Raw genomic sequence first — 144,179 nt, forward strand, 5'->3', positions numbered from 1 at the left:
TATTTCTTTTATGGCCCCGCATGGCCATGGGCCTCAGGGCGCAAGCAAGAGTGTAAACAAAGAACAAAACAGACAAAACATAACAAAAACGCAAGGTGGAGCAGAAATGGTCAGTTGACAATCCAAGTCCGGTCCAAGAAAATGAATGGGAGTGCCAGAGAGTTCAAAGGGTTGAGCACTAGCCAATAGCAAGCCCGAAGAGGTACGTTTTCAGAGCTTTTTTGAATCCTGAGAGAGTATCAATGGTCCTTATGGTCCCGCATACAGTGCACGTCCTGGTAAGACACCAAGACTGCCAGAAAAGAAGAGTCAATCCAGAGCTTTGCAGCAGAGCCACCATTGGCTCTTGGTCAAGGTCTTTGAGGATGATCCGCTTGTACGGCTCTGGAGTCTCAGAGTTAGCAATCGTCAGTGCTGTAAAACAACATGAGCATGTGAACATTGCGATGCCTATCGTACAAGTGTAAACCAAGGATGTCTCGGGAGGATAGCTCTGCGGCAAAGGGCTTGCCTTAGAAGCAACACGACAGGTTCGATCCCTGGGTAGCGCGTTATAAATAACCAATCATATCATAAAAAGGGCAAGCCATAATGTAGCATGCACACTATTTACTACATTCACTGGGCCTCATTACGACCCTGGCGGAGTGGATTTACGCCAGCGGTATTCGCGGCGGACCCGTCCGCCCTACTACGAGTTCCCGTAGCGCCATGGAGCGTTTTCCGCCTGGTTTTTACGGGCGGAGAAATCCATGGCGCTACGGGACCTTGTTGTTAATTACACCACCGTATTTTACGGTGGCGTAATTTACGCCTTCCCCACTCCCATTATACCCTATGGGGCAAAAATGGGAATGGGGAAGGGTAAAATGGGGAATGGGGATTTACCGCCCCGCCAAGGTCGGAATGGGGCGGAAAATCCGCCAACCCCCATGGCGCTATCGGCAGCTTTCCGCCGTGCTCCATGGTGCATTTTGCACCGCGATTTCCGCCAGGGTCGTAATGAGGGCCACTGTGTGTGTAATGGCACCTGAGGTGCACGAAGGTCCGATGGGAGGCAGCTGAAGAGGCTTTTACAGGAGAAGGCTAACCCAGATGGATGCCACCACTACCGCTCCTATTTTACACCTTATTCTTAACCTGTAACTAAATAAAAGAAGTTTCCTTTTTATACTTCACGCTTCCTGGCTCATCCTTACCTCCAGCGTGGCTTTCCTGATGTATGAGGACACTTCACATAGGTTTTGCTCATGTTTTCGATGCCTTCTGCAATATTTTGTACTGCCAAAAAAAAGTCTAAATCCTCTACTGATCTCCAAGCAGAGGTGTGGACTCTTGAAGTCTGTGAGCTGGATGCTGTCCCTTAATGCTCAAGGACAACTTCTTGGCTACTACACCCTTCTCCGAAGATGAGCCAATGACAAACGATGCAGGCATCGAGTCTATAGACCTGATTTGCTGAAATGATGAAAGATACACATACGTATCATACCGGTGACTAAAGTTGACCCACCAGCCTCTTCTCTTAATGGGCCCTCTCCACCAAATTCAGGAACCCTGTCTCCCCTGTCTCATCACTGGCACATCACTTTCACTTCCAGTCATACTCGATTTTGATATTCAATATGCACATATCACCATAGTAGCTCTAATACAGCACAGCCGCAATGGTTTTCCTCTGGGGTCAAATGGCCGTAATGGCCATTGAATCAGCCGGTCTAGCAGCCCCTGACCGAGTGTGGAAATGCCACTTACCCATCGCACTAATGATCCAATAGCAGACCTTGTGCAGTTTCGTGGCAATCACGTTCTTTGTAGGGTTGTTCCAGATGCAAACATTCTCTGGGCAGGATGGTTGCTTTAAGGACCCCAGTGCCCTGTTTAGGCACCACAACAACCAGGTCTCTGGTCTGTGTCAAAGCTGCCAGGCCAGGAGACTGACGCCCCGCCTGATTCTGACTTCAGGCTGCCAATGGGACCCACAGGCCACCATCTGTCTGGCTGAAGGGCTTTCAATGGTGCCTATGGGAGGGATTTGCCAGCTCGTTGCTGGTGGGGCCATCTCCTCCAGCAAGCCTTGGAATTAAACATGGATTCCCTGTGCACAGCCTCATACATAAGGAATCGATTTGAGGTCTTTCGTGGACTGGGAGCATGGCTGGAGGGAGGCTGATGCCAGAGTCCTCAGCCAATTGGTAAACACCTGGTCAGTTGCGCATGGATAGGGCATAGGAGGGTATGAGGCAAGTCCGAGGTGGTGCTCCCACCAGCAGTGATGGAAGTAACTCTGCCTGCGAATCGAACAGACTTTGCGATCTTGCCAGAAGGGGGCAACTGTTCTACCAATACTTGGGCCTTAGTCCCTTGTGAATATTGGCGTTGATTTTGTGGGTGAAATGGTAGCTACCAACAGAGTGAGAGGTTATGAGGTTGGGCTTTTGTTCCCCATTGGCGACCTTCCGTGACATCTAAAATTTGGAACAAGGCGAGTCATGGAAGCTAATGCAAATTCTGCATGTTTTGTGTAGAAAGAGGACAATGCATGGCTATTTGATCATTTCATTGTATTTTTCAGGCCTTATTTGGATACAGTCTGTAACTCCGTCCATTTAGTCGCTTGTTGTACTTTTTCTAGGGGACATTGCTTGTGTCTCTGACCTACATAATTTCCCCCGAAATTGCAGAAACAGGTACAACAATGCATTTTGATGGAAAAAGTTACTAATAAGTAAACATGATTAAAAATTTGACATTTAGCACATAGGTGTAAGCGGTTTTTGTTGGTCAAAGCAGAAAAGTGGCTACTGAACAGTATACACAAATTTGGACGAATGAGGATTCGGAACCCGCTGGGCAGCTTTGGCCCTTCAACCTCAGGATTTAGGGAATAACAGAAATGTGTAGGTCTCAGTTACTAAAAAGTGTCAACCAAAAAAAAGATCAGGCTACCTACCATTTGATTGTATACTGTATTCCAAGCTTGTGTTCAGAATTCTATACTCCATTTAAAAAGAAATTGTGTCAGGGTGTTGACACTGTCTCCTCGTGCAAAAGGAAAGTCTTAGGTGGGTCTGTGTGTGGACTGTTTCTTTGATGTCTGGGTAGTCTTTCCATTACTGCCATTGCTCATGCCACTGCAGGGTTAACCTGCCATATTTGATGGTCGTTTCTAATGCACCCTTGCAAATCACTGTTCATTATATCTATATCCGGAGACGTTTTAGTTCCAGGTTACATGGGGCGACCGAGAGAGCAGGGTTCTGGGGGTTGTGCATTTTATCTGGGCATTAGCATATCATTCAGTGCCCGATAATTAACAATCATGCTTCATTTAGACTCGGATCTCGCAATTACGCTCAGTTATTTCTGAATTTAGGAAACGCTCAAATCAAAGGCATGTGCCTAAGCTTGTTACGGATATTTATTCCCTGTGAGAATCTGGAGATGAAAGGTTCTGGCATAATGAATGCGGATTAATTAGGCCGTGATATGTTTAAGAAAAAGCCATCAGCGCCCGGAATGAGGTGCTAACTAGAATGATCAAAGATGAGGCATTAGCTGTGATGTAGTCATAGTGTCCCAATATCATTGGTTCCGATTAGTCTCCTCTGATGATAAAAATTAAATGCAGCCTAATTTAGGCATAGCTAAAAACATGGGAAACCATTTCATTTTTTATTTTTTAGGTTTAAGGTAAAACTGCGCTTGAGTGCAATAAAGTGCAGCACTGCGCTCTGCAGCCCGATGAGCAATGAGTCATCAGACTAAAAGCGAAAACAGGAAAGTTAAATAAAAAAAGTGAAAAACAAAAAAACACGCTGATGCTGGTAAAGAAAAATGAGGATTATGACAAATTGGATTCTGCCTCGCAGGAGTACAAGGATGAGTATGGCTAAAATGGTCCACTAAACCCTCACACTTCTATGCACCAAAACCCAACGCAATCATAAAGGTAAAGCAGGGAAAGTGAAGAGATGTTCCTACTTAGCCTTTTGTGGTAACGTGGGATGACGGAAGGAGTGTGAAGAAAAACCACTAGTGACCCAAACAACACAGTATCACAGCTAAAAAAAAAAAGGAATGTCCAATCAAGGTTCTACAAAATATGAACACTTTCATTAAACACACCATCTACACATAGCACGAAAACAGATTACTACACAGAAACCCACCCCAAAGGAAGAACAGAGAAGAGGCAACACACTGGAGAGTGTTGCACTCTGAGCACAGTTCTAAAGGTGGTAGGTAAGGTACTACTATGGAAAGAATATCTTGTTGAAAACAGGAGCGACCATGACCTAACTAGTGTCTAGGGTCCAAGTGGACAGTGGGAGCAGTTCAAAGTCCACAGTGCCTGGATTCACTTCTTGGTGGGCTGATACAGTCAGACCCAGGTTTGAATGTCGATGCAACCTGAACAGACTCAGGTCGGACACATCAGATTGCGGAGGCCCGGGCAATAAGTGGGCGTTGAGTAGATGTGAAGGTGGGTGCTCTGTGCGGTCGAACAGTGGCTCTTCAAATACACAGGTCGGGGCGGTCCCAGGAACACTTTGCAGTTGGCCAGCCGAGTCTGGCTTTAGCTGCTGGGAGGGGTCGATGAGTGACCCTCTATCGTTTTGAGTCAGCGGGTCATGGTTGTTGAAGTGGTGATCTTGGGTGTGTCGATGTGTAATTGATGAGGTGGCAGGTCTAGGGGTAGCTTGGCCAAGCTGTGGTTGTAACATCTGATTAGAGTTGGCGAGTGGCTCTTCACTGATTTGGTCCAGCTCTTGGTATTGAGCAGCCTCTTTGGGCCTAACAGGTGACATGCTTTGCTAGAACACAATGCAGTGTCAAGCTGGTTGAGATGCAAGCAATAGTTCAGCTGCTTGAAGGAATGCAGAAAAATGCGCCTTCCCTCTGTTTAGAGATGCAATGAACACGGACGACCAGTTCGGTGCAGTAGAATACAAAGCTTTGGCTGGTCTGATCCTCTGGTTGCTGTGTGGGCCCAGTCCGGACAGGATGCTTGAATTCAGGGTCTGCTCCACTAGCTTTAGGAGATCCGTTGCAGAGTGGGTGGTCCTGGTCCACAGAACTGGTTATTCCCAATGTGCCCTGTGAGTGGTTAGGGGACTGATCTTGCTTCTGTCTTGGATGCCTCCTACTTCACCTCCAGCTGAAGGCTTCGGACAGTACTACTGTCCCAAAGGAAGTCCAGTGAGAATCTTCAGAATTACTCTTCAGCCTTAAAGGATTCTTGCGGACTGAGTGAATCTGATAAATGGGTGAGAGACCCCTTCCTTTAAAGGCACAAGTCTCTAGGTGATTGGTCTAAAGCTAGCCTGCTTTAGCGGACCAATCCCTGCTCTGGAGTGGACTTTCCCCTGTTGATGTCACACCCAAAGTGCTTTGCTCCAGGGTAAACGGAGGGGACAGGACAGGGAAAGAGAGACAATGAAAAACAAGATGATGGATAGGTTCTTCCAGTGTCCAGAGCCTTTCTGCCTTTCCTACTTCTACCCCTTCCCTCCTTAATGACAACAAAGGGCTTGAGATATGCAGCCACCTGGAGTGAGGGTACGCCTTCTGAATGGGTGTTCTCCTTTGTAACCTGGGCCCATGACAGCTTTCTGCTGTGTGGCTGTCCCTGGGGGAGGTTATTACCGGCCCTCACAAAGGGGATGAAAGAGAGGCTGGGGCCTTTGGATTTCTGTCCTGCCGTTTGGCAGTATTGTCCTATCTGACCTGAATACAGATTCCCTTCCACAGCAGAGCTGACTCATAGGAGCTGACACATGTGCAATATCAATTTTGATGTGACAGCCAAGATGATAAGTAGCACCATGCAATATGTCTAAACTCAGATATAGCTTATTTTTAGAGATTGTCCTGCCACCCGCATGGGGTACTCATGATCATCATAATTTTGGTACACGGACACATTTGAAATGCTGCCCCTGTACTGCAGTGACTTTGCAGTCAATACAGTGGGCAAGTGGGCATCTTGTGATCTTTAAACCTGCGCTGCACAGTGGGCACAAGTACACTATGCTTTTGGCGACAAAGGCGCATCTGGTTAGCAGATTACCCTTTTGAGAAGAAATCACCTGCATCATTGTATTTGCTAATAACAAGCCAGGGCTTGATGGCATTTCCTCATAGGGATTTAAAGAAGTGAAACTGTGGGCACGCATAGCTGTGCGTGAATGCACGCCTGCACGTGCGGACAAACACACATACATGCACATGGTACCCACAAGCACACACACAGATTCAAACACATATAGTAACACTATGCAGAACTGCCATTGACACAGGGCAGACTTTCAATTAGAGAGAATGAAATGGGGAAGAAGAAGGGCAATAAGCATGATATGGTAAGGCGTGGGGCAGAGTGGGTGACAGGGGTTACAACTGCAAATCAAGTGACAGATGGCAACATTTTGTGCAGAGAGAGTAATACTGGAACATACAGGGGGAATTATAGTGACATGAGCCAGAGTTGGAGGCAGAGGGAGAACTAACATGGGGCAGAATTGGCGAAAGTAACGTGATGTGAGACAGAACTGGGGCAATGGAGTGACATGGGTCAGTATTGGGGCAATGAAAGTGAGACCAGGGAAAGAAAAGGGTGATGAGAATGTCATGGGCAGAACTGGGGCAGAAAGGGTTATACTGGGGCAAATCAGAGAGATGTATATGTCAATTCCCTTTTAATTCAACCACACAACCACACCAAGTATGCAAAGGATTGCCACCTGGCAAGGGTGTAGAAGTGCTGGCTTTTTTATTTTTATTAAATATAACCTAATGTAGGTAGTTCTTACCAAGAAAGGGTGGTCTGCTGACCAGACCCGCCCTCTCCACAAACTGCATGCAAAGAGCATAGTGTACACATGCGCCCTTGCTGATTCAATAGCCTCATTTGCAGTGCCTACCCCCCAGAGGCACAAAGCAGGCTCAGTGAGAACAGGTGCAGTCTGCAGCTGCAGTGGCAGCCAAATAGTTGCAGAGCGGGGCTGCATTTAGGATATGCACTTGTGTTCCCCAAACCACATAACTGTGAGAGTCACTATTCTGGTGGCAGTTGTAAACATTAAATATAAGCCAGACTTGGGTTAAAGGTATAGTACTTAGTATCTCTCACACGTATTAAAGCCACATCAGATTGATAGCACACATGTGTGTGCCCTGTGAGCTCAGTTAGGCTTGGCTGTGGAAGGGTTCGATGTATTCTGGTCAGACAGCCTGCCCCTGTCAGCTGGCAAGGGCAGGATTCTGAATGACTTAATTTTTGTGAGTACCAGTAAGACCTCTCTCCAGCAAGACAGCCTCACAGCAGCTGTGTCCTGGGATACAGGCATCAATGGGCACACATATCCGAAAAGGGCTAGCCTCATACCAGGGTGCTATATACCAAAATGACCCCTATTGACCAGGGATGGAGGCAGCGTTTACATTACATTAGTGTAGACTATCCTCAGCATAGTTCGATGAAGATTCCACCATCTTGTTTTCTCTCTAACCCTATTGTTCCTTTCTGTCTTCCTGTCCCTTCCACTTCCTTCAGCACAATGCACTTTGGGTCTTATGCCAGAATGCAATGATTACTTGGCTCAAGAACAGAGATTGGCCCCCTTAAAGCAGACTTCCATTAGTCCAGTCGTGTGTGGAATGTTGCCTTTAAAAGAAGGAGCCGCCCACTCCTTCTTTGATTCACTCTGAACAAACACCAGAGAATGAACTTGTTAGACCTCTGTTGGGAGAGTTTACGTTACAAAGCCATTGTGTAGTGAAGTGGAGACTACCGTTCCAAGCAGTGGCAAGCTCTTTTCCTTACCCACATCCCTGGGACATTGGGGTGACCAGCTGCTGGAACATGACCTTCATTTCTGCCAGCCACACTGCTGCAGAGGACCTCATTATGAAGGATTCCACAGGACCTCATTGTGCTGAAGGACTCCTGAAGGTCCTTTGTGTTGGGAGCCTGGAAAAATTATCTACACTTGTACCTGAGACAAGAAAGTGGGGCTCACAGCCCTTGAGAGACAAGAGAGCGCGATCCCTGTGCTTCAGCTGTTGTACTGCTGCAAGCTGCGGTTCGAGGCCGTTTGACCGCGTCAAACAAACAGGACCCTCTATAGCTGCCTTTGGCACTTGACCAATCTTCAAGATGCTTCTCGTTCACTCGAACCAATAAGCCACTGCACTTAGCCAGATGAGCACTTTGTTGCCTTAGCTTGCACTTTAAGCTCCTTGTTGACTCCACCGAATTACCTTTCACACCACCAGCATCTGCGTTGCAGATTTACATATCCAGTTGAACTGACCCTGGTGGCTTCATCAAACATTTTGTGCTGCATCACTCTGCCTGACTCGAACTGCTCATTTAGTCACCACCATTTTTGCCATCAAACCAACCGTCGAAGTGACCCTGGTGGCCCTCAAAATATTCACTTTCTAGGGCATCTCATTAAATTGATCACCTAGAATAGTGCATCGAGTCACAAGCATATTCGCTATCTAACAGATCATCAAACTGACCCTGTTGGTCCTCATGATCCACCCTTCTTCAAGCATCACTTGGTACAGTAAAACATTTCAGTTCAACTCCTGCTTGACACTGCTCCCCCTCTGGAACAACACTAACACTGCATTCCAGTCTGCTTCAAACTGCAGAAATAGCCCCCAGAAGCTTGGTTCACTGTTTTGTACCTCCAAGACCAGTAAAAAGTGTTATTGACTGTAAACAGCCTGCAGGGTCCATGTTTGGGCCTTAGAGACTGGCTAGATCACTGTTAATCCTCCCCCTGTTTCATTACCCAGTGCTGCATTGTTCTAGCTTTGATCAATGCCAGATCACTGGTAGCCCATGCTACAGAAATCACAGACCTAATACTGGCAGAAGACCTTGACTTCCTCGCCATCACCGAAACCCGGTTACACCCAGCAGCAGGCCCTATGCTCATGCTGGCAATCCCAGATAACTATACTATTCTGAGACAAGACCGTCCCATCTCGAGAGGAGGCGGTGTCGCCATTATCTATAAGTGCAGTCTTACCATGAGACTAGCCACCCCTATAGATGCCCTCTCCTGCGAAATACGAGCAGTCAAAATACCTCTCACTAACAGCCAAACTCTTAACATTTACCTGATCTACCGCCCACCAGGCCCTATTGGTACCTTCGACGAAGACCTCAACTCTATTCTATCCCGCAACCTTAAAAGCTCCACTCAAGCACTCACCCTAGGTGACCTCAACTTGGGTTACAATGACCCGGAAGACCATCCTGCCAGCATTATAGCTAATACTCTCACTGAATTAGGATTTGTGCAAAGATGCACAGTACCAACACACTCGAAAGGCAGAACACTCGACTGGGTGGCCGATCACAACTGCCTAGCGAATATTACAAATATCTCACCTTTAGCCTGGACTGACCACCACTTGATATCATTCGTGCTCTCCACCGATAGGCCACCACCACCGCCTATTATTAAGGTCCCACCTACCCTTACCAGAAACAAGAAAAACATGACAGCAGAAAGACTTATCCCTAATCTACTCCCCACTCTCAACACATTGCCAGACGACCTGCACCCGAGTCCATGGTCGAAGAATATAATAAGATCATGGCCACCTCGCTGGACCGCATCGCCCCACTCAAACTCAGATCCAGTAAACCAAAAACGCACCTCAACAAATGGTACACACCATTCCTCAAAAACCTAAGGCAACAAAAAAGAAGTTGCGAGGCCATTTGGAAAAAATCCCCCACAGTCTCAAACAAACTCAAACTCTCCAAACAAGCTGCACTGTACAAAAAAGAAATCTACCTGGCCAACCGTACTTCATTCGACTCTCGTATATCCCAAGCCAAATCCAACATGAAAGAACTTTTTTCTATCTTCAAAGAAATAGAAACCCCCACAGCAACCCCCGATACTTGCACCAAAGACAAAAGCTGGTACACAAACATTCAAAATGCCCTAGCAAACAAGATTGTGACTCTTCAAAGTAAAATCGCCAGCAAAAGAGCTTCCCTGAATAACACTCTCAATTCAAAAATTCATGACAAACCCTTGCCCACCGACCTAGCCCGTTTCCAGTTTGCCAAAGTCAATATTTCGGAAGTGGAAAAAATCATTTTATCTCTGAAACCGTCCAATTGCCAGGGTGACCTGTGCCCTGCTCAGCTCATCAAAGATGCTGCCCGGGACTTCTCCCCTTTTATCACAAAACTGATCAATGCCTCCTTTGCCACCGGATTTATCCCTACGAATCTAAAACAATCCTGGGTACTCCCGTTATTGAAAAAACCTACCCTCGACCCTGCCACACCCACAAACTATCGACCCATAACAACCGTTCCCTTTCTCCTAAAAATTCTAGACAAGGTTGCTTATGTACAAATACGGAAGCACCTGGAAGAACACAACCTCCTAGGATCTAGACAGTCTGGGTTCCGGCCCCAACATGGGACTGAAACCGCTCTCATTGACTTAAAAGCCCAGATCGATTCGCTCAGAGACAATGGGCAAGCTGCCTTACTCCTTCTCCTTGACCTATCTGCAGCTTTCGATCTGGTCGATCACTCTGTCCTATGTTCACACCTCCACACTGCAGCTCACTTCTCAACGGAGGCCATCACGTGGATCACATCCTTCCTTAACGGCAGGACCATGAGGGTCTTCTCCCCCACCACTGCAGCAGACCCCATACCCATCACCTGCGGTGTTCCTCAGGGCTCCTGTGTCTCCCCCACACTATACAACATATTTACCAAGCCCCTTTTCGATGATTTGGATCATCTCGGTATCACCTACACTAATTATGCAGATGATACTCAGATCCTCCTTCCGCTTTCTGGAGATTATGGAAAGGATTTGGCCTTGTTAAGTAGGGTGTACATCATCATCCAGGCATGGATGGCCACTCATGGCCTATGCCTGAATGATGATAAAACAGAACTCATCATGCTAGGTACCTCACTTAATATAAAGAAGCTCGGCCCGGCCTACAATTCCTTCATGATTGATGGAAACAACATCAAAGTCGGACAGGAGGTTAAAACATTGGGATTCTATCTTGACTCCAATTTCTCCTTTAAAAGACAAGTGAGCTCCCTTGCATCCTCCACGGCTTACACCTGCAAATTAATCTGCACAGCTAAACCCTTCCTGTCAGATTCCAGCTGCCTGATACTCGCCAGAGCTCTTATTCTGTCCCGCCTTGACTACTGTAATGCCCTATACCTGGGATCTACTAAGGCTACCACCAGCAAACTGCAAACCCTTCAGAACAATGCGCTAAGAGCAGCTCTGAGCATTTACAGAAGGGAACACATTACAAACTATAGCCTAGAGAATAATTGGCTAACCACTAAAAATAAAATTCTATTAAAAACGGCATCACTCACTCACAAGTCTCTGAACAATGCCGCCCCAACTTATCTGATCAACAGATTCCACCGACAGTCCTCTTCAAGACCCACCAGAACCGCATACAAAAACTGTCTAACTGTTCCCCACTTCAAGCGGGCCACCATAGGGGGTACTAGCTTCCCGGTAAAAGCTGCCTTGTTGTGGAACTCCTTGCCTCCAAACCTTAGAATTGACATGCCCTACCAGAATTTCCGCTCACTGGTAATCTCATGGTTGAAAAGCGAGACCCACTAAGACCATGAAGTGCCCAGCACCACCTGTACAAATTGTAACTACATGTGCCTTCCTGCTTACCTGCTTGTGTGCCTTGCCTACCTGTATATAATGGCCTGTAGGCCTACCACTGACTTGTATATAACACTGGTGTAGTTATTCCTGTATTATGTATATTCTTTGTACTGTAACCAAGCTTCGAATATCCTTGTAAAGGCTGCGCCCTGATACCCCCGGGTACATTCGCGCATTATAAATAATAAAAACAAACAAACAAGCATATTCTCTGTTCTTTCCACAGGTGGTGTGTTTCATTAACATATATATAAAGGAGGGCCCAATTTATCGCTAACATTTTATTTATCTGTATTCTTATAACACGCTGCAGTCCGCAGGCATCAGGGCACACACTAAACCAGTAACAACATTAAACAGACAATTCCGCAGTGCTTTAAGTGTCTAGGGTCCTTATTACGGGTCATGATATGATTTCTTTTAGGAATACTTTTAATGATACGCCCTGCATCATTTTGCAGAGTTTGCAATTTCCTTATGCAGTTCTTATTTTCCCCACAAAGGAGGACATTGCAGTAATCCAACGAGGTAGGATGGTGGCCCGAACCAGGGTTTCCCAATTCTTACTTGTAACATGTGGCTTTACCAACCTAAGTGATTTGAGCTGATATTGGGATTTTTTCATAACTGCATCCACATGTGAATCCACCTCTATGGTGCAGTCCATGACCACACCAAGTGCCTTCATCTTGTCCTGTGTTTTGATACAATGTCCATCAATAAATACATTCTGAAAATAGGTATCCAGTTTCATTCTAGCCTGGGGGGGATCCGAAAACTAAAAACTCTGTCTTTGCACTTTTCAGGCAAAGACTATTTGCTGTCATCCATTCTTTGATCAGTTTGTATATATTTTAAATTTTCGGCATCAAGAATACTACATAAGGGATGCAGGTATATATTAAAAAGTGCCGGTGAGAGGCACGCACCCTGCAGGACACCACAGGTAGATGTTTGGTGAGTGGAGGAGGCCTGCCTCCAACATACTCAGGACATCCTATTGGCAAGAATTTATTCAATACATTTATTTGATCCATTCAATGGATACCGAGCATTTCTCCATCGAAGATAGGGTGGCTAGGAGTTTGATATGATCTAGGAGGTCAAAAGCTGCCGATAAATAAAGCAGCATTAGTACCCCTTTACTGCTCCTATCTACTATGTTCAGCATCTGTGTCTGGATGTCCAATAAGCAGTTTCTGTGCCATGGTTTGATCTAAAACCAGACTGTCTAATAAAAACAATACTCAATAACGAGTACTCAAAGTGCATTGGAAAACCCAGCTTTATTATAAGCATCAAACATGGCCAGGACAGCATAAAATCAGCTCTCAGCATTACGAGTGTGAACAGTTTTTAAGCAAAGGACATGTCATCCATGTCGTCGGAATACAATCTTAATTACAAAATGTAGAGTATAGAGGTGTTAGTTCTATGATTGGGTTAGATGTATCTGATGGCTCTTCTTGGGCTCAACCCATTACAGATTCTACTTTCATTACATCATTACAATTACACCTGATTCGGTGGCTCTGTTCATGATCGGCGGTGTGGCAAGATAGATTTCCATTAGTTAGCAAATTGTTCATCAAACTTTCCAGAGACATCAAGATATGAGGGAGACATATGGTGGAGGGAGAAAAGTCCATGGTCTGCAATTATTTCAATGGAAAGTACTCCCCTTCTTTCCCAGGCCATGTGCACTATCTGGGCATTTGTATTTGGCCTTTTGTACTATCTTGTGTCTGTGTGTGTGTTAGGGAGTTCAACATATTTCTTATCTGTGCATATGATCACCCACATGTACTATTACTGTAATTTTCAGTGCTCTCTTGCTGGCCTTTTTACTTTGGTTCAGTGCTATTTTCAGGACACAGAAAGCTGTCAGGACCAGTACCAGTATGGCCAGTAATCATTTGAATGTTTCGTCATGAAAATGAAAATGGGTAATTAAAACAGTCATCATCTTCAACGTCCTCCACCTCTAACACCTTTTTAGTGTGTAGCTCTTGCAAGGTCCTTATGGCCTCTCTAGGGGACCCATTCTGTTTGTCGTTTTCTGGATGTATCTACACCACGACAAGCCTATCTTGGTGCATCCACCCCCTCTTAATGGCTGTGATGAGATCAATTACATACCTATTTTGGAGAGTCATTAATCCTACTGCTATCAGACACCATCCTGTCGAGACTCGACTACGGCAACGCCCTCCTTCTTGGCGCCAGCACCAAAAATATAAAACAATGCCAGATAATCCAAAACAATGCCATATGGACAATAACGGAAAAAGCCAAAAAAGAACACATTTCAGGAGAGAGGAGAGACCTCCATTGGCTGGCCATAGAGGACCGAATATCATTCAAATCCCTAACATTAGTCCACCGCTGTCTGTACGGCAAAGCACCTGAATACCTAAAGAAGCAATTCTCTTGGTATGAGCCAAACCGCACTCTGAGATCCAGCAATAAAGGACATCTATGTATACATTCTAGAAAAAGAACAAATGGCCTAGGTAGATCCTTCACCACTAAGGCCATCACCAAATGGAATAAACTCCCCCTGAACCTAAAAACTGAAACAATTTACCTAGCCTTTCGAAAAAAACTTAAAACACAGCTCTTCAAATAAAACCCAAATTCCAAGTATAGGCCTAAAACTCTAACCTTCACTCCTGTTGTCCTGTCACTCAGTCGTACGTCTTTTTGTAAGCGCTCTGATGCCTGTGGGTTGCAGCTCTATATAAATACATAAATAAAGAAAAATAAAATAAATATCAACTCCTCTTTAATCGCACTGTACCCCATTCTCCATTGCATTTAATGTCTGTAGCATCTCCCATATGTTATTTACAGCCATTTGGCATTGCTTGCTGCTTGCAAACCAAGGGCAAGATAGGAGGTAAAGAACATTGCAGTTCTGCCGAACAGTGTATGTTCATTTGGTATGTCATCGTAGGGCTCGATTGATTTTGCCAAAAGAAATTCTTCCTTCACGTAAGTTTTAGGGCAATAACCCTTTTCTTTCTGGTGTTTGTGCTTATCAGGCACACATTGGCTATCTGCATCTCATTTTGTGGCACCACTAGAGCCAGTGCACTTATTACTACTATGGAGCATATGCATCCCCAAATTGGAGGGAGCTGCATATAGGCCTTTGAACCACAAGATCAATAGTGGTTCATTAAGACAGCTGTGCCTGGTGGTTCCATGATACTTTTGCAACCATCATTCCCTCCTACTTTCATTGAACCATTGTTTCTAAAATACAAGGTTGCATTTTGTATTGGCATTATGGGTACTGGTCCTGCTTTTTCTTCTACTCAGGTTAGCAATTTGTGATCTTCAGTCCACTCTTTGAGACGCACCCTATTTGCATTCACCACAACCTCCTTTGGCGCCGTTATGAGTGCTTGTGCTTTATAGCCTATCAGTCCATCAACCCATCCTTCTGCTGTCAATACTCTCAGTGCTATGTGTGACTGAGGTCTATTCCAGCAAATGGGCATTTCTTTCCCTTGTATGTCGGTACACTGCAACAATTTAGGGTCTTCTATTTTCATTTCTCTGCTCTGGGGCCGGAGAAAATGTATTTTATTACCTTGTGTTGTGTTTTATCATTAATCATCAAGGGCATTTGTTTTATGAAGCTATCTTCACAAAGAGAATCTGCCTTTGTTACCCATTGTATGGCAGCCTGTTTTCCCCGGAATTACCCTCAAGTGGTGCATAGTGCAAGATGTGTTAAGCAATGTCCTCTGTGCGTTTTTACTTCTGTTGCTATGAACACTCGTGAGACACTCATGATGTATGGAATGATGGAACAAAACCAAAAAGCTTTCATCAGACTTCTCCCTTCCTACCTTTCTCATATGCTGATACCAGACGTTATTTGTAAAATGGGGTTCATGTCATTTAGTACTTTAAATTGGTGTTCTCACTTCAAGGGCATTTCAGTTATCATCCCTTGTGTTGTTATTTCAGGACTTATTATATTATCACCAATGATTGCGGTTCTGGTTATAACATTAGTGTTATACAACTTTACTGCAATGCTATAAGCAAAATAAAAAAAGCAGAATGCAAAAAAAAGAATGCCAGATTCATAATGGCCAAAGAGTCTATCCTTTGGAAATATCTATGTCTATAAAACAGTTTGGGTAATAAGAGAAATTATTTGATATTATTTAAAAAATACATGTCTTCAGTGGATGAAGTGGGCGGGAGCGGTCAGGAGCGGTGCTCCTCTACTTCTTTTGATTATGTTTTACTGTTCCTATACTTTTATTCTTAAAAGAAACCGTTCCGGAACGGTTTCGTTTTAAAATAAAAGTGTAGAAATAAATTGAAACTTGCACTTTTAGTGCACTGCACAGGACGTTTCCTTAAAGAGCAGGCACTTCTGCTTTGGGGTTTTTATTGTGCATGGGAGATTGGGTGTCGAGGGGGTCTGTGGGGATCGGTGCAGGCCAGTAGGGAACATAGTTCCACTACTTCTTTTCGTACACTTCGACCACTGCATGTCTTCTTGGATAACTTTTAGTATTCTTCATGGAACAGTAAAAAATACACGCTGTCACTATTTGTCTTGCTCTTCTTGCTGCTGGTTCGCCCTGGGCATCTATCTCATCAGAGGTCTTCACACGTTCTCTTCTTCTGGTGGCTCCGTATCTTCTGACAGAGGGGCCACACCACAATACCTCTTAATATCGTTAAGATGCAAGCAAGCTCTCCTACCCCTAATTTTTACTGCTGATTGTGCTGCTACATTGACCATATACGGTCCTTCGAACCTCAGCTTGTATCCCTTTCTAGTAACCTTTCGATAAAAGACCGGGTCTCCTGGATATATTCAGAGAGGCTGTAATAAACTAACTTGGTCAGAATCTTTTTTTAAATCTTCCCTGATTCTTGCTGTCTCCACTGCACCTCTTTAGAGATACATTTTAGGGATTTAGTAATAGCCATCAAATAATTATGCATCTCTTTACCAAGCACTGATTCTAAATTCTCAGAATCTGTTCAGGCACATGTGGTAGGGGCAATTGGGACATTCACTATATGTCCTGCCACCAGCTCTTGATTTGTCAGGAGAGGGTCAGAGTCTGGCTGATTGTGTCATGCATAAAGAGCCAAGGGAAGGCAATACAGTCAATATTTATGCAGTGTCTTACATTTTGCCAATGCGTTCATTCAAAAGGCCACTTGCAAATTCCATTCGCTTGGGAATGATAGGCAGATGAGATTTTTACTCTTATTCCCAATGGGAATGTAATGTTTTCAAACACCTAATTTCCGAAATGGGTTCCATTGTCAGAATGGAGCACTTTGCACACTCCCCATCTAGGAAATACCTCTTGTACAAAGAATTTTGCAGCTGATATGCTATCTGAATGTGCACAGGGACCTGCTTCTATCCAGTGAGAAAAGGGGCATAGTACCACTATCATATATTGATAGCCATTACAAGTTTGAAGCATATCCACATAATCGATATGCAAATGCAGAAATGGTCCAGTAGGATGGGGTATTGCTCCTCTCACTGTTCTTAATGTATGATTAGCAGTGCATTTTTCTAAATATTACACAGTTACCAATGAAATTGACCACATGCTTGTTCAGATTTGGGACTAACCAGTCGTCCGAAATAGATGCTGCAAGACACTCCCTTGTGCTATGTGCTAGGTAGTGTAATTGTTCCAGCTCTCCTGTAAGTAACTCAACAGGCATGACAGGTTTCCCTGTGCTATCCTGTTGCCAAATTAACTTTGTGGGGGTTAATGAACACCCCCTTTTCTTCTACAATGCCTTATCTTTTTGTAGCACGTGTCCATGCAACTCTACAATCTGTGTTAATGACAGTGTATTAAAGCTTTCTTTCATCACCATGTTGTGTGCCTGTGTGCATTTGTTTGGGGCTGTTGTAATGTGTAATATCTCAGGGAAATATGCTGTCCTTTTGGCTTATTCATCTGCAGCTTCATTGTTGCAGGAAATCATATCTACACGTCTTGTATGTGCTGCACAGCTTGCAATGTCGATTGCAGAGGGACATTCAAGTGCTTCTAGCAATCTCTTCAATAATGGAGCATGCTGTACTGGTGTACTATTACCACCTCATCCTGATGCACGTCAAGTGCTAAAATCATAGACAACCAATTATTCTGCTTGTGCTGATAGATGTACTGTTAATCTTACACTTCACATCACTGCGAACCATTGATCCTCCCTTGCCCTTACTAGTGCCATTCAACTATGTCTTAATACAGAGCTTTGATCAATCACTGAGGAACCATCAACAAAGCAAATTATACCCCCTTCTAGGGCATGTTCCTTTACATGGGGCACTTTATCATAATGATCAGTGAAGGTAGTGCAATCGTGTTCCAGTGTTTTGATCGATGGGTTGGATATTATGACCTCATAGCCTGATGCTCTCTGGGTAGTCAGTGTGTTTTTGGGCTTTTGAAGAATGGCAGCATGTAGAACATATAATGTAACTGAACAGCCAATCATTATATTGGATGTTTTCTCAATGGTGCAAGCTTCTGCAGCCAATGCCTGCTCACATAGATAATGGCCTCTCATTACAGGATCCAGGATCCCATTGTAAAATGCCATTGCTTTGTGTGCTAGTTAAGTTTTCTGTGTGAAAACAGCCATGATCACAACTCCATTTAAATGGGAGAACAGGAAAAACTCTTTACTGTAATCTGGGATCCCTAACACGGGAGCTGTACTTATTGCTTTTTTCAATTCATCAAAAGCATCTGTCATCTCACATGTCCATCTAATTTCACTTTTGTCTTTCAGTGCTTCTTTCAGTCCCTCTAAGAGGGGCGGAACATTTGTGCTGTAGTCGAAGACCCATAACAGACAATTATTGTAGAGTCCTAAAAACTGCTCTAGCTCTTTTACTGTATTTGGCTAGGGCCTATTGGTAATTGATTCAGCTGTTTCAGGTGCCACCTTCCATCCTTTCTTTGATATTATTTGGCCTAAGTACAATATTTCTTTCTGTCAATATTGCAGTTTTACACTTTTTTAGCCAATTCCGTCAATAATTTAAGTTTTTCCTGCACTCTTTCTTGTTGGCACTGCAAACTAGTAGGTCATCAACATATTTTATGATAGTGCTGTCCATTTGTATTTTTCCCAAATTCGCCTGCAAGACCCTATTGAACACACTGGGGAATTCACAGTACGCTTGTGGAGGTGACTGCCTTGCAGTCTAATTCCACGATAAGTGAATGCGGTCAAATATTGTGAATCTTCATGCATGGGGATGGAGTAAAAAGCATTTTTCAAATCAATCACTGTTGGGCTGTAGGCAGTATATTTATTACACAATATCATGACTGGATTTGGCACCAATGGGAATTCTGCTTCAACAATATTATTCAAAGGGCGTAAATCCTGTATGAATCTCCAAGACCCTCCTTTTGCTTTTTTTTGGGTACACCATTGTATTGCATGGTGATACTGAAGGCACAACTATGCCTTGTCACACCAGTGCGTCAATAGTTTCATAGATACTCTTGTCAGCTTCATTGGAGATGGGATACTGTTTTACTCGCTTTAAAATAGCACCTTTTTTATTTTCACTGCTCCTACCCCTTTTAGTAAACCGACATCATATAGATCCCTGGTCCACAATGAAATTGTCACCTTTGCCAAGTCTTCCTTCAAAAATTATGGTATCTTTCTCTCCAATATTATCACCTGGGGAACCTCTCTATACTGTATCTACAATTGAAATCTAATAGAGATGTTAAACATAACCTCATCATCTGAATAATCATCTTCATACAGTTTTGTCATCAGTCAAGTCAGTAAATCTGTGTGCTGATTCAAGCACTGTTACTGTGCACCAAGTTACTCCCTCGTCATGAACTCCATTTAATACCACTTTGTCCTCTCTCACTATCGCTACTTCTAATTCAATTGTAATAATATGCCCTTATACCATGTCCGTGAGTACCTCTGGTCTAAAAAGAAATTCTGTGGGTAATCTCAACAATTTAGCCTGTATTCGTGCCAACACCACTTGTACCACATAATATCATGACCCTTATTAAGTTGAGGTCATTCTGGTATAGGTGGAGACAGGTCCATTGTGCTATTATTCCCTCTGTGCTGGCTTTGTCCAACATGGCTATGTGTTCTCAATGTAGCGTTTTAGTGTAAGCAGCGCTGCGTGCTGATGTCATGTGGCATTTGCTCTGAAACACGGAAGTCTTTAAAGAAGGTGAAATCCGACAGGTGATGCGCCACTACTTTCATAACATTGATACGTCTCTGAATTTTGCTTCTAGGTTTCTCATTCTTGTCCTCTCCTTGCCCTCTGCATCATGACACTCTTTTTTATTATCGGCAGTGCTATCCAGATCTTATTCTCCCAAACCTGTCTTCTCTCCTGCTCTGCCTGCCCGGTGCCTTTCTTCGCTGCGTACCTGAATCTGCTATTCTCTGCCACCTTGCTGACCCGACATCTCTTCAGCTCTACAACTGGATCTGGCTCCACCAACGCCCTGTGCCTTTGCAGGGTTCTTTCCCCCAGATGGTTTGCCTGAAGCTTCTGTTGTCCCTGCAGTTCATCTATCAGGGATGCAGAGTTCTTGTGGCATTCCTTGCTGCAATCTATTTCATTGCTGCATCTGTTAGTGCATTGTGCTTTTTATTCCGACAGATAGCGGCGCCCTGCTCCATAATGGATGCAGCAATTGGTGGCAGCTGTTCAAAATCTGACAATGGAAGTCCAGACATTGAAACATGAGAACATTACATTACGCCAACAAGTGGCATGCACTCCTGGGCCAGGTGATATTCCATCAGGGTCATTGCTAGGAGGGAAATACATTGGTAACCCTCATAAATTTAAAGAATGTTTGGATGCATGCACAGTTAAATTTTGGTTCAAGGCAGCCTATTTTCCTTCAGAACAGGATAAAGTGTGAGACACATGATTTCTCACCTTACTTGTGTAACCATGGCATGGTCCACCACTCTGGTCACTACTAATAATCCCATACTGGATTCTTATTAGGCCTTTATGAACAGTCTTGGTGCCAGGTTTCGAAGACATGAAATTACTGTATCAGCTCAGGAACAAATGTTCGACTATAAACAGGGGTATGTGGATGTGTTAGCCCATGTGACTCACTTTAAACACATGGCTGCAGATACAGCTTGGTCAGATGATGCGTTGAACACACTGTTCAGGAGAGGCATCTCTGAAGAACGGAAAGATGAAGTCTCCCGAATTCCTCGCTGTGCAAATCTAGCAGAAATGATTACCCTCATGAAGCAAATTTACTATCGCTTGCAAGAACATCATCTAGAATGCATAAGAGGTCCAGTCACACGCCAGACCAGTGACCAGCCCTGGGCCCCAGTCAAGAGTATGGAACAGGATGAATCCATGCAACTGGGGGTTGCTCGAGGCCCACTTTTCTGCAGAGTAAAGAACTAGGAGGGGCACTTTGGGTTTATGTATGTACTGTGCATCCAAAGGCCATCTTGTGCGTGACTGTCCTCTAGCTCCTCCCAGAGCGTCAGGAAATGCACACTATCGATTGTAGAGGGGACCACAATCAGGGAAGGCCAACTATGTACCCCAGAACAGGGTCAGTCCTTAATTAACCAGTCTATTGCTGTAATTAGGGTTACTTTGTGTCTTGCGGTATTGGATTTGATTAACATACCGCATTGTTTGCCTGCAAAGCAGCAGGTTTGTTCATAGAAGCCCAATGGGCCAAGGCCAAAGGGATTCCTTCAGTCCCAAAATAAATCATCATCACTGTGGAAGGCGTGGATGGGACTCCCGTGATCTAGGGTCCCACTAAAGAACAGACCTCACTTTTTACCATGCCTCTCACTCAGCCTCTATCTCTGCCTTACTTTAGCCTCTCACACACAACAGATCTCTTTTGATATAAATAAGGCAGCCCATTATCCGACCATTCTAGGATTGCCTTGGTTGCAGTGTCCCAATCCATTTGTGAATTGGACGGCCAATTCACTGTTCCTTGGGTCAGAATATTGTGTGTCACATTGTCTAGCAGATGGATCCATGGTTCTACATTATTGAACTTCCTCTATGCCATGGACCACTCTTGCCACCTTAGTTGATAATGTCCAAGCCATTCCAGAGTCGTATCAGTGTTACCAGTACATATTTTCCGATCTTCAGTAGAAGGAACTGCCACCTCATCGTCGGGACGATTGTGTCATCGAACTCCTGCCGGATAAACTAGTCCCCTTTGGTCACATGTATATTTTATCGAAAAAGAGAAAAGGAGGTCCTGAAGGAATATTTACAGACCAACTTGAAGAATGGCCTTGTTGCTGGGTCTAAGTCCCCTGCAGGAGCATCCTTGATCTTCATCCCAAAGAAGAACACCATTGAGCTTTTCCTATGGATAGATTTTCCCAGGCTCAATAAGATCACAGTACCAAATTGGTATCCCATGCCCCTTATACCAGATATTCTGGAAACAGTAAAAGGGGCCTCCATTTACACAAAGCTCAACCTCAGGGGTGATTATCACCTCATTCATATCCATTAGGGTGATGAATGGAAGACGGCATTTTGCACCCCTTTCGGACATTATGAGTCCTGCCATATGGCCTTTCTAATGCTCCTGCGGTATTTCAGCGTTTTATGGACGATGTGTTCACCGACCTTCTTCTCATTTGGTTATTGTATATTTGGATGATATATTCATCTTTTCTCGATTACTCAATGACAATGTATTGCATGTGCAGACCGTATTAAAATGGATTAAAGATAACATCTCTTCTGTGAACTGGACATGTGAGAGTTTCATCAGTCAAAAGTTACTTACCATGGTTTTGTGTTATCTGCTCATGGCACTGCAATGGATCCCAAAATGTTGGTTGCTGTGCTTGATTGGCTACCTCCCATATCAGTTAAGGAAATGCAATTACTTTTGGGGTTTACCAACTTCTACAGAAAATTCTTCTCACATTTTTCCCATACCATTTTTCCCCTTACCGCCTTACTCAAGAAAGTGGGTAAATATGAATGGACACCTAAGACACATAGGGCCTTTTGCTCCCTAAAGCTGTCTTTCACTTCAGCTCCAATTCTATGGATCCCTGATCAAGATAAGACGTTGAGAGGGGAATCAGATGCTCCACACAGTGCTTTGGGAGCCATACTTAAGCAAAAGGATCCTTGTGGTATGGAGTTCCCTGTAGCATAGCTTTTGAAAAACCCTATCGTCGTCTGAACTCAACTATACTGTGTTGGAGAAGGAGTTCTTGGTCGTCATTAAAAGAGCTTTCCATGAATGGAGATATATTCTCTTGGGCTCTAGGTTCTCTGTGGAAGTCTGGACGGACCATCAGAGTTTGAAGTACACAGTTGACAGGCCTGCTAAGCACATTTCTTTTCTCCATATGATATTACCTATATGGTAATCCCTGGAGTGACCAATCTTATGACAGACACATTGTCGAGAAAGACCAGAACTATATTTGCTAGATTTCTACCAGAAAAGCTATTTCCTAGAGCTGTATTTGTGGATCTGGTGTCTGACTTTCTCCCGGATTTACTGCAGGAAACCCAGTCCCAAGAACAGATTTGCAATTTTGGTGGGCAAATATGCCCTCATGCAAGAAAGGGATTTATTCTTCCATGGTAAATAGGTCCTCCAGCACTGCAGAAAGTGGTCCTCCCCATGTGTCATGATTCTCTAGTGGCGGGACCCAAGGTGCTGCTACCACACTGGATCTTATTCAATGCCACTTATGGTGGCTGGAAGTGGTCTAAGACGTTCGTGATTTCCTTTCCTCCTGTGTGAACTGTCTTCAATCCTAGATCCCTAGAAGACATCCTTTGGGACATCTGGTACACCCGAAGTTTCCATCCCGACCTTGGCAAATGATGTCCACAGATTTTATAATTGATTTACCTAGTGGAGAGTGGACTTGATAGTGGACCACAGTATACATTATTGTATTGGGGTTTGGTCTACAAAACATTGGATAACAGGAGAGCCCTTAGTTTTGGATTCTACCCCCAGACTAATGGACAGACAGAAAGGTTGAGGAAAGGTATTTGAGATGTTTTATCTCAGCAGCTCAAGAGAGCTGGTCTGACCTCCTGTCCCTTGCGCAACTCCCTCATAGCAGTTATTGTCACTTTGCCCTGGGGGTCAGTCCTTTTCATTGCAGCTATGGGTATGATCCCTCCTGTTTTCCTTCAGCAGTCCCTGTAGAAACTGAAGTTTCCAACGAACGATGCTTTGATTTCAGATATCCAGTCTCGACATAAGACAGCACTTGCTGCTTCTCGGAACCACACTAAGAAGTATGCAGATCTACGCTGCACACCAGCACCTGATCTCCGTCCCATTGGCAAACTATGGATGGCTTCTCATTTTCTTCCACATCATCTGGCTCCCTCTAAACTCTTGCCTAAATTCTTCGGACCCTCTGAGTTCTTGACTACCAGAGGTCCTGTTGCATATAAGCTACGATTTCCCTCATCCTGGTCTCGTATCCATCCTGTATTTCATGTTTCACAATTGAAGCTCCATGTCACTGATCCTTTTCAGTGATACTCTTTGCCTCAGCCTATTCCTGTCGTTACTGATACTGGCCCTGAATTCAAGATCTCTGGCGTATGTGATTCTCGGTACTTCAGAGGGAGGCTCCAATACCTAGTGGATTGGAAGCAGTACGGTTGACAGATCACAGTTTGGAACCTGCTGCCTCTGTTCACACTGCCAGATGACTTGCGCGTCTCTTTCACAGATTGTACCCTGGTAAACCAGGTTCTTCTCCTCCTGGGAGGGGGCATACTGTCATGAGCCGTATTAAGCAGAGGTCGTTCTGGAATAGGTGGATGTGAGTCTATTGTACTATTCTTACCTCTGTGCCAGTTTTGTCTGACACAACTATGTGTTCTCAATGCAACAGTCTAGTTTATGCTGCGCTGCATGCTGATGTTATATGGCGTTGGCTCCGAAACAAGGAAGTCTTTAAAGAAGGTGAAACCTGACAGACCGATGCATTGACGATTCTGTGAGTTTCACTTCTACGTTCCTCATTCGCATTCTCTCCTTTGTTATGTTCTTTCACTCTGCCTTTGCCCTGTCTCCTGTTGGGTCTTGCCCTCTCCAACCTGACACTTTTTGTATTAACGCGAGTGCCATCCAGATCTTCTTCTCCCATCAGTTTGTGGGCTGCCCTATTGGGGATACATGTTCCGTCCTGTTGCAGTAAAGGGATTCCCTCCCACTACTGTCACATCTCTGCCTCTAGGTGATCATGGTGCCTGTGGCAATGTGTTTGCATCCCATTGTGCTATTGCATTCTGGGGTACTTGTGGTTGTACGTGTGCTTGCTGCATCAGAGGCTCTGCTGTGTGCTGTGGTTGTTGCATTTGTGAATGTACTGCCTGCTATGTTTGTTATATTTGCTGCGCCTGTGCCTGGATTGGTTGATACTGTGTATAATCTTGGACATTGTAATATTGCTATTTATCGCTATATGGCGGTGAATATGTTGACCCCCCTCTTGGGCCAAAATGCTGCCAGTTTTGTTGCATTCCTTCACTACTTCTGCAAACCCTTGCATTGTGTCTGGGTTTTCCACAAGTCTAACACTGTGGTCCTACTCCCCCAAATCGTGGTTGTCCTCTGTTAATCCCTCCTGGCTGTGGTGCATGGAATCCAAACCCTCTTCCTCTTAGTACAAACCCCCTTCCCCAGGGCTAATAATTGTGCTCTCCTCTTCCCGCAAAATTTCCATGCAAGCCTGGCTTCATATGTTGTGCTTCCTGCATATTGTTGTTCTCTCCAACATTTCTTAATACTGCTCATTCTACTCTCAATGTTGACACTTTCTTTTGTACCAGATTCACTTCCTCTATATTTCTTTCCTTAAACTTCTTTCTGTCTTTCTCTTGTTTTAATCGACAATGATGAACAATGTTCCTGTCATGGTGCGAGCTCCGAAATCCTTGGAGCTGTTGGGCCCATCCCAGTCCCCACCATCCAGAAGAGCTTGTCATGCCCCAAGGAAGTGCCCCAGAGCCTCATGGACTGAGTCCTGGCGCCTTTGAGCCAGGCTCATGAAATGGGCTGAACTCAGGGAACTATTTAACCTGCCTAGTGAGGCTGGGCCTTGGTATAATCCAAGGAGGGGCAGAGGGACTATTTTTCTTGGGAAGACAGGGTGTGGCAAAGGGACTACTTTACCTGGAGCTACTTACAAGGCTACATAAACTACACCCTGCAGCGTAACGCTCACCGTGTATGCTCTGTCCTCAAGCTTCTACAGTCACGCCTGTCAGTGCTTCCATCCATCGGAGCCTGAAAATAGAAAAAGAGAAGGAACAGATGTTACTTTAGTGACCAAACACTTACCTGCAATCCGGTCCATCGGTCGCATCTCCAGCTGGTTTCCTGATCGCCTCCCCTGTTGAAAGGTCATCCACGCAGGTGCCGAAACTCACCCGGGATTCCGTGTTCCTCCTGGTTTCATTGGAGCAGTTCTTCCATTCTTCATCTAGGGCCCGCTGCACCTGCAAAAGGGAACAGGAAAAGAACAGCAGGTTAGTCGAGCTAAGTACTCACCTGGAGGCAACTATTCAGCATCCTGGGAGAGTCGAATCTTCTACTTGATTTCTGCACCAAAACTGCATCTGCAAGAGAAAACAAATACGTTTAAACATTGGGACAATAAGATTTTGAGCATCTATACCAAGCTGCTATTGAGGTAGATACTCACCCGATAATCCCAGCATTCCGAAACGTACAGTAACAGCACTCTGGAACAGTGAGGTAACTGCGCCCAGAAAAAGACTGTGCCTACCGCGCCCCTGCTGAAGGTTAAGCAGGACGGAGAGCTAGCCTCATCAAACTCAAAGGTGAGGAGGAGAGGAGTCGGGCCTCAGGTGGTGGCAAGTAGTGGGACCAATCCAACCCACTCATAGCTAACATCTTGTTTCGCCATTGCAGTCTAACGCCTCCTGGGGAGGTTAAAAGGGAGAGGACGCCAACATACCATCAAAACTGCACCAGTACAGATATCAGTCATACGACTACGAGCTACGCCCCTGTGGAGACCAGGTGAGCGTGACAGTACCATTGTATCTGAGGCCATGGTTTTTCCTCAACCCCCACAATTTTATTTAATTGCCTTTGAACTTCCTCGGTGGGTCCCTGACATAAAATGTGATTTAAAAAATTTACATTTTTGTCTGAAGCTTCCCTTGTTTCTAAATGCCATTTCTATTGTATGTCTTGTATATAAGCAGCTGGATTCTCCTTCAGCCCTGTTTTTTGTGTCATTATCGCACTCTTGTCTGATGTATTTGGAAATTGTATTCTGCGTGCCCTCCAAATGTCTGATTGGTAATTGTTAAAAGCTGCCCCATCATGTCTTGTATTTTGTACCCTGCCCGTCTCCAAATATCCTCTGATTGCTTGCCCAATATAGCAGCAAACAACCTTTTCATGTCTCCTACAGTCAAATTCATGCCTGCTGTTTCCCTTTCTAACTCATAAATGTACTTCCCTGCACCGGAGGAGCCTGAGAAACCTGGAAAGAAAAACCGCAGCGTTTTCCAACACAATAACGTTGTATTTATGTTTGTGGTCTCTTCAAAAGCGACCGCAAACATAAATACAATGTTTTTAAAGCTGCAGTTTTATTTCTAAGTTTTCCGGGCTCCTCCAGCCTGGAAAACTTAGAAAAAAAAATGCAGCTAGTACTTATTTTAAAAAAAAAATAAATAGCACTTACCGAGATTCAGCTGCAGCTTTCCTGCTCTGGTCTCCGGTCCCCGTCCCCCGCGTACAGCTCTAATGAAGGGAAAGCCACACAGCGGTAGCTTTGTTTACTACAGCTGGCTGGCTTTTCCTTCATTAGTGCCGCAAAAGCAAAAACCAGCACAGGAGGGCATCCATTTCACAAAATGGATGCGCCCATGTGCTTGCTTTTGTGAATTTTGAGCTTGAATAGCTCAAAATTTTACATAGGAAGTTTTAAAAAAGAGAATGCTAGTATTTTTTTTATGTTGCCTATCTATTTTTTAAATAAAATTTTTTACTAGACCATGCCTTTAATATCTGTGTTTTGCTTGAATTTATTAAACAGTCGTTATTTTTACTATAATAATTATATTTATTGTGATATAGTTTAGATTATAAACTTTAGACACATTTTAAAATAATGAAATAGTAATACATGATACAAATGCAAATACAAATGCAAATATAAAAGAAAACACATGTTATAAAAAACATAAAATCCATCAACATATAGTCATATATCCAACTTTCAATTATCAATACAATATACACTTTCTTTATCAGTATCTTAAAGTGTTATGCCCAAGCTAAGTTCAACTCTCAGCCAGATATTATAAAGAGCTGTCAAGAGGCGCATTCTATTAGAGTTAAAACAATGGTGCCAAAGAGGTCGTCTTTAATATACTTGTTATCATGGACGTATCTACCAAGGAGAAGATTAAATGTACTAGCCATTTCCGGGCATTCAGTCAAAAGGTGCTTTGCCGTCTCCAGCTTTACATAACCGGCATGTTCGAAGTTCAACAGCAATCTTATCCTTTCTCCCCGTGATCATAATAGTGGGTAATTTTTCCAATCTGAGCAATAGAATAAACCGTCTGAGTCTTGCTGATGGACAAATGTTCAGGTATCTCTGCGGTTTCTTAAACTCATACAATCTATACTGCACAAATTGATAACTTTTTAAACTCATTAGATGGTCGTAGTTCTCTAACAAATCCCAAAGATCTATTTGCTTACCCAATGCCGATTGTGCCTCTTCTGAATAACACCCATCCCTAGATTGCCAGCCAATTTCATAGAACAGTTTAGCCATCTGACCAATGGTTGTACATGAAGAGTTCTCCCTAGCCATTTCCTGGTGCATGCTGTTAATAATCCATTGCTTGTATCTCGAGGTATGTTTAGATATAATGAGGCCCGCTTCTTCAACACTGAGGCCGAGCTTGAACCTTATTATGGACATTGGAATACTAGGCGAAGGCCAAGGATACAATGCCAAAGTCTCCCTTTGATCACTTGCAGCCACTTTAGGTCGATCTCAAGAAGGGCTTCCAGCCTGTATGTCATGGCCGAAGAAAAGGCTTGCACATACTTGACGAGTACCCCATAGAGTAAAACCGCCCTGCTTAACAGTAAACCTATGGAACAGGGCAGTCAGCTGTGCTGCTCTAATGATACGAAGTGACTTCAAAGTCGATACCCAGGTATCGATATTGGGGAACGTAGGAGACGCTCACTGTGCCTACCATCAATTGTACACGAGATTCTTTCTTATTTGTATATGTCATGACCTTCGTTTTTCCCAAATTAATGCTCAGGCCATTTGCGTCTGCATACTCCCAGAAGGCTGCCAACAATCTATTTATCCCACTAATGGTGTAGTCAAATATCACCAAATCGTCTGCGTACGCTAATACAGGACAGACGGCTTTACCAATTTTAGGGGGGCAGTTATTTACAGCAGATATAGCTTCTGGGATAACGCAAACATATAAATTGTAAATTAGAGGTGCTGTGACACAGCCTTGTTTTACTCCCCTATTTTGGGGAACTTTTGCTGTAGTGTGGGCTTCTTGATCTAGCCTCAATTTTACTGAATTATCTTGATGTAGTAGTCTGAAATAATATAACAGACCTTCAGAGCAGCCCATTAATTTCAGTTTCCGCCACAAGTGACTTCTAGGGATAAAATCAAAAGCCGCTCTGAAATCTATATATAAGGCATAGAGGGGGGCAGCCCCCCTTTTCTTCGCTCTAGATAGTAGCAGCTCCATGACCATGATGTTATGGGAGGTAGAGTATCCCTGTCTAAACCCACTTTGGATAGTATACCAGAACTCTCCGCCCATAGTTGTAGCTCTTTTAACAAAAGTGAGGCAAATATCTTCCCTGTGGCATCTGACATTGAAAGCAACCTATAGTTGCTTGGGTCAAGTCTATTTCCCTTTTTAAACACAGGGATTAATATCGCAGTTTGCCATGAATGGGGTATTTTACCTGTTTTTAGAATCTTCTCAAATAGTATACCCAGTAGACTGGTCCAGAACTCAGGGTACGATTTAATCACAATGTTGGCCAATCTGTTAGGGCCCGGTGCTCTTGAGGATTTTATCTCTTTGATCTTATTCAATATGAGTTTGTGTGATATGACGATAGGTGCCACTATTGGGACACTACCCAATGCTGTTGGTTTTTCATCATCTGATTCGGCATTACACCTTTCCAGGAAATTTGTCCACAACTAGCTTCAAAGTTCCCCATTCTTGACACCTCGAGCCTCGTCCCAGAAGGGATCAGATGTTACGGGTCTTTCCTTCACATATGGTCTTCACCAATCTTTGCCAGGAAAGAACCTTATCAGCCCATCTTTTCTCCTTAATTGCTGATCTATATCTGTTTTTAATACCCCTAACATTTGCATAATATATTTCCCCGGGGGTCATTGTTTTCTTGGCCTTATGCAGCTCAGGTCTGAGGTTCCTTTTTGCCTCTTTGATCATCTTATCATAGAGCAGTTTTTTACCCTCAAGACCTATCATAGCCCCCATAGGTGCAGCTGCATGCTTTCCTGCAAAGGCATGGATCCAGTCCTCAATAGAGTCGATTGTCATCTCATTAAAATTAGGGAGCTGTTTAGATCCTACCACCCCCAGAGCTTCAATGGCGTGTGTTATATTTTTATCCAACCAGAAAATCCTGGTACCCGCTTTATTGATTTTCACAATACCCATATTTCTGCACACGGGCTCCTCTCTAGGCATATTGATCACACATTTCAGGGCAGCTTGATCACTCCATTCATTGGGTATAACTGTCATGTCCTCCACCTGTTGTTGGATCCTGGAACACACAAATATATAGTCCAATGTACTATGAGAACTACCATTTGACCATGTATGATACCCAGGATGATCACTAGTTGTTCTAGCATTAAGCATTTCCATATGCCAGGATTTAAACAGATATTCCCATGCTCCGCCCTAAAGGTCTTTTTTTATTGTGATCCATGGCTCCCTTCTCTTTTAATTTGGGATTCTGCGATTTACCCCCGTGCCCTGTCATATGGCAGTTAAAATCACCAACCACAATTATCCATGTGTCGCCAGATATAGACAACCAATTCGCCAATAGGTCATGGAGAGAATCTTGCAATTGCTCGCTTAGCACCGCACCAGGTGGATTATATAGGCTCACCAGTAGGAATGTACCCTAGGGGACCCTACTGTCAGGGATCACTTCGACTGCAATCATATTGCTTTCAAGCTTACAATTAATCTGTCTCGAGCCCAAAGTATTAGCCACCCCTATGATCAATCCACCATATGGCCTGCCTTTTTCTCCTCTTTCAGCTGCGGAATGCTATATCACATAGCCATCCAAAATTAGAGGGTCCATGGCCCATGTCTCTTGAAGGCAGAAACAACTATGCTTGTTGAGCAATTTCGTGGAGCCCTCCGATGATCGAAAGATGTGCGAAGCCCCGGCAGTTCCAAGATAGTATGGAGAGATCTCATTGTTTTGATAGAATCTCAGGCAGTGCATCCACCAACTATTTTAAAACTTGTTGGACATCAGACGCCTCAACCTTCTTTCCCTTTAGTGAGCTTGAGCAATCAACTACTAACAGAGGGATGTCTGCCTCTCCAGTAGGGCAGCTCAGGTCTATTTCATTCAAATTGGCATCAACTTCGACATCCACTGCCCTCAGTTCCTCTTTGTAGTTTCTTAATAATTCGGCTGTGGATAGGAACTTACAATGTAGCGCAGATACTTTATGGTTTGGGCCTTTCAATGGTTCCACAAATTGAAAGTTATCAGATTTATGGACCCGCAGTTGAGGCACTGAGTATAGTCTCGTCAGGAACTTGGAGCGCGATAACCATTTGTTGTCCCTGCTCTGATACAGATTCTTGATCAGACATGTACGACTTCCTTTCGCCTCCCCTTTGTTTTCGGTGATGGCAGTTAATGTTGTTGCTGATTTTCCCAGCACAATAGATTGACCTAACACCTGGTCCATAATAGTAACACCCCTGTCGCACACAACCTCCATCCCCGAAATATCTATCGCCTCTTCCAACTCATTTTCAATGGCTTGTTCAGGTAGCAGCCAGCTAGTGTGGTAACCCTTGCTAGTTGCCTTCCTTTTCTTGGCTCTTGCTGCTCTTTTCCTGGTCTTCTTGGTGGGCAACCCAACCAGGCCCTGCTCCAATGTCAGTTAAATCATAGTGCTGGTTCTTTTACTCTTTCCAGCCCTTCTTGCTAATCTTTGCTGTTTTCTTGAGAAGAATGGATCAGAACTGCCCAAATCTTGGTCAATCTCCAAGTTTTGCTGCTCTTCGATTTCCTTAGCAATGTGAATGGCTTCAGAGATATTAGTTTCTGCTTCTTCAGCCATTTTCGCCCTACCAATGCTTTCCATGGTTAGTGCATTTGTGTTGGCCAGTATTCGCCCCGACATCTTTAGCAGAATCTTGAGTGCAAATTGTAGAGATGCTACTGATGACTCGATCTCGGCTATCTCTGCAGCCCCTGGGTAGGGCTTATCCAAGTCTATTTCAACGTCTGGAACATCCTCCATTGAGACCATTGCTAGATCAGGTGAGATTGATAATTTACCTAGTCCCCCTCCACTGGTAGATGTCCCCGGGGGTGTGGTCATCAGTCTTTCTACCTGTGTTCCACTGTTATTGCTTGGTCTTACTTTGGGATGTGGTGTCATACTTCTTTGGATGTTTAGCCATAGTTCTAATAGCGAGTTATTATCAATGTCTTCAAAATTTGATAAACTCAATGGGCCGTTTTCGCAGTTATCTGGCGTAGTAGTTTCCTCGATAATAGTGGAGTTTATGTCAAGGGCAGATTTTGTGGGAAGAAACCAGTAATCACACCTTGGTTTGCTGGAATGCTATTCTTAGATTTCTTTTTAGGCTTTGTTTTTTCCATATCACTCTCCTTGTTGGCAGGACTCTGGGTTTTTGCCATCTCCTGGGTTCTTCTTTGATTTTATTTGGTCTGAATCCGCCCTTTTCCCGATTGCATTTGGACCGGCCAGTCAGTAATCCTCTTACGGAAGGCCAGTGGAATATCCTGGGCAGTTAGCCCTCAGTGAGCTGTAGATCTTAACTTACTAGATTCTGTCTACAGGGCTCACTTTACCAAGACCCGCTTCAGTCCCCCAACAGGATAAAAGGCACTAGGCCCACAGTCTCCTGATGTTGTCTTATCACCTACTATCTCCACAGGTGTTCTGGCTCAATCTTTTGGTAAGAATTATCCAGCGTATCAGAACACCCCAGATTTATTTAATTAAGGTTTCTGTTCTGTCTTGCTTAAAGAATTCACACAATCCCCTCGTATTTCACCTGGGTAACCAACAATCCACCAGTACTGGCCTAGGAGCCACCCTAGTAGCCACAGGGGGGCCAGGCAGAGAGAGGTACGCGGTCCTGGCAGTCTCGTTGACCCGCCTAAGGCACCCACTCACAACCCCCCCGAGTGATGACACCCACACCCACCTCTTGCCACTGGTTGCCAATAGTGGCTATATTGAGGGGGGAGAGAGAGTGGAGAGGGGGAAAAGAAAAAACGGGGTGAGAGAGAGAGGGGAGGGGAGGCTCAGTAGCAGTGAAGTGTCCAAGTTGCTACTGCCAGTCGGAACCGACTTCTAGGCTTCCAGGCTGCTCTGGGTCTGTACAGAGTTCTAAGTCAATAGATCCCAGAAGCGAGCCCTTACCTTACTCTATGTGGTTCACCAGTCCACAGAACATCCCCCGCCTGCACTCCGCTCACAGGGAGTCCCAATACAGATATATGAGGTCTGGAGTTCAGGTAGGTTCCTTCCTTCCTTCCTTCCTTCCTTCCTTCCTTCCTTCCTTCCTTCCTTCCTTCCTTCCTTCCTTCCTTCCTTCCTTCCTTCCTTCCTTCCTTCCTTCCTTCCTTCCTTCCTTCCTTCCTTCCTTCCTTCCTTCCTTCCTTCCTTCCTTCCTTCCTTCCTTCCTTCCTTCCTCAGTCAAACTCTGTGTACTCTGTGTACTACGGGCTGGACTTGTTAGAGGAATGCACCTTAGGGCGTACAGAGACGTGCTCATGCTGTAGCCGGAACAGGAACTGCGGATCAACTACGGATCAAGCCGCACCTCGCAACACCACGTAGATTCGTCAGGAGGCTGCTTCCGATCTGATTTAGATAATGGTGAATATTTATTTGTTATATGTATATGTATATGTTATTTTTACTATATTCGTTAAAACTTTTAAGCAATCGTTGTAATCCGACCTTTGGACAATCCAGCAAAAACATATAATCAGCATAGGTAAACCAATATACTTTTTGCACCAGAATAGTAGGCACTAAAAAAGAGGGCTTCTTCAGGAAGTCCCCCAATCTGCCAAATATAAATGGAATAAAAAGGGTGCTAAAATACAACCTTGCTGAAGGCTTCGAAAGATGGGAATGGCAGCAGTTAAAACATCCTCTGCATTTAGCCTTACTTTTATTTCACCTTTTTTTCACCTCCCTTCCTCCCTACCCGGCCCTTCCTCTGGCCCTTCTGCGGTCACCCCTCCTCCCTCTTTCTCTGCCTTTCCACCTTTCTCTGCTGACGAGGTTTCCAGACAAGTCCGATCAATGAAAGTCTCGTCTAAACAGGTTCACCCCTGTTCCTCCAAAACTATCAAGGACCACATCGACTCCCTGGCTCCTGCCCTGGCTGACTTTTGCAACCACTCCTTCGCCTCTGGAGTCTTCCCTTCCCCCCTCAAGCACTCCCTTGTGCACCCTCTTCTCAAGAAACCCTCTTCCGACCCCTCCTGCCCGGCTAACTATCGCCCTATCTCCATCACTCCCTTCCTGGGCAAGCTCCTGGAGAAACTGGCCATCTCCCAGCTTAACCTCCATGCTGAATCTGTTGGTAGTCTTCATGACCATCAATCTGGCTTCAGAGCTGCCAGAAGCACAGAAACTGCTCTCCTGAACATCCGTGAAGACCTGCTCTTGAACCTCGATTCCAACACTCCGTGTGTTCTCATTCTGCTCGATCTCTCCTCTGCCTTTGACACTGTCAACCATGCCATCCTGCTCAACCGTCTCCGGGAAAACCTGGGTATCACTGGTCAGGCTCTGGCGTGGCTGACCTCTTTCCTTTCAAATCGACCCTCCCAGGTCCAACTGGGGTCCTTCCTCTCCGACATCTTTTTCTCCACCTGTGGTGTCCCCCAGGGATCTAATCTCTCTCCCTGGCAGTTCAACCAGTATCTGGCACTCCTTGCCCACCGCATCGCCGCTCTCTGCCCTAATTTCCAGTGCTATGCGGACGATACCCAGCTCATTTTCAGGCTACCCTCAGCCTCCCCCTCTCCTTCCCTCATCTCTGACTGTCTGTCTGCTATCCAAGAATGGTGTGCCGCCAATGACCTCTGCCTTAATGCCAGTAAGACTGAGATTCTACTCATCGGTACTCCCACTCCCTCCTTCCCTGCAGCTCTCTGGCCTGCCTCCCTTGGCCCCCTCCCTGCTCCTACCTGCAAGGCAAAAAACCTTGGGGTCATCTTCGACTCCACACTCTCCTTCTCTCCTCATATTTCTGACGTCGCCAAGAGGTCACACTACCAGCTGCACCTCCTCAGAGGTATTCTTTGCTTCCTCTCCTTCCCCCAGAAGCTCACTGTCTCTCGAAGCTGGACTACTGTAACAGCCTCTATCTTAATCTGCCTGCCTCCACTCTCCGCCCTCTGCAACTCATCCAGAACAGAACTGCGAGACTTGTCCTTGGCCTCAAGCCCAGGGACCGTATCTCTCCAGGACTGAAATCTCTACATTGGCTCCCAGTGGCTGCGAGGATAAAGTTCAAAACCCTCTGCATTGTCCACAAGGCCTTCTGGGGCCTGGGTCCTAAATACCTTCAACTATCTCTTCCCAAATATCTTCCTTCCCGAGCCCTTCGCTCATCCGCCTCCAATTCCCTCAGGGTTAGCTGCTTCTCGAAGCAACGAGCTGGGGGTAGATCTCTCTCCGCGGCAGGGGCCTCCCTCTGGAACAGCCTTCCTGCCTCCCTGAAACTTGAGGAGAACCATCTCCGGTTCCGGAAGCACCTCAAAACCTTCCTCTTTGCTTCTGCTTTCTCTCTCCCTCTCCCCTGCTGAACAGCTAATTAATTCTTCACTGAAACTGCACTGATCCTGCAACTGGACCACTCTAAACGGCCTCGGTCCTTGGCCCAGCCACTCTCCACTTGCACTGATGCCCTGGAACCCCTTTGCACTGCGGGACTGTTCTCTGTATCCCTACAGCCCCCCCCCCTTCCCCAGCACTTGTTCTGCACTTACCTCGCACTTGCCACCAGCTGGCCCTATTTATTTATTTATTACTTTACGCCACTTACCTTGTACTGCACTCCCCCCCTCCCCTTCCCCTTGCACTTTTCCCCCTCCCCCACCCCTGCACTTGCGCGATCTGAATGACACCTGGCCTAGTAAGATCGTTGTCTGTCTCCCCTTGTCCCTCCCCTCCCTGCCTCGTCGCGCCTTGAAACACCTGTGTATAGGCGCGTTACAAATACCATATCATATCATATCATATCATTACAGAGTCCTCATGCAATTAAATAACTATTGCCAAAGGTCCATGCAGCAGTCCCCAACACTCAAGTTTCACCATCAAAGTTTTTTTAAGTGGATATAGTCCCTGTATCGTCGAGGACGTGTTCCTGGTCAGAGGTGAAGTAGGAACCGTGGGTTGTGTGCGCCCTTTCTCATACTGGTTAGGCATCCATTCTTTCTTGCTTGGTTCCACTACCTCTTCTTTGACATTTTCCACAGCTTGAGTATACTTAATATGTTCTGTAATTGTTTCCAATTGGAATGGAATGGAAACTTATTTATAAAGCGCTAACTATGGCCCAGTGCATCTAGTCACTGAGAAGCAACGGTAACTCGGAAAAAAAGCCACCCAGCAGAATCACAAAGATCAAAATAAATTTGTTTTGAGCACCTTGTGAAAATTAATGAGCTCTGAGGTCTCACAGAGCTGATGGGGAAGAGCATTCCACAAAGAGGGGGCAAGGGTGGCGGACTGACCTCCAGCCCTAGCCCTGTGGTATCTAGAAACTGTCAGCAAAATCAGAGAGGCAGAATGTAACTGTCTGGCCGGGGTGTACCTTTTCAATTTCGCTTGAAAATATTCCCCTCCCCTATTATGAATTGTGCAATGCACAGTACAAAGAACCTTGAATTCAATACACTTCTTCACTGGAAGCCAGTGAAGATGCTGCAGCAGACTAGATGGGTGAGACAACCTTGTAGTTTCCAGTGCCAAGCACGCAGCAGAATTTACAAAAGCTGCAAATGGCAGATCAGGAAGTCAGGTTTGCCATGATAGTTACCATTGCAGTAGTCTAAGAAAACTCCAAAAAAAGGCCCCTGGTTTTGCTCTGCTCTCTCCAGGTATTAGTACATCATAAACATAGCAATAAACAGGACGAATACAGATACATACAGACCCAATCAGCTACTCTTCATGTAGCTTTTGTTGAATTCAAAATCAATGTATTCTTTAATATACAATTCAAGTTCATGATCGAGATCAATACATTCATAACTTAAAAAACAAAACAAATTCCTACAGGATAATACAACACATTACATTTGGGAACAGTTCTAATTTCAAAGGGGAAGAATATTCCCACCACACTATTCAACCTAACAATGGACTAGGGCTATCTAAATCTAAGTGGCTAACCAACTCAACTGGTTGAGTAGTGTCTTATGTTGCACTACTATGTACTTAGCTTCTCGACACAACTGTGTTTTGGCCCTCTGAGCGATTTGGTGGTGCTCTTGTTGCAGTGGCCTTCATCAGGACAATATTTATATTTTAGATCCCCTTCAAGTGGGTTCCTGTGAATGGTATCTATAACACAAAATAGACATGTGGATTTCACGTTAAAACTCATGGTCTGTATCCGAATACATTTTGATAGCACTTTGTGCTATACATTTCTTTTTGTGTCGGTCACCAATTAGGTAGCTTCCCCTATGGATCCCATCCCTCTATGGGTCATCCAGGTGCTCCAACCAATAGTGATTCTGGCTATTGCTGCGGCTTTCCATCATTCCTTTGCTATGGGTATAATCCCACTGGATTTTAGGCATAGCTGATTACACCCCTTCTGAAGAAGCTGCATTTGGATGCTTCCCTTGGCCAATGTCTCTTCTTCCGTTTCTGATGAAACTTATAGAAAAAATAGTTACACCACAACCTGCTTGCTTTTTGGAATCTCATCACCTCCTGCACCCTTTCCAATCTGGGTTTACAACTCCTTATGGATAATGAATCAGTCATGATCTCAGTCCTTGACCACTGTGTCTTGTTGCAGGACCTCAGAGAAGTCAGCGTTGTGATACTCTTTGACTTCTCTGCAGCGCTTGACACGATTGACCATGGCATTCTCCTCCATCATCTGGAATGTTGGGATTTTCTGGTCTTCCGCTTAAATGGTTCTCATCTTTCCTCACTGGACGTGCTCAATCGGAGTCCCTTTTCCCCTTTCAATCGTCTCCTGTAGCTCTTGTGAGGTACCCCAAGGTACTTTCCTGTCCCCACTTTTGTTCAGTCTTTATCTTCAGCCTCTGGCAGATCTTGTTTTTGAGCACGGGTCAATGTTTACACTTATGCTGATTATACCCATTTGCTTTTTCATTTGAACTCACTTGTGTCAGACCCCCCATCTTGAGGCCACAGCATAAACATCTTGCCAGCCGAATCTTAACCCATTGAATGTGGTATTTGAGTATCTTGTCTTTATATATGGGAAGTGACTTACACAAAGGAACAATGGGAGTGTCAGGCACGATAGAAATTTAAAAACACAATTTACCAATAGTCGATAAACACAGCTTCAACACTCACTTAGCTTTGTTTCTCCTTTTTCCTACCCCTTCCCTAAAATGTTTTTCCACAACATTAACACACCCACTTTTCATTCTGATACCACATGCCCCAAAAACCCTCTCCTGAGCAGCACCACAAAATGCTGCTCACACTCTAAATCACTTTTCCTAATTAATAATAAAATTCACCCTTCGACTGACACAACCAAACACCAATATTACCCTGTGCTATACCACAACAAAATAAAACAGTGCCAACAATCATTAACACAATTCAAAATACACCTGTCTTCCCATTATTCCTCATTCCTCTCTTGTCAGAGGTTTTCAATCCCTCAATATCTCAAATATCTCACAATTCAAAAATATACAAAAATTCAAATCCCCAGTTTTGCTGTGTGCAGTTTAAACTCACATCCAATGATCCTCTGAGGATCTCAGCACCTAGCCCTCTCTATTTTCCGCCTCTGCCCTCTGCGCCCAGTGGGGCAGACTGCAAGACTGGGCAGGACTTTGTGTCAATGGGGGCTCCTCCCGACTTCTCTTCTCAGGGGCATGTTATACCGCTCTCCCATGGCTGCTCTCACCATTCAAGGGGGATGTGGCGAATAATCCTGGACTGTCCAGAAACTCCTATGGAACCATCCTCGTGTACCAAGTGTATAGGAGGGCCCAATTTATTGAACTAATTAAAACAATACTCTATAAGGGAGTAGTCAAAGTGCATGGGAAAACCCAGCTTTATTCAAAGTATCAGACTTTCTGGTACAGCACATTAGCTCTCAGCATTACAATGAGCGTGAGTGGTTTTAAGCGAAGGGCATGTCATCTGTGTTGTCATAATACAACCTCAAACACAAAACGTATGCATAACTTTATTTGGTTAACATTGTAAACTACATATAGAGTATATAGGTGTTACTTCTATGATTGGGTTAGACAAATCCGATGGCTCCACCTGGGCCCAAGACACTAAAGATACTGCTTTCCTTACATCATTACAATTACACTTGATTTGTTAGCTCTGTTCATTGTAGGCCGTGTGGCAAGAGGGATTTTCTTTGGTTGGCTATTTATTCACGAACCTTGGACACTTTGACAAGTTGTCACGATATGAGGGAGACATATGGTAGGGGAGAAAAGTCCATGGTCACCAATAATTTCAATTAAAAGTACTCACCATCATTCCCATGCCGTGTGCCCTATCTGCCCCTTATTATTTGGCCTTGTGCATCATCTTGTGTCTGTGTGTGTGTGCTAGAGTTTTCAAAAGGTGTCTTATCTGTACTTGGCTCATAATTAATAACCAGTGTTCTTCATATCTCGAATCTCAGCATCTCCGGTGGACAGTATTGTCATGACCCGTAGAACTTGCCCTTCTGGACCTCCTGGTCCTTATCGTGCTGGGGCTTGTATTCCCTGTTACTCCAAACATGGCCGCAACAAGCGATTAGCCTCACACCAGCTTTCATGACGCATACGGCACATCCTATAAATTGGTCACGCCCCCGTGGCCCAGCGCGTCTCAACGCTATCAATAGGTAGTGACTCGATCTGTGTGTGCTGTTCGGCGATTCTTCTCTCCGAGATCCTGGTTCCCTTCCTACTTCCTTCTTCCTTTCCTTCTACTCGACTCCTGGAAACTCCATTCTTAGCGACCGCTACCTACTTCCCTGGACATCCTGGAACAACGACCTTCCCGGAACTCTGAACGCGCTCTGCAGCAGGACGAGACTCGAGCGAGTCTATACAAGACCCGATCCGTCCACAAGAGGAATCCTCCCGCGGAACAGAGCAAGAGGCGATCCCAGGTGAGACGGGGGGAGATTTATGACAGTTTGAGACGCCACACGACCGACATCGATACTGCTATGGAGAAAGCAGTCCAGGACCTTATGCGTGGCATGCAAGAGCTCACAACTGAAGTACAGAACTTAAAGGCTGAGAATGCTGCGCTAATGCAGCTAGTGTTATCGCGCGACCCCGCTAACAAGGGCAGTGTGTTACTTGGTGGAGTGGTGTACAAATACGATGGATCGGTAAAATCCTTACGTGGATTTCCTGGATTCCTGCTTGGTGCATTTTACCTTTAAGCCCTATTACTTTTTAACTTCAAGGGCGAAGGTGGGCTTCATTATCTCGCACCTCACAGGGAACGCGTTAACCTGGGCTACGCCCTTAGTTAACTCAGGGGATGCCCTCCTGGATGATTATGATGGACTATGTTCGACCGCCCAGAACAGGTTTTTAGTGCTCAAGAACGTTTACTTGATTTTCGACAGGGTACCCAGGATATGCTAACATACGTTACTAGATTCAAACAACTGGTCAAGGAAGCGGATTGGTCCTCTGAAGCAAGTTTCACTCTATTTCGCAGGGGTCTAAACACGGACATTAAGGACGAATTAGCCCGGGTAGCTCGTCCTAGTTCCTTCCAGGTTCTTATGGATTTAGCCCTACAGATAGACTTTCGAATCCAGGAAAGAAGGGCTGAAAGAAGAAAGACCAAGCCACCTTTTCAAAAGAATTCCCTTGAGACCTCTGTTAAAACCGATCCAGACCCAACCCCTGACACAGATCCGGAACCCATGCAAATTGGAGCCTTCCGTGGGCCTATTTCCCCTCAAGAAAGGATGAGAAGGATCCACACAGGCCTGTGCATGTATTGTGCCTCGGATAAACATCTTGTTAGAGAATGCCCTCTAGCCCCTCCACGGCGTTCGAGAAACGCCAGCTCCCGATCCTAGATGGAGCGAGGTGTCGGGAGAGAGATGTTTGCTCCACATCAATTCCATCCTTGAACTCTCCTGGACAAAGTAGTTTCCTGATTCTACAGGCCTTCCTTTCGCCCTCCAAACACAAGACCTATCCCATTTTGGCCTTGGTGGACTGCGGAGCTATGGGAATTTTCATTGATCAAGAGTGGGTTGTTAGTCATCAAATTCCGTACGAGACACGAAACACCATGCAGCCGGTGGAAGCAATTGATGGAAGACCCCTCTCTTCAGGACCCATAAGACTGCAGACTAAAGAGATCCAACTTTTCATAAATCATCATCGAGAGCGGATTACATTCGACATCATTAAGTCAGCCCATTATCCCATGGTTTTGGGTATGACCTGGCTACAAAAACACAATCCGTATATCAATTGGACAGCAGGTTCCTTATTCCTGGGCTTGGAGTTCTGTATGTCCCATTGTCTATCCCTGGACCCTTCCTCGATAACTCCTAAAGAACCTCCAAGAGACCAAGAAACACCACTCATGGTTTCCAATATCATACAAGTTCCAGAGACCTACTAGGAGTATGCTGATGTATTTTCTACCGCCATAGTCCAAGCATTACACACTCCAGGCCTGAAGACTGTGCCATAGATACAGATCCCTCAGCTGTAATTCCTTTCGGCCGAATGTTCATCCTTTCCGAACCTGAAAAAAGGCCCTTCGGGAATACCTCGACACCAATCTTGAAAAAGGCATCATAAGACCCTCGAAATCTCCAGCGGGTGCTTCGTTGTTCTTCGTTCCCAAGAAGGACACCAAGGAACTCAGACCTTGCCTCGACTATCGAGGCTTAAACCAATGCACCCTCAAAGATCGATACCCACTACCCCTGATTTCGGATATCCTGGAAGCTGTGAGAGGAGCCGTAATTTTCACGAAGCTGGATCTCCGGGGTGCCTACCATTTAATTCGAATCCGGGAAGGGGACAAATGGAAGACAGCTTTTAGAACGCCCTTTGGTCACTTTGAATACCTAGTCATGCCCTTTGGACTAGCCAATGCTCCTGCAGTCTTTCAGCGTTTTATGGACAGGGTGTTCTCAGATATGTTGTTCCTCTTCGTCATTGTCGATCTGGATGACATATTGATTTTTTCCAAAGATCCTTTAAAACATGAAGAACATGTAAAGGCAGCACTACAATGACTTCGTAAAAACAAACTGTTAGCCAAACCCGAAAAATGCTTGTTCCACGTTACTTCTGTTCACTACCTAGTATTCATTCTTAGCCCAGAAGGAATTGGCATGGACCCTTCAAAGGTAAAGGCCATACTGGCTTGGCCGGCTCCCACTTCTGTGAAACAGGTGCAATCCTTCCTGGGGCTCACCAACTTCTACCGGAAGTTTATTTAAACCTTTTCAGAGATTGTTCAGCCGATCGTAGCCCTATTGAAAAAGGACACCCCCTTCATCTGGTCTACCTCACAAGATCGGGCATTCCAACGATTGAAGACGGAGTTCACGCAAGCCCCCATCCTGACCCAACCCGACAATAATCGCCCATTTCTAGTGGAAACGGATGCCTCTAACTACGCCATAGGGGCGATCTTGAAACAGGAACTTGAGGATGGACTGGAACACCCCATTGCTTACCTTTCACGAACCCTGAGCCCCAGTGAGACTCACTATTCCGTCCTGGAAAAGGAACTCTTGGCCATCCGTCAAGCCTTCATTGAATGGCGACACCTACTTCTGGGTGCTAGATATCCAGTTCAGGTCCGCACAGATCATCGGAATCTCCAAATCCTACAGTCTTTGGAGTGCAGGAACAGTTGTCAGGCCCGTTGGGCCTACTTCTTTGCTCAATACCAGTTTCAAATTACTCACGTCCCTGGATCACAAAACATGATTGCTGACGCCTTATCTCGACGTCCAGACTACGCAAGGAGGATAAGGCCTATCCTAAGATGTTTCCCCAAACTATCTTTGTAGCTCAGGCAATCAACCTCCTGGAAGAAATCCGAGCTCAAACCCAGTCCTCTGACCTCTGGAAGGAGATTTCAAGGAAGAATGCATGGAATCTAAGAGTCAAGGAAGAATATCTATTCAAAGACAATGCACTGGTCATTCCTACTCAAAAATGACAACACAAGATAATAAACCTCTGCCATGATACCCCTCACTCCGGTCATCGTGGTATTACTAACACCCTCCGTCTTATACAAAGACAGTTTTGGTGGCCTCAAATGAAGACCGAGGTACAACAGTATGTCAAGGCTTGTACTGTCTGCAGTCAAAACAAACATGATAACAAGAAACCGGCGGGTCTACTACTGCAACCATCGCTGCCAACAAGACCATGGGAGTTTATTGCTACAGACTTCATTGTGGAGTTACCACCTTCCCGAGGGTACACGACCATCATGGTAACCATAGACTTGTTCACCCATATGGCTCATTTCACACCTTTGTATAAGTTGCCATCCTCATCAGAACTTGCTGGAATCTTCCTGGAACATGTCTTCCGTCTCCATGGACTTCCCTCCAAGATCATATCGGACCGAGGACCTCAATATGTCTCACAATTCTGGAAACATCTCTGTCGCATTCTAGGAATCCAACGCGCTCTCTCATCAGGTTATCACCCACAAACCAACGGAGCCACGGAACGTGTAAATCAAACTCTGGAGCAATATCTTCGTTGTTTTGCCACCAAGGTTCAGGATGACTGGTCTCTCCTCATACCCCTGGCCGAGTTTGCCTACAACAATTCCGATCACTCTGCACTCAAGGTCAGCCCTTTCTCTCTTGGATACATACTCTCATCAACATTCACGAGGAAGCCAAGGAACATTTGAAAGAGTCCCAAACACGCACTAAGCTCTATGCGGATTCCAAGAGAAGACCAGCGCCCTCCTATTCTGTTGGTGATCAAGTCTGGTTGTCCTCGAAACTTTTACCCCGACATCTACGGCCAAACAAATTGGCTCCTCGGTACTATGGACCATTTTCCATAAAGGAGGTCGTCAATCCTGTCTCATTCCGACTCAAGCTACCCGATTCCTGGAAGAAAATACACCCAGTTTTTCACACCTCCCTATTGAAACCTTACACCCAATCCTCCCGAAAATCCTGCAGGCCCAGTCCTGTTGTTGTGAATGATCAGCTAGAATATGAAGTGTCCTGAATATGCAATTCCAGACAAAAGCGGGGTCGACTTCAATATCTGGTTGAATGGAAAGGATACCCTCCTAGCGAGAGAACCTGGGAACCAGTTTCTAACTTAAATACCCCTCAACTGCTTAGAAGATTCCATCTCATACACCCGGGCAAACCTGGTGGAACAGGTCTTCGGAGGAGGCATGCTGTCATGACCCGTAGAACTTGCCCCTTCTGGACCTCCTGGTCCTTATCGCGCGGGGGCTTGTATTCCCTGTTACTCCAAACATGGCCGCAACAAGCGATTAGCCTCACACCAGCTTTCACGACGCATATGGCACGTCCTATAAATTGGCCACGCCCCCACGGCCCTGCGCGTGTCAACGCTATCAATAGGTAGTGACTCGACGTGTGTGTGCTGTTCGGCGATTCTTCTCTCCGAGATCCTGGTTCCCTTCCACCTTCCTTCTTCCTTTCCTTCTACTCGACTCCTGGAAACTCCATTCTTAGCGACCGCTACCTACTTCCCTGGACATCCTGGAACAACGACCTTCCCGGAACTCTGAACGCGCTCTGCAGCCGGATGAGACTTGAGCGAGTCTATACAAGACCCGATGCGTCCACAAGATGAATCCTCCCGCGGAACAGAGCAAGAGGCGATCCCAGGTGAGACAGGGGGAGATTTATGACAAGTACACCACCAGAAGCCAGGACACATGCAGACTTGAAATCTGCCACTACAAAAAGGATAGAACCAGAAAACAAGCATTCTCTGCCTACGCCCAAAGACTATGGAACCTCCTCCCCATCAGCATCAAACTCTCCACTAAGCTCTTACAATTCAGAAAACAACTCAAGACCCACCTCTTCAAGGAGTCTCTCCTCCTCAACAACTAGGCCATCAGGTCGCTGCTGCGCCACCTGACTTTCTAGATGCTGCCACCCTGTAAAGCTGTACCCCTCCTCTGTGCTCCTCTGTAAACTACCCATGGTGTATATCTGTTCTGTTCTTACCTATGAAAAGTGCTTCATTATGCATCTGCACTGCTGTACACCCCTGTAAGGCACACCATTGTGTGTATCTGTATTGTTGTTACCTCTTTAAACTGCTCCTTTGCTTCTCAAAGCTAGGTCTGCGCTCAATAAATACTATCATAATAATTATACTGTAATAATAATTTAGGCATATTGATGATGGGGAAACAAGAAATATATCCATCAGAGGTCACTCAATGAGGCAGTAGGTCTCAGTTGTCACAAAATGTACATCACACGCTGACTGATATTACAAATCTCGATGGCAATTGCTCTACTAAACTAAGTGCTAACAAATACACTTTCCTTCAGATTCTGAATAGGAGTGTCGGGAGCATTTTGTCCCCTCTTGTGACATTATGTCAAGGTTATTCTTCAGAATTATACCTACCATTCCAATAGATTTGTGCGACTTTGTGTTGTGATTATCGTCATCAGATGATAATTACCCCATTGTAATGTGTACCAAAAGGGCAGTGATATGATGTGGCATTCATAACGCACCTGTACACTAGTGTTTCTAGGCACGACAAGACAAGGAGGGGGAAAACAAAGGGAGGACAAAATAATGATCTTACTAGGCCTTGAGTCATTCAGCTTGTGCAAGTGCTGGGAAGAGGGAAAGGGAGAAGTGTCAGGCGGGAGGGGAAGAGAGAAGTGCAGTTAACTCACAAGTGCAGCCATCGGGTGGCTCATAGGTGCAGAGAGAAGGGACTGGAGGGTTGCAGATACAGACCCTTAAGTGCTGGGGAACCCAGAGGCAATGTGAGGACATGGACATGCAGGAGCCTGGGCCCGAGTTCAGAGGGTGACCATGTGACCAATGCGCCAAGCAGTCAGGTGCATCAGCAGGCGAGAGGAAGAGAGAAAGCAGAAGTGAAAAGGAAGGTCCTGAGTTGCTCCCGGAACCAGAGGAGGTTCTGCTCAAGTTTTAGAGAGGCATGGAGGCTGTTCCAGAGGGAGGCCCCAGGCTAGGAGATAAATCTGCCCCCAGCTCTCTGCTTGGAGAAGCGGCTGACCCTCAGAGAGTTGGAGGTGGATGAACAGAGATCTCGAGAAGGAAGTTGTTTTGGAAGAGAAAGTTGGAGGTAGAGCAGTTCCAGGCCCCAGAACGCGTAGTGGGCGATGCAGAGGGCTTGAACTTGATCCTTGCAGTCACAGGGAGCCATTGAAGAGATTCCGGAGCCCGAGAGATACGATCCCTGGGTTTGAGTCCAAGGACAAGTCTTGCAGTCCTGTTCTGGATAAATTGTAAAGGTTGAAGAGTAGAGGCAGGAGGATTTAGAAAGAGGCTGTTGCAATAGTCCAGCCTACAGAGGACCAGAGCTCTGGAAACAGTGAGCTTCTGGGGGAAAGTGAGAAAAGGAAGAATACCTCTGAGGAGGTGCAGCTGAAAGGTTGACTTCTTAGAGACGTCAGAGATGTTAGGAGAGAAGGAGAGGGTGGAGTCGAAGATGACACCAAGGTTCTTAGCCTCACAGGAAGGAGCAGGAAGAGGGTCCAGAGTGGGCGGCAACCCTAGTGCAGACCCTAATAACAATCTGTCATCAAGCTTGGCAACGGAGCATAAAACAAAGTGAAGAGCGTCCAAAGAAACTGACAGCAAATTAGTCATTCTATGCTCCAGCTCGTGAGCAACACAACCCTCTAGATTTCTCCATAGCTAATGCTTACAGACTTTTCTAGGTAGGATCCCAGTGGAGATGATGGATGTAAATTGCTGCTAATGACCTTTTCAGCTAATGAAAGCTTTGTTCCATCTGTAACCAACACATCCTCCATACTAGAGTAATTCCATGGTAAGTTGTTAGTACTTTCTAATTGAATTACAAAAGTGTGGACGACCCTCTCCTGTGAACACATTTGGAACAAATAACCTCTTTTATAAGATGCTTCACACTCAAGAGGGTTTACAACTATGTTTTAGCTCACTGTACCTTCCACTGAAGAGAAATATCCAATCACATATCAGTCTGGTTCTACCCACAAGAGCAGTCCAGGACCAACATGCTACAAAAACGTGATCCTGCACACGGTTGGCTATTGAGCTGAAGATGACAGGTTTACTGATAATATACAAACTATGACAAAAGACTCTAGGTTAAAGTTGAATTGGTCACCTCTAGACTAAACCAATATTACAACACAATGACCCATCCATTCATGCTCAACAATTAAATAGTTCATTTTCATGAACAGTGCAGATATTTCATTTTGTTAGATTTGGGTATGGCATCCCTCTGAGCTACACCACCTGCAAGGGGAGCAAGCAGAGAAAAGAGACATTGAATACAAAGGACAGAGAACAAACTTTACAAATACAATTACAACAGTCGGAAGACAATCGGGCAAGTGGAAACAAGGGAAACACTTACCTACAAGAGAAGAGGACTAGTCGCAGCTGACCTGGACTTCCATGACAAGCGCCCCTGTTCTCGAAGTGCTAAGACCTCGGTCATGCTCCTTTTCACCTCTTCCATTCTGTCAGGCCCTACTGGACATTCTGAGGCCCTTTGTTGCTCTCTGGGACCGTCTCTGAAGCTCTCTGAGATTCTCTGCAACTCTCTGGAGCTCTCTTGCATTTCAGCAAAGGTAATCAGACAGCAGGCAAGGAGGCAGAGTCAGGTTCATCAGGTTTTATTTCATGCCAGGCTGACACAGACCACAAACAGCATCGTTGTCAAGTACACAAACCTCCTCAGCTAGCTAAACATGGAGCTCCCTTTTATATCTTGTCAGAGAAAGAGGATTCAAAATCCCACCGTTTCTAAACATGTCCAGGCAAAACTCTTTGTTGAACATTCACGCACAGGGCAATTATTTATTATCAGTTTAAACCTTCAAAATTAAATACTTTCTGGCACACATGCTAGGATTTTCCTGGTAACTCTACTCCAAATATGGTCATGTAGCAGCTTCCCTTAGCTACATTTTCAGACACAGCCCAATTAACTGTCTGGTTTCAGCCTGCTTGTCTGATTCTCACATGGCAAGGCGGCCTTGAATTGTTGAACTCTGGGCTGGCTCATGCGGCCACTGTCTACAAGTAATCGCTTCATTTAATACATTTCTTTTACTCATGTCAGTTAAAGGCATTGTTGGTTATATAATTGCCAGAGTTCTTTTCTGTCTGTGTATAGGGAAAAACTTATATCATTTTCCTAGTCAATTTTTATACTATGCATTCTGTACCCTGCCTACTTACTAAACCATGATGAGAGCATTTTTGACCTTATAAACATAACACTATTAAATGTACTAATGTATTTTTAACCCTATGAGTTTATTTTCACACATTTAACATAATAAATAATTCCACACACATTTCTCTGCCTAGCTTTAAGTGGGTGGGGGGCTGCCCCCTACTGCATTCAGTTGTTGGTAGCTTATCTTCATTTCAGCACCTCCATTACATTTCCCCGTATTTAAAGTTCTTGTTTGTTAAAACAATGACTTTCAACCATATCCATGTCCAACTATTTTCCGACCACCCCGCTGGATACTTAGCTTAGGCTTGGTTCTTTGCTCAGTTTAGCAGCACATGCTTCCGGGTTAGCAGTAAATACTTGCTGGTTAGCTGCAAGTGCTTCCTCAGCTCAGCAGCCATTCTTCCTTTTCTCTTATTGTCTTACGTTGGACCATGTTCTTTGCTTGTGCTTTGCATTCATCCTAAGGAGACAAAACAGAGGCGTTTTGCTGTACACCTTCCCTGCCTAACTTAATCTAGTCTATCCCTGTTTTTCGAGACTATGGCACCAATTCTTGCTATGTGCCTCCATTTTTTTATCGTACCCAAAAATGTTTGCCTCTTCTAATAATTGCATACCCCTATCACATCAACCTTCTTTGACATTATGAACTCAAAAACAATTACTCACCTTCAATTTAACTTCTGTTTTCTGTGGTTGTCTGAAATGGCCATGTTGTCATCTATTTTCTACTCTTTCCACACCTGATTGCACCTATCTTGGGAAAACAGCTAAACACTTGAAGACATTGGGCCTCATTCTGAGGTGGGCGTAAAGGGATACCGGGCACCGGAAATGACACCAGTGCCGGTAATCCCTTTGCGCCCTATTCCGAGGTCCCTTAGCGGATCACTCCCTTAACACCTGGTTTTACCAGGCGTTATGGACGGGAACCGTTAAGGGATACCGGGGTCAATAACGGTACCGCAATTTGCGGTACCGTTATTTACGCCTTCCCCCTTCTCATTGAGCCCTATGGGGGCTCAAATGGGAATGGGGAATGGCTTTTACAATGGGGACTTACCGGTCCCGCCAAGGTCGGACTGGACCGGTAAATCCCCATTGAACGAGGGCGGACACGGTCCCGTTATTGGTGCTAGTCATGGCGCTAATAGGGTCATGACTAGCACCAACCTCATAATGAGGCCCATTGTGTCTCTTAATACCTCTTTTCCTGTTACTCACCTGGATCCTCTTACTTTTAGTGCTGATCAATTGTGTGTCCACAACATTTTAGCGTGAACTAGTGCTTACCTTTTTCTTTTTCTCCCTAATTTAAGGCCATGCAGACATTTCTCCTGCTTCCACGCAAAGGTATATAACTTTTATTTGTAAAATAAATCAAAATCGTTACAGGCACTCAAAAAACTGTTCTTTATTTACCTCACTATATTTTCTTAAAATGGCTTGTGTGTTTTTTTCAGCCATACTCCTTTTCTCGGCCTTCATGGTCACTGATGCTTTTTATTGCCCTACGCTCCTTTTCTCCTGTTGGCCAAGAAACCTCATAAGTGCTATTTGTTTTCTAATTTTTTGATTTTTTTTTCTTCTTTTTTTCCATTTTATGCTTTTGAGTTTATTCCCTATCCTTTTGTTAATTTGCCCAATTGTTCCCTTCCTCATTTTTCTTTTATTCATTTTTTTTCAAGATAATCAATCATTTTCACCTTTTCTCGATTTATTTATTTATTTATTTATTTTCTGATCCTGTGTAACAGAGGCCCAAAGTCTCCGTAACATTTTTAATCCTTTATTCTAATCCTCTCTTATTTATGGTGGGCATTTATTTCATTATTATTTTGTTTTTCATGTATACTAAAACACACTTCCTTCTTTTTCTGCGTGATGCTGTAAGGAAAGTACCATTTCATACTCCATTAAGCCCTATATGGCTGCATTGTTATCTATGACGTTGTTTAACCTAAATCTTTTTATCTGAACCATTACTGTCCTTCATGATTCTTATTTCATTCTGTTTGCTTCTTAATCATTTGTCATGTTTCCCTACGTCATGGCTGCCTTTAATTTCCTGGAGGTCTTCTGTCTCTTCCTCTTGTTCATAAATGTTCATGGCCTGCGCCTGCATTTATAAAATGTTTTCCTTATTTCTCCACCAGGTCATACAGCTGGCTGTATAACCATGCTGCCCCAATAATAAAATCTTTAAGTTTCACCCAAACAATGTCATTGGCCTTCTGCCGCTTTCATACCTTCACAATTAAGCTTGTGTCTAAATGGTGCACGTCCCAGATACACAAACATGCTTTCCTTTGTAGCCTAAACACCATTATCATGCTTTCAGGTTTTGTCATTCAATCCTTTCTTCAACCATCTGAATCCTATAATACTAGAATCTCAACTGATCGTCCTGATCACTATTTTTTCAAAAAAGATTTCTCCACGCCAGCCGCCAAGGCCTCAAAAATTGTAAAATACCACCAGTCGTATAACACTATTCAGGCTGTCCTATCACACACGGTGGAGCTCCTGAAAATGGACCTTTAGGAGCACCCCAAAAACCCCCATTCAGTACATTATGCTATCCTCAGAATTCCCCAAAAAGCAGGTCACAGAGGACCCAATAACCCCCTTCAACTTCAGAGGGCTTTATAAGTCAGAAATACTAGAGAACATGAATAACATTAGATCATTCAGCTGCAAGGCGATGCCTGCCCCTGCCCGCACATTAGTTTAAAAACCCTGTGTAAAATCACTTTCTCCACATCTCATGATGTTCAGCAATACCTCCTTCAATCCCAACACTATTTCTGCAGCTGTGAAACAACCCTTAGGAGTGTTCCTCCACTCACCCTTGTCCATGTCTTGCCAGGTTGCATGCTACAATCTGTTCTGTTGCACTTATCATTTGAGTGCAATTGCTTCTGCTTCACGACCACATTCATTAATGCCATCGCCACTTTACTTTCCCCACAATGCTTGCAAAAACTAAACTGCTCATTCATTTCCTGTGTCATTATCAGAGTTAAATTGGATTACTACACTACCATCCTTACAGACATCCTAGCAAAAAATCTTTACAGGCTCTAAAAAGTGCAGGGTGATGCTGTATGCAACTCTCATTATTCCCAAAAGGATATACATTACTCACGCCATGCGAGCTGCTCACTGGCTACCTGTGAATGAACGGTTAATTTCAAAGTTCTAACCATTATGCACAAATGTAAGTCCCACACAGCACCAGTATATTTAACTGATGCTGTTAATAGAGTCAGTTCAGCCTGACCCAAAAGAAGTCACCATGTCACTCACCTACAATTCCCACTAACAAAAAGAGCCAATGCCAGAGGTCTAAGCTTCCCTGTCTTCTTCCTAAAACATGGAATGCTTCCTCTAGCGAACTTAGAGCAGAACCATCCCTCCTCATTTTTTCATCAAAAACCCTCAAAACTACCTTGTTTAACTACCCCTATGAGTTCCCCAGCGGTGTCTCTACGCATCCACCCTGCTGCTTAATTAACCCCTATGCCATGCGTTTACTCAATTTCTACTCTATCCAATGTACGATAAGTATGCAACTCATCCATTGTAACTACAATATATATTTGTTTGTCCTATAACTAAAGGCGAAGCTGTGGCATGCAACCACTTATTGTCATGGCCATAGCCCCGGGCTCTGGTACTCGGGGCCTCTGGGCCATATCACAGTGTCCCTGCATGGCCTCAAGGGCCCAATCATGCCCCCCAAAACTCTCCTGAAGTCAGTCCTGGCGCCTTTGGCTCATAAGGCAGAAGCCTTATGAGGCAGAAGCTCCCAATGGGAATGGAACAACATGGCTGCCCCCACATGGTTCAGTTCAGAACTGAACCATGCGGTCTAGCATCCAGGGTGTGGTCAGGCCTGAAGGTGCCTGGGATACCTGGGGACTATTTAAGCCACGTCCAAGCTGCAGCACATGCTTCGCGTTGCTCTGCACTCGCAGCGTGACATTCACCGTGATCTGTCCTCAGCATTCCTGACCGGCACCTGCAAGGAAAAGAAGAAGAACACCATTATCTATCCTTAACTGCTTGTCAATCCAGCTCCTGTTGTCCGCTCCAATGTCACCGTGGAAGCTCGTCCATGTTTGAAAGCAGCAACCTGGAGGAGGAAAAAGAAAGCCAATATTTGTAATCCTTTGTATCCTTCATTCAAGCATCATTCGGAGCACGCTTACCTGAGCGAATCTTGCTGCTGAGCTATTCCGAGCCAGCCTTCATCAACCCGCAAGAGAAAGGCAAGGCGGGTGGCTCTCATACTTACTCGACGGCGGTCCGGACAACATCCACTTTTTGCTCAGCATCAATCCGGCCACTCACCATCCAGAACACATCGGCGCCCTGCAAGAAAAGAATAAACAGGTTAACAAGGCAAGAAAAGCGCACATAGTACCGCGCTCTGCGCATTCACTTACCATCTCGAGCACCGCCCTATCAACCGGCTCGGAGTCTTCATCATCCTTTCTGCACCAAAGAGAGAAGGAGGACATTAACGAGGGCAATTACCTTTACAGACAATAATTAAGAACAATAGACTTACTTACCTGAGAAAACTGAGTCGCAGCAGCTGTCACGACCCTCGCCAAAACCTCCTCTGGCAAACCCATTGGCCAGGTGGAGTCAGGACTCAGGCCTCCAGAGCCTAGCATCCTCTTCAAAAGCCCTCATGGGACCAGTCCTGGCGCCTATGGCACCAGGCTCATCCACCATGAACAACAATGTGCTTGGGAACTACTTTATTGTATTGTCAGCCAACATGGAGGCATCCACATAGCTTGGTTCCTTAAGAACCAAGCTATGCGGTCTAGTGTTTTGGGTGTGGCAGGCCAGGAACTACTTTCCCTGGTACTACTTTACCTGGGCTATATAAACCACACCCTGACTGCAGAAAATGCTTTGTGTTACTTTGCAGCTTGCAACGTGACGCTCACCATGTCCACCTATTCCCTCGAACCTCGGAGAAGCAGAACCTGCAAGGAGACAAAAGGAACATCATTAGCAGCAGCATCTTACCTGCAGTCTTCATCTTTAAACACTCGCAGCTACTGAGAACAGCTTCCTCGAATCTGCACCCCTCCCGGACAGAACGACCTGAAAGAGGAATGTAGAGGCAACATTAAAGAAAGCTGTAGAGACATTTACAAATTACGAACTGCTCAAAAGGCTTACCTGGCTGGTCGCCTCTCCACTTGCTCTGAAGAACACCGCGACCTACAAGGAAGGAAAATACAGGTTAGCAAAGGCAAGACTTCGCAGCGCTGCGCATAGCGCTTACTTACCTCATCACAGCGCTCATAATGAGCCATCATTTACCAGCAGGGCTCAACCAAGCCAGTTCACCGCGCTGAAGCTCCGCATACCTAAGGGAGAAAAAAGAGACATTTTAAACAAAGAAAGGCATGCAGAATAGCAACAAAACTAAAGAATAGCAATAAGACCTACCTGAACAATATGAAACGGGCCGGCGTCAGTGAAGTAACTGGACCGCACTCGCCCATGAAAGACAACGCGTCCCTGCAAAGAAGGCAGGACGGAGAGCACGCCTAATTCTACCACAAGGTGAGGAGATGGCACCAGAGGGACTGAAAGCATACAGGGGTGGAGGGAGGATACTTACCCCAGTTGGTCAGTCTTGAACACAATCCTCCTGTATTTTCAGGCAGAAACTTCCCCGCAGACCACATCAGGGCAAAGCTGAGAAGCGCACCAGTGAGTAACCTGGCTGGGTGGCGTCTCTGTGGATACCAGGTGAGCGTAACAGCAGGTCTGGATACTCAGGCCATGCCAGTGAAGCAACTTGGCAGTGAAGCGCCCCCATTCACGACGCACCCCTGCACAGAGTTGCAGGACAGAAGCGCATCTCACCCAAATCCAAGGCTAGATCCTCGGCAGAACGAGAACCCGGGGGATGCGAGTCCAGGTCAGCAGCGGTCCAACCAAGTCGTGAGGCGTCCCTGTGGATACCAGGTGAGCGTTACACTTATGTATGCCATTTTCATTGTAATCTGCAAGCCTCTTCTTTGTAACAGTACCACGATGACTAAGGGCTACTGTTGTGCTCCATGAATTCGAATAAATAAATAAATAAAGTTTTTTTTCATGCATTCAAACCTTTCCTTTCTACTGGGAATCGCTCATTCCTTGCCAAACTACAGTAGGCACTACTATTGGATCAATACAATGCCCCTTCTCTGGGCACTCATGGACAACTCCTCAATAGAATAAAAAATATGTATCACACAGAATAATGCCTTTAGGCAATACTAAATATTCCCATACAGAAGCCTCTCATAAGCCAGGAGAAAAGCGCACTGGCTATCAGTAAGCAAATGCATTCCTTTATTAAACTCATGGGCAGCACACAAAAGATGCCTTTTTGTCCACACCCTTTCATACTTATCAGAGTGAATCACTCATGTTAGTCCATTAGATCATCTTGGTCAGTCCAATATATATGCCTGCTTTTAAAAATCCACAACTGGGGGCCCAGCTCTAGCCATCCGGCTCCTAAAAACTGGAATACCCTCCCACCAGCACTAAAAAATGAAAGAATCTTACATTGCTTTCCTCAACATGCTGAAAGCATTATTGTGCAACCAAGCCCCTTCCTAATCTCATCATGATAAATAGCTAGGCTGGCTACGACAATGCCATCCATGTGCTAATTCTTCTCTTGTTCAATGTATTCCTGTACCTGCACCATTGCATCCTCTGTACTCGCGCCAAAAAATGCCCCTGGGCTTATGTGCGCCTACACGTTTAAATAACTACCAATGAAAGGTGCCTATTGAAATCACACCACAGGTGACACATTTTCCTCAAAAGACTGCTAAACCAATGCCACATCTATAATCTAAAAAGCTGTCTTTGCTACATGGATACACATTCCCAATGTCTTATCATTAGACCAAAAAATCATTTTTTCTTGCCATATTTCTCCTTGCATTACAAAACCATAGTGCCACTTAACTCTTTTAAACACATCTGATCATCCTCTGGGGCTGTCCCACTGTGAAACACATTAATTTTTCTGTTTTGCAAAAATATTTCTTATTTTTAGGTTGAAACCTTTTATTCCCAGGTGCCTCTGTGTATCCTGTGTTTGCCTACATGTACACTCACTGACTCGTCCTCTGCACAAAATTCATTTAGCATGTAATGCACTTTATAATAAATGCAACATATAAACCACACTCACTTGAGCATTTTCCAGATCACTAAAATAGCTTAAAAATCACACCAGCTGTACACGTAGCTGATACGCCCATGCATCATGCAGTGTTGTCTCTCTTGGCTTACTTAATCTATGGTTCTCAAGGGTGTTCAACCTATCAGTGCTTTAAAGCAATACCACTGTATATGTAAGGCGCTATATAACTGCCAAATAACATGACATGACATCTTTGCTCCTTTTAATGTGTCTTTTTACCACATAACAATAATGTATGTCATTTTACCGCCCTGCTAAGAAATGACCACCACGAAAAATGCAGAATGTAATGACCCAACCAGATCCGAGTCCTGCGCCAACCAGAAGTGGGCCACGCAACCACGGGCCACATCAACTCTCTTCTCACTTCAACAGTTGCAATCGCCTGGTGTGCACAAGAAATGTCATTCATAAAAAAAAAATGACCCCAAACTTTTCAAAGGTTTTGACAAGTGTTTCAAGAATGCACGACACTGCTCGACAAACGCCTCGTATCTACAATCTGCATTTGTCACATGCTTTTGATAATTAAAGAATGTGGTTCACAATGCACATTCTGCATTCCTTCAACATGGGGCAATTTCCTGAACTTGGCAATGTTATCGTCAAGGCCGACACTGCATTCCTGGCCAAAAGACCTTTCGTTTGAGCTTTCGCCTTGGTTTTAAGCAGAATGAAAACACAATTGCTATTCGTGTGCCAGTCTGCCCACTTCAATTTGCACATAACAACACTGCTTTAAATCTCACATGTTTCTTAAATGTGCGCTTTGTTTTTCAATCTACAAAACAAACTTGTCTGCACTTTAAAATTCATTTGCTAAAGATGAGCTTAGTTTCAAACACACAAACAGACTGGAATTCCACAATACCGCACTTCTTATCTGAACCTCATTAAATCATTCCTTTACATTTACACCGTTCCTTTCCCATCAATCACTATAAATCCAAAGCGATTCTCTGTTCGCACAAGGTTTCTAAAGGTCCCAATCTCTCATTCTGTCTTTCATTTCTGCGCAGTTTCAGTGCTCACATACAATAGCCCTCTTTAAATCACTATAACTTTGTCATTTAAATGCAAAACTCTACCATACTTAGCACAATCCATTAGTTATCTTATCTAGAACTAGAAAATCACAATTTTAACTCCATAGTTGCTAATTAAAAAGAAAAGAAATTCCTTGATGGTTACACGTGCAAAAAGCTTTTTACACTTATCTCAGAACTGTTTCACTTATTTAAGGTGAAATCACCATGAATTTGTGTGCCTCAAGTATTAGCATCTGATTATTTACATTATTGTTATTTTTTGGCATTTAATAAATATTGGCTGAAAGCCAATTTTTTAGATTATTTCCAATGTTTTACAGTGCACACAGACAGTTACCCCATAAAATGGAACACAAACAGCCATAACATATAACAATTAGACACACAACATAACATGACATGTGACAAAATCAGACAAGACTTCGGCCGGCTACATGTATATCTGCCCCTAAATATGTGCGTTTCTTTACAAGACACAAGTTCACCCCTTTCAAGGAATCTTTAAATTCTCTTGGTCTCCTAATCACCCTATTTAACTGTGCTCTGGGTGCAAACTCCATCCAGCCGTCTTTAAACGCTAGGCAAATGAGCATATCCTCTCTCTCTCAGGTATCTTCCTGGTATCTCCTCTCCTCAGGTATCTTCCTGGTATCTCTCTCTTCTCAGATATCCCCCTGGTATCTCTTTCTATTGCTCGGGTACCCTGAGTCAGTATTTTTTTCGTTATATATACACATTATACTCTTTTTCTGATGTTATTTTGTGTTCATATCCCACCTCCCTCAGTTACCTTTTGCGGGGGTCCCCATGAATATTTTACTCTTGTGTTATTTTTCCCTGAAAAGTTACCACGAATATATATATATATATATATATATATATATATATTACATGGCCACGGTAGTGGCCATGTAGTTGGGGTTAAGTTGCTGTTTCCATAGGAAGAGCACTTTTTGGGTGGCTTATAACTTCGCTCTCCCTGGACGGATCCTCACCAAACTTTGCAAAAAAAGTATTTGGTGAGGATTCGTCCAGGGGGGGCAAAGGTATAGGGGGGGTCCCAAAACTTTTTTTTTTCCCATAGACTGAATGGGAAAAAATGTTTGCTCGCGCCTACAGCCCAAACCGCTGGACGGATTTCCACCAAATTTGGACCAGGAGCAGCGGCTTGGTCCCGAAAGTGTGCTTTTGCGAATTTGGTGATAATCCATCCAGTAGTTTTTTTTAAAATGACCAAAAAGTAGGTAAAAAAAAATTAGTGATATCTGTGTTCGGTTCGCGGACACACTTCCCTGTTCACTCCGCGGACAGTGTCCTGATTGGCCAATCGTCTTGCGTGATGTTCGCGGACATGCAACGTGTTCGCTGATTGGATGGCGTGGAGCGTGAAGCGCGTCAGAATTTTCGGTAGCGCCGCCATCTTGGATTCGCGGACGTCCGCGGACAGCGCGGTGAAACTTTGTTCAAAATGTGTATTTAGTAGAGTGTGTTGGTGTGTAGGAGTGTTTGGGGAGGGTGGGAGTGTATGAGATAGGATGAAAGTTGTGTTTTTTATGTGTTAGACGTTCTTTTTGTGTTCGATTTGTTTGCGAACATCACAGGTGTTCTGAAATGTTCTAAATAAACTGACTGGGGGGTGTTCTAAGGACTCAATATGTGCCCGTTTTGTTCGCAAGCAAAGTGAAACTGTTCTAAGAACACTCGCGGTGTCCGGGGAGTGTTCGTAGGGGGTGTCCTGAGGACGCTGTCCGTATTGTTCTCTGTCAAGTTGAATGTGTCCTAAGAACACTCGCGGTGTCCTGAAATGTTCGCAAATAAACAAAATGGGGGCGTTCTGAAGACGCTTCTAAGAACACTCGCGGTGTCCGGGGAGTTTCGTAGGGGGTGTCCTGAGGACGCTGTCCGTATTGTTCTCTGTCAAGTTGAATGTGTCCTAAGAACACTCACGGTGTCCTGAAATGTTCGCAAATAAACAAGATGGTGGTGTTCTGAAGACGCTTCTAAGAACACTCCCGGTGTCCTGGAATGTTCGTAGGGGGTGTCCTGAGGACGCTGTCCGTATTGTTCTCTGTCAAGTTGAATGTGTTCTAAGAACACCCGCAGTGTCCTGAAATGTTCGCAAATAAACAAAATGGGGGTGTTCTGAAGACGCTTCTAAGAACACTTGCGGTGTCCGGGGAGTGTTCGTAGGGGGTGTCCTGAGGACGCTGTCCGTATTGTTCGCTGTCAAGTTGAATGTGCCCTAAGAACACTCGCGGTGTCCTGAAATGTTCGCAAATAAACAAGATGGTGATGTTCTGAAGACGCTTCTAAGAACACTCGCGGTGTCCGGGGAGTGTTCGTAGGGGGTGTCCTGAGGACGCTGTCCGTATTGTTCTCTGTCAAGTTGAATGTGTCCTAAGAACACTCGCGATGTCCTGAAATGTTCGCAAATAAACAAGATGGTGGTGTTCTGAAGAAGCTTCTAAGAACACTTGCGGTGTCCGGGGAGTGTTCGTAGGGGGTGTCCTGAGGACGCTGTCCGTATTGTTCTCTGTCAAGTTGAATGTGTTCTAAGAACACCCGCGTTGTCCTGAAATGTTCGCAAATAAACAAAATGGGGGTGTATGAAGACGTTTTTGAGAACACTCCCGGTGTCCTGGAATGTTTGTCGGGGGTGTCCTTAGGACGCTGTCCGTATTGTTCGTTGTTAAGTTGAAAGTGTTCTAAGAACTATCGCGTTGTTCTGAAATGTTCGTAGGGGGTGTCCTGAAAACGGTGTCCGTATTGTTCGCTGGCAAGTTCAAAGTGTTCTAAGAACACTCACATTGTTCGTGGACATTAAAAGTTTCTCATAGATCATAGTTGAAATGTTTGACTCTATGGATGTGATATGCTGCGGTGGTTGTTGCCAGGGCATAGAGTCTTGGGTGCATGGCCATTTGGCCATGCACCCAAGACTGTATGCCCTGGCAACAACCACTGCAGCATATCACATTCATATTTGCTTATAACTTTGGGTGAAAAACAAATGTATGGTTCTCTGTCAAGTTGAATGTGTCCTAAGAACACTCGCGGTGTCCTGAAATGTTTGCAAATAAACAAGATGGCGGTGTTCTGAAGACGCTTCTAAGAACACTCGCGGTGTCCGGGGAGTGTTCGTAGGGGGTGTCCTGAGGACGCTGTCCGTATTGTTCTCTGTCAAGTTGAATGTGTTCTAAGAACACCCGCGTTGTCCTGAAATGTTCGCAAATAAACAAAATGGGGGTGTTCTGAAGACGTTTTTGTGAACACTCCCGGTGTCCTGGAATGTTCGTAGGGGGTGCCCTTAGGATGCTGTCCGTATTGTTCGTTGTTAAGTTGAATCTATCGCGTTGTTCTGAAATGTTCGTAGGGGGTGTCCTGAAAACGGTGTCCGTATTGTTCGCTGGCAAGTTCAAAGTGTTCTAAGAACACTCACATTGTTCGCGGACATTAAAAGTTTCCCATAGATCATAGTTGAAATGTTTGACTCTATGGATGTGATATGCTGCGGTGGTTGTTGCCAGGGCATAGAGTCTTGGGTGCATGGCCATTTGGCCATGCACCCAAGACTCTATGCCCTGGCAACAACCACCGCTGCATATCACATTCATATTTGCTTATAACTTTGGGTGAAAAACAAATGTATAAGGAACAAAGGTATTAGATACTATGGATGTGATATGCTGCTATGGTTGTCCTTATTATTGTATACTTACTGTTTGGTCTAGTAATGGGAGTCCATGTTTTTCTTCTTCATTTCTGTGATAAAAGAAAATAGCATGTTAGTATTAGTATTTTGTAATGACTTATTACATTGTATAAGCAATATACTTTTATTTTTTTTCGACCCTCATATTTAGTAGAGTACAAATCAGAGTACTGTGCAATTTGCTCAGTTTCTGTATTTGTTGCTAAAATCATTGGGTCTGTGGGAGAAAAAAAAATCCATGTTGGATTAAAAAAAAAAAAAACTTTTTCTGTTATGCTACAGTTTATTTGTTTGTTTGTCTTCAGTGTTCACTTGTTGTTTCTGGCTAATGCTTTATACTTTGCTTTTTGTATTTTTTTTGGAGCAGTAACAGATTCTTCATTTGTTTTGATATTATAAAATTTGGAGCAGTTAGATACCAATTGGCGTATTCTAACTGTCCATTTTTTTAATATATTTTAGTGGTTTTGATTTATCTATTTGGATATTGTTAAATTTTGGGACAGTTGGATACCAATTGGCGTATTCTAACTGTGTATTTTTTGGCCTAATTTAGTGGTATTCATTTATCTGATTAGTTGTTGTAGAATCTTTGAGCTGTTAGATAGCTTTTGGAGTATTCTAACAGTTTATATTATTTTAACACAAATTTATAATTTTGGGACAGTTAGATACCAATTGGCGTATTCTAACTGTGTATTTTTTGGCCTAATTTAGTGGTATTCATTTATCTGATTAGTTGTTGTAGAATCTTTGAGCTGTTAGATAGCTTTTGGAGTATTCTAACAGTTTATATTTTTTTAACACAAATTTACTTAAAGGTTTAAATACAGTTTATTTATCAAATTTTGGTTTTAAGAACATCAAATAAGCGTTTGTAAGATTTGCTGGTAATCTCTGCTTTAGAGTAATGGTACTATCATTACATTCAAACCATCCACATTTCTTTTTTATATATGCCGTGTAGTGCCCTGAATTGGTTGTGGCTCCTGCGTGGTAGATTATACCTATTGTTGTGAAGGTTTTCTTACCAAGTGATATTTGACTATGTGTGAATCCAGTCAGCTTGCAGTTGTTTTTGGTACCATCTGCATTGTAACGTAGAAGCATTAGTATTACGTATTTACTATGTGTTTGTATTACTAACGTGGAGCGATTATCTGAATTGCAGGTAGAGTATAATCTACCATGGTTTGCATTTTGTACAAGTTGCTGAAATGGAATGGATTCACAATTTGGTATTGATATATATATGAAGCGTTCATTGGGAATTTCTTCTTGTGTCACATTGTTGCACAGAGTGCATGTATGTTTCCACATGTATGAAATCTGGAAGATTTCCTTTATAGGTATGTTTTTGTTTTCCAGTACTTGTAGTAAGTACATTAAACATTCTTGTGGATCTTCCTGTGAGTTTTTAGTGAATTTCACCATTCCAGCACAGTAGTCCAATTCTTGTCTTATTCCATAAACACTATATGTGTTGTCAGGATTGTTTTTTGCGTTTCTATGAAGTACTAACATTTGCATACACAATGGGTCTCTAAAGTGTAAGTAAATGTTGTCAACAATTGGTGTTAATTGAAATAGAATATTCATTGCTACATTTGCATAGCAATTTACACCAACTATATTTGAGAATTTAAATGGTCCAGGTAGTTCTTTATCTAACTGCTTTTTTTGGAGTTTGTCTTCCTTCTTTAAAGAAGTACCTGGTTTACTTTCTCTAATTGATTCTTTTTTGTTTGTGGTACTTGATGAAGTATTAGTTTCTTTTACTCTCTTTGGAGGATTTGCAGTGACGTCCTGTTGCATTTCTGTTTGATTTAGTTTTCTTTTACAACGTTTTAGTTTTTGTGGAACAGAATATGTGTTAAGATGGGGAGTGTATAGTGAGCGAAGTCTATTATATTCTGCTAGAGATGGATGCTTATGTTGGACACCTTTATTTTCATTTGCTCTACTTTTGCGTTGCTTTCTACGGACTTGACTTTTGGTAGGCATTCTTTAGGGTCTGTTGAAAAAAATAAAGAAGATATGGGTTGGGGTGTTCTGGAATGTATGTGTGCTGGGTGCATGAGTGTTTGAGTAAGATGATAAAGATGTATGTAATGGTGTGTGATTGTGCATTGGGAACTAAAACTAGTAGGGATAGGTATTCTTGAATTTATGTGTTACTAAACTGGGGTTCAGATGACAAAAGAAAAGTAAGCTAGTAGTGTGGAAAAGTACAAATAGTAAATCTAATGTATACAATTAAAACAGTTGTTTGTTCTATAATATGAAAATTGTAGTGGCTCAGTTGGGTAATTTGTGTGTCCAAAAATAGAAATTTGTGGGCCATTCTGGCTGTAAATCGCTGTTTAAGACATGGAAATTTTTGGACAAAATGGTACAAAATCTCTATTTTTAGAAACCGAAATAGCTCGTATTAACGTTATAGTATATTTGATTAATAATACAAATATTATGGTGATATTTTACTTACTTTTTTTTTAAATTAACAGGTAACTTCTTAGTTTTTCTTTCTTCTTCGAATTCGGCTGCTTCTTTTCAGGAAACTGGTCTTCACTGCAATTGTGAAAGCTTCAAATTAGTAACTTTGTTTGTATATAGCACTGTTTTTAATTTAGATATTGATTTTTTTAATTGAAATCCTCAGTGCCTTCTTTAAAACCATTAAACTAATTTATTTACATAAGATACATTGCATCAGTTCAGTACATATGATATGTTCTTAATGAACAAATTGTATTGAATGACTAACTGTAGCAAAAAAAAATATCTTTACTGTGTCTTGTGAAATTTATGATATATTAGTGAATACCACTATTTCTGTAAGTAAACTGTTCTAGGTAATAGCGCCTCAATGTCATGACTAATTTAAAGTAATTAAGTAAATAAATAAATAAAAACAAAAAATATGAAATTGTATAAGTATTTTTATAAAGGTTTAAACATAGATTGTGTTTGCATGCAATTTTGTTTGAATATATGTAGTCTATATATTTCATTTAAAAAATGTTAGTTTAACATGATTTGAGTGTGTGTGTATAAAGAAAGTAAATAGTATAAAGGTTTATAAGTGATAGTTGATTTTAGAAAATTGAAAAAAGTACAGTAAATTCATTTTACAGATTTTACAAGGTAAATGTCTGTTTGAAAATGTGTTCATCTACTTACAGAAAATATGCATACCTGAAGTTTGTGTTCATGCATATGGATATGCATGGAGCTGCAAGTAGAAATCTTGAAGACTTGTACAGTATTTCTGGTAGATGCTGCTTGCCAATGATATGACACTTGTACTCAGAGAGATTCAGAGTACATTTGCAGTGCTGATCTATGATGATGCAGTTAGATGTAGAGGTCTTGACTGTGATTGGTGCATGGTCATGTGATTTTTGAGGTACATCCAATGAGGGAATGGCAGAGAGAGTGCAGTGGAAATTGAAGAAGGGCTGTTCATGTTACGATATGTCCGCGGACATGGCGGGAGTTCGCGGACATCGCGGACATCGGGAGTTACATCCGGGGATTTTTGGGTTCTGAAGTCATGCTTCCTCTCCTTCCCCCAGAAGCTCACTGTCTCACGAGCCCTGGTTCTCTCAAAGCTGGACTACTGTAACAGCCTCTATCTTAATCTGCCTGCCACCACTCTCCGCCCTCTGCAACTCATCCAGAACAGAGCTGCGAGACTTGTCCTTGGCCTTAAGCCCAGAGACCGTATCTCTCCAGGACTGAAGTCTCTACACTGGCTCCCAGTGGCTGCGAGGATAAAGTTCAAAACCCTCTGCATTGTCCACAAGGCCTTCTGGGGCCTGGGGCCTAAATACCTTCAACTCTCTCTTCCTAAATATCTTCCTTCCCGATCCCTTCGCTCATCCGTCTCCAACTCCCTCTGGGTCAGCCGCTTCTCGAAGCAACGAGCTGGGGGTAGATCTCTCTCCGCGGCAGGGGCCTCCCTCTGGAACAGCCTTCCTGCCTCCATGAAACTTGAGGAGAACCATCTACGGTTCCGGAAGCACCTCAAAACCTTCCTCTTTGCTTCTGCTTTCTCTCTCCCTCTCCTCTGCTAATTCTTCGCTGAATCTGCACCGAATCTGCAACTGGGCCACTCTCGCCGACCTCGGTCCTGGGCCCCGCCACTCTGCACTTGCACTGCCTCGCTGGCAACCCCTGCTCTGCGGGACTGTCTCTGTATCCCTACAGCCCCCGTTCCCAGCACTTGTCTGCACTTACCTTGCACTTGCCACCAGCTGGCCCTATTCATTTTATTATATATACTTACCTTGTACTGCACTTGCCCCTTCCCCTCCCCTTGCGCTTTGTCCCTTCCCCCTTCCCCTGCACTTCCGCGATCTGAATGACACCTGGCCTAGTAGGATCGTTGTCTGTCTTCCCCCGTTTCCCCCTCCCTGCCTCGTCGCGCCTTGAAACACTTGAAACGCTTGTGTATAGGCGCGTTACAAATGCCATATCATATCATATCATATCATGCAAATGAGAATAAGCACTGAAAAGGATTGGTCAGGAAAGTTTGGTGGGTGTGTTGTGCCAGGAGAGATTTTCTCAGATACTCTTTTTGCTGAGAGAACAAAAGATAGCTATGGCTGTGTGTTTCAGAAAACAGATGGATTTTAGGAGATTCGTGGATACATTGGTTGAAGGTGCATGCAGAAAGCTGTGGAGTAGCTGTAGATCTTGGATTCCCACATGTGGAAGCACACTGGCATGGAGTACGTGGAATGAAGTGGTTGGACTTGCTACCTCTCTGTGCTACTTTGGAGACAGAGCAACATCCAGACATAATTGTAATTCATTGTGGAGGGAACAGTTTAGGACATGTGACTGGAATTTTTTTGCAATTTGCTATGAAAGAAGGACTTAGGAAGGTTATGGACATGTTTCCTAATTCTCAAGTGATATTTTCACGGATTGCGCAGAGACAAATGTGGCTTCGTTCTTCTTCATTTGGTCCACAAATGGAAAAAGCAAGGCGCAATGTTAATAAGGCTGTTTGTGCCTTTCTAAGAGATTTTGGCATGTCTTCTTTTCACAACGAAAATATTATGTTTTGTAGTACATACATTTTTCGCAGAGATGGAGTCCATCTTACTTATGCTGGCAATCAGATTTTTCTGAGAAATGTACAAAATGCATTGCGACCTTTTTTGGAATTACAACAACGATTTTGAAGTAGATGTTAAGAATTTACAATTTTTGACTTACAAACACCACCCAAAGGCTCTTTTCAGAGCCACCACTTCTTTCCAGAGAAAATTACAATGTTTGTGATGGAGTAGCAACCCAATTTTTTTAATGTTCGCGAACAGTCCGTGGACTTCTAAAAAATACAAAGAGCCCTGCTTCATTTATTTTCACTTCTATTTTTTAACTGGGAAAGGCGGCTCTGAAAAGATCCTTATTTTTTTTTTATTTTTGTAATTTTGTCTTTTTTTTGGTTTTTTAGACACAACACACTAGGAGAGGAGGGTAAAGGAGGGTAAAGGGGGGGGACACCAACCACAGGGATAAGAAAGGGCGAGCTGAGAGAGGAAGATGTAGAGTGGGTTTTATTTGGGTAGTGAGCAGGTCTTCTCCTGCTCTGAGACGATAGTCTCAAAAGCACTCCGAAGTCACTCCCCCCTGCAGAGTACTGTGTCACAGTACATACATACAACTGTGACCCTCGAAAGGTAAGGGTCATCAGCATTCTGTATGGCCTGTGAGGCAGCTTGAGGAAGACGCTGTCCCACGGAGGTGGTCCTTGTGGTGACAGGATCAGAAACAGAGGATGAAGTAGAGGAAATCAACCTGCTACGTTCTTCGCAAGGTACAACCCTGCGAATAGCCCCAGAGTGAAATGACCTCAGGTGTCGCTTCATAGTAGTGGTCCCAAAGCTGTACTTACCGTGCTTCCCGCGACTGAGTATCATTTTGCACTCATTGCAGGTAACGCGGTTCGCACAAGCCTTAGGAACATTACCATGAATGGTAAATAACTGCCACACCCAAGACTCACGCCAAGTGTGGGTAGTAGGGTTTTCCTCTACCTCATTCTCATCATCCTCTTCTTCCTCCTCTGCATCCTCACTCCTGTTCCCCTCTTCAGGCCCTTGGGGAGGTGGTGGTGGTGGAGGGGGTGGGGGTGGTGCTGAAGCAGGTGCAGCACCAAGTGGCAGTTCAGCAGCCAAGGATGCCATCTCGATGATGGTGTGGTCTGCAGGTGGCAGCAAAAATCACTGTGTTCTGAAGAATAGCCAGAAACACAATGGGAATAAGCTCTTGGGCATGGTCTTTTATAGAGGTGCTTGTGCGCGGTTCACGGACATGCGCACTGTCCGCGGACAGATCGAACACAAAAAAGGATCGGAAAGTTTCAAAAGGTATATAGAAACTCAAGATTGCTATGTGGAACTTGTGCCATGGTGAGATTTTATTGAAAAATATTATGGATTAACTGAAAATGTACTTTTAAATTGTTTGGGGACACGAACAGTGTCCGCATTTCAGGACACACGATGAGCGTGGGCGCGGTCATATGATCCGTTCGCGAACTAGTCCGCGAAGGAAGCGCCTGTCCGCAGGACACCAAGTGCACGGAGATTGGTTAGCGCATGCGCATTGATGTCCTACGGACACTGTTCGGGTTCTGAAATAATGAAAAGTGCGTCACACGTGAAACGAACATTTCAGGACACCGCGTGTGTTCTTAGAACAGTTTAAACTTGGTAGCGAACAGTAAGGACAGATATAGTGTTCTTCAGGACACCTCCATTTTCGTTTACGTATGAACATTTCAGGACACCAATAGCGTTCTTAGAACAGTTTGAACTTGCTAGCGAACAGTACCGGACAGGTATAGTGTTCTTTAGGACACTTTAATTTTTGTTTGTTTACGAACAATTCAGGACACCGCGTGTGTTCTTAGTACAGTTTCATGTTGCTAGCGAACACTACGAACAGTTGTACTGTTGTTCAGGACACATCATTTTCGTTTATTTACGAACATTTCAGGACACCAATTGTGTTCTTAGGACAGTTTTAAGTTGATAGCGAACATTACGGACAGATATAGTGTTCTTTAGAACACTTTAATTTTTGTTTCTTTACGAACATTTCAGGACACCACGTGTGTTCTTAGAACAGTTTCAACTTGCTAGCGAACAGTACGAACAGGTGTGGTGTTCTTCAGGACACCTCCATTTTTGTTTATGTACGAACATTTCACTGTGATGTCATCAGTGATGTCATCAATGACATTTGTGATGTCATCTTTGATGTCCTGGGTGTTAGTCTTAGCAGTGCACGGTGGTGGCGCGAGTTATGGTTGCTTAGCTTACCATAACTGGCGAATTTCAAGGGTTTTTCGGTTTTACTTGGAACCATAACGTCCCTTTAACAACGTTTTTTCACTGAATTTCATAGGTTTTTAGTAGCGCAACTTAACCATAACGTCCCTTTAACAACGTTTTTTTCACTGTATATATATATATATATATATATATATATATATATATATATATATATATATATTCCCCTTTTGCCATACTGTTCTCCCTCCCGTGTCCCTATCCCTTCTTTTCTATCGGCTAGGACAGCTGCAGTCTGCCCCATCCCTATCTTATTTTCTATCCCCTTTACTCTACTCTTATTTTGGGCAGAAGAGTATGGCTCACCTAAGTCTCTTAGTCTTGATTGTCCAGGCTCTTTTTTGGCTTGAAGAGATGTTCAGTATTCTGTTCATCATCCTATCCATCCTGGGTTGGCTCGCCAAGTGTTCGCGAAGTGCTAAGACCTCGATCGTGCTACTTTTCACCTCTTCCATTCTGTCAGGCCCTCCTGGACATTCAGGGGCCCTTTATTGCTATCTGAGACCCTCTCTGAAGCTCTCTGAGCCTCTCTGGCACTCTCTGGATCTCTCTGGCATTTCAGCAAAGGTAATCAGACAGCAGGCAAGGAGGCAGAGTCAGTTTCATCAGGTTTTATTTCCTGCTAGGCTGACACAGACCACAAACAGCATCATTGTCAAGTACACAAACCCCCTCAGCCAGCTAAAAACGGAGCTCCCTTTTATATCTTGTCAGAGAAAGAGGAGTGAAACCCCCACCTTTTCTAAACATGTCCAGGCAAAACTCTTCGTTGAACATTCGCGCACAGGGCAATTATTTCTTATCAGTTTAAACCTTCAAAATGAAATACATTCTGGCACACATCCTAGGTTTTTCCCGATCACTCTACTCCAAATATGGTCATGTAGCAGTTTCCCTAGCTAAATTTTCAGACACAGCCCAATTAACTGTCTGGTTTCAGCCTGCTTGTCTGATTCTTACATGGCAAGGCGGCCTTGAATTATTGAACTCTGGGCTGGCTCATGCGGCCACTGTCTACAAGTTATTGCTTCATTTAATACATTTCTTTTACTCATATAAAGGCATTGTCAGTTAAAGGCATTGTTGGTTATATAAATGGAAGAGTTCTTTTCTGTCTGGGTATAGGAAAAAACTTATATCATTTTCCTACTCAATTTTCGTACTATGCATTCTGTAACCTGCCTACTTACTAAACTATGATAAAAGCATTGTCAACCTTATAAACATAACACTATTAAAGGTACTAATGTCGTTTTAACCCTATGAGTCTATTTTCACACATTTACCATACTAAATCATTCCATGCAGATTTCTCTGCATAGCTTTAAGTGGGGGGGGCTGCCCCTTACTGCATTCAGTTATTGGTACCTTATCTTAAGGTAACTAGACAGTTACGCCATAAAATGGAACACATAAACAGCCATAACATATAACAATTAGACACACAACACAACATGACATGTGACAAAAATCAGACAAGACTTCAGCCGGCTACATGTATATCTGCCCCTAAATATGTGTGTTTCTTTACAAGACGCGAGTTCACCCCTTTCAAGGAATCTTTAAATTCTCTTGGTCTCCTAATCACCCTATTTAACTGGGCTCTGGGTGCAAACTCCATACAGCCGTCTTTAAACGCTAGGCAAATGAGCGTATCCTCTCTCTCTCTCAGGTATCTTCCTGGTATCTCCTCTCCTCAGGTATCTTCCTGGTATCTCTCTCTTCTCAGGTATCCCCCTGGTATCTCTCTCTATTGCTCAAGTACCCTGAGTCAGTATTTCTTTCCTTATATATACACATTATACTCTTTTTCTGATGTTATTTTGTGTTCATATCCCACCTCCCTCAGTTACCTTTTGCTGGGGTCCCCCATGAATATTTTACTCTTGTGTTATTTTTCCCTGAAAAGTTACCACAATATATATATATATATATATATATATATATATATATATATATATTCCCCTTTTGCCATACTGTTCTCCCTCCCGTGCTCCCGTGTCCCTTTCCCTTCTTTTCTATCGGCTAGGACAGCTGCAGTCTGCCCCATCGCTATCTTATTTTCTACCCCCTTTACTCAACTCTTTTCTTGGCCAGAAGAGTATGGCTCACCTTAGTCTCTTAGTCTTGATTGTCCAGGCTCTTTTTTGGCTTGAAGAGATGTTCAGTATTCTGTTCATCATCCTATCCATCCTGGGTTGGCTCGCCAAGTGTTCGCGAAGTGCTAAGACCTCGATCGTGCTACTTTTCACCTCTTCCATTCTGTCAGGCCCTCTTGGACATTCAGGGCCCCTTTATTGCTATCTGGGACCCTCTCTGAAGCTCTCTGATCCTCTCTGGCACTCTCTGGATCTCTCTGGCTTTTCAGCAAAGGTAATCAGACAGCAGGCAAGGAGGCAGAGTCAGTTTCATCAGGTTTTATTTCATGCTAGGCTGACACAGACCACACACAGCATCATTGTCAAGTACACAAACCCCCTCAGCCAGCTAAAAACGGAGCTCCCTTTTATATCTTGTCAGAGAAAGAGGAGTGAAACCCCCACCTTTTCTAAACATGTCCAGGCAAAACTCTTCGTTGAACATTCGCGCACAGGGCAATTATTTCTCATCAGTTTAAACCTTCAAAATGAAATACATTCTGGCACACATCCTAGGTTTTTCCTGGTCACTCTACTCCAAATATGGTCATGTAGCAGTTTCCCTAGCTAAATTTTCAGACACAGCCCAATTAACTGTCTGGTTTCAGCCTGCTTGTCTGATTCTTACACGGCAAGGCGGCCTTGAATTATTGAACTCTGGGCTGGCTCACACGGCCACTGTCTACAAGTAATTGCTTCATTTAATACATTTCTTTTACTCATATAAAGGCATTGTCAGTTAAAGGCATTGTTGGTTATATAAATGGAAGAGTTCTTTTCTGTCTGGGTATAGGAAAAAACTTATATCATTTTCCTACTAAATTTTTCTACTATGAATTCTGTACCCTGCCTACTTACTAAACTATGATAAAAGCATTTCCAACCTTATAAACATAACACTATTAAAGGTACTAATGTCTTTTTAACCGTATGAGTCTATTTTCACACATTTACCATACTAAATCATTCCATGCAGATTTCTCTGCATAGCTTTAAGTGGGGGGGGTTGCCCCTTACTGCATTCAGTTGTTGGTACCTTATCTTAAGGTAACTAGACAGTTACGCCATAAAAAGGAACACATAAACAGCCATAACATATAACAATTAGACACACAACACAACATGACATGTGACAAAAATCAGACAAGACTTTGGCCGGCTACATGTATATCTGCCCCTAAATATGTGCGTTTCTTTACAAGACGCGAGTTCACCCCTTTCAAGGAATCTTTAAATTCTATTGGTCTCCTAATCACCCTATTTAACTGGGCTCTGGGTGCAAACTCCATCCAGCTGTCTTTAAACGCTAGGCAAATGAGCGTATCCTCTCTCTCTCAGGTATCTTCCTGGTATCTCTCTCTTCTCAGGTATCCCCCTGGTATCTCTCTCTATTGCTCGAGTACCCTGAGTCAGTATTTTTTCCCTTATATATACACATTCTACTCTTTTTCTGATGTTATTTTTTGTTCATATCCCACCTCCCTCAGTTACCTTTTGCTGGGGTCCCCCATGAATATTTTACTCTTGTGTTATTTTTCCCTGAAAAGTTACCACAATTATATATATATATATATATATATATATATATATATATATATATATATATATATATATATATATATGTATGTATATATATATATATATATATATATATATATATATATATATATATATATATATATTCCCCTTTTGCCATACTGTTCTCCCTCCCGTGTCCCTTTCCCTTCTTTTCTATCAGCTGGGGCAGCTGCAGTCTGCCCCATCCCTATCTTATTCTCTATCCCCTTTACTCCAATCTTATCTTGGGCAGAAGAGTATGGCTCACCTTAGTCTCTTAGTCTTGATTGTCCAGGCTCTTTTTTGGCTCAAAGAGATGTTCAGTATTCTGTTCATCATCCTAACCATCCTGAGTTGGCTCGCCAAGTGTTCGCGAAGTGCTAAGACCTTGATCGTGCTACTTTTCACCTCTTCCCTTCTGTCAGGCCCTCCTGAGCATTCTAGGTCCCTTTATTGCTATCCGGGACCCTCTCTGAAGCTCTCTGAGCCTCTCTGGCACTCTCTGGATCTCTCTGGCATTTCAGCAAAGGTAATCAGACAGCAGGCAAGGAGGCAGAGTCAGGTTCATCAGGTTTTATTTCATGCTAGGCTGACACAGACCACAAACAACATCATTGTCAAGTACACAAACCACCTCAGCCAGCTAAAAACGGGGCTCCCTTTTATATCTTGTCAGAGAAAGAGGATTGAAACCCCCACCTTTTCTAAACATGTCCAGGCAAAACTCTTCGTTGAACATTCGCGCACAGGGCAATTATTTCTTATCAGTTTAAACCTTCAAAATGAAATACATTCTGGCACACATCCTAGGTTTTTCACGCTCACTCTACTCCAAGTATGGTCATGTAGCAGTTTCCCTAGCTAAATTTTCAGACACAGCCCAATTAACTGTCTGGTTTCAGCCTGCTTGTCTGATTCTTACACGGCAAGGCGGCCTTGAATTATTGAACTCTGGGCTGGCTCATACGGCCACTGTCTACAAGTAATTGCTTCATTTAATACATTTCTTTTACTCATATAAAGGCATTGTCAGTTAAAGGCATTGTTGGTTATATAAATGGAAGAGTTCTTTTCTGTCTGGGTATAGGAAAAAACTTATATCATTTTCCTACTAAATTTTTCTACTATGAATTCTGTACCCTGCCTACTTACTAAACTATGATAAAAGCATTTTCAACTTTATAAACATAACACTATTAAAGGTACTAATGTCTTTTTAACCATATGAGTCTATTTTCACACATTTACCATACTAAATCATTCCATGCGGATTTCTCTGCATAGCTTTAAGTGGGGGCGGTGGCTGCCCCTTGCTGCATTCAGTTGTTGGTACCTTATCTTAATTTCAGCACCTCCATTACACCCCTGCCAGAAGCAGCAGGACGGAGAGCTCATCATCATCATTCAGCAGGTGAGCCTCAAGAGTAGTGCAACCCCAGGGAAGCCACATCCAGGGAGAAGAGGTCTGGAGAAGTGCTCAGGACCACAGGCTGCATACTCATATGACCCCCCTTATATTCACGCAGGAACCACACTGCTCATCACCGCAGTTCCCTACACAGACACAGAGGGAGGAACATACAAGAGGAGTTTCATCCCTTGGAGGGCTGCAAACGTGCCCCAATGCCTCCGCAGAGACCAGGTGAGCATAACAAATCCTGATTTAGCTCTGAGATGATCAGTCAGTTCTTATCTCCTATAGTGCTTCCAACTTCTCATCTCACAGATCACTCCCAAGTGTACAACATCAACAGAACCTCTCCCAACATGTTTTGTTGCTTCTTCCATCATTCAATTACGGAACTTCTTCAGGGGATACGCTATTTCATTACTGCTCAGGGAAGTCACTGATCAATAATTCTATACTCTATTTTTGATTTTGTGAAGCAAATTACAATTGCCTTAAGTTTCTATTGCGTATTGCTCATATATAGCAACTCCGTCATGCTGTAGACGGCTACTGCTGCTAGATGTAGTGTACAGCAGTCCACTCAGCATCTATGTTATAAACTGTTGTGTCTTCTAGCACTCCACACAAAAACCTGCAGAATACATGATACCCAGTATCAATGTTACAAAATAAACACCCATCAGGATAAATCATCTACCATTACAATATTAATTTGATTGGACTCACGTGCCTCATGCCAAGTTCATAGTACTTCAGCAGCACCCATTCGGTTCTCTTAATGAGCCTAGTACCTCCCTTTAACTGCAAAGACAAACAAATTAGGACTTACCAACAATCTCCTTCCCAGCGCCTCCAATTCAGTAAATCACTACCTTCGACTCAAAGGCATTACTCACTTGTATCACATTTCGGAACTCTTCCTGATCTTTAATAGAATCGCCCATTTTAATTCCTCAGAGCCATGTTTCTTTTCAACAAAAAGCTTTGAAACTCTAAAGGCTTTGTTTCTAAACATCTATAAAAGGGGCCTAGTTTATCAGGCTGAGTTACATAATACTGATTTTAAACATATTGGATGACTGGCTCTTTTTTTAAGCTGAAAGCCTCCCTGCTTGTCTGAGTGGCTTTAAACTCAGTACTGCTTCCAGTTGGTAGCATATGCCTTCTGCCTCTGAACCAATACTAATGACTTGTGGAACATTCTGTTCCTCACTGAAGAGTGCTTAGATGCATGAAGAGCAGTACTCACAGCCATGTTTCCCAGTCCCCTGTAGACGAGATGTAAGGAAGCGTATATAACAGAGTCCAGCTATCTCGTGCACGCCTCCATAAGGATATTGGTATCAGGTAATAATGTACCCATACATAATGTCCCCATGTATTGATGTTGCCGGGAAAAGCCATTGGCAACATTATTTAGGGTGACATTATGTATGGGGACGGGTTGCGGGGATGTCTCCTGCTCCCATTGTTAAAAAAAAAAAGAAATCTGGGGTTGGGGGGCATCCCCCGCATGTTCACTGTAATAATGTCTCCGCAAAAAACAGCGACTTTTTTGTCAGGGCCCATTTTTACGGGGACATTATTACATGAAACTTTATCATTGTACTGTGATAATTATAACTGATATTTACGTGATGAGTTGTTAGATTCCTTCTACAATCATTTTACTCTACATCCTGTAAAACATTCTGTTACTCCAGAGCTAGGCTCACACTTTAACAACACATAACAATAACACTAATAACAATAATAACAATAATAATAATAATAATATCATTGCCAGCTCCATCTTGCGTGGTCTGTTGGGAAGGCCAGCATCAGAGCTCCTCGAAGCCTTTTGGCACTATGCAAAGAAAACATTAGGGACCATCATGTGGCCCTTCCCTTGCCACATTGGCTCAAACACAAGTACAGTTAAAGTCTGTCATTTGACAGCATTGTCCTGAGAAAATCCATAAGAGACAACAAATGTAACTGACAGCAACTCCTCAAGTCAATTCTAGAACAGTACCCGTTGAGCCATCCAATTCCAACAGTCACTCAGCAACTACTAAAAAACGTATTTGGGAAACACCTGTCTCTGATCTGAGATTTCCTATTTCAGTATACAGAGGTTTAAAAATGCACCCTAAGACTGTTGAAGTATTTGCATGTCACGGTGTGGACCTTGAACAAACTCCCACTAAACTCCCACTGAAACGCCCAGTGAAATTGAAGTACAGGTAGTAGAAGCCTCTGTGTGCCCTCGCCACTGGCCTGACTATAGGTATTGTGGACATTGCGATCCCACTGGACTCGGTCTCAGTCGTGTCCTACTGGGCCATTTTACAGTTTCTGCCGCCATTGCTATCATCGGTTTTGCACGATTCTTCTGCAGGACCTCCTCCTTGCCCGAACCATCAGAGGCCCTCGCCATTTTTATAGCCACCTATGGAACTATGCCGCCTACTCACACTATTTTTATTATCTAGTGTAACGGGGTGGGAGGCCAGTTCATGTCCTGCACATTTTGTATTTTTTGCCTAGCTGTCAAATTGGACTGTCTGTTACTTTCATCTCTATGGTACTCTTTTTATTTGTTCTGTTTCCATCTCTTTTCCTGTCCTGTCATCAGATCAGTCACTTTGTACTGAAGAGGGAAAATCGAGATCAAACCCCTGCCCCCTCACCCCAGGCGCATATATAGAAGAACAGCAGGAAGAACAAGGAGCGCACTTATCCTTTGAACCAGGCCCCAGCGCACCCATGGGTGACAAATATGCTGAAACACACCCACTTCACCAACAGTGCAACTTCAATGCTACATTAGAATCAATGCTGCAATATCAGAATCTACAAACACAAAAATCCTGTTTAAAGGCTTGCAAATGCCTATATGAATTAACATGGTCTAATTGCACAGTGTAAAGCCATGTTTCAGGAAAATTACAGCCAAGTTCATTTCTCTCACTGAACACTGGCTGCAGAAGCCTTCAGCAACATTCCTCAGCTGCCAAGGCCGCACATTCAAGATAAAATTGCTTTCTGCAGACAAACATTCCTCGCAAAACCCCCGAACTGCCAAGGCCGCACATTCAAGATAACATTGCCACAAATGCGAATAAATCACGGCAACCCAGTGTGTTTTTTTTTTCTTCTTTCTGGGAAAGAAAGACATTTTCTCAAGGACTCGCACAACATTTGAAACATAAATTGTAACAAGAATGGCGCAGCCCAGCCAATCTGCGCTCAGAGCCCAGGTGCAAACTGCTTTCTTCAGCTAAAAAGTTATGGGAACAAAGTCATAATGTAACAGGTTAGAATTAGGTAATGGGGGCTGGCACAGCTAAATCAACCAACTGACGCAAAAGGCTAATATCCAATTATCAGGCTCTCTATAAGGGCTACATAGGTAACCTATCACTTAGCAGCCAATAGCAGGAGGAGATAGGTTTCTGGGAGCTGATCCAATTCTGTGAGGTCAGCCTGCAGTGTGATTACAAAGCTGGCTTGCAAGCCAGCCCCGGGGGAGACGGCGCCTGAACTCGCGATGTGCACGATGCTCTGTGTGTTTTTTTTCTTTTTTGCTGCCCAGAAATAAATGCAGTTTGGAACATGCTGCTGCCTGCTTGGGACTCTGTTGCATTTCTGGGGGCCATATGGGAGGTGTTGGGGTCTCCCATAGCTGGTGAGGGTATGGCTGCTGGCCCCCCACTGCCCTGGTGGGGGTCCAGCTTCTCCCCAACAGTACTGTTTCAAGTAATCAGGCACCCTTAGACGTTATTGAACTTGCATATTGAACACTCATTTTAAGACTCAATTAACTAATCACATAGAGCAGCGGTGGTGATTTTAATTACTTTTCGCGATATACATTTAGAAAGTTAAATGTGTTTTATCGCCTTCTTTTTTGAGCATATGTACCTCATCTTTGACTGCTGTGTTTTTTTTTGCAGGACTCATAACATCTGGTGGGATTAAGTCTTAAACTCGGTTTAGTTACTAAGAGCCTGATTCATGGAAATGTGCACAGAAATTCTGCAAGAGCCGTGTGCCGAGAACGAAATTGTGCGAGCCTGTGCAAATATGTAAATATGCGTGCTCCACGTATTCATGGATCCTAATTTGCATTTCTTGTTGACATGTGAAGGGAATGGATCTGTGCGGGGAACGCCCAAAACACGCCCTCACGCAAACCAAAAACCAAGCCATACCCCATGCTAAGCGCAAACCTCTGCATCCACCCCATATCCACCATCCAGCACCACTGCGAAAACACGCAGGCCCCTCACAAGCAGGTGGCACCTCTTCAAAAACACAAGAGCATCCTCAAAAATCGAGGCTGTAACCCCCAACGAAAACGTGCGTGCTCTCTCATAAGCTAAGACGGCACACCTGCGAAAATGCGAGAGCTTCCTCGTAAATCAAGGCTGCACCCACAACAGAAACACGCGTGCTCCTTCGTAAGCTAAGGCGGCACCCCTGCAAAAACACTAGAGCTTCCTCGTAAGCTAAGGCTGCAACCCAAATGAAAACACACAGGCTCCCTCGTAAGCTAAGGAGGCACCCCTGCGAAAACACAAGAGCTTCCTTGTAAGCTAAGGCGTCACCCCTGCGAAAATTCAAGAGCTTCCTCGTGAGTCAAGGGTGCCCCCAATGAAAACATGCGGGCTCCCTCATAAGCTAGGGCGGCACATCTGCAAAACTGCTAGTCCATCCCCCTACACCCTAGGCACCCACTCTTCTGGCATATACCCCTAATGAACATCAACACCTCAAGTCCAGACACCACCCACCAGCCCCCCTCACCTCTGACACTACCCCAGGCAGCCCCCTCAAGTCCAGACACCACCCACCAGCCCCCATCACCTGCAACACTTAATCTAGGCAGCCCCAACAAGTCCAGACACCGCCCACCAGCACCCATCACCTTCAACACTACCCCAGGCAGCCCGCTCAAGTCCAGACACCACCCACCTGCCCCCCCCCACCTACGACACAACCCCAGGAAATCCCCTGACAGCTTTCCACATATGCAGTACAATGTATGGCTGCAACTCACCTGAACCTCTCTGGTCTGCCTCCACCATGAGGCACACACCCAACATGTCCACCACCAACACGATCAACAGGAAGCACTGAAGGTCGGTCCTGGATCGTAGCATCAATCCCTGGCAGACCGGAATCTGCAGCACCCCAGCCAGATGTCACTACCTTGCACCAAGAACACTGTGGCCACCCCATTCACTTGTGACAAGTGAATGCAATGCAAAGTGGCATGTGCATGTTGGCCATGGGTCATTACAAAGGCATCAAAGCACAACAATTGAATGTGCGCTGAGGACAGAAGTAAACCTATTCATACAGTGTCCAGATCTACAAATAAGGACCAGGCGGATCACAGCCCGAGCACAAGTGATCTGGGTGGAAGTGGTGGCAAAGTCCCTGTCAGGGACCACAACATGACAGGCACATGCATGGGTGATGGGAGGGCAGTCAGAGAGTGCATGACTCACTGAGACAGGATATGTGTCCTGGCATACAGGAAGAGCAAATATGGGTCACAAATGCATTCCAGTTACAGAGGTGGAGCAATACATGAGAGCAGGCAGTGCATGACTGCACATGCTGGTGTGCCTATGCACATGATATGGGTTGGACGCAGCAATGACAAACAAATGTGCAAGTACTGTGACCAGGGCACCCCTCCACAGTGAGCCCACCTCCCACTGCAGCAACCACAATGCAAAATACAAAATACAGTGAATTCAGCACAGGCACATGCGCAATCCCAAACATGTGCAATGGGACCCCATGAACAACATTGGACCTGAAATGTAAACAACATGAAACTGTGTAAACACGCAGGAACAGGTGGTATCAGGCATGCAATGGCTTGCAATGGAGATATGGATTGGCTAGAATGTTAACTATCAAAGTTGCAGACACACAAATGAACTGCATGACACATGGAATGGAACCATATAAAAGATGTATTAAACAAAACTTTGTATAAACAATAACTGGTAAAGAAGGTCCAAGCAGTCCGGGGTAAAATAAGAAATTTCAAAACAACCATACACCTAAATAACTGTATACAGGAAAAACAGGGAAGGAAAGTCTTTAATGTCTGGGGCAAAAAATAAATGAATAAATGAAACCTACACCTAAATAACTATACACAAAGGCAGCGGTCTAGTCCTCCTCACCAATCTCTCCCAAGCTGTCTGACATGGCTGAGTCACATGCCACGTCCTCCTCCGTCAGGTGGGCCTCCGTTGATTCCTGGAGGGCTTGCAGGGTGGACAGCATCTGTACTTCGGCGTGCCGCGCTGCCCCACAAGTTGCCTCCAGGATAGCAGCCCGCCTCCTCGCCTGATGCAGCGCAACCTCAGCCCTGGCCACCATCACCCTTGTTTCCCATGCCCGCTGCCTCTCTGCCACCAGCTAACTCTCATATTTCCTGAACACAGAAGTTATCATTTGTAGCGCTCCCACATGATCCTCCTTCCTGCCTCAATCTTTCCACCTGGCTACTTGCGGTGGTCTGCCCTGGCAACATACCACCTCCTCCTCATGGCCACCTGCTGCCGCTGTGCCCAGTGCATGCTCACTTAGCACACCCTCCGAACTGATGATGATCTTAGTGGGCGTACGGCACCTGCCCTGCTCCATGGTGCCTGTTGTCCCTCCAGTACGTGTGCCCCTGTTACTGCCTGGGTACGCACAATGACCACCTAAGCTGCCGTACTTATAACTCCCACCTCCGGAGGGGATGCAATCTCCACCAGATGGGGTGATGGGGGTGGGACTAGTTCACAGGGGGGCCTGCTGGTATGTGTCCAGAAGGCACCCAGGAGGACGACTGGTACACAGAGGAGGAAGCCAAGGAGGTGGTCGCAGCAGTGACCAGCCCACGGAGACTAGCAAGGTACAGACCTGCTGCCAGCAATCCGACAATGCAGTACAGCGCATTGTGATGATGGGCAAGAAGACTACGAGTAGCTTGCCCATCATCACAAATGGCTGCAGTCCAGCTCGTAAGCCAACCCATCAGGGGCAACACCTGATTCCAGATGGTCACATCAGCCAGCAGTGAGATGCTGGTCTGGGTGGAGGCATCCCGGCAGGTGCACAGTCCTGCATCCGATGGCCCAGGGACAAGAATTTGCACAGGCACCTCCCCAGCCTCATGTCCCTGGGACAGGATTGAATAACGCACTACCACCTCGACACCCACAGCTGACCCCATGGGCTGGGCTGCAATAGCCACCTCCTCTGCCTCCCCCTCCATCCACTTGGATGACACAAGTGTGTCTTCTGCCATGGATGGACCCTGTGTTGCATCACCTGGTCTTACCGCTGCTAAGGAGTCCCCTGCCACCTACACCTTCTTGGATTTACCCCCAGCAGCCACGCCCGATGGTACACTGCTACCTCAGCCACATCGCTCCCCGAAGGTGAGCTGTCACAGGGAAGTGGCTGGGGCCTGCACCTATGCCTGGTGGAGTGATCCGTGCAACCATGCTCCACAGCACCGCTTCCACCCTCTTCAACAGCTGCAGCAACTGTGGTAAAGGAGACACAGAACAGCAACATCAGTGTACAGCAACTAAGCTTTGCCTGGCATCAACAACATTTGCAGGAACATGACATGTCCATGGAGCAATCAGCAAAATCCACACCCACACACATGGACATGCAATCCACATCCAAACAGACACGTCAACCCAGGCACGATGTGAAACACATTCATGACACATCCTCAAATAAAAGCAGTACAATGTGGCCAGTGCACTGACACATACCAAGATGAATCACATGACCCTAGGGGAAGGTCAACGTGACCCAACTGCAACCTGATGCACATCCATGGGAGACATGCCACATGGGCACATGTGTGGGCAGGGAGCAAACTGGTAGGAAGTACGCACACGTGAAGCATGTGAAGAAAGATGTGGTGGCCCAACGTTGTGGACACATTGTGGGCAAGACACACAGTGGAATCATGGCCACCAGTGGCCAACCATACTTGTACCACTCACAGCATGGCCATGCCGACACCTGCCTGGGCACCTCTCCACACCATCACATCAAACAACATGCCTCTGCCACAACCCATCCTGTACGCATGCAACACATACATGCATCAGTTGTACAGGCACACATGGCATGCCATAGCCCCAAGCACATTCACCAAGTGTGTGGATGCGCAATGTCTTATGGGTGCATGGCATGTCATTTCTTGTCAGAGTATTCCTTGGAGCAGATGTACATTGTTGTCTCTTTTGACGTGTATCAATATGTCTTTCTCTGTCCATGTGCAGGTGAGGATGCACCAGATGCAGAGGAGAAGGAGGAAGAGGAAGAGTCAGTTGTGCGGCAGACCACCAGTGGGGGATGTGGTGTGGGAGGCCGTGAGAATGCACTGGTGCTGCAGACCATCCTGAGTCATGCTGCAGACTCTTCAGACTGTTTGACTCAGATGTCCCTGATGCTGTACTGGATGTGCATGCCTCAAAGAGGCCAAAGGTGTGTGCCCCAATGGGTGGATCAGTTGGGGCCCATGAGTTTGTGGCAGGGCGACTGGCTTCACAAGACCAGTCAGTGGTGGCACCCCCGTCTGCGGTGGTTATGGCCTCAAGGCCACCCTCCCCTGATTTGGTATCGGATCCTGGACCAGATGTCCAAGGGAGGGATGCAGAACGGCAGCCAACAGCAGGGGCACCACAGCACAGGACATGGTCCCTTGCATCAGGCCGCCTTGGGCCTCGCACACGTGGGGGACGTGTACAGACTTATGAGACAGAGTGGGAGCAGCAAATGGTGCGTGTCGCCCTCCATGGATATGTGTTGGATAAGATATCTGAGGGCATGGCCAAATCCCTAACCCTGCCAGCAGCCTTTGTAGAGCAACAGCTGCAGGTCATGCCACTCCCACAGACTGTGCATTGAGGCCAACATCAAGAGCTAATTTGGGATGTCTGCAGGCTTCCCTGCATGCAGACACTCAGGCACACAGAGAGGCCTTGAGGCTTGAGATGGGGGCCCAGAGGACTGCACTCCGTGTGGAACTAACAGTCGGTGCAGAGTCTTGTGAGTCTCTGACCCAGTGCTTTCTTGGAGTCCCTGCTGGTGAACTTTTGTTCTTCCTCTATTTTCACTACTGAGAGAGGGGTGTGGATCTTAAAAACCCCTGCTATCCTGCTATGGCACGGAGTCGGTGTAGAGTCTCGTGAGTCTCTGCAGGCTCACGAGGCTTGCGATGCACCTTACTGTCCACCCAGCGTGTGGCTAATATGAACCGCGAGAAGTATCCTCAAAGAATAATCCACCATCCTCAAACTCGTCTTCAGCTGCGGCGAACTGAGCGAGGAGAATTCCAAGTAAGAAAAGCATGCGGCTCCTCCTCCCCTGCCCCTCGTATAATCTCTCTCGCAAGTCAGTTAACATTCAAGCCCTGTGAAAGTCATTCGAACATGATTGCTATTGCCAGTGCAAGTGAGGCTTCACATATGGTACACACAACCGACGGCCTAGCCCAGACTCACCCTACGTTTAAAAACTGTGGGGGTGGGGGCGGTGGGCGCTGCAGGAGTGTGTGCAGCTGCCACGGCCGGCTGTTGGTGTGCTGGAGAGGAGGCGGCGGATGTTGTTTCAGCTGGCCGCGCTCTAAACGTTCAAGGCAAGCAGTGCGCGCGGCAGAGGGGAGATGCTGATTCGCCCGCAGGTCCTGAGGGAGATGACTCTGCGATTGCTCTGCCGCTGCTGTGAGTTTTGGCCGCGCATGCGGTGCAGGCCGCTGGCCTGGTTGCAGAACCAGCGTCTGGAGTTTTGGTGCCAAGAGATAGGCGCCTGACTTCAAAGTGCACAAGTGATTGGCTGGAATGCGCGATGGCCTGTCCAGGAGACCTCGCGAGTGCCCATAAGTCTTACGTGTTAAACACTCCCTGTCCCACACACATCCCAGAGCTATGTGAACATAACATAGACTTCATAGAAAAATTTGAAAAAAACAAGGAGTGCATGGAAGACCCCCAAATGTTGGAAGCGACAGACACAAACCATGAATCCAATAAATCATCCATAGAAAAACCGGAAGGATCTAACGATGCCTCTTGTCAAGACGAGGCGGTGAGTTCTTCCTTACAAGAGAATGGAGATTCATCTCCCCCTTTAAAGATCAACACCCCGAGAGAAATCTTGCAATCTCCCGCCAGAAAGAGAAACTCGCTGGCCATTGTAAATAAACTGTTGTTGGACCTGACAGAATTGAACGGATCTCTAACTTTAAAATCATCTGCAGCCAATGAATTGAAATCTAACCTGGAGGAACTACAAATTGCACCCTGTAGACCAGAGGAATCGCCACTAATACCAGTCAAGGAATCTACTCCGTGGAATCATTGGCCGAGGAGTGCTAGAAAAGAAGACGTGTGGCATCAAGCTTGTCACCTCCGTTTGAATGCTCACAGACAGACCCAGGCAAACTGATAAAAATTCTCCCCCAAAATCTAACTGTAATAACCAAGGGAGAAGCATTTCACCCAAGAACATTGTCACAGTACATAGGAGAGGCCAGAGTCATCTAGCGATGATGAATCTCTCCTGAATTCACCAGAAAAACTACAGAATAACTCAAAACCAAAACGTTCGCTCAACAGAGCTCCATCAAACCAAAGTAGGAGTGATGCTAATGTTCAGAAACTAATCAAGGAGGCGTTAAATGAATTAAGACCCTTTGTTATGTCCTCGTTGGCAATAGCGATAGCTCCTATGCTTAAGATGTATGAGCAAATTAATGAGAATATAAAAGATCTCTCAACTCAGTCTGCTTTGATGAACTCAAGACTGCCTTTGACTGATCCCCAGGGAGCTATGGCAACTGCCAAACTATGGGGAAACATCCAAAGAATAGATCAGTCCATAAAGGGCCTAGCAGACCAAAAGAGAAGCAATACCGAAGACAAGTGAGTGTTAGCTGAGGTGACTAAAGAAGCTCTGGGGCTACTGAAAGAAAGTCAAAAACTGAGAAGGGACGAAGTAGAAGCAGCTTTGATCCCAACTATGCACCTCCCACAGAAGTCTGTCGTCAATCAAAAGCCAGGCATTGATGGACTGATTCAACAACCACTGATGCGTACCGCTATGTCAGTGTCGTCATTACTTGGACGAACAGACATGGAAACGGTGCAAGTTCAGCCAGAGGGAATGGAAGTCATGGAATAGTCCAATTTAGGAATCATATGTCCTACTTTGAAGAAATGTCCACCCTCCAATGTCGCGAACGACGCATATATTCATCATCCTGTACAGTCCCAACCAAATAGACCAAACCAGTCTGAAAAGGAGAAGACCGCAGTCGATCACGGTACCACACTTCCAATTGAGGCGCGTCCAACCACTTCCGCCAATGCCGATGGCATTATAGGGTCTGGTGATGCCCACCTGCAAGGCCAACAAGTGAACCGAAGTCCTCATGATCAAGGTGAAAAGAAAAAGTCTGTAAGTGTCCCCAATAATCCAACTGGGACTGATACGCCAAGTCCATCGTTATCAAATGGAGTGGAATGTGTCGGCTCAAGTGTAGAAAACCTACCCGGCCAAAACCAAAGCAAGGACAAAAAACCTATGACATATTCCAAAAACTGAACTTGACCACTTCAAATCAAGATTTGGAGAAAAAAATCAAAAAATCTAAAAAGTTAAAGAAAACGAAACAATTTGGGTTCCAGGAAATTTCTTAGAAATCTGAAGGCAGTGAATGTCTTCGTAAATACAGAACAGCCGAGCGCAAGCCTCAAAAAAGCTCTGCTAAACCCTAAAACAAATGAAAAGACAACTATTGAAGAAACAATCATCATAGACGAAAGTGTGGAAAGCCCACAGAGCGAACTACTCAACTTATCCACTTATGAGGATGAATCTTGTTACGAAGAAATTGATGAGCAAACCGCTAAGGATTGTGCGAATCCAACTGTTTCACATCCTGAAGATAACCCGGCGGCAAAGCTCAAACAAGATTTGGCAAAATGCGGAAGAATCTGCCAATTAATACTCCCCATTGAAGACACAAAAGCCCCAAAGCCATCACAACAAGAGATTCACAGGGTAATTCATAGAAATTTGCACAAAAATGGCGCACGCGGCTGGCGCACAGTTTCCCCGTGCGATACACTGCGCCAGCCGCGTGCGAAAAAATCCTTTTCATCGCACAGCGTATGCATGGATTTTAGCCTCCGAAACCAGCCGTGGCGCAGAGTGGTGCAGCGACCCTGCAGCAGCGCAGGTTAAGCCCCCAAGAACGCTGTCGCGCAAGGAAAAGCCTTCAAAATCCCCAAATCATCGCAAAGGGCTGCGCTAACCCTGGACCAGTTCACAGGGCTGGCAAACAGCAAACGCCAAGCGTGGAACGTGTATTTCAGTGGTTCGCGTGAAGTCCCACACGAGATTGTCCTGGGTACGTGTACATCAGGGGTGCGTGGGAAGTAACACACGCGATTCCATCAGGGCACGTGTATTCCAGGGGTGCGCGGGAAGTATCACACAAAAAACCATCAGGGCACGTGTATTCCAGGGGTGCGCGGGAAGTATCACATGCAAAAACAGCAGGGTACGTGTATTCCATGGGTGCGCGGGAAGTATCACACGCAAAAGCAGCAGGGTACATGTATTTCAGGGGTGCGCAGGAAGTATCACACGCTAAAGCAGCAGGGTACGGGTATTTCAGGGGTGCGCGGGAAGTATCACACGCGATTCCATATGGGTACGTGTATTCAAGGGGTGCGCGGGAAGTATCACACACAAAAGCAGCAGGGTACGTGTATTTCAGGGGTGCGCAGGAAGTATCACACGCGATTCCATCAGGGTATGTGTATTCCAGGGGTGCGCGGGGAGCATCACACTTGAATTGCACGTGTGGGTCCTCCCAGGTGTTCCCTCTACACCCTCCACGGGCCTACGCTGCACATGTCCCACAGGCACTATCATCTACCATGGCCATGCCCCCCAGCCAACCCACATGTCACCTTGCACTACTGCCCACCAACGCATGTCCCCCTGCACGCCCAGCCACCAGGGGCACCCTCCACCAGGCACCCACTCATGTCTCCCATCACCCCCACCCCCCAGCAGTGCAGGGTCGGCCTCCACCAGGCCACCACTCATGTCTACCACCACCCCCAGCCACCAGCCACCAGGGGCACCCTCCACCAGGCCCCCACTCATATCTCCCACCACCCCCACCCCCCAGCAGTGCAGGGGCAGCCTCCACCAGGCCCCCACTCATGTCCCCTATCACCCCCACCCCCCAGCAGTGCAGGGGCAGCCTCCACCAGGCCTCCACTCATGTCCCCTATCACCCCCATCCCCCAGCAGTGCAAGGGCAGCCTCCACCAGGCCCCCACTCATGTCTCCCATCACCCCCATGCCCCAGCATCCAGGGGCAGCCTCCACCAGGCCCCCATTCATGTCTCCCACCACCCCAACCCCCCAGCCACCAGGGGCACCCTCCACCAGGCTCCCACTCATGTCTACCACCACCCCCAGCAACCAGCAACCAGGGGCACCCTCCACCAGGCCCCCACTCATGTCTCCCACCAGCCCCACCCCCCAGCAGGGCAGGGGCAGCCTCTACCAGGCCCCCACTCATGTCTACCACCAACCCCAGCCACCAGCCACCAGGGGCACCCTCCACCAGGCCCCCACTCATGTCTCCCACCACCCCTCACCCCCCAGCAGTGCGGGGGCACCCTCCACCAGGACCCCACTCATGTCTACCATCACCCCCACCCCCCAGCAGTGCAGGGGCAGCCTCCACCAGGCCCCCACTCATGTCTACCACCACCTCCCAACCCCCAGTCACCAGGGGCAGCCACCACCAGGCCCCCACTCATGTCCCCCTGCACCCCCACCCCCCAGCACCCAGGGGCACCCTCCACCAGGCCCCCACTCATGTCTACTACCACCCCCACCCCCCAGCATCCAGGGGCAGCCTCCACCAGGCCCCCACTCATGTCTAACACCACCCCCACCGCCAGCCACCAGGGGCAGCCTCCACAAGGCCCCCACTCATGTCCCGTATCACCCCCACCCCCCAGCAGTGCAGGGGCACCCTCCACCAGGCCCCAACTCATGTCCAACTCATGTCTCCCTGCACCCCCACCCCCCAGCATCCAGGGGCACCCTCCACCAGGCCCCCAATCATGTCAACAACCCCCTCACGCCCCAGCAGTGCAGGGGCAGCCTCCACCAGGCCCGCACTCATGTCTATCACCACCCCCACCCCCCCCAGCCACCAGGGGCACCCTCCACCAGGCCCCCGCTCATGTCTCCCACCACCCCCACCCCCCAGCAGTGCAGGGGCAGCCTCCACCAGGGCCCCACTCATGTCCAACTCATGTCTCCCTGCACCCCCACCCCCCAGCCACCAGGGGCACCCTCCACCAGGCACCCACTCATGTCTCCCATCACCCCCACCCCCCAGCAGTGCAGGGGCGGCCTCCACCAGGCCCCCACTCATGTCTACCACCACCCCCAGCCACCAGCCACCAGGGGCACCCTCCACCGGGGCCCCCACTCATGCCTCCCACCACCCCCACCCCCAGCAGTGCAGGGGCAGCCTCCACCAGGCCCCCACTCATGTCCCCTATCACCCCCACCCCCCAGCAGTGCAGGGGCCGCCTCCACCAGGCCCCCACTCATGTCCCCTATCACCCCCACCCCCCAGCAGTGCAAGGGCAGCCTCCACCAGGCCCCCACTCATGTCTCCCATCACCCCCACCCCCCAGCATCCAGGGGCAGCCTCCACCAGGCTCCCACTCATGTCTCCCACCACCCCCACACCCCAGCCACCAGGGGCACCCTCCACCAGGCCCCCACTCATGTCTACCACCACCCCCACCCTCCAGCCACCAGGGGCACTCTCCACCAGGCCCCCACTCATGTCTCCCACCACCCCCACCCCCCAGCAGTGCAGGGGCAGCCTCCAGCAGGGCCCCACTCATGTCTCCCAACACCCCCACCCCCCAGCATCCAGGGGCACCCTCCACCAGGTACCCACTCATGTCTCCCACCACCCCCAACCCCCAGCAGTGCAGGGGCAGCCTCCACCAGGCCCCCACTCATGTCCCCCTGCACCCCCACCCCCCAGCAGTGCAGGGGCAGCCTCCACCAGGCCCCCATTCATGTCCCCCTGCAACCCCACCCCCCAGCATCCAGGGGCACCCTCCACCAGGCCCCCACTCATGTCTACCACCACCCCCACCCCCCAGCAGTGCAGGGGCAGCCTCCATCAGGCCCCCACTCATGTCTCCCACCACCCCCACGCCCCAGCAGTGCAGGGGCAGCCTCCACCAGGCCCCCACTTATGTCCCCCTGTACCCCCATCCACAGCCACCAGGGGCAGCCTCCACCAGGCCCCCCACTCATGTCCCCTATCACCCCCACCCCCCAGCAGTGCAGGGGCACCCTCCACCAGGCCCCCACTCATGTCCAACTCATGTCTCCCTGCACCCCCACCCCCCAGTCACCAGGGGCACCCTCCATCAGACACCCACTCATGTCTCCCATCACCCCCACCCCCCAGCAGTGCAGGGGCGGCCTCCAACCAGGCCCCCACTCATGTCTACCACCACCCCCAGCCACCAGCCACCAGGGGCACCCTCCACCAGGCCCCCACTCATGTCTCCCTCCACCCCCACCCCCCAGCAGTGCAGGGGCAGCCTCCACCAGGCCCCCACTCATGTCTATCACCACCCCCACCCCCCAGCCACCAGCGGCACCCTCCACCAGGCCCCCGCTCATGTCTCCCACCACCCCCACCCCCAGCAGTGCAGGGGCAGCCTCCACCAGGGCCACACTCATGTCCCCCACCACCCCCACCCCCCAGCATCCAGGGGCACCCTCCACCAGGCCCCCACTCATGTCTCCCACCACCCCCACCCCCCAGCATCCAGGGGCACCTTCCACCAGGCCCCCACTCATGTCTACCAACACCCCCACCCCCAGCAGTGCAGGGACAGCCTCCACCAGGCCTCCACTCATGTCCCCCTGCACCCCCACCCCCCAACAGTGCAGGGGCAGCCTCCACCAGGCCCCCACTCATGTCCCCCTGCACCCCCACCCCCCAGCAGTGCAGGGACAGCCTCCACCAGGCCCCCACTCATGTCCCCCTGCACCCCCACCCCCCAGCCACCAGGGGCACCTTCCACCAGGCCCCCACTCATGTCTACCAACACCCCCACCCCCAGCAGTGCAGGGACAGCCTCCACCAGGCCCCCACTCATGTCCCCCTGCACCCCCACCCCCCAGCCACCAGGGGCAGCCTCCACCAGGCCCCCACTCATGTCCCCTATCACCCCCACCCGCCAGCAGTGCAGGGGCACCCTCCACCAGGCCCCCACTCATGTCCAACTCATGTCTCCCTGCACCCCCAACCCCAGCCACCAGGGGCACCCTCCACCAGGCACCCACTCATGTCTCCCATCACCCCCACCCCCAGCAGTGCAGGGGCGGCCTCCACCAGGCCCCCACTCATGTGTACCACCACCCCCAGCCACTAGCCACAAGGGGCACCCTCCACCAGGCCCCCACTCATGTCTCCCACCACCCCCACCCCCCCGCAGTGCAGGGGCAGCCTCCACCAGGCCCCCACTCATGTCCCCTATCACCCCCACCCCCCAGCAGTGCAGGGGCCGCCTCCACCAGGCCCCCACTCATTTCCCCTACCACCCCCACCCCCCAGCAATGCAAGGGCAGACTCCACCAGGCCCCCACTCATGTCTCCCATCACCCCCACCCCCCAGCATCCAGGGGCAGCCTCCACCAGGCTCCCACTCATGTCTACCACCACCCCCAGCCACCAGGGGCACCCTCCACCAGGCCCCCACTCATGTCTCCCACCACCCCCACCCCCCAGCAGTGCAGGGGCAGCCTCCACCTGGCCCCCACTCATGTCCCCTATCACCCCCACCCCCCAGCAGTGCAGGGGCCGCCTCCACCAGGCCCCCACTCATGTCCCCTATCACCCCCACCCCCCAGCAGTGCAAGGGCAGCCTCCACCAGGCCCCCACTCATGTCTCCCATCACCCCACCCCCCAGCATCCAGGGGCAGCCTCCACCAGGCTCCCACTCATGTTTCCCACCACCCCCATACCCCAGCCACCAGGGGCACCCTCCACCAGGCCCCCACTCATGTCTACCACCACCCCCACCCCCCAGCCACCAGGGACACCCTCCACCAGGCCCCCACTCATGTCTCCCACCACCCCCACTCCCCAGCAGTGCAGGGGCAGCCTCCAGCAGGGCCCCACTCATGTCTCCCAACACCCCCACCCCCGAGCATCCAGGGGCACCCTCCACCAGGTACCCACTCATGTCTCCCACCACCTCCAACCCCAAGCAGTGCAGGGGCAGCCTCCACCAGGCCCCCACTCATGTCCCCCTGCACCCCCACCCCCCAGCAGTGCAGGGGCAGCCTCCACCAGGCCCCCATTCATGTCCCCCTGCAACCCCACCCCCCAGCATCCAGGGGCACCCTGCCCAGGCCCCCACTCATGTCTACCACCACCCCACCCCCCAGCATTGCAGGGGCAGCCTCCACCAGGCCCCCACTCATGTCTCCCACCACCCCCACCACCCAGCAGTGCAGGAGCAGCCTCCACCAGGCCCCCACTCATGTCCCCCTGCACCCCCACCCACAGCCACCAGGGGCAGCCTCCACCAGGCCCCCACTCATGTCCCCTATCACCCCCACCCCCCAGCAGTGCAGGGGCACCCGCCACCAGGCCCCCACTCATGTCCAACTCATGTCTCCCTGCACCCCCACCCCCCAGTCACCAGGGGCACCCTCCACCCGGCACCCACTTATGTCTCCCATCACCCCCACCCCCCAGCAGTGCAGGGGGGCCTCCAACCAGGCCCCCACTCATGTCTACCACCACCCCCAGCCACCAGCCACCAGGGGCACCCTCCACCAGGCCCCCACTCATGTCTCCCTCCACCCCCACCCCCCAGCAGTGCTGGGGCAGCCTTCACCACGCCCCCACTCATGTCCCCTATCACCCCCACCCCCCAGCAGTGCAGGGGCAGCCTCCACCAAGCCCCCACTCATGTCCCCAATCACCCCCACCCCCCAGCAGTGCAAGGGCAGCCTCCACCAGGCCCCCACTCATGTATCCCATCACTCCCACCCCCCAGCATCCAGGGGCAGCCTCCACCAGGCCCCCACTCATGTCTCCCACCACCCCCACCCCCAAGCCACCAGGGGCAGCCTCCACCAGGCCCCCACTCATGTCCCCTATCACCCCACCCCCCAGCAGTGCAGGGGCACCCTCCACCAGGCCCCCACTCATGTCCAACTCATGTCTCCCTGCTCCCCCACCCCCCAGCCACCAGGGGCACCCTCCACCAGGCACCCACTCATGTCTCCGATTACCCCCACCCCCCAGCAGTGCAGGGGCGGCCTCCACCAGGCCCCCACTCATGTCTACCACCACCCCCAGCCACCAGCCACCAGGGGCACCCTCCACCAGGCCCCCACTCATGTCTCCCACCACCCCCACCCCCCAGCAGTGCAGGGGCAGCCTCCACCAGGCCCCCACTCATGTCTAGCACCACCCCCAGCCACCAGCCACCAGGCGCACCCTCCACCAGGCCCCCACTCATGTCTCCCACCACCCCCACCCCCCAGCAGTGCAGGGGCACCCTCCACCAGGCCCCACTCATGTCTACCATCACCCCCACCCCCCCAGCAGTGCAGAGGCAGCCTCCACCAGGCCCCACTAATGTCTACCACCACCCCCAGCCACCAGGGGCAGCCTCCACCAGGCCCCCACTCATGTCCCCCTGCACCCCCACCCACCAGCATCCAGGGGCACCCTCCACCAGGCCCCCACTCATGTCTACTACCACCCCCACCCCCCAGCATCCAGGGGCAGCCTCCACCAGGCCCCCACTCATGTCTACCACCACCCCCATCTCCCAGCCACCAGGGGCAGCCTCCACCAGGCCCCCACTCATGTCCCCTATCACCCCACCCCCCAGCAGTGCAGGGGCACCCTCCACCAGGACCCCACTCATGTCCAACTCATGTCTCCCTGCACCCCCACCCCACAGCATCCAGGGGCACCCTCCACCAGGCCCCCACTCATGTCTACCAACACCTCCACCCCCCAGCAGTGCAGGGGCAGCCTCCACCAGGCCCCCACTTATGTCTACCACCACCCCCATCCCCCAGCCACCAGGGGCACCCTCCACCAGGCCCCCACTCATGTCATCCACCACCCCCCACCCCCCAGCAGTGCAGGGGCAGCTTCCACCAGGCCCCCACTCATGTCTCCCACCACCCCCACCCTCCAGCATCCAGGGGCACCCTCCACCAGGCCCCCACTCAAGTCTCCCACCACCCCCAACCCCCAGCAGTGCAGGGCAGTCTCCACCAGGCCCCCACTCATGTCTACCAACACCCCACCCCCCAGCAGCGCAGGGGCAGCCTCCACCAGGCCCCCACTCATGTCTCCCACCACCCCCACCCCCCAGCAGTGCAGGGGCAGCCTCCACCAGGCCCCCACTCATGTCCCCTTGCACCCCCACCCCCCAGCATCCAGGGGCACCCTCCACCAGGCCCCCACTCATGTCTACCAACACCCCCACCCCCCAGCAGTGCAGGGGCAGCCTCCACCAGGCCCCCACTCATGTCCCCTATCACCCCCACCCCCCAGCAGTGCAGGGGCAGCCTCCACCAGGCCCCCACTCATGTCTCCCACCACCCCCACCCCCTAGCCACCAGGGGCACCCTCCACCAGGCCCCCACTCATGTCTCCCACCACCCCCACACCCCAGCAGTGCAGGGGCAGCCTCCACCAGGCCCCCACTCATGTCCCCCTGCACCCCCACCCCCCAGCAGTGCAGGGGCAGCCTCCACCAGGCCCCCACTCATGTCCCCCTGCACCCCCACCCCCCAGCATCCAGGGGCACCCTCCACCAGGCCCCCACTTATGTCTACCTTCACCCCCACCCCCCAGCCACCAGGGGCACCCTCCACCAGGCCCTCACTCATGTCCCCCTGCACCTCCACCCCCCAGCATCCAGGGGCAGCCTCCAGCAGGCCCCCACTCATGTCTCCCACCACCCCCACCCTCCAGCCACCAGGGGCACCCTCCACCAGGCCCCCACTCATGTCTCCCATCACCCCCACCCCCCAGCAGTGCAGGGGCGGCCTCCACCAGGCCCCCACTCATGTCTACCACCACCCCCAACCACCAGCCACCAGGGGCACCCTCCACCAGGCCCCCACTCATGTCTCCCACCACCCCCACCCCCCAGCATCCAGGGGCTCCCTCCACAAGCCCCCACTCATGTCTACCAACACCCCCACCCCCCAGCAGTGCAGGGGCACCCTCCATCAGGCCCCCACTCATGTCTACCACGACTCCAACCCCCCAGCAGTGCAGGGGCAGCCTCCACCAGGCCCCCACTCATGTCCCCCAGCCAACATGTCACCACAATGTAGATCCCTGGCCCTTATGGTCAGCCTCCAAATGCCAAACACCCTCCCATGTATTGCATCCACCCACTTAGAAATGGCGAAAACATGATCGAACCCCATTTGCAAGTTTGGAAATGAACACATGTCCCTCACATACACCCAATGGGTGTCAGTGAATGTCAAAACCCATATCATGATATGCATGAAACCAATGAGATGATACTACATATTGAACTTTGAAGAAAAAATATGTATTAAAAGCAACATAAATTGAATCAAAAATAAACAAACAATAATAGAATTTTTTTTTTAAAAAAACAGCAGGTCCGTGAAATAATGCAAAACCACAAATCATAGTCCAAAGTCACAGTCCACAAAAGTAAATCCAATGGAAAATTAAAATCGAAAACCATTGCTCCATGGGGAAATCATAAAAAAAATTAAAAATCCAAAGTCAACTATGTACAGATAAACAATCCAGGGTCCATGATCCCAACCGAAGAAATGAAACCTATCTAATAACTCTACCTAAAAAAAAAAACTATATACAAAAATGTGGCCCATTGTCCAAAAGGTCCAAAAAAAATGCTAAACCAAAGGAAACCTAACACTAACTACAGAACTATTCACAAGGGCAGCGGGCTAGTCTGATGGCTCACTTCACGATGTTCGGGGCCAGGGCATCTTCGAACTCCTGCTCAATTTCCCAGAGGCGGTCCTCCTCCATGGCCCTAAGGGTCCGCAGGGCCGTCCACATGTTCACCCCAAACTCCCTGCTTATTGCCTCGAGGCACTCGGCCCGCCTCAGGGCCCTCCGCATGTAGTTCTCCGCCCTGACCATCGTGAGCCGTGCCTCTTCCGCCCGCTGCCGCTCCGCATCTATGGTGTGGCCCAACCGCTGCCACACGGAAGACACTTCCCGTCCTGGGTCCTCCTGGCCTCCGGCCGATGCCTGCCCGATGTGGAAGGCCCCGAGCCATCATGGCTCCCACCACGTTGCTGCTGCTGCTGCCCGTGCACTGCCTCCTGCTGCCTGCACATCCTCCGCTGGCTGGGGTGCAGTCGTTGATGTGGCCACCCCTGCTGGACGTCCGACTCCCGACTGTGGCAGGGATGCCTCCTCCACCAGCCTGGCCGCAACCGTCAGAGGCAGCTCCACAGGGCACCCAGGTGACTGATGGGTGGGATGATGGCACGGAGGACGACTGGTGCATAGGGGGTTCAGTTGAGGAGGGGGTCGTAGCAAGCCCCATCAAACGGAGGAATCCGGCCTGGGTGACCTGTCCCAGTAGGCTGTCGCGGTCAACGAGCCATTCGAGATGACGTGCAGTCTCCTCATGAAAAGACTGCAGGTCACCTCGCATGGCCCGTTGACGCAACGCCACACCAGTCAGGACAGGCTCAACCCGGACCCGGATAGCCACGTCCACAGGCAGAGGAAGGCCAGTTGTCGTGAGCTCATCCCCTGCCTGAAAATGGGTCTGGACGTAGGCATCCCTGCTGGTGCAAGATGATCCAGTGACAGGATCAGGGACAGAATTGCACACAGGCACCTCCGCGGCGACCTGTGCTGCCTCCTGTCCCTGGTCCTGCACTGCACCACCAGCACCAGTGGAATCCCCACCTCCAGACCCCGTCTCTGTTGCTTGCACGGCCTCCTCCTCCACCAACCCCCCACCAACCTGGATGACTCCGTGCCATCTTCCCCCGTTGGGCTCTGTGGGGTCCCAGCTGCCCCTTCTGCTGCCGAGGAGTCCAACTCCGACCTCCGCCTCTTGGACCTCCCCCCGGCAGCTGCGGCCTGGGACGCGGCACCGGACTGCTCACTCCCCGACGAGATCACAACCTGGGAGGGGAGCCGGGCCTTGCGTCTCCGGCTGGCGGTGCGATCCCCGCCGCTGTGCTCCAAAGCACCTTCTCCGCCCTCTTCATCAGTTGACGCTGCAGACAGGGAGATATAAAACACAGGCATCAGGGCACTGTACAAAGGACACATACACACATGACAGTTGCACATGAGTGGCATTGGCAAACCTCAGACATGGCATCACTATCGGCAACACACATGTCATTTCAACTTGCACACATGAGCCATACCACAGCCACATCGCAACTGCCAGCACCATCCATACACATACAACAGCATGAGCAGGCAAAGGTGAGCCAAGCATCAAATGCAACACAGGGAGTGCACTACACATGCACGCACACCACCACACTTGCATGCATGTGTACACCTCAGCCAACTGTCGCAGTGTTCCGATGGGCATCCATGTCACATCTGCCAATCAGGCTTCCACATCCCGCTGTCACATGCATCCATGTTGCATCACTGTTGCACCCTTGTCAAATACACACACATGCACATGTACACAGTGCTGATACATGCAGCTGAAAACAACATACATGCGTGACATCACGAACATGCCCACTTACATACACATTCATCCAAACATGTGTGCCCACACAACTGCATTTGGCATGCAAGCCTACACACACAAGCACCATCCATGTCTCACACATGACAGCCCTCGCATGTGTTAGCCTCACGGTCCTGTACACCCCCACTCATACTCGGCCCCATACAAACAGATGTGCAACTGGCACACTACTGGCACATCACCACACGCACAGCTTACAATCATGATGCATGTACACTTACCGCTCGACTCCAGACGGGTCTGCCTCTCAAGGACCTGGACGTGGATCGCTGGGGATATGCGTTCCAGGACCCTCATCTGATCTTCCGACAAGTGGCCCCGGCGCCCCTTAGCATCCGCTGCCTTCAAGAGGCGCCGGGCCTTGTTCAGGGTCCTGGACCTGAAGTCCTCCCAGCGCTTCTTGACATGTTGGAAGTCGCGGACTGCCACCCCCTCCGCGTTGATGGCAGTCACGATGTCCGTCCAGATCCTAGTCCGTCCTTCCTTGTCAGCGCGCACACTTCCGTAGAGGGCATCATACTGCCCCAGGACTTGCTCCACCAGGACACCAACTTCCCTGACACTGAAGCTGGTGCCCCTCTGCCTCTCTGGCCAGGGGTTGTCAGTGGTGCCAGATGTTGCAGTGCCCGACATGACAACCCCAGAGGCAGGAGTGGGTGGACAACTGGGTCCTGGGGCTGGGCTGTGGAGCGATGGAATCCCAGTCGGGAGTCTTCGGTTCCAGCAGGGGTGGTCACAGCAACAGCACCCCTGGCTGATGTGCAGGCAGCAAATGGCAGGGCATGTGGGCAGCAGGCAGTCAGGCAGCAGCAGATGGCAGGTGGGAGCATGCTCGGGGCTCTGGGGGGGCAGTAATTCGGCCTTCTGGGCAGGAGCGTGGTCTTCCGTGTGCTTACGCGTGGCCAGCTTGATACGGAGTGATTTTGCACGTGAAAATCCTGCACGTCTGCGTGTAAATCGAGGAAAGGCCCTTAGCGTGTATGCAAGTCAGCACGCATATGCGATTTCATTGGACCAAAGGCCCTTAGTGCGTAAGCGCATCTGTGACGTGACGCGCGCGCGGGTGTTTCCCTCATAACACGTGATGACAGAGCACACGTGGTAAAAGTGCACGTCCGAGTGTCATCGCGTGTAATCGGAGGGAAGTGAGCGTACACGCGATTGGCTTGGGTACGTGTATTTCTGGGGTGCTCAGGAAGTTTCACACGCGATTGGTGGAAATCCATGAGTGGGGGCCTGGTGGAGGGTGCCCCTGGTGGCTGGGGGTGGGGGTGGTGGTAACTGGTGGAGGCTGCCCCTGGTGGCTGGGGGTTGGGGGTGATGGTAGACATGAGTGGGGGCCTGGTGGAGGCTGCCCCTGGTGGCTGGGGGGTGGGGGTAGTAGGAAACATGAGTGGGGGCCTGGTGGAGGCTGCCCCTAGATGCTGGGGAGTGGGAGTGCAGGGGGACATGAGTGGGGGCCTGGTGAAGGGTGCCCCTGGTGGCTGGGGGGTGGGGGTGGTGGTAGACATGAGTAGGGGCCTGGTGGAGGCTGCCCCTGGTTGCTGGGGGGTGGGGTGATGGTAGACATGAGTGGGGGCCTGGTGGAGGCTGCCCCTGGTGGCTGTGGGGTGGGGTGGTGGGATACATGAGTGGGGGCCTGGTGGAGGCTGCACCTGCAGTGCTGGGGGGTGGGGTGATGGTAGACATGAGTGGGGGCCTGGTGGAGGCTGCCCCTGGATGCTGGGGAGTGGGGGTGGTGGTAGACATGAGTGGGGGCCTGGTGGAGGGTGCCCCTGGATGCTGGGGGGTGGGGGTGGTGGGAGACATGAGTGGGGCCCTGGTGGAGGGTGCCCCTAGATCCTGGGGGGTGGGGGTGATGGGAGACATGAGTGGGGGCCTGGTGGAGGGTGCCCCTGGATGATGGGGGGTGGGGGTGGTGGGAGACATGAGTGGGGGCCTGGTGGAGGGTGCCCCTGGATGCTGGGGGGTGGGGGTGGTGGGAGACATGAGTGGGGGCCTGGTGGAGGGTGCCCCTGGATGCTGAGGGATGGGGGTGGTGGGAGACATGAGTGGGGGCCTGGTGGAGGGTGCCCCTGGATGCTGAGGGGTGGGGGTGCGGGAGACATGTGTTTGTGATCAGTAGTCCAATGTGACATGTGGGTTGGCTGGGGGGCATGGCCATGGTGGATGGGTTGCCTGTGGGACATGAGCAGGGGTGCAGGGTAGTCCCCTGTGGTGTGGGCTGCCTTCAGGGGCGGTGGAGGGTGTAGAGGGAACACCTGGGAGGACCCACACGGCCAAATCATGTGTGTAGCATTCCCCGGCACCACCGAAATACACGTACCCTGATGAAATTGCGTGTGAATCTTCCCGCGCACCTCGGAATACACGTACCCAGGCCAATCGCATGTGAAACTTCCCGCGCACCCGAAGTACACGTACCCAGGCCAATCGCGTGTGGTACTTCCCGCGCATCCCGAAGTACACGTACCCAGGCCAATTGCGTGTGGAACTTCCCGTGCACCCCGAAACACACATACCCAGGCTAATCGCGTGTGGAACTTCCTGCACACCCCGTAGTACACGTACCCAGGCTAATTGCGTGTGGGACTTCCCGCGCACCCCGAAGTACACGTACCCAGGCCAATCGCGTGTGGAACTTCCCGCGCATCCCGAAGTACACGTACCCAGGCCAATCGCGTGTGGAACTTCCCGCGCACCCCGAAGTACACGTACCCAGGCCAATCGCGTATGGGACTTCCCGCGCACCCCGAAACACACGTACCCAGGCCAATCGCGTGTGGGACTTCCCGCGCACCCCGTAGTACACGTACCCAGGATAATCGCATGTGGGACTTCCCGCGCACCCCGTAGTACACGTACCCAGGCTAATCGCGTGTGGGGCTTCCCACGCACCCCGAAGTACACGTACACAGGCCAATCACGTGTGGAACTTCCCGCGCATCCCGAAGTACACGTACCCAGGCCAATCGCGTGTGGATCTTCCCGCGCACCCCGAAGTACACATACCCAGGCCAATCGCGTGTGGAACTTCCCACGTACCCCGAAACACACGTACCAAGGCTAATCGCGTGTGGAACTTCCCGCGCACCCCGTAGTACACGTACCCAGGCTATTCGCGTGTGGGACTTCCCGCGCACCCCGAAGTACACGTACCCAGGCCAATCGCGTGTGGTACTTCCTGCGCACCCCGAAGTACACGTACCCAGGCCAATCGCGTGTGGAACTTCCCGTGCACCCCGAAGTACACGTACCCAGGCCAATCGCGTGTGGAACTTCCCGCGCACCCCGAAGTACACGTACCCAGGCCAATCGCGTGTGGAACTTCCCACGCATCCCAAAGTACACGTACCCAGGCCAATCGCGTGTGGATCTTCCCGCGCACCCCGAAGTACACGTACACAGGCCAATCGCGTGTGGAACTTCCCGCGTACCCCGAAACACATGTACCCAGGCTAATCGCGTGTGGAACTTCCTGCGCACCCCGTAGTACACGTACCCAGGCTATTCGCGTGTGAGACTTCCCGCGCACCCCGAAGTACAAGTACCCAGGCCAATCGCGTGTGGGACTTCCCGCGCACCCCGAAGTACACGTACCCAGGCCAATCGCGTGTGAAACTTCCCGCGCACCCCAGAGTACAAGTACCCAGGCCAATCGCGTGTGTCACTTCCCGCGCACCCAGGAACACACGCACACGCTATTTTTCACACAGCGGGTGTCCGTGTTTGTCGGTACCCCTTTGCACCTCATTTGTCCTAGAGGGCCACTGTATGGACCATTCATCATGGCTGTATATGGGTGCTTTTTGTTATCGCACATTTTGGCGCACATTTTTTTCAGGCGCAGGGACGCTACCGCCTGCTTTCTTGTAGCGTACTTGTTTGGCCCTGTGCGCGTCTTTGACCGTTCGCTGGTTTGCCCTATTCGATTCCATGAATATGGGTTGTAGGCGAGCGTGTGGGCGTTCCGCGCACTTGCCTCCTGTACTTCCCCCGTGACGCCCATATTTTCACGCGTTGTTCCCCATTCCGAGTGTTACGCCCTGTGTTCCGACTACTTTTGTGATGTGCGCCGCACTATGTGCGATTTCGCAGTGGCCGTGGCGCACGCTGTTGGATGACCTGTGCGCCGGCGTGCGCTGGTTTCCCTGCGATTTTCGCACTTGCACTGCGATTTTCGCACTTGCACTGCGAATCGCACGTTTTGGCACCTCTGCGCGGGAATTTTCGGCGCATATTAATTCCATGAATCGACCAGTAAATTCGAGACAATAGATGAGAAAAGAAAACGGCAAAGAGCTGTTAGCGGAGTGAAAGAAACATCATACGACAAAAACTCCACAAGGCTCCCATTGGATGACGGGAAGGGGAATGATGCCGTTGGAACCCACAGGTTTCAGTTTCCATCTGGTGATTCCTTGAACAAATTGTGCCCGAGGGATCTCACAATAATAACAACCGTCACTAAAAATGATGGAACACAGAGACAGTCTACCCAAAAAAATAGTCCGCGAAATGAGAAATACAAAAAACCTGGTAGGCATGTATTGATTCTGGAACGAATCTTAGACACAAAAGATGGTTTAACATTAAATAGAAATAATGTATTACGTTTACTGCACCACGTGCCTGCCTCCGCTCCATAGAATCAAATGACATTCAAACTGTTGAAATTGTCAATGACCAACGAAATGATAAAGTCCGGCTTCACATTGACTCCAGACTAATATATGATCTACTTACGAATGCGATCCATTTTCTGCTGTCTCTGGGGTTCGATATTCACGAAGAAAGTTCTGTGCCCCAGACAGATGTAGCTTTCAACAATGCTTCAAGGAGAGGTGCGGAAGCAGTTAAAAGTCAAGAAAAAAATGTTGAGAAAATTGGTGTGGCCCAAACAGGAATGATGACGGACCATGCAGCCGAGCGGCCTGAAACACTTCAGCTTGAAAAAGCGAGTAGTGATAAAAATCACGTACGCTTCACACTCGGCGAACAAATTAAAATCACGATAAATGGAATCGTAAACACTGCAAAAAATGAAAACAATGCAGCACAAGACATAGAGAAGCCAAATAAGAGCTCAAATTGGAACTGGTTGGCTGGTGTACTAGGTGATAAATCAAGCTAATGCCAACAAGGGCCAGCCGGCCCTATCACAAACATTTTATCCTGGAATACGAGAGGCTTTGTACACTTATTCAACGACACAAAAAGTTAGAGCAATGATCTAACCTCTATCTGCTTACAAGAAACATGGATGGCAAGCTGTCCTTTGTCAGATGAATATGAGTTGGCAATAAACCCTGCCATAACAAGAGATAAGTGACATCCGTCTGCTGGACTCTTGACCATGATCAAGAAGAATTCTGGCTGGAACTTGGTGAAATCAACACATTTATCCCCGTTCATACAGTATTCTGTGATTGCCACGAAAAATGAGACATATAACATCACAAACCAAATTCACATCATTAATATTTATTGGCATCACAAAAATGCGGGAAGATATACATTTATATCAATGGTGTGTGACCTACTTGATGAAATAAACAGTGCTCATCAAAATCCGAACATTATCTGTTGTGGTGACCTTAATTTAGACTGTGTGAATGAGGCCAAGACCTCTGGACATAAAACCCCATCACAAAAACTGGCAATAAAAATGGTGTGTCGATCTCGAGGAAAGAAACATCACCATTTTAAATGGGAACATCATGGGTGATATTGCCCCAGAAAAAACTTGGAGAGCTATGAAGCAGTCTTCCACCATAGACTATTTCTTCATATCTGATAGTCTGCAGCAACGAGCAGTGTCTCTTAAAATTACAGCGAACAGTGACCACAGTCAACTAAAATTAGCATTAAAAATGGCAAACATCAAAAAGCCTCACCAATGGCACAACCAGATTATCGTAGAACCTAACAGAACCCGGCTGAGAATAAAACCTCAAGAAGTTAAGATCTTAACAGAGTCCTACGACAAGTATGTAATGAGCGCAACAGAAACGAAAGCTGAATACAACTGCCTTCTCAAACAGTTCATGACTGTAGATAATGGAATGAGAAGACCTTCCTTTCAACCAAAACACCATTATGACAAACAAGTACGTGAAAGAAAGCAACAACTACGAAAGAAATTGAGGAAACATAGAAACCTCAAAGATCAACAACAAAAGCAGGCGAATAAATTCAGCAAACAAAAATACAAAAACTAGCAAATCTCCCACAAAGCAATTATGCACCAAAATGACATTGAAACAATGCTCGCCAGCCTCAATAACAAAAACCTCTCAGAATTTTGGAAGTTAATAAACAGCATTGATGGCACGCAAGATGCAATTCAACTAAGTATGGTGTGTGAAAGAGACTGGATCAATCACTATAATACAGTGTATGAGAAAAAAAGCACCACCATTGACCCGAGTTTGCCTGAGCTTTCAAAATGGGACCTGCATTTTGATAGAGAGGATATTCTACGGAGTATCCAAAGAAGCTCCTCCTCTAGGGCACTAGGACCGGATGGCCTAACAAACTTTATAATTAAACAAAACCCTGAAGAGTGGGCCAATTTTCTATCAAAATTGTTTGCTATAATTACCAGTGAAGGAAAAGTACCAACTAGTTGGAAAACAGCGATCATTATCCCAATCTTTAAAAAAGGCAATAGAGCTGAACCTAAAAACTATAGGCCTATTGCCTTATTGGATGTTTTGGGAAAAATATTCACAACCCAATTACAGAAACAACTCCTTGAATGGATTCAAGATTCAAACCACTTTGACTGCCGACAAGCGGGCTTTGTCAAGGGTGTAGGCTGTGGACTTCTGTTGAACATACTTAAGATGGATGCAATACAAAGAAACAAAAAAATCTATCTGGCATATGTGGACCTGTCACAAACCTTTGACAGTATTGACAGAGAACTACTTTGGAAGAAAATGTCCGACTGGAAATGCCCGAACAGTTTACTTCTAGCAATAAAAGCATTACATACCAACACAGAGATAAAAATAAGGCTAGACAAAAGTGGCACTCTATCAGCTCCAATAAAAACATATCGAGGAGTTAAACAAGGGTGCCCTCTGGCCTCAATCATATTCAATCTTTTTATCTCAGATCTGGGCGATGCATATAAAAATGTAAACATTTTTTCTCCAAAAGTCAATGGAAAAGATCTTCACTGGCTTCTGTACGCGGACGATCTCGTTCTTTTGGATCTGACTCCAATAGGCCTGCAACGAAAACTTGGGATTTTAGCTCAATATATCCAACTAAATGGCCTAAATGTGAACACACAAAAATCAGAAATTTTAATCCTGCAGGATCTTCAAAAGAACAAAGATACTGCTGGAAAAAAAAAGTTCACTTGGAAACTAGATGATGGCACAATTGAGAAAAAAAAAACAATCAATGTATCTAGGCATGTTGCTGAGCTCAAGTATCAATGATGCCCCATGGGTAGAAAATGTCAAGTCATAATGTAAACAGCTGACAGCGCAAGCCTGCATTTTGAACACAAAATATGGGAAACACTCATTAACACCTGTTCTGACTTTATACAAGACGAAAGTCATACCGGCCTTAATCCATGGAGCTGACTGTGCCTTCAGATGTCCAGCGGAAGTATGGGCCTCCTTGGAACACTCTTTTTGGTCCAGAGTTTTGCGCTTATCTCCTGGCGTACCAACCGCCTGCGTAAGATACGAGCTGAGTCTCCTATCCATTAATGGGAGGATTACGTGGAACACACTAAATGAATTCCGCAAAGCATCTGCCGAAAAGCCGACCCTACAATATAACATCCTAAAAGTTTCAGCTATGGAGCATGATGACTCTGTCTTCTCAATGTGGTTTCAGCGTTGTGAAATCATTCTCAGCAATATAGGAGCAGACAAAAACCTGCTACAAGAAAACCCAAACAAGGTTAAATCATTGGTGTGGATTCAAGACTGGATAGATACTGGTGACACGTGCATAAAAAAACACAGAATAATTAATCTGATGCCCAATGGAGAGAGAAAACTGAACGAGACTCAGCCATACCTACATAAATTTCCAGACAAAAACCGTAGAGCAATCTTTATGAAATATTGTCTCAACCAATTTCCAACCAGAGAAAACCTTATCATATGGAACGGTGCGGATCTAAGCTCCACAACGTGTCGACTTTGTGGAGAAGACAATGAAACGCTGAAACACTTAACGCTGGTATGCGCCAATCTGACAGAGGAACGCACAAAGCACTTTGGAAGGTTCATACTGGCAAAACCTTCTTTGTCTATTGAAGAATGGTGGTGAAAACCTTCTCAAGACTCGGATCGTGGTCTAACAATCGAACTAACCTTCTTCTTAGATTCAATGATGGAAAAACTACTAAAGGCAGAGACTAATTTAGAACTCCAACAGTCGAAGCCAGTAGAGGTGGCTGGTTAATTAGCATCTGTGGAAGATACAATTTATTTGTGTCATGCACCAATTCTTGAAGTCCATGGTGAACTTATAACCACCTAAAAATTGGAATGTTAACAAATCCTTGTCACATGATGGCTCTATGCTCGTTTCTGTCTTTTCCTAGTTTTCCAGTTTTTTTGCGTTTTCCTGGTTTTCTGATCTTTTGGTATTCTTTTGTTCTCTTTTCTGTACTTTTTTTAAAGGTTTGTAAGAAAACAAAATAAGAAAAAAAAAAAGAACTAACAGCCACAAGGAGACTGAACCACGCTGAGGTGGGTGCCTTCAGACAGTCACTCTCGGACGAACTCTGTGCATCACTGGCATCTGCACATGCAGACTCTGTTGCCTTCCATGATGCAATGCATACAGACATCAACAATCTAACTTGGCTGGTACATTCATCACTGTCACACCTGGTCGCTGCCTCTGAAGACCAGTCCTTGGTCTGCCTCCAGCACCACACCCACCTGCAGATCAACCACAGGATCGGGGCCCCAGCACTGACATGCCTCCTGGTCCACCATTGCCGTGAAGTCTATGAACCCATGGAGTTTTTTTTTCATAGTCAAATTGTTTTCAGGTGGACAGTGACATGCACCCTACCCCTCTTCCCTCCAGGGTGACCTGTCCCCTCCCCGTGTCCATGATGGACAATTGTTCTTACATTTTTTATTTTTCATGTCCATGAGCTTTCTTTTGTTTTGTGTCCCTTGCTTTGCCATGAACGCTTTTTTTTTTATTTCAAGACCCCTGGTCCAGATGTTGGCATGTTTTCCTTCATCCCTTTCCAAGGTGCAATCTTTTTCTGTTTTATTTTTGATTTCTACCATTTCCCTTGATTTGTGCAGTTGCCCTGTCAAGGCCATGATTTATGTAGTGGTGGGCATGCAGCCATGCACAGTGACATCAACTTCCATGGTTGCATCTTCGTGGATGGGATGGCATGTGCAGGTAACATAGGGTTGATTGAATATTGACACGTCTGCAGCATGTATGGCTGTTATAATGCCTTGTCCCATGTTATTACAGTTCTCCAGAATGAGGTGGTGACTGCACTCCTGGGGGAGACACCCTACACCCTTTGACGTCCCAACTCCCCATGCCCTCTGCTAGGCACTGGACCTCCTGTCATGCATTTGGAGACACAGTTCCAGGTGGAGGTGATGCGGGAATGACATCATGCTGGCTCAGTCAGCAGGTAAGCATGTGCACTGTCTTGCATGTTCTGCCTGTGTAATTGTTCCCCATGGTTTCTGCATGCAGTACACATATTAAGTAGCTGGTGGTGTTCACCTTGTGTCACTTTCAATGTCTGTGCTGATGTGTGTCTGTACACATGCATTTGTGTGTATTTGTGCGTTTGTGCTGCTATGCCAGTTTTTTTCTGTGGATGCACTCATGATGTTGACAACATGTTTGGAAGTGATTGTGTGAATGGACATACTGCTTGGCCACAAGCATTGTTGGTGCTTCTGCACTCTGGGGGTTTCTGTTGTCCCAGACTTAGCACACTAACCCTGGTGATGACTCCTTACTGCCACGCCTCTACTCCCCCAGTCCCTATTTAGCATACCATGACCTGCAGGTGCTCTACCTGTGTACACTACTCTTTGACTGTTGGCAATTGTAAGTCCATGTACTTCTCCGCTTACATGTCCCACCCAGCCAGGACACTTGTGAACATGTCACATTCACATTGATAGGCACTCAGGGGGTGTAGTCTGTTGGGGGGTGAATGTACAGCTTTATGTCCTTTTGCTATGTTGTCTATCAGGGGTGTACGTTGGCTGATGTAGGGTAGGGGTATATGGTTTTAGTAATTGCTTAAATAAAAGCCTAAGAAAAAACACTCCCTTGGCGACTACTTTTTTGTTAAAGGTGCGTACTGAGATAGCAATTATCAAATTTCTTTTTGTTGTCAGCATGAGTAATTTCCCAATTACTGTGTGGCTGCTACACAGATTCACTAAGAAAAATAAAGAAATGAATAGTTTACTCGAATGCGCCAAACTATTTGGTCAGGTATTCACAGGTGAGTCTGAATCGTTAATTATTTTTATTCAGATGAACTAAACAAGTTCAATGTTATTTTCACACCATATCAATTCAATCATTGCTTCACTTTGAATTACAATACTGGTTCAGTGTAATTTGCATTTCTTGCTTGTCATAAAATTCCAAAAAATATGTATATGGTTTCAGTGCCTTAGTTGCGTGGAAGTGGGGTACAGATGCCAGATGCATGTGTCGAGTATGTGCCATCAGCTTGATAATGGGGTAGGTGTGACATAGCCATTCACTGCATGGCACTCAGGATTTCAGGCAGTGTGTGGGTTGTGGGTGGATGTTTGTCAGGGTGTGTGATTTGTGTATTGAATTTGCATGCAGTGTGCAGATCTGGCTGCATGTGTGCCAGGAAACATGTTGATGGTCGGCATGCGAGTTGTTGTTTGCATTTTAAGAATGTCACTCAGGGGGGCACATATTGATGTATGTTTGGGTGCATGGATGTGTTCCCTGTGCTCACATTGATTTGTCTTTCTCTGCAGAGCCATTCGTCATGATGTGATGGGTGATTGGATTGAGGGGATACTTGCAGTCATATGCATGCACAGGAAACAGATAAGATGTGCATTTCTCTTGCATTGCAAATTTGTTACTCTTTTGTTTTTCATATTCAAAATGACACTGAGTATTGTGTGCATTGCTGTATGTATGTTACATGGGCATCCTGGCACCACTGCTTTTGCGCTCTTAGCAACACAAATACATTTGTGCCTACCATGCACATTCTCACACAGGTGTGCAACCCAATTTCCTTGGGCTTATGGGGATTGGTGGAAATGATCATTTTGGAGTCCATGAATGCCTAGCTGATCATAATTAATAGTTGGCAAGTTGCTGAATTTATCAGTGGCACCACATATTTTGGGTGATATTTTTTGGGACATTAGTGATGTTTTTGTGCTTCAGGAGTGGTTTCACTCCATGTTTACCATGGTGGTACAATCCCACTTACCTGTCTTTCATTTGGCCACACTTTGTGCATGTTAGGATTGGCCCATGGTCATCATTGAATGGCACCTGGGATGTGGCTTTATCATGTGCACTCCACATGGGCAGGGCGTTCCTCCACTCGCAGAGATGTGCCGAGCCAGCGTGAACTCCACACAAGTCCAGGAAAAGTACGGCACATTTGGCTCCATGAATCGGTGAAGGTGAATTTGCACACAGTTGTGCGCTAGTACTCTATTTTCCACACAGATAATTCCATTAATCAGGGCCTAAATGTTTTGTCATGCAGTATTAGTTTTAAAACAGTTTAATGTGTTCCTATGCATCATGTGGAGGGTGAACTGTGCTGGGTGTGGATTGATTGGCTCAGATCAACTGCCAAGAGTGCGGAAATACTGTAGAGGATTTAGGGGCCTCCCTTAGAAGAAGTAAGAGATATCATTGGTATCTGCAATTGAAACAGCTCTGATAGAATCACAGTAGTGATTAGCATTGCCTCTTCATCCATTTTACTCATCACAGTCCTTTAAAATCTGAGCAGTAGGTACTTGAAACAGGCATCTGCTGTCATCCATTAATCAACACCATAGAAGATGGACCAGGCACCTCTTTTATGATCCAGCCCTTCTTTACTGTTGTTGTTCTTGTTTTCACTTCCTTATGAAGACGAGGTTGCCTATAACATCATTTTGTAGTATCCAAGTGTGACAAATTGACTCCTGCCCTGCTGGAGTACAAAGATAAGCAGAGGCTAAAACGCCTACTCAGCCTTCACACTTCTACACACAAAGGGCCAACACAATCATAAAGGTAAAGCAGGCACAGTTAAGAGATATACTTCCTTTGCCTTTTGTGGTAAAGTGCAAGGTTATACTCTCAAGAGAGTTGTGAATGTGAGTCAATAGCACCACAAACAGCGAAGTATAACAGTCCAAAATTAAGGAATGTCAAATCAAGGTTCTATACAGGATAGCTCAGGGACAACGCGCTCGCCTTGAAAGCAGAATGACGCGGAGCAAAACAGTTTCGATCCCCGGGTCCGCGCTTGGAAACCTCTGGATATTAAGCGCATTATAAATAACCAATTATAACTAATAAAAATATATACTTTCATTAGGCAGACCAAGTGTAACAATAACTAAATAGACAACATTAGAGACAACCCACCCACGAGGAAAGAACACAGAATTAGTGAAGACGGAAATATGCAGTCCTCTGAGCAATAAATCAGGGGCGAAAGGCAAGTAAAAGCTAACAGGTTCTTGAAAAGCATATGTTCTTTAATGCAAAAGGTGTTAAAAGTGACCTAACCAGTCTCTTGCACTCAAACCTGGATCAAGGGGTCCATAGTACCTCTATGTAGTACTTGGTAGTTTGATTGTGTCGAACCAGACTTCGAGCGATTGTGCAAGTGGTTCCGGCCATATTTGGGTGCAGCTAGATGTGTTAATTCAATTGGCAGTCTGGCATCGAGCTGGGGTGAATAAGGTGCTCAGAGAGGTTCTATGGTGGCGTTTGAGTGATGCAATTTGAAGTCTTCAACAACATCTGTTCATGATTGAGCCAGTTTGAATCTGGGTTGTAACCTCTGGGCAGGGTTGGTGAGTGACGCTTCCATGGTTTGAGTTGATGGTCTGCGACGGTACGAAGTGGTAATGCTGATGGATGAAGCAGCAATATGAGGTCGAGTCTTGTTCAGTCATTTATGTAACAGCTGGTTCGAGTCAGCAAGTGACACTCCAGTAGTTTGAGTCTGTGTTCGGCACTAAGATATTGATTTGAGCCGATCAGGTGAGGGCGCCGCAAGGCACAATGCAGCATTGAGCTGGATCAAGGTGCAAGCATGATGGTTCGAAGAGTTTGATCGAGTGCCAAAGGCATCACCGGCGTGTTCTGGAGTTCAAGATGCAGTGAACTCGGTTTAAAAGCAATTTGACCATTTTGGTGTAGTGAAAAGGGATCATGGCTGTCTTGAATCCTCATCCACAGGCTCCAAGCGAAGAATAGTCCTTGTTCTTGGGTTCCCGAACATGGGAGATGCTGGCACCCACCTGCAGGGGTCCTTCAACACTGTGAGTTCCTGAGAACTGCTGTAGCTGATAGAGGGGCAAGTCTTGTCACAGCAGCAGTTCACTCCCACTGGCCCCTGTCAATGGTTAGGGGACAGAGCTTCCCGCTGCTTTGGACACTCTGTCTTGACCTCACTGGCAGAGGACTTTTGAAAGATCAACTCTCCCAACGGAGGTCCAATGAATGCTTACTCAGGTTCTTTGTTGAATAGTTAATCAAAGAAGGAGTGGGAGACCTCTTCCTTTAAAGGCAAAAGCCCACAGGTGATTGGACTAAAGCTAGCCTGCTTTATGGGTCCAATCCCTGTTCTTATAATAAGTGGTCCTTGCCTTCTGACATCACACCTAAAGTGTTCTGTGCTACAGGAAGTGGAAAGGAAAGGAAAGGGAAGGAATGATAGAGGCAGAGACAAGCAAGATGGTGGAGCCTTGCTTGAGCTACCAAGATCTTCCTCTGTCTACACTAACCTTGTCCCCTTCCCATCTCAATTAATAAAAGGCGTTTAGATATACAGCACCCTGGTATGAGCCTTAGACCTTTGTGAATGGGCATGCCCTTTGATTCCTGTTCCCAGACCAGAGTCCTACAGAGTGGCTGTCTCTCTGTGAAGGGGTAATTATTTATATATTTTTTATTTATTTATATACAGGGAAGAACAATGCTCTTTTGCTTGTAAAATAACATGCAATAGATAAGATATTAGATATGACGGGAAGTAGTGAGATTCTTACGAAGGGGTGAGTTTGTGTTATACTCAGACCAGGTTGTGTTGGGGAGTAAATGGAACAGTCCCCGGGAACAATAGATGGGTGGACTTACAGAGATCAAGGACAATTAACATTACATATTTTTAAGTTCAGGTAGGCGGTACAGATGTGACCATGATGGATGAAGTTTTAGAGTGGAGGCAGAGAAAGTGAGGGGCAGAGGCGGGTAAGAGGTGAGGGAAAAATGTTAGGTTGAACGCAGATGAGCGGTATTTTAACCAAGAGGCCAGGAGGTAGACATTCAATTTGGCTTTGAACATATCAGTGTGGACTGTTTCTAGGATGTCCAGGGGAAGAGAATTCCATTAAAGTGTGTTAGGCGGAAACCTGTGCAGTTCCCTCTGGGACCACTGCAAAAGATTTAGGACTACAGGTGTTTGGCGGTGAACCCACTTGGTAGCAGTCTGTACCACACAGATTCACTTGGTAGCTGTGGCTGAGCAGTCAGACTTCCCTCAAGAAGAGTTGAGCAGTATGTGGAGTATACAATCTATGACAGTTCTTCACAGTAAGACAAGCAAACACGCAACAAGGCTTCAGTGTAAAGATATTAAGGTATTTATTTATAACGGAACATCTATGGAAAACACTATGGCACTATCACGGCAAACAATTCAATTACAATTACTCTACGAAGAAGAAAACGATCAATCCCCCTAACAATATTTCGACAAGTCTAGGTTCTACCGGTATCACTTATTTTCAGACAGAGGTGTATACCTCAACCTAGATGGCACTCTAATATTAGTTAGGACGGGAGAGAAAAATAGGCAGGTTACGAAATCAACACAGTTCAATACTTCACGGATAAAATGCAAGGCAGGAAGGCAAGAACCACAATAGATCATAAAGTTCAGAGGCCAGGCCCACTCGGAGAGGGGCAAGGCGATATGTCCCAAAAAGTCTCTAGTGGAGATGCGTTCGAGTCTTTGTAGCAAATTGTTATCGGCAGAACAACACGCTAGAAAAAGCTTGGAGGCGACCCAACGGAAAGGCGAGGATTAAGACACCTCACTCGAACCGATCGAAAGGGAAACCAGGCGGACACGGTACCTTGTTGTGGAGAGACAGCTCCGGCGGGGGCAGTTGTTCCTGGTGGTGGATGCACGTCGGGTCTTTGCCAAGAGTAGAGATGATCTCGTCGTCGAAGAAAAGTGAAGTCCGGTGCACCACCAGGGAAGAGACCAGCCGCGGAGTGCTCCGTCACAAGGCACCACCTTTTGGTCACGGTACAGGGGTAGTGGCTATCCAGTTGCCGGGGTACTTTGCACGGGCAATTCGACCACCGCGTCCTGAGGCGAAGAAAAAGCAAAGGGGACTGGTTGTTCCCACCAGGCAGGGAGATCTCCTCTGTCGTCGGGAAGTGGTGAGTCGGTTCAGCAGGGCTCCACCGGAGGTGTCATCATTGCAGGTCGGCTCAGCGTCGCCCTCGTTGGATTCTTAGGTCCTGTGGCGACTTCTGAAGATCCAGTCCCAAAAGCCCTGCTTTTATGCAGAAAACCCCCATTCATTCAGCCTAGCTGTCAATCAACACATGCTAAGTGGTGAGCGGGGCGGCTCACCACTTGGGCCAATCACTCCAGAGTGCGACCGGAGTTGGCAAGGCAACTCGGTCCAGGGTGCCTAAACCCCCTCCCACACCCCTGTGGTAACCCAGACAGAATGGCACCACTTTGGAGGGCCTCTGTACAGAGGCCCACCAAAAGTGGAACAAAGGGCTCAACCTTTGGTTTAGGAGTCACAGAGACGAACACAGACGCCATTTTAAAAACCGAGTCCTGGCAGAAAATACCATCCGATAAACCTATTTAAGATAAGTAGATCGGTGGTATGTTAGAGATTAACGAGAAAAAGTATCAATCTCCAACAATGGGACGAATCCCATAGGGTTATGTCCGGGGTCGAACATAACAAGTAGTTTCCACTGCAACCAGCCAAAACTCGACGAGGGGGGACGGGACAGTGCCCTCTCGAGTAACAGATCCAGGAGTAATCGAATTACCCCTACTAGTACGTCCACAACAAGATGGTTTGTACTAGTTCTGTTAGTAAATTTAGGTCTAGTAAAGCCAATGGTGACTTTACATGCCCGGGGAGACAGTAGTCAGTCCCCGGGTATGGAGTCTATGGTGGAGGTCCGCTAGGACGCCCCAGTGTTACGGCACGTAGGGTGCGGTGTAACACACATAGAAAAACATATGAGACCCTATGGAGTAAAAGACCGCATAGCCCATAGAACACATTGACATTCAAAGGAATTACACACATACATGTCCAAGAGTGGGAGGAAAAGTGTCTCACTCTTGGCAGGATGGAAAAAAAACAAACTCCAGAAATCCAGCAAAGCCGCTGGGGGACTCACTAGGTTAGGAAATTCAGCCTAAACAGAGAATTCTCCCTAACACTCGCCCCCCCCAGACTAAGGGACAGGAGGATTTAATCCACTCCTGGATGAATCTCATACCTCTAGTCGATGACATACATCCTAGAGAGACCATCAGCATTTTGGTGGTGACACCCTGACCTGTGCTCAATGGTGAAATCAAACCCTTGTAGGCAGATCGACCATCTCAATAGTTTTGGGTTTTCCCCTTTCATTTGCATTAACCATCTCAAGGGTTGGTGGTCAGTCTGAATGATGAAAGTAGAACCATACAAGTACGGCCTAAACTTCTTCAGAGCCCACACGATAGCAAAGCACTCTCTTTCGATTGTTGCCCACCTTGTTTCAGGATCCTTCAGTTTGCGGCTGATGAAGCAAACGGGGTGCTCCCTACCTTTCCCATCCAGTTGACTGAGTACGGCACCTATCCCTACATTGGAAGCATCTGTCTGCACAATGAAGTGTTGGCGGTAATCAGGAGCTCTGAGTACTGGGGCTTGGCAAATAGCCTTTTTCAGGTTTTCAAAAGCCTGAACGCACTCCTCGTTCCATTTAACCTTTTTAGGAAATTTGGGCGAGGAGATGACATTCAGTGGAGAAGCTATGGTCCCATAGTTCTCTATGAAATTCCTGTGGTACCCAGTGAGGCCTAGGAAAGGCTCTCACCTGGGTTTGAGTAGTTGGTGTTGTCCAATTTTGCACAGCTTCAATCATACTGAGCAAAGGCCTTATTTCTCCACCTCCTACCTCATGTCCAAGATAGACTACCTTACTCTGTCCAATTTGGCATTTACTCGCCTTTATGGTCAGATTGGCTCGTCCAACAGCCTGCAAAACATCTCTTAGGTGGGTTACATGTTCTTCCCAGGAATTGCTGAACACTGCGATGTCATCCAAGTATGCCATGCAGAAGTCCTCCATCCCATTCAGAACCTGGTTTACCATCCGTTGAAACGTAGCAGGTGCATTCTTCAATCCGAAAGGCATTACCTTAAACTGGTATAAGCCAATGGGGGTAGAAAATGCAGTTTTCTCCTTGGCATGGTCTGCCAGGGCTATTTGCCAATAGCCTGACGTCAAGTCAAATGTGCTGAGGAACTTAGCGGCACCAAGTTTATCCACCAACTCATCTGTTCTTGGCAAAGGGTGGGCATCAGTCGTGGTGACTGCATTAAGAGCTCTATAATCCACGCAGAATCTAAGCTCTTTAGATCCGGCCTTTGGTACTAACACAACTGGGCTAGACCATGGACTAGTAGAGGGCTCTATTACCCCGAGATCAAGCATCTTGCTGACCACACCTTTGATGTGGGTTTGTACTTTTTCTGACATTCGGTATCCTCTGCTCTTGACTGGCAGACAGTCACCAGTGAGTATGTCATGCTGGCCCCAAGGGGTCAAGCCTGGCGAAAGCGAGAACAGAGAGGCAAACTGATTCAACATAGATGTGCACTCTTCTTGTTGCTCGGGTGTTAGATTGGAGGAGAGATTTACTCCTTCAATTTTTTCATCTAAAGGTAAGCCTCTGAGGAGATATGGAAGAGCTTCACTCTCTTCTTCTTCCTTGGATGATGCTAGAAGCAACGCTCCTACATCAGGTCGTGAGACATACGCTTTAAGTCGGTTGGTGTGAAAGACTGTCGGAGCCTCCTTGGGATTGCCCAAGTCCACAAGATAGTTAACCTCTCCAAGTTTACCCACAACTCTGAAGGGTCCCATCCATTTATCTTGCAAGGCCCTCTGCCTTGTTGGGATCATAACGAGAACGAGCTGGTCTTGAGCGAACTCAACCATGTTAGCCTTTTGATCGTGCCTGTGCTTGACCAATGCTTGTCCAGCTTTCAAGTTATCGCTTGCTTCCGTCATCATGTGCGACATCCTCCTCCGGAGGCCTATCACGTAGTCAGTCACACTCTGACTGGCTTGGGGGAAGGAGCACTCTCCAACCCCTCCTTAATCTGGGGGTTCTACCAACCCATTGGTTTGGGGGTGGTAAGCTGTTGAGAACTTGTAAGTAACTCCACAGGTTTTCCACATGGCTTTCATGTAGTGGGACATAAAGTTTGACCCCCTGTCAGAGATTACTTCCTTAGGAAACCCGACCCTAGTAAAAATACCAAGGAGGGCCTTAGCCACAGCCGGGGCTGTAATAGTCCTCATAGGAATTGCCTCAGGATACCTAGTAGCATGGTCTACTACAACAAGTATAAACCTGTTGCCTGAGGAGGTTGGAGGATCAAGGGGACCAACAATGTCAATCCCTACTCTCTCAAATGGGACTCCTACAACTGGGAGAGGCACTAAAGGTGCCACATTCTTGGAGCCAACCTTACCAGAGGTCTGGCAGGTGTGGCAGCTCCTGCAGTGTTTTTCTACTTCGGCCCCCATCTTTGGCCAATAGAAGTAGAGAGAGAGCCTTTCCTTAGTATTCTTGAAACTTAAGTGACCAGCCAAAGGAATCTCGTGGGCTAACTGCAAGAACTGTGGTCTGTTCTCTTGGGGTACTACGAGTTGTTTGTAGTCTCCAGGTGCAGACTCGGTTGGTTCACTGTAGAAGAGGCCATCTTCCCAGTGCAATCTGTATTTCCCAGGCTCTTGCCCTTCAGCCTGAGCTTCTGCCTGGTGGCGAAGACCTTCCAGAGGTGGACATTCTCTCTGTCCCTTACTGAAGTCTGCCCTGCTGGGTCCACCTTCTGCCAGTAAAGACTGCAGCTCAGGATGGTCAACAGGATCCAGATCTCCAATGAGTTCCTGGCCTTCCATTAGCTCTTCCTCAGAGTCTAATTCTACCACACAGGGTTGTACCTCCCCCTCAGCCTCAGCTGGAGGTGGAGTTACGGGTGTACTTTTGGACAACCGCGGGTAAGTCCGTGTGGGCTGCACTGAAATGCTGGCTGCTGGTTTCGGGATAGAAGTCTTAGTTTTCCCTTTCGCTTCTGATTTCTTGGAGACAGCTGCCGACAATTCTAGTGGAGCGGGAGTGATTTCTGTCTTCATCATCTCCTTGAGAGTACCGCGCATGGTCCTCTCTCTTGCGGGTCTGGTTAGCTCCTGTAACCGTTTACTAGGAGGTCTGGAAGTATGCGATACAACTCCGACGGTTTTCAAATCGTTACCCAACAGTACGCGTCCTGGTACCTCGCTCTGTATGCTGACAGGTATCTTTACAGTCATGTTGTTACACTGGATGAGAACTGGTAATTGGGGAAGCATCTGCACAGGCCCTCCAGCTAACTTGGTGAGGCGTTTGGGTGCCTTAGCAACATCCTCAGCCTGAAAAAACGATTTATCCACCACAGTTATGCTGGCCCCAGTGTCCCTAATGGCAGGAGTCTCCTGGCCATTCACCTGGACACTGTCCTTATAATACTCTTTAGTATTATCGGGGATAGAATTATAGACATCTAAATTCTGTTGTTCCCACAACCCCAGAGATACTAAAGAAACGCTGGCTGAGACTCCAATGGGTTCGTCAGCTAGCAGTAGAAAGTTTCCACTTGCCATTTGGACTTCCTCCTCTGGAGCGAAGGCTAAGGAGACAAGCTGGACCCCTGAAGGTTTACCCTTACATCTGGGATCTCCTTTCACGTGGTCAGTCGAGCCACAAACAAAGCATTTACCGAACGCTTTTTGGAATGGTGGCTTGCTCTGACCTCCTTCCAGTTTGGCACCAGAAGACACACTATTCTGTTGTGGTTTTCCCGGTGGCTTACCCTTCTGGTTTTGTTTGGGGCCCTCTTTGGAATTTGAGTTATTCGAATTCTCGTTTGAGTCTTTTTTAGGCTGTTTTCCCTCATCCTTTTTCTGAGTTGCCCCAGAATCCTTATGAGTAGCCCTGTTGGCAACCCACAAATCAGCGGCCTTAGCTAGCGTCCGGGAATCCAATTCCTTCGAATCAGCCAAGTGCTGTCTGAGCTCAGAAGAACAGGCATAATAAATCGACTCCAACATAAAAAGATTCTTCATACCCTCATAAGTGTTCACTTTGTAACCCTTAATCCATCCCTCTAAGTTTTTCAACCCTTCACTCACCCAGGTAGCCCAAGGGGTACCATCATGCTTTTTGAGGGTTCTAAACCTCTTAAGATACTGGGAAGGGGTCTTCCCGAATCTAGCTAGCAAAGCTAGTTTCACACTTTCGTAATCCGTCTTATCCTCCTCCCCCAACTCCATTACCACATCAGTCGCAACAGGTGGGAGCCTAGAGAACAACCAGGGAAGTAAAGCATTCCCGGTGATGTCCTGGAGCCCATGATTGTACTCAAACAGTTTCAACCAATCCAACACATCCAATCTCGGTTCATACATACCCACTAATTCCTTCGGCATCCGGGGTCTTTTGGGACTGGAGCTCCTAGAGGAACCAGAGGAGAGAGAAGCATTTTCCATAGACAGCTTTTTCATTTCTAACTCGTGATTAAGTTTTATTTCCCTGAGTCTTAACTCAGCTTGCTTCTGCTCAGCCTGGGCATTCATCCGTCTGAACTCGAGCTCTTGGTTTCGTTCAGATTGAGCCAAGAACCGTTTGTATTCTAATTCGAGCTTCATTTTTTCAAGTTCAAAATAAGCAGGGTTACATGTGGGACCTGGTATGGGCCCCGTAGGTACAGCTGGTAAGGCAGGTAGAGGAGCAGGGGAGACAGTTTCGTTAGCCTCTCCGTCCTCGTCAGCCTCTTCATCGCTATCATCAGAAATACGATTCAGATCAACACCATCACTGTTATCTACATTTGCTGGAGAAACTGGTTCCTCTGAACCAGTACCCAGACTTTGGTTTGCCAGCAATCTCTCTATTAGTTCTAACTTCTTGCCTCTTACGGAAAGATTCTCTTGCCTACAGAGAGCTCACAAACTCTCAGTATTTTCACCTGACAAGGATTCTTGACTGTAAGTTTCCATCGTAGACATGTTTTTGAAAGTTGCTTTTTAGTGCTAAGCTTTGTGGTTAGTTATCCTAAAGCGTCAAAAAGTACTCTAAACTGTATACTCGATACAAATCCCACCGCTGTACACCAGTGTTAGGCGTAAACCTGTGCAGTTCCCTCTGGGACCACTGCAAAAGATTTAGGACTACAGGTGTTTGGCGGTGAACCCACTTGGTAGCAGTCTGTACCACACAGATTCACTTGGTAGCTGTGGCTGAGCAGTCAGACTTCCCTCAAGAAGAGTTGAGCAGTATGTGGAGTATACAATCTATGACAGTTCTTCACAGTAAGACAAGCAAACACGCAACAAGGCTTCAGTGTAAAGATATTAAGGTATTTATTTATAACGGAACATCTATGGAAAACACTATGGCACTATCACGGCAAACAATTCAATTACAATTACTCTACGAAGAAGAAAACGATCAATCCCCCTAACAATATTTCGACAAGTCTAGGTTCTACCGGTATCACTTATTTTCAGACAGAGGTGTATACCTCAACCTAGATGGCACTCTAATATTAGTTAGGACGGGAGAGAAAAATAGGCAGGTTACGAAATCAACACAGTTCAATACTTCACGGATAAAATGCAAGGCAGGAAGGCAAGAACCACAATAGATCATAAAGTTCAGAGGCCAGGCCCACTCGGAGAGGGGCAAGGCGATATGTCCCAAAAAGTCTCTAGTGGAGATGCGTTCGAGTCTTTGTAGCAAATTGTTATCGGCAGATTGAACCAGTTCAGAACAACACGCTAGAAAAAGCTTGGAGGCGACCCAACGGAAAGGCGAGGATTAAGACACCTCACTCGAACCGATCGAAAGGGAAGCCAGGCGGGCACGGTACCTTGTTGTGGAGAGACAGCTCCGGCGGGGGCAGTTGTTCCTGGTGGTGGATGCACGTCGGGTCTTTGCCAAGAGTAGAGATGATCTCGTCGTCGAAGAAAAGTGAAGTCCGGTGCACCACCAGGGAAGAGACCAGCCGCGGAGTGCTCCGTCACAAGGCACCACCTTTTGGTCGCGGCACAGGGGTAGTGGCTATCCGGTTGCCGGGGTGCTTTGCACGGGCAATTCGACCACCGCGTCCTGAGGCGAAGAAAAAGCAAAGGGGACTGGTTGTTCCCACCAGTCAGGGGAAGAGACTCTCCGGCAGGGAGATCTCCTCTGTCGTCGGGAAGTGGTGAGTCGGTTCAGCAGGGCTCCACCGGAGGTGTCGTCGTTGCAGGTCGGCTCAGCGTCACCCTCGTCGGATTCTTAGGTCCTGTGGCGACTTCTGAAGATCCAGTCCTAAAAACCCTGCTTTTATGCAGAAAACCCCCATTCATTCAGCCTAGCTGTCAATCAACACATGCTAAGTGGTGAGCGGGGAGGCTCACCACTTGGGCCAATCACTCCAGAGTGCGACCGGAGTTGGCAAGGCAACTCGGTCCAGGGTGCCTAAACCCCCTCCCACACCCCTGTGGTAACCCAGACAGAATGGCACCACTTTGGAGGGCCTCTGTACAGAGGCCCGCCAAAAGTGGAACAAAGGGCTCAACCTTTCGTTTAGGAGTCACAGAGACGAACACAGACGCCATTTTAAAAACCGAGTTCTGGCAGAAAATACCATCCGATAAACCTATTTAAGATAAGTAGATCGGTGGTATGTTAGAGATTAACGAGAAAAAGTATCAATCTCCAACAATGGGGCGAATCCCATTGGGTTATGTTCGGGGTCGAACATAACAAGTAGTTTCCACTGCCACCAGCCAAAACTCGACGAGGGGGGACGGGACAGTGCCCCCTCGAGTAACAGATCCAGGAGTAATCGAATTACCCCTACTAGTACGTCCACAATAAAATGGTTTGTACTAGTTCTGTTAGTAAATTTAGGTCTAGTAAAGCCAATGGTGACTTTACATGCCCGGGGAGACAGTAGTCAGTCCCCGGGTATGGAGTCTATGGTGGGGGTCCGCTAGGACGCCCCAGTGTTACGGCACGTAGGGTGCGGTGTAACACACATAGAAAAACATATGAGACCCTATGGAGTAAAAGACCCCATAGCCCATAGAACACATTGACATTCAAAGGAATTACACAAATACATGTCCAAGAGTGGGAGGAAACGTGTCTCACTCTTGGCAGGATGGAAAAAAAACAAACTCCAGAAATCCAGCAAAGCCGCTGGGGGACTCACTAGGTTAGGAAATTCAGCCTAAACAGATAATTCTCCCTAACAAAGTGGAGCAAGAAGAGAGAAAGAGCAGAAGTTAGAGGGTGCAAAAGACGAGTGAGGTGACACAAGGGTAGTCAAGGAGTCAGAACAGAGGGTACGAGAATGCTTGTAGCATTGGATAGAGGAGGATGATAAGGTGGTGCCTCACCATGGATAGATTTGTGAACTAGGAGAAACATTTTAAGCCCAGCCCATGTTGCATCGTCAGCCATCCAACCTGGTGAAGGAGTTCAAAGATAGTCCTGCAAAGTTAATGATCTAGTCAAGAGGATAACAAGCATTGTTGGGGATACCAAAGAGTATGCTGGCACAGTAGTGTAGTTTAGAGATGACAAGAGTGGTCAGGAGTTGCTTGGCGGTGTTGAAAGGAAGAAGGTGCCTGATATTCCTAATATTTAGTGGGTTGTTGCAGTTTTGGAGATGAAAGTAGAAAATGTGTAGGAAGATTCATAGAGGACGCTGTCGTTTCTAGCTGAAGGGGAGTAGGAGAGTGGTATGAATGGGATGATTCACGGTTGAAGAAGCTGAGACTTAGGGGTGAAAGTATGAAGTGGGAAGTGAAAGTAGAATGAGTTATACAGTACAGATTGAAAGTTGAAGAAGGCAGTAATAGTGGAAGAGGCATCAGGTGTGAAGGAGGAGAGTGAAAACTGTAGGTCAACAAGAAGGGAGGAATGACAGAAGGTTTACATTTCCCATCAATAATAGGTGAGGCAAGGGGTGAGTAGAGGTCAGATGGTGGAAAGGAGATGGTGGTGGAAACAATGGAGTGATCAGATAGGGATGATGTGACAGTAGTGTTAGTGGCTGAAAGAGAGGAGGAGATGAATATGATTTCCAAACAGTTTACCCCATTGTGAGATGGTACGTTATGGATAGAGTGCAGGGCGTGGTCACTTAGAAAAGACAGAAGATCATATTTCTGAGAAGTGGTGAGTGAGGGAGGCTAACTCCACCTAAGAGAATGTGGGCATGCTTAGTGGAAATAAAATAAAGGAGTTGACCAAGTTCATTAAAGAATGGTCCAGTGGTACCAAGGGGTAAGCAATGGAGATGATGATTTCCAAATGAGGCAGAGGAATAGTAGAGATTGGTGAATTCGAAAGTGGTGGTACAAGAGGACGTGGCATTGGAGATTTGTGAGACGATATGGCAGGAAGAGAGTAGGTGTCCGACACGTCCACCTCTGCCAGTCAGACATGGAGAGTGAATGAGGGATAGGTTGGAGTCTATAGCGCTGCCAATGTGGCAGTGTCAGATGGAGAAATCCAGGCTTCTGTGATAGAAAGGAGATCTAGGGTAAGAAATCTGGCATGAAAGTAGTAAGTGATAAAGAAACTTGTGTTGCATGCAGACTCAGCATTCAAGAGTGCAATGTTCAGTTGAGTCAGTAAGGAAGAGTTGAGAAGTACGTTTTGTCGCTGAGGAAGAGAGGCAAGGTGGATAGGTGTTAGTGGATGTGTGGTTTGCTTGTTGGCTTTGTTTGTTGGAAGTAGAAGGTGCAAGTGAGATGGAGTAATGGGCATTTTGAGACGTGAGTTTTATGACAGGGAGAGGAATGGAGGAAGTTGCAGAGTGATTAGAGAAAGCGTAGAAGGAGGTGAGAAGGCAGAGCAGCAGGAGTGAATGCATTTTCTGTGGGTACAGCAGTGTGGAGAGACATCACATTAATTGGAAATGTAGTGAAACTCACAGGTGTAGAAGGTAAAGAGGCAAAAAGAAAAGCTCATAGCCGAAAAGGTAAAGAGGCTGGCCAATGGCTGGTCTTTGCCCTCTGCTGTTCTGCCCTTAACTTGGACATCCGTATAGAGTTCATAGAAGATGTTACATGCTCTTACCACCTGATTGCCTGGTCAATCAGTGGTTGGTCTCTTTGATTTTGTCCCTGATTTTGTTGGGATGAGGCAATTTCTTCTTGTTTAGTGTTCCACAAGAGGAGTCTCTTGTGGTCTTTAGTTAGAGGTTGGGCCAAATTGAGACGGCTGCATGTTACCTGCCCCTTCACAAAGGGCCAAAGAGAGGCAATCCCCCCAGACTACTTTCCTGCCAGCAATGGCAAGGTCTATCCTGTCTGGGGAATACACCTAACCCTTTCACAGCCGAGCTAAGCTCACAGGGCTGACACATGTGTGATATCAAATTTCTGCGGCTATAATTATTATGAGAGTACCATATACCATAACATAACACTGGTTTGGCATACATTTAGAGATTTATCTGCAACCAAGGGGGGAGACCCATGGTTTTCGGGTTTTGGTACAGGGGTGCATGCTTTAAATACAGTCCCTGCGTTTCAGAGACATGGCTTTCACTGCAGCTGTCAAAGGGGCACATGTAATGTTTGACTCTGCTTTGTGCCATGGGTAGAGCAGGAGTTGCAGATCAGGAGACTGATTCAGCAGGGCACAGGTACACACTATGCTTTCGGCATGGAGACTATGAAAGGGGAATCTGAGATGGAATTACCTGTATAATTTAATTAATTAATGCAATTCAAAACGCCATGGCTTCTACACCCTTGCCAGATGGCAATTCCTAACACCAATCCACTTAATAGTTTGAATAGTTTTAGTCTCTCATCAGAAAAAATAGTTTTCTGATCTGAGCACAGATCAGAAAATGTTCCATCCGTTGGAGGACATTTGGCAGACGCCCCAGTCTGCGCTCTTCTTTTTTCTTTTTATCTAAGTTTGCTACTCTACCGCATCAGGACTTGCGGAAATGCTGTTTATATTCATGAACACAATAAACAGATATAACAATGTTCTTTTGTGCTTCCACTTTTCAATCCAATTTTCAGGTTTATAACACAGGTGGAAAATGCTGTCCCACTGGAGAATCAGCATTTTAGATCCGACTAATATAGTCTGATGCTTAGACTACATTTGGTAAACATCAGGCTCTGTTTATTGCAACAACAAAGGGGAATTTCAATGTTTAAAGTTTTTAGATGACTTTGTACTTTGACATTGTTTTTCTGGGATTAGATATTGAAAGGTAATTTTAGGAGAAACTTTTGGATAATTGAAGAGGAAAGCATATTAATGAGGATATCTTAAAAACGTAGTCTAAATAGTGTTTTGCAAATCACCCTTTTATATTCCCTGCAAGCCATAGGGAGCGAGATGGATTATGCTTTGAGAGCACACATTGCTTTCACGGATTGCATTAATCATTTGCTTGTTATCCAAAACGAGGTCATTGTTTTGACAAGGTTCTAAAATCCAGGTGCATCCAGGTGCTGTATGTGGGCAGCTTCAGGCAATAAAGTATATATATATATATATATATATATATATATATTCATTAAAAAAAAACTTGTTAAAGGGACGTTATGGTTAAGTTGCGCTACTAAAAACCTATGAAATTCAGTGAAAAAAGTTTGTTAAAGGGACGTTATGGTTCAAAGTAAAACCGAAAAACCCCTGAAATTCGACAGTTATGGTAAAATAAGCAACCATAACTCGCGCCGCCACCGTGCACTGCTAAAACTAACACCCAGGACATCAAAGATGACATCACAAATGTCATTGATGACATCACTGATGACATCACATGTGCATTTACTTTTCATGAAAACTCTGTAGAAGGGATTCTTATTGTAATATTGACAAAAAAGTGTCAAGGATCATTGGAATAAATATCATGAGCTAATTAGCGCATTAAGGAATGTGTTAATATACATAGCATTCTATTATGAAGTTCTATCCAGTATACTAAGCTATTCATGCAGAAACATAAGCAGTGTGTGCAGCATAAATGATGAAGGTGCAATATTCATAATCTTGCCATGTTGAATACTGAAATGATAACTGCCTTTTATTAGAGTTTTGCATAATGTGAAACATGTAATAGATAGCTAATAAAACCCAATTACTACATTATTGCATTACTGCACACCAAACACAAACAGACAATAACACATACAAATAGAGCATAAACAGGGAAAGTGAAGTAAACAAAGAAACAGCAGTATAACCCGACAATTTTCATAACGTAACTGATTATCTTCATGTACAGAAATGATTGCTCTGCTTCAAAGCTACTACTTCCCTATGTATAACTATCACATATTGTGACTAGACCCTAATGAAAGTAGTGCACGTGCAATGTGTACAAATATGAGCATATTTAGGGAAAGTACAGTAATAAAAAAACAACAGAACTATAACACAGTGTTGATAACCGTACTAATCATCTTCATACATAGAAAGCATTGTTGTCTTCCAAGTCTGTGTTTTCTCCCTTGTATATGGTTCATATGCTTTGAGTGGACCCTAAGTGAATTACTGTAAGAACATATTTGTAGTATAAGTCTACAAACATACTACTTTGTATTATAGTATAGTGAATTTTTAGTTCCTGATTGTTACTGGCCTAGATATATCAGTAAAGGAAAAAAGAAGGAGCCAGACATGTGATGTCATCAGTGATGTCATCAATGACATTTGTGATGTCATCTTTGATGTCCTGGGTGTTGGTCTTAGCAGTGCACGTGGCGGCGCGAGTTATGGTTGCTTATCTTACCATAACTGCCGAATTTCAGGGGTTTTTCGGTTTTACGTTGAACCATAACGTCCCTTTAACAAAGTTTTTTCACTGAATTTCATAGGTTTTTAGTAGCACAACTTAACCATAACATCCCTGACTTCATATACATGTAACATAGAACATACTAACCCCCTCGTAGTGATTTTCATGTCCGTGGACTACCGCCATGTCCGCGGACACATCGAAAATCTGAGCGTGGTGAATGTAAATTTAAATATTGTGCCCCATTTCCCCTTTGAAGTTGGCTCTGAAAAGAGCCGTTTTTTTTTTTTTTACAGATGCTTGACAGACACCTGTTATTTTGTAATTTTTTTCTTGTTTTTTTTTCTTACTTTACTCCTAAAATCTTTACATAACCTTCTCCAAAGCAACCCTTACATTCCAAAATAGAAAGGCATTTCCCGTAAAAGATAAAGAAATGCCATCTTCTTTAAAATGAACAGCATTACTGGCATCAATATTCTCATTGTTACAGAAGAACATACCAGCTCTAAGCATGAAGGCACACATGCCTCGGTTGATGACACACCTAGCAATGTTTTGCTGAGGACAAAAAACTGAACTATTGTCCCATATTGCCCTAGGTAGTAATCCAGAAGAAATTACTTTCGCATTTGGAAGGATCTTCATTACGGCTTGAACCAAGCGTTCCAAATCAGTCAACAAAGTAGGGGCACTGACGTTGCCCAAATGGAAAGCACCATAGTGCAAAACTACCACATGCGGACTGTTCATCGTGGCCATATCCTCACAAACGTGTACAATTCCCTGTACATTGCAATCAGGCACAGTGCTCCACACCACCTCCACTCCTTTCACATCAAAGTTCTTTGCAACATGCCTGCATTCAGTGTACTGCTGTAAACCATTGCACAAACATATCTCCGAGCACCAACACCCTGACTTTCTCCACTTCTGCCATCTTCACCACACACAGTCTCTTTCAACACAAATCCACAACCTCGACATCTGATTGGCTGATCCGTACAGTCTTCTTTCCATGTTGGATTTCCTGGAAAAACCCGGATGTAGCATGCCCTGTCCACGAACAGCCGCGGTGTCCGCGGACAGCATCCACTTTACTCTCTGTGCCATTCCCTCATTGCATACAGCTAAGCAATCACACAATACGAATAACGTCCTCAGAACACCCCCATTTTGTGAATTTTCGAACATTTCAGGACAATTATCATTTCTTTATTCAACATCTTAACATTACAAATATTATACTTTCATCTTGTACTCTGCACACAATGCTATGTTTCTCCATTAGTAGCTCAGTATACTAGATAGAATCCCATAATACAATGCTATTTATATCAATGCATCGTTCAAAGCACTAATAACGGTATGATATTTATTGCAATATCCTTAACACTTTTTTCGCAACATTATAATAAAAATCAATAGTACAAAAATTCCATGAAAAGTACATACACATGTGATGTCATCAGTGATTTCATCAATGACATTTGCGATGTCATCTTTGATGTCCTGGGTGTTAGTCTTAGCAGTGCACGGTGGTGGCGCGAGTTATTTTTCATAGCTTACCATAACTTTGCGATTTTCAGGGGTCTTTCGGCTGTACTTAAACCCATAACGTCCTTTAAACAAACTTTTTTTAATATCACGCAAAAAATATACAAACATGGCGTGCAAAAACCAACTTCTCACAGATGGCTTTACACAGAATGTTGCAAAGTAAGAATTTATGCTCATTCACAGTGAAGGTCATCTGCTTCCATTTTTTTCTCGGGCCCCGGAGAGGCTCACGAAGCGGACTATAAGGTTGTATTGTGTTTTGACCTTGACAGAAAGAGATTGTGATGAAAGACTTCTCTTGAAGGAGTGTTGCTAAAACGTAAGAGAAGATAAGAATGAAATTTATGAAACGAAACCACTTTTATATATTATATCACTATGCGAAAGATCGTTGGCACACGCGGAGTCATATTTTGGTATTGTACCACTCGTAGACAATGGAAATTGCAATTGTACTGTAAGTAACCCTTTAGATTATTTTATACCAAATATAATTACAATAGCGTAGCATTAAAGACCGCTCAAGTTGAACTTGTTAGTTGAAAGTGGCATAATGTTTTCTACCGCGCACTATCACCACCGAATTGATCCCCTGTTGTTTAGAGGGCTCTGAAAAAGGCAGACGACACAGGGTGGGTTAATACAAATAATTTAACCGGTCTATAGGTGGTCAAGCGCTCTACTCGCTGTGCCACTTCACTGTAGCCTGTCAAATGGCACAGCGAGTACAACGCTCGCTTTGACATCCGTGCACAGCTTGCTAACGCAAGTTCGAATCCCGGCAAGGCCAAACTCAGCCTTTCATCCTTCCGTGGTCGATAAATGAGCACCACACACCGTGGTTAATAATAAGCACCACTTAGATACCTCACGGTTCTTAGCACTATATGAATGGGAAAATATTATTATTTTATTATTAACATACTCCGTTGCACTATCTTCGATAGCAAATAGTTTCACGCCCTAATAAATAAAATGATGATTTTTAATGAAGATCGGCTGGTGAGACTAATTTATGTTTTTTAAAACAGGTATGTGGCCCCATATTGCCTATGTCACGATTTACAGACTCCAGCGGATGGGGTCTTCAACTGCCAGGTGCAGGTCCAAATATGCAACTTCATGACCCTCACCATTTTATGGGACAATCGCCAAGGACCAATATGCCCTTACGCAGTACTAGCGGCTACAAACAACATACCAACCAATAGGGTGGTCTAATGGCTCGTTTTTGCAGCAACCTTCCGATTATCAGAGCGACCATTTACTGCTTTTATCATAAACCAACAGCCTATCTACCGCAAAGGAACAACGCGTGGCTCCAAATAAACTTTTGCTGATCAACAGCAGAGACAATAGCAAATCGCTGAATATTCACTAAACATTTCATGTGAAATAAATGTACTTTACCAAATGTACAATCCTGCTGTTTACTTTTAAACCACAGTTTCATATTCCGAATTGTGGCGCACTGAGTTGTAAGCTGATCTAACACCCTCTGTACCGCAAAGGAACATCGCGTGCCTCAACATGAACTTTTGCGGATCGACAACAAAGACAAATGCAAATTGCTGAATATTCTCTAAACATTTGCTGTCAAATAAATGTACTTTACAAAATGTACAATCTTGCTGTTTGCTTTTAAATCCCTGTTTCATATTCCGAATTGTGGCGCGCTGTGTTGTGACATAATATGTGTTGTCTTCCGGGTTCTGTGCAAAGTCACTTAGGACTGGAGAGGATTGGGCGCGTTTGATGACGCACCCTGTAACGTCACAGAGAGAGGCGGGGAATATGAATGCTTTGATAATATCAGGTTTAGGGGCGGGAGATATGATTTAGTGTCGCAAAAGCAAGTCAGCCAGGTCAATAGCGCCAGTCATAGGATTATCACATAATGTCGGCGCACACCAGCCGGATTTATCGTTTCTTTAGTGGACAAAAAGTCGGTTGACGCCCACAGGAAATTGTACTATTAGCGGACAAAAGGAGTGGTCTTAAAACACTTTCACCCTGACAACGAACAATACAAACAACGTTCTCCGAACACCCCCATTTTGTGTAATTGCAACCATTTCGAGACACCGCCAGTGTTCTTAGAACACATTCAACTAGACAGATTACAATACGGACAGCGTCCTGAGGACACCCCCAGTTTGTGTATTTACGAACAATTAAGTACACCGCAAGTGTTCATAGCTCATTTTTACCTTCCTTGCGAACAAAAATGACACATACTCCGTCCTCTAAACACCCCACCATTTAGTTTATTTACAAAATGTCAGAACAGCCGTGTTCTCCGCGGACAAATTGAACGCAACAAAAACGTCTAGCACATAAATAAAATACAACTTTGAACCTATCTCATACTCCCCCATCCTCCCCAAAGACTTCTACACACCAACACACTCTACTATATACACATTTTGAACAAACTTTCACCGCGTTGTCCGTGGACGTCCGCAAATGCAAGATGGCGGGCGTGACAGAAAATCTGACGCGCATCACGCACCACGCCGCCCAATCAGTGAACATGTCGCATGTCCACGGACATGACGCAAGCCGATGGGCCAATCAGGGTGCTGTCCGCGGAGCGAACACAGATATCACTAATTTTTTTGCCTTACATTTTGGTCATTTTTTAAAAAACTACTGGACGGATTTACACCAAATTTGCAAAAGCACGCTTTCAGGACCAGGCCGCCACTCCTGCCGCAAATTTGGTGTAAACCGTCCAGCGGGTCGGGCTGTAGCCGTGCGCAAAGTTTTTTCCCATTCAGTCTATGGGAAAAACAAAAAGTTTTGGGACCCCCCCTATAACCCCCCCCCCTGGACGAATCCTCACCAAACTTTGCAAATAAATTCAGAGTGGGCCATATACTTTTTTTTGCAAAGTTTGGTGAGGATTCGTCCAGGGGGAGCAAAGTTATAAGCCGCCCAAAAAGTGCTCTTCCTATGGAAACACCAACTTAACCATAATAACTACATGGCCGCTACTGCGGCCATGTAATATATATATTTTCAATGAAAAAACTTTGTTAAGGGGACATTTTGGTTAAGTTGCGCTACTAAAAACCTATAAAATTCAGTAAAGAAACTTTGTTAAGGAGACGTCATAGTTAAGTTGCACTACTAAAAACCTATGAAATTCAGTAAAAAAACTTTGTTAATGGTATGTTACGGTTGAAAGTGAAACAGAAAAACCCCTGAAATTCCCTGGTTATGGTAAGCTAAGCAACCATAACTCGCGCTACCAACGTGCATTGTTAAGACTAACACCCAGGACATCAAAGATGACATCACAAATGTCGCAACTTAACCATAACGTCCCTTTAACAAACTTTTTTTACTGAATTTCAAAGGTGTTTATTAGTGCAACTTAACCATAACGTCCACTTAACAAAGTTTTTTCATTGAATTTCGTAGGTGCAACTTAACCATAATGTCTACAAACATCTGACTTCATTGCAGACCTTCCAGAGAGTGCCACATGACCACATGCTGGCACGCAGCATGATGAAGTGTCCAAGAACCAGTACGCACTTCACAATAAGATCTGTGCTTTGTGGACATTTCGGAACTGCATTTTCTACTGATCTAGGAACTTTTAACTTCAAAATTTCCCTTGCACAGCTCCAACACCTATTCCTACTCATCCATTAACAATCTAGTACACAGTACAAACTTTTGCAAAACTGATATTTTTCTTAAAATATAATCATCTAATGCCATCCCTCCTCCAAAGAGACACCCCCACTGCTGTAATCAAGGAGCATTAAAAACACTGCCCCCGACCTTAGAAATGACAAACGCACAACATTTTCCCCTGTCCAGCTACCCCTCCATACTAGTGTTTCGTGCCTCTTCCCTCATTTCCCTCCCCACCTTTCGTTCTGAGCTCTCCTGACAAAAAAATGCATCCAAAAACAAAATAAATGTTCCTTTAGGAACCACCTTTCACAGTTAATAAATAGAACAAAAAAAACATACAGACTCCATCTACTTTATAATTCTCAGTAAAGTACATAGACTCAATAAGATTTTCCAACATTCCCATTTGCATTTTGTGTTATGCTAATGGAAATATTGTGGCGTTCATCCTCCGTTCCAGGGACTGGAACGGTGGATACCGGCCCAGGAGCCCAAGTTATCAGCCCAAGTTAAGCAAGGGTGGATAACAAGGTCTCTGGACCATTATGCCCCCATTCCAGCCCCTGAAATGGGGGATGAAGCCCATTAGCAGCCTAGGTTCCCAAAGCGGGAACCCAAGGAACTAAAAAAGAGAATTTTTGTCCTGGTGTATGAATGAAAATCCTTTTCCAAGATTGCCACCATGTAAAGAGAAGGCGGGTGTTCCATACAGGGGCCTCTCTTCACTTTCCATGGCACCCCGCAGAAGGCAAAAAGAGAACCCTATGACCATATTACCACAAGCACATTTTTCTTCCCTTTCAAATCTATCCTAATTTCGAATAACTATCCTATGTTTTGTCCCTTGTGGTCATGTCCAGTAGCCATATTGTCCGGAACATGACCTATTCCATGACCCAGACAATCTGGCCACTGCCCATGGCCACAAGCTACCCCTCAGTCACTAAAGGTATACCGCTATTTTGTGTAGCTACATTATGACTCTTGTCAAAAAATAAAACACTGGCACATTTCCAAAACCATACTTGTAGGTCCTTGCCAATGCTCCTTATGCAAGTTTGCTGGAAATCTACCCAGATTTTATTTTCTCAAAAGTGTCAAATGTATGCACATAAAATCGTCATATAACCTAGCCTCCACTTGAAAAAATCCATTCAGACTTTATGAAAACATATATATCTAGATCTATAATCTTTTTGCAAACCTTTGTGTAGATTTGTCAAATGACACCACATTTATAAGCCTTTACAATATTTTGGGACCCCCCCTCTAATTTTGCCCCCTCTTGACAGAATCCCACCAAACTTTGTAAACTCATTCAGAATTAGGTCAGAAATACCCCATCCTATCCTCATCACCCCTCACCTCCCCAGAGATTATTTGATAAGTTTGACAAGTTCAATGCTCAGAAAATATGATTGTCCCGAGGGTTCTCACATGTGTTTTTATGCACTTTACCTTAATTTTCCTCTTTTGTACACATGCGAAATCTAGCAGCAGGGCGTGGCCATCTTGTGCTAATCGTATCCGTTGCTGCATCGATCTAAGGTAAACTGCCCTAGCGACACTAAATCATATGCCCCGCCCCTGAGCCTGACATCACCAAACCTAGTGATATTCTCCGCCTTTCTGGGTGACGTTACTGGGCAGCATAGCCAAACACGCCCAGTCATCACCTACGTGATGTGAGGCAGAACCCGCAAATTAACACACACTGTCTCACAACACAGCACATCAAAATTCGAAATATGAAACCATACTTTAAAATGAAACAGCAAGACTGTAAAATTTGTAAAGTATTTTTATTTCACAATAAACGCTCCAAGAACATCCGGATATTGCCATATTCAATCAAATTGGAAATTTGTTTCTTCGCTCGTGATCCGAAAATGTTTATCGCGAGTCAACCGTTGTTCATTTTGGGTACACAAGGTGTTTGTTTTGGGTAAAAGAAGCGCTTGGGTCACACAGTGAATAGCAGGGCTTGTGCATCAACTTAGGGCTAGACCACCGTAAAGGATGTTATGTTGCTCCTAATCGCTAGTACAGCGTAAGGGCATATGGGCCCTTGGCGATTGTCCCAGAAAAGAGTCAAATATATCCAGTTGTTCACAAGTATCTGCAGCTGCCGGTTGAAGAACCTGTCAGTTGGCGTCTGGAATCTATGACAATTGCAGAATGGCAGGATGTACCAGTTTCGAAAACATAATAGTGATACCTAGTGATATTCTCCACCTTTCTGGGTGACGTTACTGGGCAGCATAGCCAAACACGCCCAGTCATCACCTACGTGATGTGAGGCAGAACCCGCAAATTAACACACACTGTCTCACAACACAGCACGTCACAATTCGAAATATGAAACCGTACTTTAAAATGAAACAGCAAGACTGTAAAATTTGTAAAGTATTTGTATTTCACAATAAACGCTCTGAGAACATCCGGATATTGCCATATTCAATCAAATTGGAAATTTGTTCCTTCGCTCGCAATCCGAAAATGTTTATCGTGAGTCAACCATTGTTCATTTTTGGTACACAGGTGTTCGTTTTGGGTAAAAGAAGCGCTTGGGTCACACAGTGAATTGCAGGGCTTGTGCATCAACTTAGGGCTAGACCACCGTAAAGGATGTTATGTTGCTCCTAATCGCCAGTACAGTGTAAGGGCATATGGGCCCTTGGCGATCGTCCCAGAAAACATAATAGAAATGTGCCTCAGTAGCCGATCTTTATTACAATTTATCTATTGACTTATTAATTCGGCATAGAGTTTAAACTAATGATTAGCACAGACATGAAACAATATCAACAGAGAAAAAAACAACGTGGAAAGTACTACACAATTTGCTTCTGAGGATAGTGCTATGTAGTATGTTCAACTCGAAACGGGATACAGAAGCTGACGCTACAATTCGAGGTGCACATAGATGGCATTTTAATGAAATATTAGCGTTGACCTGGGGGAACCGAGTAGTGGTTTACATGCATCTCACTGCTGAACTGCCCATGTGGGCGATAGAAAGAACATTGTACACAAAGGTTAAACTTGGGTTTCATTCAATATGCCACACAGAACAAACTATTAGAATGTAACCCAGCAATAACGGTCAGCTAATGATAAGTTGATGCTCGTTCGAATATAAAATCATCGAAAGTCAAACTTACATTATATTTGGCATTTCCATTCTCTTGGCGTAACTCACACCATAACAAAGACTCCGTTCGCAGCAACGATTTTTCATGAACTAAATTTACATGTTCCTTTATGCAGTTTTGGAATGGACAACCTTATCATATCTTACATTATGACACCTCTCCTTTCATTCAATTCTTTTCGGAATGGTCCCTTTCTCCCAAGGTCAAAAAACTATTGAACCTTATACTGTATGTTCGATGCATGGGCTTCCTTAGCTTGCAAGCAAACATTCAAAGCTGGTGACCTTCACTAGGAATCAACATACATTCTTAGTTTGCAACATCTTGGCTCACCACATCGATGAGAACTGTAATTGTGATGCACGGGCACAGGAGGAGAAATGTGGGGGCTGTCCTTGCTCGATAATCGTGGTATTGCTGAGCAATAGGGGAAACTTTGCAGTGACAGGATGCGCCCTACTCCAAAATTGGAGTCGAGAGTACACAAAAAGGAGTCCAAGTGTTTCTAGTAATAGCCCCATCTATACTTAGGTCACAGACTCCTTCACTTATGTAGCCTAGGTCTCATCCCTTTTGTGGGATTGTCAGGCAATTGTAAAAACTGCAGTAGTTGAAAACAAGTAACAAAGAGGATACATTTTAACAGACACATTGGAAGCTTTATTTGGACACTTCTTAAAAACATTGTTGATCAAAAAAACAGATGGTAATCCTTTGTACCCGGATTTGAACTGTTCCACAAGCTCTGTTTTAGGAGGACAGGGCACGTTGGCAATGTTTTCTGACAATGTATATGTACTCGGAACAAAATCGCACACAATTTCATGATTATACATCTCCAAAACATTAATAATAAGCTCTTTCACAAAATCAAAATCCATTTCATCATATACTGGCTTGACCATCCATTTTTTGCTTCTTTTTGTAAAGGCCATATTATAGTGAAGCATCCCATGGTTTCCTGCAGTCCTCGATTGGTCATGGCCTACATTCTCGTTATGCGCTGCTAATACCGCTAATAATAACCTATATTTCATCCCTTCAATACCGAAATGCAATCTCTCTCACCTGTACTTTAGGCACATATTGTAGACCACCTCCAAATCTACTGTGTGACAGATTGCTGTGAGTCCCGTCAGATCTCTTGATCTAGAGTTTTATCAAACACAATCTTCTCAAGTGCTTTGTGTGGAGGCGAAGATTGACTCAACCACTTCTTCTTCCGTTCCTGCACAGGACTGTTCACGAACATCCAAACTGTTCGGACTTTCGCGGCAAAAAAACATCCGTTTTTTGCTTCTTGCAGCCATATCCCATCCCAGCCTCATCACCCCTCACCTCCCCAGGTGCTTGTGGTGATATGGTCATAGGGTTCTCTTTTTGCCTTCTGAAGGCTGCTGTGGAAAGCGAACAGGGGCCCGTTGGAAGAAAAATCCTATTTTTTAGCACCCTGGGTTCCCGCTTTGGGAACCTAGGGTGCTAATGGCCTTCAGGGGCTGGAATGGGGGGATAATGGTCCAGAGACCTCGTTATCCACCCTTGCTTCGCTGTGGAACAGAGGATGAACGCCACAATATTCCCATTAGCATAACACAACATGGAAATGTTGGAAAATGTTATTTAGTCTATGTACTTTACTGAGAAATATAAAGTAGATGGAGTCCATACTTTTTTTTTTTTTGTTCTATTTTTTAACTGTGAAAGGTGGTTCCTAAAGGAATTTGTCATTTGTTGTTTTTGGATGTATTTTTTTGGGCAGGAGAGCTGAGAACGAAAGTTGGGGAGGGAAATGAGGGAAGAGCAACCAAACACTAATATGGAGGGGTAGGTGGACAAGGGAAAATGTTGCGAAATGCGTTACTTCTAAGTTAGGGGGCACTGTTTCTCATGCTCCTTGATTACAGGAGTGGTGGTGGCTCTTGGGGAGGAGGGATGTCATTAGCTGATGGCATTTTAAGATAAATAGCAGTTTTGCTAAAAGTTTGTACTGTGTACTAGATTGTTAATGGATAATGAGTAGGACTAGGTGTTGGAGCTGTACAAAGGAAATTTTGAAGTTGGAAGTTCCTAGATTAGTAGAAAATGCAGTTCCGAACTGTCCGCCAAGCAGAGATCTTATCGTGAAGTGCGGACGGGTTGTCAGACACGTCATAATGCCGCGCGCCAGGGTATGGTCATGTGGCACTGTCCGGAAGGTCCGCTATGAAGTCAAATGTTCATAGACGTCTACGGATGCAAAACTAGTTGAAATAGTTGCAAGAAGTGTATAGAAGTGTTCAAAATTAGTCCAGATTGTGTGAAATGGCAGAGTTTTAAGGTGAAAATTTGGAAATTGGACACAAATATTGGTATATTGGGTAAGTATGATATTAGCAAGTTGTAGGAAAATAGAATGCACTGGTAAAAACCTATGAAATTCAATGAAAAAACTTTGTTAAAGGGACATTATGGTTAAGTTGCACTAATAAAAACCTATGAAATTCAATGAAAAAACTTTGTTAAACGACATTATGGTTCCAAGTAAAACCAAAAAACCCCTGAAATTTGCCAGTTATGGTAAGCTAAGCAACCATAACTCGCACCACCACTGTGCACTGCTAAAACTAACACCCAGGACATCAAATATGACATCCATCACTGATGACATCACATATCTGGGCCACTTGTTTTTGTTCCTTGACATATATAGGCCAGGTGGTTTTGTTCACTGGCAGTCAGAATAATAACATTTTAAAAGGTGATATATATATATATATATATATAAAGTTGCACTACTAAAAAACCTATGAAATTCAATGGAAAGAAGTTGCTACAGGGACGTTATGGTTACAGGTAAAAACGAAAACCCCCAGAAATTCGCCAGTTATGGTAAGCTACGCAACCATAACTAGCGCTACCACTGTGCACTGCAAGGACTAACACCCATGACCTCAAAGATGACATCACAAATGTCATTGCTGACATCACTGATGCCATCACATGTCTGGCTCCCTCTTTTTTTGTTCACTGACATATGTAGGGCAGGTGGTTTTCTTCACTGACAGGCAGGAAGTGAACATTCAAAAGGTACTATATTTGTAGACCTTAAGTCACATCATGTGATACATGTACATAGGGGAAGAAGCAGGCCTGAAACACAGCAATCATTTCTGTGCATGAAGATAATCAGTTAGGTTATAACAGCTGCTTTTTTCCTTACTTTACTTTCCCGATATGTGGGCATATTTGTGTGTGTTATGCTCTATTTATGGTTTGTGTGTAGTGGTACAAATATGCAGTAAGTGAGGGGCTATTAGGTGCTTATTACATGTTTCACAGTACACGAAACTCTGAAAAGAAAGAATTCAGCCTTGTACTATGTAACATGGCAAACATTTGAATATTGGACCTCTATGGTGCATGCTGCACTAAACACTGCAGCATTTAGCATTGTAGAAAACAACCGTGTTGTGTTTTTGCCTAAATCTGCTTGCCCATTTGGGGCTCTCGGGCTCACCACGGGGAGCCCGAGAGCCCCAAATGGGAAATCAGCTGTAGGCAGAAACACTGCGGCATGTAAACACAACCGTGTTGTGTTTCTGCCTGCCTTGGCTTTCACTTTGGGTCTCCGGTGCTCCCCTGGGAGCACCGGAGACCCAAAGTGATAGCCACAGCAGGCAGAAACACAATGCGGTTGTGTTTGAAAACACTGCAGTTTTTCATTCTAAGTTTCTCAGGATCCCCCGGCTCAGAGGAGCCTGAGAAACTTAGAAAGAAAAACCACAGCGTTTTCAAACACATTAATGTTGTATTTATGTTTGCGGTCACTTCAAAAGCTACCGCAAACATAAATACAACGTTTTTAAAGCTGCGGTTTTATTTCTAAGTTTTCCGGGCTCCTCCAGCCCGGAAAACCTAGAAAAAAACCCACAGCTAGTGCTTATTTAAAAAAAAAAAAAAAATAGCACTTACCGAGATGCAGCTACAGCTTTTCTGCCTGTAGTCTCCGGTCCGCGTCCTCCGAGTCCCGGCACCAATGAAGGAAAAGCCACCCAGTGGTAGCTTTTGTTTACTACAGCTGGCTGGCTTTTCCTTCATTAGTGCCGCAAAAGCAAAAGCCAGCACAGGCGGGCATCCATTTCACAAAATGGATGTGCCCATGTGGTTGCTTTTTCAATTTTTGAGCTTGAATTGCTCAAAGGTTTACATAGGAATATTTGTTTTATTATTGCCCATCTTTTTTGGCAATAAAATTTTTTGGCCGAACCATTCCTTTAACCAAATTTATGTCCTTTAACAGAACACAGGGGAATGCAAAGGAGTACACCAGAAGTGGCCCTTTTGCACAGCAACATATGGCCACCGAAACTGAAGTAAACACTGGACATATAAAAGAACAATGCCTGGATGCCAAAATGGATGATTTGCTCCTGCAATTTGGCGCCTTGAAAATCTTTGTAGAAGAACATATTATGGGGAAAATAAGATATCACTGCCCGACTTGCACATGCCCGCCTTCCCCATTTCCCAGCCCCCCCATCCCAGCAAATTGCGTGTCATGAGAGATGCTTCGATGAGAGCTAAATCCCTTCTTCCCTTCACCAGCAGCTTGTTGAAATGGCAAAATACCCAGTATATGTGTCATGATGACTACCCCCGGGCATCCAGACCAAGTCCATCAACCCCGGAAGCAGGCATCATGTTACCTGGAGCAAACCCAGCAACCCCTGTTAGAGGCTATCTGGGTTCAGTCCTGGCGCCTATGGTGCCAGGCTCATATGGGACATCAGTCCTGGCACCATAGGCGCCAGGCTCATATGTTAAAACTTACCTGATGCAGACCATGCTGCAAGGGATCCAAGCATCCAAGCCCATGTGAGGCTTGAAGGGACTATTTTATCTTAGGGACTATTTTGTTACTCGGATGTGTGGCTGTGGAGGAATACTTACCTGGGACTACTTTGAAGGCTATTTAAACCACGCCCGAAGAGCAGCACATGCTTTGCGTTATTCTGCATCCAGCAGCATAACGCTCACCGTGTCTGCAGTCAGCATCCAGCATCCTGCCACGCCCACCTCGAGTCCAGAGCGCCTAGAAAGAAGGGAAAGAAGAAGAAAGGTTAGAACAAGAACTTTACTGGATTTCTTACCTGTTTTCGGATTCAGCACATCTTCGAACCAGAAACAGACTTCATTTTAAACGTGTCGCATCACCAGCAGCAGCGCCGCGCCATACTCACCGTTCCCCGCAGCATCTCTACGATCCGGTGCTGTCTCCATCACCTGGTTGCCGCATTTCAGCGCCTAAGGGGGACAAGAAAACAACAAGGTGAGCCAAGGGAACAAACAAAGACAATCTCTTGCAACCATATGCTTACCTGATTTTACCACAGGAGGAATTATCCACCAGCACGCCAAATCTTCCTACGCTGCACCTGCAAGAAAAGAGAAAGCAGCGAGTTAAACCTTGGTATCATTTACCGGACTGTGTTACAAAACACAGACTCTTACCTGAACGCTTTCAGCTGCCACAAGACAATCATCTTTTGGGTCTAAGCTGCAAAAGAAACAAGGAATTGGACAAGAGTGATTAATCAGACATTTTGAACTCATTAGAACTATATACTTACGGCCTTTCGCCCGGAGGTTTGCAGCCAAGATTTGTCCAGAACTCTTCCAATATCCTCAAGCCAGTGAAGTATCTGGCCATCAACGCGCCCCTGCATTCTTCGCAGGCTGGAGAGCTCATCATACAAAACTATAAGGTGAGCTTTGTGAACGGGAATGTCAGAAGTGATAAGTGGGGACGCAGTGAGGTGTTAATACTCAAATCCACGGGTGGCTAATTCCCTTTCCCCGTCTTTAGGAGACTACTTCTACGGGTCAAGCAGACGAAGCTAGGTAGGCCAGTCCAGTCAGTCATCTCTGCACTACGCATCACGTTGGTGGAGACCGTGGCTGTCCAGTTCCGCTCGACACCCCTGTGGGAGCCAGGTGAGCGTAACAATATGTATCTGTTTCTGGTCCCCCTTCCCTTTCCGAAGAGTGGCTATGAATGTCTGCTAATAAACATTGATATGTCAATATGTACTGATTGTATATGTGCCTTTTCCTTTCTTTTAAGAAGGCCGTTGTAAGTGTGAAGGGCACAGCACTAGTAGGGATGATTGCAAGTGAGGAAAATGGAGGAGTCGTACGACTGCCGCACCTGGCTGCCCTATGCGCAATCACAATGAAAGCATCCATAGGACGTCAGTACGGGCCGCATGTTTGCATGTACAGAACCACCTGTAAGTAGTTGCACGAACAAACATTTCTCAGTCGCATAACTGCGCACATGCGTATCTTGTCCTGTGACGCCTGGTAACACCGTCCCTGGTCATGATAAGCGAAGAAACATGTGATGTAGTTGTAGTAGGTGGAAGTGCTCACCCACGTCCTCCGAGTACCTTTGCACGGAAACATTCCACCTACTGTATCGTGTGCACACCAAGCTTATGTAGACATTTTCAATACACGTGTGCCGTACATTTAAGTAGTCCAGGAATGGGAAGAGTATCAATAGGAGAGGTATGCACGTGGTCACAGAGTATTACAGCCAATATACGTCCCGCAGACAGGGGTCCAAATGGAGAACAATAGCGACGTCATCATGTTAACGTAACAACGCTGCACGTGGTCCCTTATTTAGCGGACACAAGCTAGATCTGTGCATATTGAAAGAGGACAATGTTGTGCAATGTATAGAATGTTACAGTGAGAGTGCACCATTACAGAGATCCTACACTCTTCCTTCTGCATGTAGGTATTGTAGGGAAACACTTAGGCCCACTTTGCTGTGGCACATGCTCCCAACACTCCTATAAAAGGGCACACCCCACAAGTGCGCTGCAATCCCTATTTGGATTTCCAGAGAAGACCAGAGGTACACATGGTTTATGGTCTTTTCATCACACATTTTGCATTGAAGGTAAGTACCATAAAATTGTTTCCATCGAAAAAATGTCCATCGAATTCCTATACATAAAATGCTAAGGCCCTCATTACGACCCTGGCGGAGTGGGTTTACGCCAGCGGTATTCGCGGCGGACCCTTCCGCCCTACTACGAGTTCCCGTAGCGCCATGGAGCCGTTTTCCGCCTGGTTTTTCCGGGCGGAGAAATCCATGGCGCTACGGGACCTTGTTGTTAATTACGCCACCGTATTTTACGGTGGCGTAATTAACGCCTTCCCCACTCCCATTATACCCTATGGGGCAAAAATGGGAATGGGGAAGGGTAAAATGGGGATTGGGGATTTACCGCCCCGCCAAGGTCGGAATGGGGCGGTAAATCCGCCAACCCCCATGGCGGTATTGGCAGCTTTCCGCCGTGCTCCATGGTGCATATTGCACCACGATCTCCGCCAGGGTCGTAATGAGGGCCTAAGTGTTTAAAACACTTTGTATGGAAATTCGATGGAAAATAACATTACAGAGAGCTGCACAGCTCCGTGTAACTTACAATGTTTATTTTTTATTGGGAGTGGTCTCCCCCCAAAAGCCCCTCAACCCCCAGGGGTCCTTCCCCTCTAAACCCCCCAGACCAACCCCCATTTTAAAAATGTAACCCTTGTCCAGTGCTGAAATCTTTAATGTATTTCAGCACTGGACAGCTCCCTGTGGTAATTATTGTGTATTTGCAGTGGACAGCTCCCTGTGGTATTTATTGTTTATTTGGGGATCTCCTCTAACCCCAAGGGCATCCAAACCTAACCCTTACTCTAACCCTTGCCCTAACCCTTGCCCTAACCCTAACCATAATTCTAAAATCCATTGAAATCCATAGAAATTCATTCAATGAATATGCTTTTTGATGGAAAAGCATTTCAATGAATACATTTCGACGGATATAACTTCGATGGATCACAATTTGGTGGAAATTCCAGATAATGGTCCACATTGGCTCGTGCAGAAATTGATTTCTCACCAATTGTGTGCCTGCAGAGTACATCTCCAAGTAATGGCCACCAGAGCTTCTGCTACTACCTCTGACTCAGGAGCAATCACACCCTCACCACCAACACCTCCTTCTGAAGGGCATGAGCAATGGAACAGGCGTCATAATGTGCAGGGCCATCAAAAAGGAAACCATAATAAAGTAGAAGGAACCCCTATTGCCTGCAACCAGCGTGAGTCGTGGGTGTGGAAACTATTTAGGACCATTGGAGATGTCCCAAAATCTTGTGCAAACCAGGTACAATGCACTGAGTGCAAAATACTACTCAGTCGTGAAATACCTGGCTTGTACAGCTACGGCACCTGAAAGTGAACCAGCAGGCAGCTGTTTGGAGGTTTGTCCCCTTCCAAACAGGCAGTAGATTATTTTCCTCTACAGCATCCTTCGCATCTGCTCCTGCCACCACTACGGACACTCCAGTGGGCCACTGCATCCCGCAAGAAGCCTTGGAGGTCATACGCACTGCAAGAGACGCATACCTTACAAAGGTCACTGTATTGTGCATATACTGCGATGCGGTACTGTGTAGGGGGAACATGTTCGAAGTGCTTTTGAGGATTCGGTATGGGAGCATGACAAAGAGTGCCCCCTACACAAATGAGGTGCACCACACATCTTCTACTCTCCACGTATGATTGCTTACCCCTGTGATTGGTACCTTTTGCCAAATCTCCCTTCCATTGCTGGCTTTTGTGGTGTATCTTATAGCAACAGGAAAAATGCTAAAGAACTAGAAATGGGGGGGAGGGGACGAAAAGGCTCTTTTCAGAGCCACCTTCCACCGCTGAAAAATAGAAGTTGAAAGAACGCATTCAGGTGGTGCCGCAGCCTATGAGCGCCACATACAGTGATGGCAGCAATGGCCGGCGGGACTCCGGCAAAAGCAGTGTACCCATTTGCAAAACTAAGTGGTGGCTCTGAAAAGAGTCTTTTTGTGCTGTTTGTGTTTGCAACATTGGAAGTGGTGAACAACCACAGGCAAAATGCTTGCTAGACTTGCAGGAAGCGCTGCACTGCATTTTGGATATTATGCAGAAACAGCTCATTGCCAGCACCAGTCAGTTGAACTCCATTGGAATGAAAAATGGTGGTACTACGAAATTTAGGGGTCGATTCATGGAACAAACGTGCGCCGAAAATCCCAGCGCAAGCAGGCGGAAGGTGGCGCAAGCGTGAGAAACCCAGCGCACGCGCATGCGTGCGATTCAAGGAAGACGCTGCGCATGTTTCCCGCTGTCCGTTCGCCAAATCCTTGCATGGCGCACGCGGGTCTACACTCCACCAAACGGAATGCGCTACGCGCACTCCAAAAGCGCACATAGCGCGGCGTACACAACCAAAGTGGGCAGAACAGTGGGCGTAACACGCGGAATGGGGAATAACGCGTGAAAAAGAAGGCGTAACTGGGGAAGTACTGCAGGGAACTACACGGAACGCCCACACGCACACGAACAACCCGTATTCATGGATTTGAATACGGGAAACCTGCGCACGTCAAAAGACGCACACAGGCGTCAACGCGTCCGCCACACGAAGGCAGGCGGAAGCGTCCCCGCGCACAGTATAAAAGTGCACGCAAACAACAAACATATATATACAGCTACGATGAATGCCCCATTTGTCGGAGCACTGATCGTAGGACACCGCAGGAGGAGGAGAATAGCCAGGGCACGCATTTACGCACCACGGACAAGCCTTTTTGGGATGCCTGACGACCAGGTCTACGGCAGGTATAGGTTTCCACCCCATATCATCCTAGACCTGGTCAGGGAGTGGGAAGATGACCTTACATCCCCCACCCTTTGCTCCCAAGCATTGAGCCCCTTGGAGAAGGTGCTCAATGTCCTGCATTTTTTGCATACTGGGTCATTTCAGCGGACTACTGCCATAGTGGGGGGGGGTCTCACAGGCCACGCAGTAACGCTGCCTATACCGGGGCTTGCCAATCATGACAGCGGGCCCCTCAGTCCGCAGGCACATATACATGCCCAGAACACCCGCAGAAAGGCAGGCCGTTGTCCTGGATTCTTACAGGGTGGCACACTTCCCCAAAGTGCTCGGTGCCATAGATTGCACCCATGTGGCCCTACGTCCACTTAGGGCCACTGAGCACATCTACCGAAACCGCAAGCACTGGCATTCCATCAATGTACAGGTGGTATGCGATGCAAAGGGAATCATCACCTCTGTCTATGCAAACTACCCTGGCTCCACCCATGACAGTTTCATATACAGAATGTCCGCCCTGAGCCGGGCCCTGGAAGCTGAGCAGCATGGCGACACATGGCTCCTAGGTGAGTACAAATGCCCTTGTACATGCATGCATGTCACACACACACACACAAATACACAAACCCCAGTAATCACAACCATTTACACCTCCCCAGGGGACAGTGCCTACCCTCTGAGCAACCACATGATGACGCCAAACCAGAACCCCACCACACCACCCCAGGTAAGATACAACGCCGCCCATATTGCAACCAGGGCCATAGTGGAGCACACATTCGGAGTGCTCAAGTCACGCTTCCGCTCCCTTGACCGCTCTGGTGGGCAGCTACTCTATGCACCCCCAGTAGTGTGCAGGATCATTGTGGCAGCATGTGTCCTGCACAATGTTGCAACACGGCAGGGTGTACCGGTGGACATGGCGGTGCCCTCACATCCCCAACCACAGGCGCTACCCATGGGAGGGGACAGGGCACGTGGCGAGGATGCCCAGACCCAGCTTGTGGCCACATTCTCACCTAAACTCCCACCCCTGCAGAGTGCACACAGGCCTGGCACATACCAGGTGACAATCGATGATGACAAAGAGACAGTCAACTGTCACAACCTTACCAACCTGAGATTGTTGCCATGGAAGTGCCACATTGTGTGCATCCCTAGCTACTTAAACACAAGCTATCCTGTGTGACCAAAAGGCACACATATGATATATGATATGAGATGATATGGCATTTGTAACGTGCCTATACACAAGTGTTTCAAGGTGCGAAAAGGCAGGGAGGGGGGAACAAGGGAAGACAGACAACGATCCTACTAGGCCAGGTGTCATTTAGATTGCGCAAGTGCAGGGGTAGGGGGAAGGGAAAAGTGCAAGGGGAAGGGGAGGGGGGGAGTGCAGTACAGGGTGAGTAGAATAAAAAATAAATAAATAGGCCAGCTGGTGGCAAGTGCAAAGGTAAGTGCATACAAGTGCTGGGAAGGGTGGGCTGTAGGGATAGAGAGACAGTCCCGCAGTGCAGGGGTTGCCAGGGAGGCAGTGCA

The sequence above is a fragment of the Ambystoma mexicanum genome, chromosome 4q, assembly GCF_040938575.1.
Source record: "Ambystoma mexicanum isolate Mex_15411 chromosome 4q, UKY_AmexF1_1, whole genome shotgun sequence".
NCBI lineage: Eukaryota > Metazoa > Chordata > Amphibia > Caudata > Ambystomatidae > Ambystoma > Ambystoma mexicanum.